Here is a 137,180-nt window from a genome sequence, read left to right as displayed (position 1 = left end):
CACAAGTTGAGCCATTCAAAGCCAACTGTACGAGTTCAGCTCGGTTTGGCAATTTAAGAAGCAAGATCCTAAGAGTTTTCCACATCGGTAAATGCCATGGACTGGTTGGACACAGAGGAATGGTGGGAGGAACAAGCTGGGAAACCCTCAATGAAAGACGGCTCAGAGCCCGGGGAGTGGTGGTGGGACAAAGAGGAGTGGGCAGAAGGAGATTAGGAGGAGGAGGAGGTGTCAGAAGCTGGAGAGATAACAGGACTTGCTAAGCTGGTGTCATGGTCTGGTTCATGGGCGACTGAAGTCCCAGCAGGGGACGTCAGGACCGGGGGGGCAAGATGGTGGGGTGGGGGCAGGAACGGGGGTCCAGAAGCCAGGATTCAGGAAGCCAAGGGTCCGAGGGTCAGGAAGCAAGGAGTCACAAAGTCAGGGGTCCGAGGATCAAGAAGCAGGGAGTCAAGAATCCAAGGTTCAAAGATCAGGAAGCAAGAAGCCAAACGCAGCAAGGCAGGAAGCATGTTGCTGTGGCAAAGAGCTGAAGGGAAATGCTGACCTTATAACCCTTCCCAGCTCTTGCCACCAGGTGCTGTGAGTTACTAATCGGCCTCACCTGTGAGGCCGCACCTTGCCTCTTCAGAACAAACTTAGGAAGGCCCCAGTCCTGCAAAGTCCTATTGGTCACAGGGCCTGGCTCCTGCACGCACACCTGACACTGGGAGAGTCTGTGGGCAGAGAGAAGTCCGGAAGCAGAAGCCAAAGCAGGCGAGTGGGAGCAGGGAGGCTGGTGAAGAGTCACGGGTGTCTCCTCCTGCCGCTGCTCAAGCTCCCCCCTGTCTCCCAGAACCAGAAAAGGGCTGAAACAGGCTTGGGGAAAACCATGGAGAGCAAGGGACTTAGACAGTTGGGGGAGGCAGGGACTTTCAGCCTCAGCAACTGATTCATAAGACCTAACAGGGATGAGTTGCTGTGCGCATTAGGCCTGACACTCAGCCAAGTCTGTGAAGATTGTGTTTTTGCTAATAAATAGTTAACTCCAGCTTTGAACAGTGTAATTTACAGCCTGCTCACTCTTTGACAATAAGTGGGATGCTTTGGACCAGACACAGGCAAACTCCAGCCCTCCAGATGTTTGGGACTACAATTCCCACCATCCCTACCTAACAGGACCAGTGGTCAGGGATGATGGGAATTGTAGTCCCAAACATCTGGAAGGCCGGAGTTTGCCTATGCCTGCTTTGGACCTTACATGCCTGAGCCTTGGGCTGGCCTGCCGCCACCTTCTGCCACAGCCAGTAGCCCAGTTTAAACAGAAGAGGCTTGGGTGAGCCTTGGACCAGCAGGCTCTCCCCTCCCCTCCTCGTTTCCTGCCCCCACCCCCGCCATGAGGCAGGTCTTTCATCCTGAGTACACTGAACATCTGAAAGAGAGGTCTGCGTCCTGTGTGTCCAACAGACAGCGGGACTGAGGGGCGGGGAATGTAGCAGGCAGCATCCACGACAAGTTTAGGAAAGTCTGACCATTTGAACATTTAGAGATAAAGCACCCATCTGCCTCTGTTGATATTGTGTGGGCCATGCCATTGTGCCCTTGACACTGTGAGATTAAATATTGAGTCAGGCCTTTATCAGTATAGACAGCAGTTGTGTTTGCCATTCTGTCACCCAAAAAATAAACCAATGACTCTACATTTCAGAACAGCTTCATCACATTAGAAGCCTGGTTCCCTTCTTGAAGCAGCCTTGCAATCCTAAAAAAAACCCAGTTTTTAGGGACCAGTGCTGTCATATTTCCCCTTTATTTCAGTGGGATCTACTGCCAAGTCAGTGTGTGGCCGATTTGCTGAATTCTTAGTAGTTCTACCAGTATGGGTGGTGATAGAACACACCCACAGACATCAGCTCAGCTGGAGATATTGGGATACCCCATCCTGGCTAAGCCAAGGCCAGATCGTAAAATGGTGTAAGCCCTGAAAATGGGACGTTCTGAGGGCATGTTTGGGGCAGGATACAGAGCAGAAACATGGGGTACATCCCACTGTCCAGATCTTCACAGTCAAGCTCTCCAACTTCCTCCCACCCCTTACTTGATCTGACCAGCTCCTCCAAGATGTCTCCACAGGACACCTAAGCCCGTTCAGCTTGGTCATGCGATCTGGCACACCCTGTGTAAATTAAGCTGGCAAAAACAGAGTGGTGTGACTCAAACACTATTTTAAAGGCTTGTTTTCCTTCTGCCAGGCTTCGGTTTGGATCTGGTGTACTTTACGCCGACTTAATTTACACCGGCTTGCTTTATGCCAGCTTCTTGTGCATAGGATTGCTCCCTAAAATGACTATAAAAGTTAATTATGTTAGTAATTAACAACATAATCCTAATCATGTCTCCACAGAAGGCTGCTGGGAAACTACCATGGAACTCAGTAAGTTCTCACTGAATGGCATGCGTAAGATTATAGGGGAAGGAATCTGTTCATCGTAACAGGAAGGACTGGTAGGTCACTTCAGATTGTTGGGAATAATTATGGGATAAATAATTGCTCCATAAATGTTCTTCTCTTATATGTTGGCTTTGTTTAGAATAAGTTGGAATGGATCTTGAAATTAAAATGTTGGCGTTCAGTTTCACCCCCTTTTTACAGGCAAATTGTAAACTGCAACACGTTTTTGTAGCAGTGTGCTTCAAATACCTCAGTGCCATTATCTCATACAATTTTCTTGCATTAATAACTGAGTAGCTCTTTTTAAAATATGACTAGATATGCCTTGGTGAATCTTTTATCATGTGAAAATTCATGGTTGAGAGGCTGTGGAAGAGTAAGTGGAATGGGGGTGGAGTGGAGTGGGGGGAGGGATATAAAATGATCAATGACTCCAGAAATAGAAACAAAGTGAGAGATCCATTGGGAGAAAGAGGGAGTTTATTTTTTTCTTGACCCTACCATTCAAAAGAGGTGCTGATTTTATTCAAAATCGTCACATACAGACACACACATGTACCTGGGAGTCCCATTGAATTCATTGGAACTTACTCCCAAGTATTCCATGCACAAGAATGCAACAAGTGTGGCCTCGTGTCATAGGAGCCAACTTCAAAACGACCCTGACAGATTGGAGAACTGGGCCAAAACAAACAAGATTAATTTTAACAGGGGAAAATGTAAAGTATTGCACTTGGGCAAAAAAAATGAGAGGCACAAATACAAGATGGGTGACACCTGGCTTGAGAGCAGTACATGTGAAAAGGATCTAGGAGTCTTGGTCGACCACAAACTTGACATGAGCCAACAGTGTGACGCGGCAGCTAAAAAAGCCAATGCAATTCTGGGCTGCATCAATAGGAGTATAGCATCTAGATCAAGGGAAGTAATAGTGCCACTGTATTCTGCTCTGGTCAGACCTCACCTGGAGTACTGTGTCCAGTTCTGGGTACCACAGTTCAAGAAGGACACTGACAAACTGGAACGTGTCCAGAATGGTCAAAGGCCTGGAAACGATGCCTTCTGAGGAACGGCTAAGGGAGCTGGGCATGTTTAGCCTGGAAAAAAGGAGGTTAAGGGGTGATATGATAGCCATGTTCAAATATATAAAAGGATGTCACATAGAGGAGGGAGAAAGGTTGTTTTCTGCTGCTCCAGAGAAGCGGACACGGAGCAATGGATCCAAACTACAAGAAAGAAGATTCCACCTAAACATTAGGAAGAACTTCCTGACAGTAAGAGCTGTTTGACAGTGGAATTTGCTGCCAAGGAGTGTGGTGGAGTCTCCTTCTTTGGAGGTCTTTAAGCAGAGGCTTGACAACCATATGTCAGGAGTGTTCTGATGGTGTTTCCTGCTTGGCAGGGGGTTGGACTCGATGGCCCTTGTGGTCGATTCCAACTCTATGATTCTATGATTCTATGATTCTAGCGGCTGCGGGGGCTTTAGCCCCCACAATAAATTTTCTGAGGGGACCAGGCCCCAACAAAGTTGATGGGCATTCCATTCAAATGCTGCATGTGTGCTGCGTCATGTGATCAGTTATGAGGAGCAGGGCTTACCTGAGCCCCCTTAATATTTTACTCAAGTTGCCCCCCTGCCTCATGTTCCCACCCCCCCACAGAAAATAGCATTGCTGAACTACATCCAAAGTGAGAGTTTCCTCCCTCTGTTTATTTATTTATATACTGTATATGCTTGCTTATTTTCCATTCTGTCCCTGGAAAAAAAAAAGCATTGCAAAATCTAATTCTTTCATTCTAAAACCCCCTACTGTGCCTGGCTACCTTGCCAAAGTAAATATGATTCCCACACGCGCACGCGCGCACACACACACACCTCAAACTCTATTAATAGAATTCAGACATGCATAATAAAGTTTACTAGATTATTTTACAAGATTATCCATTAACTTTTAAATTGCAGGACTTAGCTACTTTTTGTCCCTCCAGGCTACTACAAGTAGAGCAGAAGTTCATTTCCCTTGTACTTGTAGTGGAAATACATTTATTGCTAGCGGAGGCCGTGGTTATCTTTTTCTTAATGTACCCTTCCTGGGCAAAAATTTGCTTCTAAATAAGGGGCGTTAATCCAGCTGGCTGATAATCAGATTATATCAATGGGTGTAGTCAGAGTATGACTAACGTTAGATTCCACCCAACATTTCTGCATGGCCTAAATCAGCTTAAAGGAAGCATGAATTGAAAGTGACTTGTGGTTCTCTGGATCCCATACTGGTCTCATATAACAAAAATTGCATTAACCCAATACAGTGGTACCTCAGATTACATACGCTTCAGGTTACAGACTCCACTAACCCAGAAATAGTGCTTCAGGTTAAGAACTTTGCTTCAGGATGAGAACAGAAATCGTGCTCTGGCACCGCGGTGGCAGCAGGAGGCCCCATTAGCTAAAGTGGTGCTTCAGGTTAAGAACAGTTTCAGGTTAAGAACGGACCTCCGGAATGAATTAAGTTCTTAGCCTGAGGTACCACTGTACTCCAAACTCTAGAGAGGAGGCTACAGCTCGGGCAGTGCAGCTGTAGAAGGTGGAAATATTCAATACCCCACTTTCTCTGAAGTCTCTCAGCCCCACTCACCCCACAGAGTTTTTGTTGTGGGGGAGGATGGGAAAGGAGAATGTTAGCCACTTTGAGACTCCTTTGGGTAGTGATAAAGCGGGATATCAAATCCAAACTCTTCTTCTTTTGCTCAGTTATTTTACTATTAAGCTTGTTGACCTCCTCCTTTAGCACGGATGGGGAATCTATAGTTCTCCAAATGTTGCTGAACGTGGAGCTCAAACTCTGAGATCCACACATTGTTACCCCAAAATCTGCAAGATTTTAAGAAGGCTCCGCACCCTCATTGTAGGGCAGAACATGAAGGATTAGCTCTATTTTTTGTTATTTCATTTTCCCTTTGCTTCCATCCTGCCCCATTATTTACAAACTGAAACTCTTTATACAACTTGTGTCATGGGGGAACACTTGTGTGATTAAAAATCCAGCCACAGGAGGCCAGTGTTGTTCTACAGAAACAATGCTGAAAGGGAAGGCTAAGGACCCCAGATGATACATCTAAGCATCCACAAACTTAATTCCTTCCGGAGGTCCATTCTTAACATGAAACTGTCCTTAACTAGAGGCATGCTTTTGCTAATGGGGCCTCTTGCTGCTGCTGCGCCGCTGGCACACAATTTCTGTTCTCATCCTGGGGCAAAGTTCTCAACTCGAGGGAACTCTTCCAGGTTAGCAGAGTTTGTAACCTGAAGCGTTTGCCACCTGAGGCGTTTGTAACTTGAGGTACCACTGTACATGCAAAAAGATCTTCCTTGTAAGTATAAAGGTAAAGGTACCCTTGACCATTAGGTCCAGTCGCGGACGACTCTGGGGTTGTGGCGCTCATCTCGCTTTACTGACCGAAGGAGCCGGCGTTTTGTCCGCAGTTGTTCCGCGTCATGTGGCCAGCATGACTAAGCCGCTTCTGGCAAACCAGAGCAGTGAACCGAAATGCCGTTTACCTTCCCGCCAGAGCGGTACCTATTTATCTACTTGCACTTGGATGTGCTTTCGAATTGCTAGGCCGGCTGGAGCAAGGATCAAGCAATGGGAGCTCACCCCACTGCCCGAGGCTCAGTGGTTTAGACCACAGTGCCACCCGCGTCCATGAGCCTCATAAATATAGTTCCCTTTAAAAAGAACTGTGTTGTGGTGCACCTGTGATCCTCTTGAGACTGGGTGCATTACTGTGACCCCCATCCTTTTTTTGTTTTTTGGAAATGATTTTTATTTGATTTTACAAGTGTAGAGTTATAACAATACCAAATACATACCCATATTTAGAGATTTCTCTGAATCTCCAGACTTCCCACCCTCCCCTCTGTGGGTCCTACTGTCAACTTTCTCGGCTGCATATTATTTCATAATCCATATTTTGTACCTCTCCATTTTGTCCATAATATTTGCTGCATTATAAGTGTTATAAGAATCCTGCCAAGGTTTTCATCTGCTTACAGTGGTATCCTAAATAAATTATAATTGTTTCCCATTCTTTATTGAAGTTTTTGTCTTATTGGTTCTTGAGCTTTCTGGTCAGTTTTGCCATTTTGGCGTAGTCCATCAGATTAGTTAGCCATTCCTCTCTGGTAGGGACTTCATCTTCTTTCCATCTCTGGGCTAGTAGCATCCATGCGACTGTTGTCACATATATAAGAAGTCTTTTCTGCTCCTTTAGGATATCGGAACACACAATTCCTAATAAAAAAGCTTCTGGTTTTTATAAAGGTTATTTTAAACATTTTTTTCAATTCATTACATATCATTTCCCAGAATGCTTTTATTATCTTACACAACCACTGCATATGATAAAAGGTACCTTCTTTTTCTTTACGTTTCCAGCAGGTATTTGTACTTGCCTTATACATTTTTGACCCATACATATTCCTATTGGCTTCTCACAAGCTACAGAATTGGGAAGCAAATGTAGAAGTTAATGTCTTCCTTCCCCTTCCCTCACTTGTTTTATAACATCTGTTGTTGTTGTTGTTAGCACGCCCATATAAAAATAATATACTTTTTGTTGGATCCATAAAAAGATAGTCACATAAACCCAAATAAGAAGACTGGATAGCTCAGTCAGTAGAGCACGAGATCTCAAGGTTGTGGGTTCAATCCCCACATTGGGCAAAAGAGTCCTGCATTGCAGGGGGTTGGGCTAGATGACCCTCGGTGTCCCTTCCAACTCTACAATTATATGATGCTAATTAACTGGTCCCATCATAGGAGCCAACTCCTATGTTCTTTCAGCCCCGCAGTAAAATATTTGAAGGGACAGGCACCCCCAAAGCTGATGGGCACTGCCATCCAAATGGTGCATGTGCCACGTATTGTGATTGATTATGCCGGGCGGGGCTTACCTGTCCCCCCCCCCCAATATTTTATTCAAGTTGACATCGCTTGAGCATGATTTCATTGAGCATGAAATCAAGCCAAGCATCTCGTCAGGGCAATTCCCGAGTCGAGACAGGATGACATAAACTGCTTCTGGAGACGCACAGAGCAACCCAGACCCTCAATGCGTCATGCTAGAGGAGGTGTGGATGAAGCAGAGGTGTCCCTCCAGCCTTCCCTGCCAGGATCCATCACCTGGGGAGCTCCAGAGGTGTCAGTGAAGTCCCCACAGGCAAGGATGACTGAATGTACCTGCCAAAATGATGGGCAGCAAGGAGCTACTACTGATGCAATCCCCAGTGATGGCAGGTAGCAAAAACTCCCAAACTGGGATGTCTGGGGGCTTGGCGTAGTAGCTGGTCAACACATGTGGACACTGCTGCCACCTCATGACAACAATGGGACTGATCCAGGCCTCTTCGCTGCACCATCCCGGGAGCTTGCACAGCAAAGGAGTATTTTGTTTTCCTGAGACCCCCTGTCTTACTGTCCTGGTTGGCTTGCACACTGATCACCACTTTATCAAGCCCCATTGCTACCAGCCAGGAGCTAGGATTGTGTCCTTAGGGTGGTAGCTAGCAAACTTTACTCAGAGTAGACCCATTGAACTTAATGGACCTATTGAAATTAATGGACCTAACTTCATCACATTAATTCATTTCGATAGGTTCCTCCACTCCCACGAGTATGAATAAACATTGGATAAAGTCAAGAGTCTGGATTCAACCAAAGTACAGTGGTACCTCGGGTTACATACGCTTCAGGTTACATATGCTTCAGGTTACAGACTCCGCTAACCCAGAAATAGTACCTCGGGTTAAGAACTTTGCTTCAGGATAAGAACAGAAATCGTGCTCTGATGGCACAGCGGCAGCAGGAGGTCCCATTAGCTAAAGTGGTGCTTCAGGTTAAGAACAGTTTCAGGTTAAGAACAGACCTCCGGAACAAATTAAGTACTTAACCCGAGGTACCACTGTATCATACTTTTACAAAGGAGACCAAGATGATTGTGCAGCATGTTCCAATTAAACGTAGGAAGATTAAGAATCATTATATTCTGCTTTTTCTTCCCAATTCTGCTCCAATATTCTGGTCCCATTGATTTCAGTGGAGCCAAAGCCTACCTTAATCTAGATTCAATCCTCCCCCCCCCCCACATCATTTTGTAACTAAAATGTTTACTGGATGACCGTGAACTCTTAGAATCAGTGTTATATTTCTTAATCTTCAAAAATGGTCTGATTATTTGCTGTACCTAATCAACCTACTGCATTGACTGTGTGTATGTATAGAAAGGAGGGGAATAATTTTGTTTAAAACAAAATAACAAAGCACATAATTATGTTTCTGAAGGCAAAAATAACTCCTTCAATTAACAGACCCCTTTCTGAAACTAACATTTTCGTGAATATTTATCTTTTGAGAAACCTCCATTGCCCTTCATCATTCATTACATTTAAAATCATTTTGAAGTCTTTTTTTGAAAATGACCTCTGTAGCTAATTGCAGTAAAAGAATCTTGACGGAGAACACTGATAACAGGATGCCTCTGTTTGTTGCAAACAAATGTTTTGCCCATTTGGCTGTTCTTAAAATTCACCCACTGATCTACAGCAATTATTTATTTACTTAGGTATTCAATTTACCACCTTTCATACAGCATTCCAAGGACACCGTAAGTTACAAATTAAAAAAAAAACCATTAAAATAGCAATACAAATCTTCAAAAATAAAATATAGCAGTGATCCAGGGCAAGCTAAGTCTCTGGTGCTCACAGAATTAACTGATGAGCTTCCATAATATTTTTTAAGTGCCATGGATATTGCTTATACTGTGAGGTTGCTTTCCTCATAACACCAGATATTTGCAAGTTGATGTCATTACTTGTTGGTGAACAAAACACACCTTGCATATGAGCAGAGGCTCTCTCCCTTTTTTTGTTTATTTTTTAAAGAATACTTTACATATTCCAGGTCTGAACCAGATATTCACCAGGTACCCTGTTTTAGCTGAACTACATAATTTATTAAAAAAAGGAAGGGTCTTTTCTGCGCTTGGCATACCCCCCTTCAAAAATCCACATCCTGCATCAACATTTGTTGTTGTTGTTTAGTCGTTTAGTCGTGTCCGACTCTTCGTGACCCCATGGACCAGAGCACGCCAGGCACCTCTGTCCTCCACTACCTCCCGCAGTTTGGTCAAACTCATGCTGGTAACCTCGAAAACACTATCCAACCATCTCGTCCTCTGTCGTCCCCTTCTCCTTGTGCCCTCCATCTTTCCCAGCATCAGTGTCTTCTCCAGGGAGTCTTCTCTTCTCATGAGGTGGCCAAAGTATTGGAGCCTCAGCTTCACGATCTGTCCTTCCAGTGAGCACTCAGGGCTGATTTCCTTAAGAATGGATGCGTTTGATCTTCTTGCAGTCCATGGGACTCTCAAGAGTCTTCTCCAGCACCATAATTCAAAATGCATCAACATTACAACATTGCAAACTTTTTGGTCTGTGGCCAGGTTCTTCTTCTATGCACAGGCATTTTATATGACAATATTGTTGGTACGTATTTTGCCTTCCTCCATTCTTTATTCTCCCTCTTATTTTTGCTGCATATATTTTTAAAATAATAATGTATTTGTACGTTGTGTGACTAGCTTCACTGACACCTTTCCATACCACCTTGGAATCCTCTCCATGAGGGCTGGATGATTTGAGAAATATGTTAAATGGATAAATAAAATAATATTGGGGAAGAGAGATTCCTGGGGCCCTGCTGAGCTCAGATTAAGCCCTGGGGTTCCCATTAGCACATGCAAATTTCAAGGACTGGTATCTCCCAAGTTATCTATTTGCATGTCAGCCTTCTTGTAGGATTAAATGGGGAGCTGTGAATGCAGCTTGGAGGATTCCACCATCCAAATGCTTGTTTAGCAAAGGAAATAATAAGGGGAAGGAGAGCTGTTCAAATTAGTTGTGGTCAGCTGTTGCCAATGAAGCTCAATCCAAACTGGCTTCAGCTATTCATAGATCTTCTGTATGAGCCTTAATTAGATGTAGGAAATCCTTAGATTGTATAAAGCAAGTCCTTTCCATTCACCCTTTGACTTGTGAGTCTTTAAAATACCCTCAAATGAACCTTTCCAGTTTGACCTTACTTTAAAATAAAGCAAAATAGGGAGGAGGGTAGTTGTTCCGAGTCCTGAGCTCAGGAACCAGTCAATTTATCATATCTATGAACTGTTAAGAGTCAGTGATCAAACCAGGTGTTTTTCTGTGGCTCTTGTTAGATGCAGATTTGCAAATGCAAGATTGCCTAAATTAAGCTGTGTACCCCTTACCTGCTTAAAATGCAGCTAGATGGTTCTTTTCCTCAATCGGGATTGAAGCTGGTTTGGGATGGGGAGATGCATGAAAATGCAGTACAGTGGCACCTTGGTACTCAAACGGCTTGGCTCCTGAACAAATCGCCTCCCGAACGCTGCAAACCCAGAAGTGAGTGTTCTGGTTTGCGAAAGTTTTCAGGAAGCCAAATGTCCGAGGCAGCTTCTGCAGCTTCCAATTGAGTGCAGGAAGCTCCTGCAGCCAATCGGAAGCTTTGCCTTGGTTTTTGAACGGTTTTGGGAGTCAAACAGACTCCCGGAACGGATTAAGTTTAAGAACCAAGGTACCACTGTATTTCTTAAGAAGGTAAGAGAGATACAGGATAGATACGGACTGTGTGGCTGACATTGTGTGTACGTTGCTTCCCAAACCAGTGATGGGAGCACAGTGGACGTGGAGTAAATAGGATTGTGTAAACAACCTTAATAGGGACTTCATAGTCCATGGAATCATTGCACTGTTAGGCAAAAGAAAGTTTTACAGAATAAAGTGGAATGCCCTTCTAAATTTGCTTCAAGTCAACAACATGCGCCCAGATAACCACGGAAACAAATCATAGTAAATGTTGACAAGGAAAAGAGAACTATCCTGTTCAAATTATGGTGGTCATGTGCATGCCCCACTTTGCAGAGGAAAACTTCTTCCTGAAGGAGCCCTGTTTCCCCAGAGCAGTTCTTCTGATTTGAAGAACTAGTAAGGCAGTGTGGTGTAGTGGTTAGAGAGTTGGACCAGGACATGGGAGCCCAGGATTCAAATCCCCAATCAACCATGAAGCTCACTGGGTAGTCACTGTCTCTTAGCCTAACCTACCTCAGAGAGTTGTTGTGGGGTTTAAATGAGGGAGGGGAGAACCACGCCATGTATGCCACCTTGAGCTACTTGGAGGAAATAAATTTAAAAATTAAAAAAAAAAAATAAGGGTCGGCAGGCACATAGCTGGCCACCTGATCACAGTCGTCCCCATTGTCTTGAGATGTAGTTTATTGCTCTTTAAACTACTGTCATTGTTTCTAAATCTGCATCTACACATATAAATTAGCAGAAGCAAACTGTATCCAAATCCGTGGCCCCTTTCATCCTCTCTTGGGTTCTTTCTCCCTGTTTTCCCCCTGATGCATTCCTTTTTTTTTCTTTTTTTCTTTTTTGAGGATGCATTAAGTGGCCATTCTAATCACAGTTAGTAGTAAATCTAATGTCGGGAAAAGGTTTAAAAACTGCCCAATTGCTCACAAGTATTATCTGACAATATCCCTCTCGACCCACTTAGCTAGAGAACAATGTTCCAGCCTGTAAATATATCTCCTTCCATGAAAGCCTACCTCTGTGTTTTCCAGTACAAAGTGAAAAAGTTTTAAATGGACCAACTTATGGTGGTAAAAGCTGCAGATTTTGTTGAGTGTGATTTTCATATCTTTATCTCTGTTGTAGCACTCTGGCGATTCAAACAATTAGAAGCTCTAAGGCTTAAGCTCTGTCTAGAGAAACTCTGAAGTGATGCCTGAATTTTCTAGATAAAAACAATGTCCCACATTTTTTTGGTGTGGGGAGGATAACGAGATAAGATTTCCTTTTCAAGCACAGTGCAATCTCTGCTTTTGCCACTGTCAGAAGATTAGCAGGAAAGCTGAAAGTACAAGCTTCTGCTTTACACAGAATTCTTAAACAGTAGGAATGGAAATGGTGTTAATTCTAAGTAATTCTATTATACTGTTGCAACTTCCAGCTGTTGTGTTGAATTACATACAGATGTTTGAAGTGGTGAAGGTTTTGTGATTGTTTGCTGTCTGGCTGTAGTGACTAAATGTTTGCATTAGCTTATGAAGGGTGGCGCTGTGGGTAAAACCTCAGTGCCTAGGACTTGCTGATCGTAAGGTCGGTGGTTCGAATCCCCGCGGCAGGGTGAGCTCCCGCCGTTCGGTCCCAGCTCCTGCCCACCTAGCAGTTCGAAAGCACCCCTAAGTGCAAGTAGATAAATAGGGACCGCTTACCTAGCGGGAAGGTAAATGGCGTTTCCGTGTGCGGCGCTGGTGCTGGCTTGCCAGCGCAGCTTCATCACGCTAGCCACGTGACCCGGAAGTTTCTTTGGACAGCGCCGGCTCCCGGCCTCTAGAGCGAGATGAGCACGCAACCCCAGAGTCGGTCACGCCTGGGGGGCAGGGGTACCTTTACCTTTACCTTTACCTTTTATGATTACCCAAGAACTAAACCTATTAGATGTATTTTAATAGGATTGAGAGAGGAAACTTATTTTAGTGAGGGGAGTTCAAAGTCCCATATATTTATTAATATTTTATTTAAACTACTGATACACCACTTAATATTTTAAAGTGAATAAAATAATAAAAGGCACGGAATACAATGCAAAACAACATAAAAATAGCATAAAATACATTTCTACAGCTACCCTTTGACCACTAAAATATATGACCAATATCACTAATCTGAAAATGTTTCAGTGAACAAAAAAGTTTCAGCATATGCCCAAAACATAAGATTGTTGGCAATTTAAACTGCACTACCATGCAAACAGCATACCGTTGTTGACTGGGTGGATTTATTGTCATGAGAAACCAACTACAAAACTAGAATAATCCAAAAAGTAGAGTTCAGATTTATAGGGTTGAATCCAGACTGATGTCAGATCTACACCGTGCATTTAAAGCACATGACTTCCCCCAAAGAATCATGGGAGCTGTAGTTTAGCCTTCACAGAACTACAATTCTAAACAAACTACAGTTCCCAGGATTCTTTGGAAGAAGTTGGGTGCTTTATAATAGGGCAAGTTAGTACAGTCGTACCTCCGATCCCGAGTGCCTTGCGAGTCGAACGTTTCGGCTCTCGAACACCGCAAACCCGGAAGTGAGTGTTCCGGTTTGTGAACGTTATTTGGAACCTGAACGTCCGGCGCAGCTTCCGCATCTTCATTTCCGAACGTTTTGGAAGTCGAATGGACTTTCGGAACGAATTCCGTTCGACTTCTGAGGTATGGCTGTAATTGTAGAATCATAGAACTGTAGAGTTGGAAGGGACCACGAGGGTCATCCAGTCTAACCCCTGCGATACAGCAATCTTTTGCCCAACATGGGGCTTGAACTCATGACCCTAAGGTTTAAGAGTCTCATGCTCTACCTACTGGTAATTCATTACCATTTATTACAATGAGACTACACTTTTGGATGCAAGCCATTGCCTCCTCTCTGGACAGCATAAAAAGCCATTCTGTCAAAGTTACCGTATTTTTTGCACCATAACACTCACTTTTTTCCTCCTAGAAAGTAAGGGGAAATGTCTGTGCGTGTTATGGAGCGAATGCCTGCGGATGGCAGAGCGGATCTGCTGCAGTCGTGAGCAGAGGATCCATGGTTCCCCTTCCTTCCCTCCTCCGTGGCTCGCTTTGAAACAGCAAAGCGGGAGAAGAGCTGTGGAGTGGGGAGGAGAGAGGGACAGAGAGCCTGCTTCTTTAAAGGAGCAAAGTGGGAGGGAAGAGGAGCCTTCTCCCCTTATACCCCTCTTCTTCATTATTAGCAGCATCCTTCTCCACACACCCCACGCGTGCTCCTTGTCCCTTGAGTGCTTTTCCTTCCTTCCCCACTTAAAACGTGGTTACAAAGCACGGATCCACATGGATCCTCAGGATTTTTGCATTGGGCTACTCCAAACTCACTGTCAGATCACAGCATGAACCACAAAAATCATATATCCACTGTTTCGTTTAGAATATTTTTTTTCTTGTTTTCCTCCTCTAAAAACTACGTGCGTGTTATGGTCTGGTGCGTGTTATAGAGCGAAAAATACGGTAATAACATCTGATATGATCTCCATTTGCAATGCAGATTGTTTTGAGGACCTGCCTTTCCACTTCATCTTGCTATGCAGGGGATAGCAAGATAGCAAGGGGATAGCTATGCACAGTGCCAGATTTACGTATAAGCTAAACAAGCTATAGCTTGGGGCCCCCCAAAAATTTAAAGGAACAAAAAAAACCTGGAGGTACATTTCCAAAATATAAGATAAAAAACAAATAAAATAAAACCTACATACAGCAACAGGGTTTTGTGTTGTGTAGGCTCCTATGATGTAAGTAACGGGCCCCGCTTGCTAGCCTGCTCCCTAAAACATCACGGGTTTGCTCATTTCTATATATAGGGTGCTTACATTTTGCACGGACTGGTTGCATGGCAACATGTGCAAATGGCTTTAGATACCTATTACAGTGGTACCTCAGGTTACATACGCTTCAGGTTACAGACTCTGCTAACCCAGAAATAGTACCTCGGGTTAAGAACTTTGCTTCAGGATGAGAACAGAAATCATGCTCCGGCGGTGCAGCAGCAGCGGGAGGCCCCATTAGCTAAAGTGGTGCTTCAGGTTAAGAACAGTTTCAGGTTAAGAACGGACCTCCGGAACGAATTAAGTACTTAACCCAAGGTACCAATGTAGGTACATAAATGACCATATAGCATATATTCAACACACACGAAAACGGCAATTTGCTGTTGACAAAGGACAGCTAGACATATAAAGGGCCCCATTACCTTCAGTAACTTGTTGTTGTTGTTTAGTCATTTAGTCGTGTCCGACTCCTCGTGACCCCATGGACCAGAGCACGCCAGGCACTCCTGTCTTCCACTGCCTCCCGCAGTTGGGTCAAACTCATGCTGGTAGCTTCGAGAACACTGTCCAACCATCCCATCCTTTTTCGTCCCCTTCTCCTTGTGCCCTCCATCTTTCCCAACATCAGGGTCTTTCCTAGAGAGTCTTCTCTTCTCATGAGGTGGCCAAAGTACTGGAGCCTCAGCTTCAGGATCTGTCCTTCCAGTGAGCACTCAGGGCTGATTTCCTTAAGAATGGATGCGTTTGATCTTCTTGCAGTCCATGGGACTCTCAAGAGTCTCCTCCAGCACCATAATTCGAAAGCATCAATTCTTCGGCAATCAGCCTTCTTTATGGTCCAGCTCTCACTTCCATACATCACTACTGGGAAAACCATAGCTTTAACTATATGGACTTTTGTTGGCAAGGTGATGTATCTGCTTTTTTTGCTTTTTAAGATGCTGTCTAGCTCATTAAACCTAAATCCGGCCCTGGATATGCACATCCCATCCTCTGTCTTGGGCTTCTAGTTGCAATCAGCACCAGGTTGTCATTTTCATTCGGCCCTATTCTGAAAGCTGTACAATGGGCAACAAGTGCTTGCATACCACTAGCAGATTAAAACCCTGCAACCCTAAACATGTTAAACGGATTTAAATGGAGCATCCAAGTAAATCTCCTTCAAGTACCGCAATACCAATTGCCCATATGCAAAATGCAATAATTTATAGTGCAAGCCTATATATGTCTACTCAGAAGTAAGCCCCACTGAGTTAAATGGGGCTGACTTTCGGGTGAGTACCAGTAATTGTAAAGGTAAAGGTAAAGGTAAAGGTAAAGGTACCCCTGCCCGTACGGGCCAGTCTTGACAGACTCTAGGGTTGTGCGCTCATCTCACTCTATAGGCCGGGAGCCAGCGCTGTCCGCAGACACTTCCGGGTCACGTGGCCAGCGTGACAAGCTGCATCTGGCGAGCCAGCGCAGCACACGGAACGCCGTTTACCTTCCCGCTGGTAAGCGGTCCCTATTTGTCTACTTGCACCCGGAGGTGCTTTCGAACTGCTAGGTTGGCAGGCGCTGGGACCGAGCAGCGGGAGCACACCCCGCCACGGGGATTCGAACCGCCGACCTTTCGATCGGCAAGCCCTAGGCACTGAGGCTTTTACCCACAGCGCCACCCGCGTCCCACCAGTAATTGTAGCCCCCATTTATTTGATGGCCAACTTCAACTTGGTATAGGATTGTAGCCCTCATTTGTTTATCATAGAATCATAGAGTTGGAATAGACCACAAGGGCCATCGAGTCCAACCCCCTGCCAAGCAGGAAACACCATCAGAGCACTCCTGACATATGGTTGTCAAGCCTCTGCTTAAAGACCTCCAAAGAAGGAGACTCCACCACACTCCTTGGCAGCAAATTCCACTGTCGAACAGCTCTTACTGTCAGGAAGTTCTTCCTAATGTTTAGGTGGAATCTTCTTTCTTGTAGTTTGGATCCATTGCTCCGTGTCCGCTTCTCTGGAGCAGCAGAAATCTGTTTAAATAGCCAGCAGTGGGCTGCATTTTAACCATGTTGCATATGATTGAGACACCGGGTCAATGCTGACTGGAAGATACTCCTTTCAACACCCCACTGTTAATATTTGCTGTTTTTATCTCTTTGCTTTGTCTTTCACAAAAGAACACTGAATGATAAGGGAATCCACTCCTCCTTTGATCATAAAAAAGTGTTTCTCTTGCCCAGGGATCCCAAATGAGACATTTATAAGGATCAAAAGATTATTCTACTTACAGCAAAAGAAGTATGGAAGGATAGATTTTGAAAAACAGAAAAACGCAGGTAAACTAAAGTCCACACTAAGATAGGACCCCATCAATTCAGAGGGAAGGAGAGCGGAATTCAGATTTTCCAGAGTGCCAAAAATATACAAATTGGAAGCAGAAACTCATGAAAATTAATCAAATGGAACTGCCTTTTGTGGCACTAGTCTATGTTGGGGTAGCCAATATAGTGCCCTCCAGTTGATCCTTGACTACAGTTCCCATCATCACACACGTACAGGAGTGAGATAGATTTGTCTTTCATATTTCTGAGAGCCCAGTGTTTACATATGGCTAAACTGGAGGATAATAGCCTTTTATGTAACTAACCGCAATGACCTTCCATTGAAATAGCGAGTCCGGACAAGACCGATGTTATCCTCCAAGACTGGGAGACAACTGATGTTTCACTCTGGAGAAACAACTTAAGGGGAAAAAATTGAAATAGGTGCCACAGTTCATGACAGAGCCCAAGACTTGCTTGGATGAAATCTCAGATTCAATCTCAAAGTAGGGGTGAGGAGCCTTTATTTCTGCCCAAACTAATGTTCCTTCAAGCATAATTTGTCAGGGTCGGCGGAGAGGGCTGGAGCAAGAGTGGAAGAGGCCAGAGCCAAAAGTGGAAGAGGGACCCAAACCATCTCTCTCTCTCTTTCTCTCTCTCTCTCTCTCTCTGTGCCATCCTTTTTCTTCTTCCTTGCCTCTCTTCATTGAATTCAAGTTGAGGGACACATGCATCCCACGAGCCGCAGGTTCCACAACCCTGGTTTAAATGCTCCCAAGTAGCAGGAAAATCCTCTACCTTCAGATCTGCTACCAATGAGATAATAACTGGGCTAGGTGCTCAAGGTGACGCTGTGGTCTAAACCACTGAGCCTCTTGGGCTTGCCAATCAGAAGGTCGGTGGTTCGAATCCCTGCAATGGGGTGAGCTCCCGTTGCTCTGTCCCAGCTCCTGCCAACCTAGCAGTTTGAAAGCACACCAGTGCAAGTAGATAAATAGGTACTGCTGCAGTGGGAAGGTAAATGGCATTTCCATGCACTCTGTCACAGTGTTCCATTGCGCCAGAAGTGGTTTAGTCCTGCTGGCCACATGACCCAGAAACCTGTCTGTGGACAAACACTGGCTCCCTCAGCCTGAAAGCGAGATGAGCACTGCACCCCCATAGTTGCCTTGACCAGACTTAACTATTCAGGGCTCCTTTACTTAGGAGTTACTCCAGTTGAACCAAGTGAATTTTATTTCTAAATAAAACACATCAATTTGCACAAGAGAAAGAGTGGGAGTTGATACATCAACAATTCAAACCTATGCAAGCTTACTCATAAGTTAGTCTCTTTGAAGTCAGTGGGGTCTACTCTCAGGTAATCAAGGAAGTGCATTGTCATGCAAACTATGCCTGCTGAAATTCCCTTTCATGAACACTATTTAAGGGAGCCCTTTCCCTTCTTAATCTCACCACCCTTAATTCCACTGTAAATGGGTTTTGGGAGGGGGGGTATTTAAAGAAAAATTATTCCTTGCATGGCTTTCTGGCCAAAAGGGAGAGAGCAACAAACAAACAAACAAACAAACAAACAAACAAACAAATAATGCACATTCTCCTGGACTACTGATTCTCGAAAGCCCAGAAAAACTACGGTAATGGCATCAAATAAAATAACCTGCTGACTAAGGACTAACAGTCATCCCTGGAGTGGGGGGTGCGGTGAGAATCCACAAATAGCACAAAGGGAAGTAATTTAAAATAAGAGGCGAGTGACAGCAAGCCAGGAAGACCAGCCCTCATACTGTACAGAAGAAAAATCTTGGCCTTGTAAAAATGAGTTGCAAAATTCCATTAGTTGCCAAAGACAGGCTTCAGACTAAAAAACAACAACAGCGTTATAGGAAGTATCTGTGGGTGGGCCTTAACTGTCTGCTAAAGGTGCCAGTTTTTCAAGCATTCTCTGTAGCTGCACCTTTGCAGCAGGTTGATTGTTACAGGGATTAGCCAGCACAGCATCTCACTGTGTACACACATTGCCAGTTGAAAATGTAGCTAGTTTGTTCTTTTCCTTAATTCGGGTTGAAACCGGTTTGGGAGGGAAACACATTAAGCTGCAAAAATTGGTGCCCTCTTTCCCAATTCTCATATGTATGTATTTATTTCAGGCTGCATTACTGTCTACCACATTTATTTGCTACCCCTTCCCCACCGAAAATGAGTAACACAATGAAACTGGAGAGATTATGCCCCCTTTTCCCCTACTGTATGTGTTAAATTTTACAGGGGAGGACTGGGCCTGTGGGAAACAATCTCCATCTTTAATTATATTTACTCATCCTGATATTTAATTTCTCCAGCTGGAGACTCCAAGATTAGGAAGCTGAAAATGCAGAGGTTCTTCATTGTTGGTGTTGAATAGTATGCTTCTCTAGCCTAAATGGCACTAATACAGTCGTACCTTGACTCCTGAATGCCTTGGGAGTCAAATGTTCCGGCTCCCGATCGAAAACTGGAAGCAAGTGTTCCGGTTTTCGAACTTTTTTTGGAAGCCAAATGTCTGGTGCGGCTTCCACTATTGTTTCTGGTGCGCCTGTGCCATCAGGAACCAATTGGAAGCCGTGCCTTGGTTCCAAACTTTTTGGAAGTCGAGTAGACTTCCAGAACAGATTCTGTTTGACTTCCGAGGTACGTCTATACATTCACAGGGCTATATCCAACTTGGAGTAGACCCTACTCCGAAGATGACTAACATTGGCTATCAGTCATGATGAGCAGGTGCTCCAGCTAGCCCAATAGCTGACATATGATGGATTTTGCACACCACCTTTCATTCATTCATTACAATTAGGCTTCCAGGCTGCCTTTTCCAAATATAAAGATCTGATAAATTCATAGCAACCAAAATTCATAGCGACAATAACAAAGCAAGCAAGGTTACTTTACATACGGAACCAGTAACAACAGCAACACCACCACTCTGGGCAGCTCCCAACAGAATATTAAAAACACAATAAAACATCCAACATTACAAACTTCCCTAAACTTTCCAATAATATTCTACAAGTCTCTGTCTTTAAAAACAACATGCTTCAAAAACCATATCTGAATTAAAAGCCATAAACCACGTAATGTAGATTGAACCCTGTCATAGTGCAAAACCACAGCGAGAGACACTCAGGACCGCTGTGATCCTTCTATGATGATTACTTCTTAAGGGTCAGTCCTTAAGACTCAGACACCACAGTGCCCTCAGATAACCATCTTGACATTTACCATTTGCTTTTACCATTAAAAAAAACCAGAACAAATTGAGGGGGGTTGCTTTGCAAATGTCACCAGCTTTCTTTAATCAGAGCTTTGTATTAAGGGGTGTGGGTGTTTTTGCCTGTTTTTTGAGCCATGGGTATTTCTGAGCATCGCCATCTTTCTTTCTGTGAAATGGGTATTTTGTGGTGCTTGTGACATAGTTTCAAATGTGCCCCCAGGCCCAAAAGCATTGAGCACCCTATATTAGATACAGTGGAACCTCTACTTATGGACGTAATAAGTTCCGGAGGTCTGTCCGTAAGTCAATCCGGGTCGCTGGTAGAAGGCACATTTGGCGGCAGCGCGCTTCTGCACATGTGCAGACGGCAGCAGTCGCTACTGCGTGTGCACAAAGGGCAGACGCCACTTCTGTGCGTGTGCGAATCGCGACAAACCTGGTATTTACTTCCAGGTTTGCCGCAGTCACAACTTGGATCAGGCCCAAGTAGAGGTGGTCAGAGGTAGAGGTTCTACTGTAGATTTATAACAGTACTAGGGGTGGGTGGGTGTGGATATATAAACAGCAAGAGTGTTAATTTGCCCTTCCTGAACAGGATTTTTTTGTATCTCACTCTTTTTCTTTCTGTCTGTTTCATCAGACAGGGTGGCTCCAGAAGGTGCCTGCATAGAAAACATTTGCTACTAAGTGCCACAAAGTTCTCACTCTTGCAGTCAAGTTTCTCACTGGAAATTTAGTTTGCAAGAACAGCTGAGCTTCCTTCAATATACCTTGTTCTTCCTTTGCAAGTTACCGTAATTAAGCTTTGCAAGGTCCAGCTGCAAACTTAGCTCTCGTTACCAGAAAAGTAGAGAGGGGAGATAATAGGAAAACTCCCAGCTTCAAGGGCTAGCATTAATGTATCCAAAACAAACTGAAAAGAGTCAGATTGCCCTGAAAAATAGCTCTGGGTCTGGTTTGCAATAGAGCAGCAATAATTTCAACTGTTTAACAATGGTAGCAACGACTCCAGCACTGTACCTTAAATGATATTGCTGAAATGGATAAAGCTTGGGGTGAATTTTTGTGCGGAAGAACCGTGAGCTCTGTTCAGTTATGGGGCTCAAAACCAATTCCTGGGTTGGGGGTTCTTTAATTTTCAATCTATTGGGGTGGGTTGTTGCTGTTTTTTGCACCTGGCTCTTGTTGCTAGATCTGTAGAGACAATGTAGATTCTGCAATCCTGAAGTTTGCCCACACACCTAAAATAAGCTGCACCAAGGGCCCCTGGGACATAGCTGATGGGCAACTTGTCCTGATTGTACGCCTGCCTATGCAAGTAAATGAAGGAGTATCTCCTGCTGATGTATTGCCACCCAAATTAATCTTGTTAGGCCCTGCAGCGTTGAACCTACTTTAAAGCCTGGGTCACCAGCAACTTCCGGAAAACATACTATGGCTCCAAAAGGCACCAATAAAAATGGTGCACGGTGTCCCAGAACTGAATGCAGCTTACAGTCTTTGTGGTTCAGAAGCTGTTGCAATGTTAGATTTAGAGGTGGATGTTGAAATCCAGGTTCAAATCCCTGTTCAGTAAAGGTAAAGGACTCCTGACAGTTAAGTCCAGTCACAAACGACTCTGGGGTTCAAGTAAAGGTAAAGGTATAGGGACCCCTGACCATTAGGTCCAGTCGTGACCAACTCTGGGGTTGCGGCGCTCATCTCGCTTTATTGGCCGAGGTAGCCAGCGTACAGCTTCCGGGTCATGTGGCCAGCATGACTAAGCCGCTTCTGGCGAACCAGAGCAGCACACGGAAATGCCGTTTACCTTCCCCCCAGAGCGGTACCTATTTATCTAGTTGCACTTTGACGTGCTTTTGAACTGCTAGGTTGGCAGGAGCAGGGACCGAGCAACGGGAGCTCACCCCGTTGTGGGGATTCAAACCGCCGACCTTCTGATCGGCAAGTCCTAGGCTCTGTGGTTTAACCCACAGCGCCACCCACGTTCTGAAGCTTAAATCCTCATTATCGCCTTACCTGGGAGAAAACCATAGAGAACTCAAGTGGGACTAACTTGCAAGGAGACTTCCAGAGGATTGAGCTGCAGGCACCCATGATTTAAGGTAGATTCCAATTGCAAAAAAAACAACAGCAGCCAGGTTTTGAACCCGCCCTTGTAGCCGTGTCTCTTAACAGTGTTCTTAACATGATCAGCATGCAGGTGTCTCAACAGCCAGGAAGATCCAACCTAAGGCAGCATCCTTCTTTTCTCTCTTCACAGGAACTTGGTGACTGCAATGCATGGAAATAACATATACGTAGTGAGCAATAAGTATTCATTCTCCCTGTGTAAACAAAAATCTGATTATTGCCCATCAAGCTTCTATCAAAGCTACTTTATTTCTGCTTAGTTGGCAACGCTACTCATAGGAGTTGAGCTGAAGTTCCATGCATACAGTGTTAGGGAAGGGGGAAAGGCAGGCATTTTGCCTTCTCGGTTGACATGATTTCCTTCACAAACCTTAAGATTACCTTAAGGAACACATCTGTTTCCTTGGCTTCCTGCTTCTCTATTGAGCTTCACCTGCACTAGATCCCCAGGCTTGGGAAAGTTTCCTGAAATGCCCATTTTGCTATTTCTGTTTCCTGAAAGGCTTCTCTTCTCTTCTCACATTCTTAGTTGGATTTGCAGTTGCATGCAAAAGTATCAGATGAGTTTACAATACAGAAGGAATGGTAAAATATTCCTTTCCGAGAGATATTGTTCCACAGAGAAAATAATCATTTCTTGGATGTTGGACCAGAAATTGATTTTATAGCACTAATTGTTCACTTTGCAATCTGTACATGAATTAATAACTGTACTAACAAGAGCTGTCCACCAGTTAAAGATCTGAAGTTGATTAATCACCTGTCTTTTAATCAATTTACTGATTAAATTTAAATAAATGAAATTCGCATATTAACAGAAGCGCAATGCCTTTTTGAGGAAATGGAAGGAAGTCTATGACAACTTACAACAGCATAAGTAAAAGCTGCCACTCATGTTTAGATAGAAAAGCCATTTTTACTATTTTTATTTTTAAATTCCATATGGTAGTACTGTGATATTTGACATTCATGTATGTAAATAAATACGTAAAATACCAAAGTCAAAACATCTTAAAAAGATACAGGTGTTTGCTTCAACCTCACCCAAGTTATTCAAATATGTCCCACTAATTAATCAACCAAAGCTAATTAAGCCTAACCTCATTTATCTGGGAGTTAGCTCCATGGAATTCAATGGGACTTACTTATGTGTAGACATAGGATTGTGTTGTAAAGTATATGTACTCACTCAAGCTGGTCCTATGCATACTTATCTGGGAGTAATGCCCATTGTATCTGTGGGTGGGCCGTAATGTTCCATGTTTTGTTGAGATTGGACACCTTGGAGGTGCCTAAGCCACCATGTTCAGTACCAAAGGTGTAGCCCATGAGGTTTATGGAAACTATTCAAGATCATGTCTAAAGCATGTTCTAATTTGGGTTTTCCCAGCTGCTTTTGGACTACAATTCCCATCATTCCTGACCACAGGTCCTGCTAGCTAGGGATAATGGGAGTTGTAGTCCAACAACAGCTGGAGACCCAAGTTTGGAAAACCCTGTTCTTTACTTTAATTTATTTACGGCTATTAGCCCATAAAATATGTACAAACATAAAAACACAGAGACATAAAAACCGATATATCTGACAACAGAAGGTGAACACCACGATGCAAGGGTGGGTCATTGAGCAGAGCCAAATGACACCTTGGGGCCAGGAGAGCTCCAAGGGACGGATCACAGAAAAAGGAAAACTGAAGACGAAATCCGACATGCACTCTCATCATAACAGTCCGATTAGTTTTGATGTTGTTGTTGTTTTCTGGTGGTTTTTGAGTGTGAGATAACCGCATTCAGGAATCTTGCCACCTGCAGAGTTACAGAAGGATCTGTATCCTGCAAAAGCAGTGCGGCGTGTGACTCAACAGGCCTGCCAACCAAGCGCAGTAAAGCAGGACCCAGGAATTTAGTCCTGGCTATGCTATGTAGGGGACAGTTGAACATTATATGTGAAAGAGATTCAACAGTTTCCCCGTCACACACGCATAGCGGAGACACCAAACCCTTGGAAAATCTGTGGCTCAGCTGGTTCGATGGAAGGACATTGAACCTTGCCCGAATAAATGCAAGTCGGTGTGGTACTGATGAAAGAGATGACATGTATGATGGAAGGCCAAGTGGTGGGGTTATTCCGTGATACCTGGGGGAGCAGACACCCCCACCCCTGGCGAGGTTGTGTTGATTTTCAATGTCCGCTAATCTTTGCTCAATAAGGCTTTTGGCTGAGCGTAAGTTCATCTTTAAGGAGTCCGCTGGGGAAATTCCGATGCTCAGAAGTTTGGCATGGATTTTTCCTACCCACGGGTTGACAAAGACGTCCCGCCAGAGGCACTGAAAAAGGTAATGGTTGGGAAGCCTATGCCAGCTGGACAGCCAATAGCCAAAGACTCGCTTCCAGATGACAGTCTCCAATGATGCAATCCTTAACTCCAGACGTATGGCTGCGTTGCTCACACACATGGGGAGTTTCAGAAGGCGACGGAGAAACTGATTCTGCAATGTCCCCAGCGATGTTAAATTGGACTCTGGGGCCCAGAGCGGGGCAGCATAACAGAGGGTGGAGACCACTTTTGCGTGGTATACCTTCAATGCAGAAGGGATGTGAGAGGCTCCGTCGGCCGCAAAAAATTGGAGTAGAGTATAAAGTATTGTTTTCCCTTTGTTTAGTAAATACTGTATCTGTGGCTTCCAGCTTAGATTGTAATGAAAAAAGACTCCCAGGTATTTAAATTTGAAAACCTGTTCTAATTGGACTCCATCTAACTTCCAGCTGTAAGTTTTCCGAGACCTGGAAAAGACCAGGACTTTAGATTTCCCATGATTAATTGTCAGATGGTTAAGTTTGCAATAAGCCGCAAAAATCTTTAGAGCTCTGCATAAACCAACTCTAGAGTAGGAAAGGATCGCTGCATCATCGGCATATAGGAGCAGAGGGCAGCGAAAATCAGCTAGGCGGGGGGCATGAATGTTGGCTTGAGACTCATTCAGAAAGAGCTTCATATCGCTAATAAACAAGTTGAAGAGGAGTGGGGCCAAAATGCAGCCTTGGCGCACACCTCTATTTATTGGGACCTCGTTGGATAGGTTTCCCGCCGGTGTGAGTCTCACTCTAGCCGACGACCCATGGTGTAATTGGGTTATAAGCCATAACAGCCTTCTATCTATGCCCCATCTCTCTAATTTCTTCCATAGGCAGTTTCTTGGGATACTGTCGAAGGCAGCCTTTAGGTCTATAAAAGCGACACATAGGCGTCCCCGACTCGGGGCAGAATATTTTCTGGCAAGATGATACATGATTACCATATGGTCAGAGGTCGAATAATTGTTCCTAAAGCCCGCTTGCTCATAGCCAATCAAATTTGAGTCGTTTGCCCAATGGGACAGCTTAGACAGCAAAAATTTTGCATAGATTTTCCCGATGATAGACAAAAGGCTGATGTTCCGATAGTTCTCCGGGTCAGCAGGGGGACCCTTTTTATGGACTGGCACGATCACGGCCTCCTTCCATGACCTAGGGATAAGCCCCGTAGAATTAATTGCATCAAAGACTTTGGCCAGAATTTCAGCCCACCACCTCGGTTGCGCAACAATAGCCTCAGCAGGGACTAGATCCGGCCCGGGGGCTTTGCCCGTTTTCAGATCTAATATCAAGTCCATTATCAGGTCTGGGTCGGTGGAGGGCCACAAAGGTAGATGGTCGGCTCGGAATTCCGTGGGTGAGTTGGATTCCTCTGCCAAGGAGAAATATTTACTCAAGAATTGTTCCCATGTGGGCGCAGGGATAATCGTCAGTGGGTACTTCCTTCCTCTTTTGTTTATCAGAGCCCAAAATTCCTGTGGTCTGCGGGATCTCGAGGCCGCAATCAAGGCTCGCCAACGCTTTTGATGCCACTCGCGTTTGGCCAGCTTTAAAGTCTGTTTGTATGCTCTTTTGGCTTGTAAATAGGAGGATGGTAGAGCCTGGGCATTAGAGTTTTTGTATTCATTATAGATGGAACGAAGAAGGGATCTTGCTTGTTTGCAAGAGGTGTTAAACCAAGGGGCCCCAGCACTGCAATACGCCACTTTCGCCTTTTGAGGAGGTGATGTAAAAAAAGTGGTAAGGTTTGTTATAAGAAGGTTAAAAAGTTTCAAAACCGAATTGGAATCTTGTAAATCAGTAGTTATTTGAGGTAAGTAGGCAGTGATTTCCCTATGGAAAAAAACCTGGTATTTTTGGGCCACAGCCTCCGACCATTTGATCCCTCTTACTTTGATCGATGATGAGGTTTCCAGAAGGACTGAGTGTTTATTGTCGTTCTGGCACCGGAACAATGACAAAGTGGTCACTATTGGGAGGTGATCACTGAAATGTTGGTTTTCAACTTGGAAGGAAAGTACATTAACGGCCAGATTTGCGGAGATCAAGAAGTAATCGATAACACTGTTAGATGTTAGTCCCAGGTGAGTGAACTCCCCCGGTATATCGGGGGGGAAGGTGCCGTTCAAAAATACTAGATTCAGGCGAATGGCCATTTGGTAAAGGGTCACTCCTGCTTTGTTTACTCTGTTGTCCTTTGAAGTTCTAATTCTGGCATGTTCCAAGTCAAAATTGTCCAAACATGGGGGAGTCCACCATTTGGACTTGGTTAGTAGGTCCCAATTTGTGGCAATACGAGCATTAAAGTCTCCCCCAATTAAGGAGTACGAGTTAGGGCATTTGGTATGACATGACAGTAGGTGATTTTCAAATGATTCCCATCTCCAATCAAGATCAGGCGCTGAGCCTTCGGGGGGGAGATAAACATTAGTAATTAGTAATGAGGACTTCCCTTCTGTGATCAGTCCAGATAGAGCAAAAGGCGGGGAAGCCCGTACCAGAGTGAATTTGGCGCGAAGTTGGAGTGAGATCCCAATCAAAAGACCCCCTTTGGGGCGTCCACCTTTCAAAGAAGGGGAGGCCGGAAGTGTTAGAAGATCAAAGCCGTCTATGGTAATCTCTTCCTCATCCCATGTTTCTTGGAATAGAATGATTTTAAATGAATTTATGTACTTCCTGAATTCGGGGTCTGATTTTTTGGTTCTCCAACCAGCAATGTTCCAGCTAAGTATTGATAATGTCGGGTCCTTGTGCTGTCCCGGTAATTGTCACTTTGAGTTGTTTAATGGGTTCTTGGGGGTAGAACGAGGACCCATAAGGAAATCGGTAATTTTAGTTTGTGCGGATAAGGTCTTCTTCTGTGTTAATTGTATCGATGATTTGGTAACATTAACAGACAGGAAGGGCTTTGCCGGGAAGGAAGAATCAGGCAAAGTTGGTGAGGTCGGATGCAGTTCATTGAGGTGAGTAGTAACAAGTCTTTGATGGGCTACACTGGTAGATCCGTCAGAGTTATCAGTCTTAACGAGGGTAGCGCTCAGAGGTGTTCCAGCCATCACTTGTAGTTGCTGCGCAGATGGAGAAGAATTATCACGCAGATGTATTAAGGGACATGAACGTGAGGATGGTGCATGCATAGTCATTTCCTGGTGATCTTCAGACAGGGTAGATTCTAGCTCAGGCATTGAGGCAAAGGAGTCATCAACTTCCATATTTTGATTGGGCATAAGGTCTGAGACGGGAGTATTGAGTTTATCGACTTCCTCCACGGTAGAATGGTGCTGTTGGTCAACAGGTGACTGCTGATTCAGATCAGTAGGGGGTAACAAGGTAGCAGGTTGAGAAATTATCAAGGCATTTGATGGAGATGCCGTGTGGGACGTGGAGCGCCTGCTCTCTCTCATCGGTATAGAGGGGTCCCCTTGTGATAGGAGTCTTTGTTTGAGTAGATCCAATCTATTGAGAATAGCCTGCTGTTCTTCTGAAGGGAGTTTTCCATAAGAGGAGATAAGATTTCTCTCTTCAGGGATATTCCAATCTCCGCTTGCAATTGGATCATTCCTCAACGTAGCTAGATGGGCACTTGGGGTCGCAGGTGGAACAGGGGATACCCGGCTAGGTGTTTTTCCCGTTATTATAGGAACAGAAGAGGGAAACGAGCGTTCATTGCCAGTTAAGATGTTGGCAAAAAGAGGTTTAACACTTGTGTCTTTAAAGACTCTTGTTGTTACAATCTCCCAGGGTGCCAGCCGGTCTTTTTGTCTTGCAAGAAGATGTGGGATCCTTGCAGACTGGAAGGAGAGCATAAATTTCCTTGGCCAGGGCGTGGCATTTAGGGGTGCTACAGATATAAGATCTATCTGGAAAGAAGGAATATTTAACAAATCACGTAGGTACCCTTTAGCCATCCTCAGGTTATTCCACCTAAGACTGGGGGCGTCACGGGAAAAAATGGATAAACATATTTTATTAGGTTGAAAAATCAAAGATTGCTTATTCCTTTGGAGCAGTGGCAGCCTGCATCTTAGGCCCTTAAGGAGAGATTTCTGATCAAGTTGTCTCTTTAAGGCACTTACAAGCTGCACAGGAGATTGATGCAAATTAGATAGCTCAGTTGAGGAAGGTAGATGAGCCAGAAGGGCCCGTGAAAGTTTGTTCAATGACAAAGAAATCCCCTCCAATTCCTTGAAAATGAAGCTTAAAGTCCTGATTACCAGTTGTATTTGATCAGGTACTAATTCATGGGCAGTTTGCCCTAATGCTTCCCGTTTCGGTGACGGAGGGGTAATTAAGGTGTCAGGGAGGAGGGCTTCCCTATGGCTTCCATCTCCCGCTGGATCAGCTAGCTTTTCCAACTCTCCTTGATCATACAGAGGCCAGAAGCGGTTGTATGTTTCGACCGCAGGAACAATTACTTGCTCCGTTTTGCTGTTATTGTTAGTAGATGGTGGGGGAGATTCAAGCTTTGACTGCTTTACTCTTGGAGGTGAACAACCTTTCTCAGCAGATCTTGGTCGCTTGCCATGACCCATTTGTCGCTGTCTCACTAACTACGGTGGTTCAAAGTAGAGGAAAACGGAGATAAAAGAGAACTTATCTTTTTTGGACGCAACTCCTCTGCTACTCCTCCTCCACTGCTCAACGTAACTCAGTCTTCAAGGCGGCGTTACTAATCAGCAGAAGGTTTGAATATCCTTGTTGATACGTATATTGGCCAACCATAGAAGTAAAACGATTAAAACTTCTAACAAAGGTAAAATGATTTAAAAGTCTAATAAAAACAGCTAAAAAGACGGCTGTAAAAAGCTATAAAAGGCTATAAAAGGTTTGTAATCCGGAGGGTTAATGAAGGAGAAGTTGTTACAGCCGCCATCTTCGGGCTCCTCCTTCGGTGTATATTGTACGTGTGACCACAATCATGATAATATTCCAAAGAAAGTCTATGGCTATCTGGTAGCAACCTAATTTAATGGTGAAGATTGCCCATACAAAAAAACCCTACGGATTGTGGTTATTACCATTCCCTGGAGGAAAAACTACTTTTATGGGTGAACAGTTAGGGCAACCACACACGAAAAGTGACTAAGCCTTAAGAAATGAGTGTACTGAGACAGGCACTTGGGTGGTATTTATTTCATCTTGTTAAATGACGGGTGTGTGGCTATCCATTTTACCATGTAGGAGGAAACTTTGTACTCTCTCTGCTAAAGCAATAAGCTGGGAATTTTGTTCAGCTGATAGAATCTCACAAAAATGTGGTAGGTGTCCACGGAATAGCGGAAGAACAAGCTCAGTTTAAAACTGGTTTGGCCAAGTGCAGTCTTCAGAACTGAAGAGAACAGGTCACAAGAGAAATCCAGAGCTGGTTTCACTGGACAACCCAGCAACTTGTACATGCCTCAGAAACAATGTAAGAGAGTTAAGGGTATGACTGTGTGTTTCATATTATAATAAATGCAGGATCTATATACAGTATTGTGCTGCTTTGCTACTTACAGCTGTGAGTACTCACACACAGTGAAATACCAGGCAATAGTGTGTGACAGAAACAGTGACACAGACAAAAAGATGATGATGATGATGATGATTATAAACATTAAAAAATTACTTGAGACAGAATAAAAGGTAAAAAAATATATCACAATTGCAGTGCACACTACAATATGCTACAGAACAAACTGGCAATAGGGACTGTGTGAAAGACACACAGAGAAGTTAAGAAATTATATTATACTCAAATTATGGCTGAATAATAATAATAACCTGAGATAGATTTAAACAGTAGTGTTTAAGGAACAGATGTAAACAGACTGTCAGGAAGAAATTATGAGTAAATAAGGGAATGAGTATTTTAAGGATTAGAATGAACTAAACGATGTAGGTTTAGCAACCACAGAACAAGAAAAAGCCTCCAACTAACTCCATCAAAAGTATTTCCGTACTGCTTCTGGGAGACTGAACTAGCAAACAGCAAGAAAGAAGGGAGAGAAGGCAATTTGATTTCCTTCAGAATCCTTCTCCTGGTGAAACCATTCCCTGTGGTTACAAGCTAGACATGTCAGTCGCAAAAGAGATATTTCTCAAACCTATCTCCACCTTGGAATCTTCTTTACATGGTAAGATTTGTTGTTGTTGTCATTTAGTTGTGTCCAACTCTTCGTGACCCCATGGAACACTGTCCAACCATCTCGTCCTCTGTCGTCCCCTTCTCCTTGTGCCCTCCATCTTTCCCAACATCAGGGTCTTTTCCAGGGACCCTGGAGGTGAGGTGGCCAAAGTATTGGAGCCTCAGCTTCAGGATCTGTCCTTCCAGTGAGCACTCAGGGCTGATTTCCTTCAGAATGGAGAGGTTTGATCTTCTTGCAGTCCATGGGACTCTCAAGAGTCTCCTCCAGCACCATAATTCAAAAGCATCAATTCTTCGACAATCAGCCTTCTTTATGGTCCAGCTCTCACTTCCATACATCACTACTGGGAAAACCATAGCTTTAACTATGCAGACCTTTGTCGGCAAGGTGATGTCTCTGCTTTTTAAGATGCTGTCTAGGTTTGTCATTGCTTTTCTCCCAAGGAGCAGGCGTCTTTTAATTTCGTGACTGCTGTCACCATCTGCAGTGATCATTGAACCCAAAAAAGTAAAATCTCTCACTGCCTCCATTTCTTCCCCTTCTATTTGCCAGGAGGTGATGGGACCAGTGGCCATGATCTTAGTTTTTTTGATGTTGAGCTTCAGACCATATTTTGCGCATGATTTTGCTTTTAGCAGACACTTGTGAGTTGCAATAGCTTCTTACCTAGGAGGGCACTACAGGGTCCTCTGGATCCTCTACAGTGGCCTCTAACACGGTTAATGAGGAAGGAAAGAGGAAAATTTGGCTGACAAATTAATCAAGCAACTAGCAATGAAGCAAAGGATGACGAGTGCATGAGGATAACATAGAAGCAAGCAACTAAAATGTCACAAAATAATGAGCAAGCTTTGGAGTTCACAGAGCTCTTCATCAGGCTATTTTGTGACTTATTTTTTGGTCTTAATAATAATAAAAAATGGTCTGCCTGTTTTGATTTTTTACTGACAGACCGAAACAATTTCCTCTGCTTTTTATAAGCATCTTCAGCTATGAGATTTTGTGTTATTGACACCCTTCTCATTTGAGAGCCAGATTCCAAATGTATATTGCTTTGGTGTTAGGGTTCACATTTTAAAAAGTGAAAGAAATAAGGGGAAAAAACTTTAATGAATAAAAGTGCAATTTAAATTCCCGAATTCAAAGTTTTAGGGTCGTCATCTTGCCTGAAGTTCCGAGGTAAGAAAATGATAGTTTTGAATATCATAATGAACATGTAAGTTCTCCATTTGCTGTAGAAGAAGCGAGTGGCGAACCTGAGCAACTGCTGAGTTTGGAGCAAGTTAATACAGTGGTGCCTCGCAAGACGAAATTAATTCGTTCCGCGAGTTTTTTCTTCTTGCGAGTTTTTTGTCTTGCGAAGCACGGTTTCCCATAGGAATGCATTGAAAATCAATTAATGTGTTCCTATGGAGACCGCTTGCCAGGCTGGCGGTGCGGAGAAGGGCTTTTCTCCCCACCGCAAGCCTTCAGGACAGGTACGGGAACAGAGGGGAAGGCGCGCAGCGCTTCTCCTCTGTTCCCGGGGCTTGTGGTGGGAGGAGGGTTTTTCCTCCCCACCGCCAACATTCAGAACAGCATTCTGAATGTTGGCGGTGGGAAGGAAAACCCTCCTCCCACCGCAAGTCTTCAGGACAGCCATCCGAAGGCTGGCGCGGGGAGAAGGTCTCTCTGCCCCACTGCCAGCCTTCAGAGGAGCCTTCCGAAGCCTGGCGGCGGGAGGAGGTCTCTCCGCCCCACCGCCAGCCTTCGGAGCAGCCTTCTGAAGGCTGGCGGTGGGGCAGAGAGACCTCCTCCCGCCACCAGCCTTCGGAGCAGCCATCCGAAGGCTGGCGGCGGGAGGAGGTCTCTCCGCCCCACCGCCAGCCTTCGGAGGAGGTCCGAGGACAGTGGGGAAGACGCGCTGCGCTTCCCCGCTGTCCCGGAGATTTCCCTATGGGCTTTCGTCTTGCGAAGGAAGCCCATAGGGAAATTCGTTTTGCGAAGCGCCTCCAAAACGGAAAACCCTTTCGTCTAGCGGGTTTTCCGTCCTGCGAGGCGTTCGTCTTGCGGGGCACCACTGTATAACTCTTGGCACTGAACAGCATTTACAATCCTTCAGGTGACAATCATGCAGGACAACAACCCCTTGGCTGAACCTCTGAGAGGTATATATACTATATGCATGAGTAATCCAGTAATGGCACCTCAGACACGCTTGCCCATGTCATCAAAGTATAGATTTCAAGCAAAAGTTAATGCTAATTCAATAGAATTCTGTACTGTGGAACCTACAGCATAGGTGTCTTTGTGCAATTTGCAAGCATATATTCAGAGCTCCGAAATCAGTGACTAAATAAAGTATTGATTTTATGAAAAATAATAAAATGACTCCCTTATTTTCTTTTGTATTTCGGTACTGAAAATAGGACCCTAGAGAGCTGTCTTGTATACCAAGTCAGACATGACAGCAATCACGTTATTTTGTGCCACAGGGCACCAGTACTTCAATTCTAAAGACATAATGTAAATTACAATAATGAAAATTAATGGACAGCTACATATATTTGCATTTGAAACCACAGCACCATCTTACTCATATAAATGGGGATAAGAAATCCAGCATTGTCTGAGCTCTGTGAGCGCAGCTTTCTCCCGATTGAAGTGCAGAGTGTTTGAGGACCGGGACATTCACAGGGAAACCAAAATACTCGTTTACAAAGCTATTGTACTACCAACTTTACTGTACGCTTGTGAAACATGGACTACTTATAAACTTTATCTCCAACTCCTCAAAAGATTCCATCAACAGTGTCTCTGAAAAATGTCACACATTACTTGGGAAGACGGGCAAACTAATGCCAGTGTACTGGAAGAAGCAAATATCATCAGTGTCAAAGCAATGATTCTTAAACATCAACTTCGTTGGACTGGTCATGTTGTTCGGATGCCTGATTATCGTCTTCCAAAGCAACTACTCTATTCCCAACTTAAGAATGGAAAATGAACCGGTGGACAGCAAACGACGTTTAAAGACACTCTCAAGGCAAATCTACAAAAATGTAGTATAAACACTGATAACTGGGAAACACTGGCCTGCGAGTGCTCCAACTGGAGAACAGCCTTTACCAAAGGTGTGGTGGACTTTGAAGTCACTCGAACTCAGGACGAAGAAGAGAAACAAACTAAGAGGAAGGCATATTTGACAAACTCTCACTGTGATCAGCTCCTGTCCAGAAACCTATGTCCCCACTGTGGAAGGACGTGTGTATCCAGAATTGGCCTCCACAGTCACTTACGGACTCACTGTTAAAGACTGTGTTCCTGGAAGACAATCTTCCATGCTACAACCGATCGCCAAAGATTCATATCTACTCACAAGAAGAGTTCATTGGTGCTTACTTTTAGATTATGTGCAGGATTGGAGCCTTAAATTCTTTCAGGCTTGGGACCTAACCCTGCAATCCTATACACACTTAGCTGCAATTCTAACACCACTTCCCTGGGAGAAAGCCCTAGTGAAATCAGTGGGGCTTACTTCTGAGTAAACATGTATAGAATCATACTGAAAGTGTTTTCGTTTAATGTCCCGGTCTTTTTTAATTAGTGGTTGTAATTTTTGCTTGTCAACATTTTATGAAAAGAAGAATTCCATTTTTTGCGATTCCTGTCAAACAACTTAACTTTCTGTACTAAAAGTAAATATTAATACATGCTACTTTAGCATACCTAAACCCTCAAATATTATTGGTTTGGTACAATGTTAAGTCAATTAATGAACTGAAAATATTTTAAGACATACCCTTAATGACTCACTATTTTTTAATAATTTTTTTTAAAGAAAAAGTTATTTATTTTTAACTCAAGTACTGTGCTTATAAACACCATGGTTGGCAGGCACCATTTTAGAAAGAAGACTTCCTCATTTACTCTCATGGAGAAGGGAATACCTCTTCTAAGATGGTGGTTGTGATATGTGTGCATATCATCTGTCAGGAAATGCTTCTACCTCTTTCAGAATAATGTTTTTATTCACAAGCAAATTCATTGTATTAACAATTGCAGAAATTCCTCAATCAACCCAGTAAGGTTTACTTAATCAGATGACAGACCCCATTTCAGAATAACACAAATTTGCAGAAGCTTTCTTGCATGGAACTGACTGAATTAACCCCGCTTGCCCTCCCCACCCCCCACAAAATATGAGATCTTCCTGATGTATTTCATAAATGCTATTTTGTAGCTCTTAGGAGTTTCCTCAGAAACTTATATCTATAGATTACTGGAAAGGACAGAATCATGTGCTTTTACACGGAAGGGATTTGAAAGGTGTTGTTTTCTATTTAAAACAAAACCCTCTATAAAACTGGTTCCTTGGTGCCTTTAAGCTGCAGCCTGTACACTGTTACTTGAGACTAAGTTTGCTGGAAAACTAACAAGATTTACTTCTGAGTAAACAATGAGGGTGGCGTCAACTTTTAATAAAATAAAAGTGTGGGTGTGTGAAAAACCAAGAACAAAAATTTAAAATTGAACGGGGAAGGGGGACAGCTAATTTAACGCCTTGAATTTAAAGCGAATTAAAACAAGGCAAGTTTTATTCCAGTCGAGGAGCAACGCCTGGCTACTAGAAGCTTCAAGAACCTCCCCGTTTGCCCTGGAAAGAGCCCAACAGCACACAAAAGGCAGCGGTAGTAAGAGGGTTAATGTTTCCTGTTTGCTTTTGAGACCCCCCCCCCTCCTTTCCCTCTAGCCACCCCCTCTGCGCTCAGGCGGAAGTGAGTTCGCTCCTTTGGAGATTAAAAGGATTCCGAACTCTAGATCAGTTTCAATAACACGCATCCTGAAAGAGGCGGACCAGGAATGCGAGCAGATCGGCGCCCGGCAAGAACCACGTTGCTCCCCTAAATCCACCGGGTGGTGGAGATAATAATACTACTACTACTGTAATAAATATAATAAAACAGGAGGGAGAGAGAAACCACCCATTCTCCAGCGCGCTGGCTCTGTTGGAATCAAATGCATTTGGTCTTTCATTCGCGGGACCTCCATGCTGCTGCGTAACTGCTGCTAATTCAAACCCGCTGCCGGCTCTCCCTTTCTGTGAGTTTCTGAGGACAGAAAGCACCATTTTTATTTTATTTTAAGAAAGAGGATTTTAAGCACACACCCACACCCACCCCTCAGAAGACCTCGCGAAGGGGCGCAATGACAAAGGAAATGTGATCTTGGATACTGACGAGGCTCGGGCGCTTAAAAAAAAAAACACATGAGAGAGGAGACGAAGAAGGGGGCGGGTGGATCCTGTTGGGTGAGCGTGGGCCACTCGGATAGCATTGCAGCGCCGCTCCAATTTGCGCGAGTGAATATAATACGCCCTCCATGAATAATTCAGGCCGCCCGGCCGGGACCTGCCGCTACTGCTGCTCTCCTCCCCGGCTTTCGCCGGTCTGAGCGCGTGTGCGCCCGAGAGAGACCGCGTGGGCGGTTGCTGGGGTTTTGTGTTCTTTTTCCGGGAGATCTTAGGCGAGGACCTGATCGATGCGATCGCCCGATCTCCCCCGAGACCTGCGGAAGGCGTGGACCAAAGGCAAGACGCCAAGCTCGTTAGCGTAAGATCGCGCGCTCCGCTCCATTCATTCATTTCATTCATTCGCAACCACCCCTCCCCTCCTCTCCGCGCGCGCGCGCACACACCATTTCTCTTTTGGGGAGCCCGCCTGCCCAGAAGCTGCTGCGCAAGCCGGATCGCCATCTCTCTCTCCTTCCAGCTTCTCCCGACATGCGGTGGCGGGGCCGGCGTGCGGGGATCGGGGCCGGAGAAGCCTGCCTGGGCAACAACTTGCGCCTTTCCCGGAGTCTCTCAAGAAAGAAGTGAACCCAAAGACCTCCCTCCCTCTTCTCCATCGACATTTCCCCCCTCGGCCCAGCTCTCCCCATCTTCAGAGACCGGCGGAAAGAGGTCCTGGGTTCAGAGACTTCTTCCCCCCCCCTCCCCATTATTTAGTTGTTGTTTTTTCCCTGGTCGAAGAAAAAGGAGGAAGAGGAAGAATAATCGCCCGGCGACGTGCATTCCGCGCTGGATTTCAACGCGAAGGCGCCGATGCACTTTCCAGACCAGGAAAGCTTCGGTCGCCCGCCCCGCCGTCCCAAGAAGCGCTGCGCCGGGAGGGAAGGAGGAAGGCGCGACGGCGGCTCGGAAACGGCTTAAGACGCAGCAGCAGCGCGCAGCCAGTCGCGGGGCGCGGTAGGGAGAGAGACCCGGGCCCTGAAGGAGCTTAAAAGAGGGCGGCGGACGGGAAAGCCAGGAGGGAGGAGAGGCCAGACCCACCGGCCCGCCAAACCGGCAAGGAGGAAGCTCGGAGCAGCGCCCTCACACCGCGCCTCCTTGATGCCACCCACCGGGGCTCGCCAAGCGGGTCTCCGCAGCTCGCCGGGGTTCATGCGGCCTCCTTGCTAGCCCGGTGCCCCTCCCCCTTCTCTCCTCCCCCGCACCCCCCCCCCCCGCAATCCCCAATGGCTTCGTTCCCCGAGTCGGATTTCCAGATCTGCCCGCTGTGCAAGGAGATGTGCGGCTCGCCGGCTCCGGTCTCGTCCAATTCGTCCACCTCGTCGTCGTCCTCGCAGACTTCCACCTCGTCTGGAGGAGGAGGGGGTGGTGGTGGAGGAGGAGGAGGGGGTGGAGGAGGCGGCGGCGGCGGGGGGTCTTCGTCGTCCTCCTCGTGCGCCCCGTCGAGGCGCCTGCACGTCCTGCCCTGCCTGCACGCCTTCTGCCGCCAGTGCCTGGAGGCGCAGCGCCACCCTGCCGCGGGGGACTCTCTCAAGCTGCGCTGCCCCATCTGCGACCAGAAGGTGGTGATCTCGGAGCCGTCGGGCATGGACGCGCTGCCCTCTTCCAACTTCCTCCTCAGCAACCTGCTCGACGTGGTCGTCGTGGCGGCCGCCGCCGAGGACCAGAAGAACAACGGGCGCCCCGGCGGACCCGGCGTAGGGAGCAACAGCAGCACCAACAACCGGCACCACCACCACCCTCGACTGCAGCCGGCACCTCAGCAGCAGCAGCAGCAGCAACACCGCGCCTCAGCCGGCGGCGGCTCGTCGCCGGGCTCCGTAGCCGGCTCGGCGTCGTCTGGGGGCGGCGGCGGCGGCTCGTCGCTGCTGCTCCGACGGCCGCACAGCCGGCAGGGCGAGCCTCGCTGCAGCTCGTGCGACGAAGGCAACGCCGCCAGCTCGCGCTGCCTCGACTGCCAGGAGCACCTGTGCGACAACTGCGTGCGCGCCCACCAGCGCGTCCGCCTCACCAAGGACCACTTCATCGAGCGCTTCGGCCCGGGCCCGCCCGCCTCCACCGGCGCTGGGCCCGCCTCGGCGGCCGCGCAGCTCGCCCTCAGCCAGCCCTACTCCGCCGCGCCTTACACCATCCTCTCCTCCGTCTTCTCCGACCGGGTCAACTACTGCCAGCACCACGACGACGAGGTGAGTGGCTCGCCTCGACTCCTTGATCCGAATCAGGGGTGCCAAATCAAGCATTTGGGGGGCGGGGGAGGGAATCCTCGCCTCGCCTAATCGACCCCACTTGAATGGCAGTGCCTATGAACTTTTTTTGGGGGGGTTGGCACCCTCAAATATTTTATTGGGGTGGCCCTAGGAGTTGGCTCCTGTGCCTTGATCCGAATCGCCTTGCGGGAGTGATGTTGAACCGGGTGGGGAGAGACGCCGCCTCTGAAGTTCAACAGGGAGAGAGGAGTCGGGGCTCAAGGGGGTCCTGCAAACTGCCCTCGCCTGCCCTGATGTTTGGGGCTTTGCAAGTTGCATTGGATAGAGAGCAGCTTGCAATAACCGTATTGGGTTAAATTAACTAATAAAGTTTCTGAACCGCCTGTATTCAGCTTCTGGATCTGAGAACCCTCTCCGGAGTTCTGCCCCAAATCAACTTCAAATGGTGCTTGCTTTGTTCTGGGATGTTTTTGAGGGCTGTTTGGAAGATAATGTAACGTGGAAACGTGTTACTCTTTGCTTAGATCATGTGCGGCTGTGCTCTTTCCACCCTGGGTGGAGCGATCTGAATTAAAGAGCACCTACAGATGAGGCATATTTGAACACCGTTTTGGTTTTGCTGGTTAACAGCACTAGGTTGCATGACTTAAATCCACAGCTACTACTATATAGGACCCTGTTTCTGTACTTAACTATCAACCCGGATTTTGTTCACAAGTGTGCACTGAGAAAATCAAAGTAAACAAATTGCCCACTGTACTGTTCCCTCTGATCTGCCCTGTGGTTTCCAGGAAGGTGCTAAGGTGTAACCGATTTGTGTTAATTGGAATTATTTTTGAATCTGTGCCCATAAGAGCCTCAAGAGGAATCCTGCGAAATAAGGAATCCCTCCTGTGCAAATTGTTGCTCTGTTAAGAATTTATAGCCGTTCTTACAAGTTCCGCTTGTCTTTTGCAGGAAATGTATACTTTTTCCGTCCATTTGGCAATTCCCCTTATTGTATAGCTTCATTTATTCCTCTTGATATTGTCTTGTAGCTGTACTGAAGTGGGATTTATCTTTCTATAGGGCTGTCAATTTCCTCCCCTCCCTCCCCGCGCCTTTTAAAAGAGCGTTTGCCCTTCCTTTCCAGGACATCTGGCAACCTTAATTTCCTTTAATTCTCCCCCTTTTTACACCTACACGGTGTGCTTGCTGCTTCCAGCCCTGTTCCTGCGTCTTGCATGCTTTGTTCACGTGGAGCTGTCCACGCTTAACTGGAGTAAATCTCCATAATGCTGTACAAAGCAGTAGAGCTGCTTTGGGGGGGGGGCGCATGTGCTGCAGTCAAGAGAGGATGGTTCGAGCTCTTAAGAGCAAAACTTAGCGGGAAGCTGAAGTGATGTGTGTGTTCTGGTTGGGGGGGGGCATGAATTTAACAAGTTTAACACACAGTACTGAAATCAGAATCAAGTGCAAGAGCCGACAATTGAAGCCCTGCAAACTCTGCAAACAGGACGCATTTTTTCACTTGGTTGCAAGTTCCCTTTTGTGACTTCCATGTCTCTTCCCAGCATTGCAAGATTGTCTCCTGAGATGGACTAAAGCTGCTCCTTTAGGATTCCCCTCCCCATTTGTTTTCCTGAAAATAGTGGTTTACATGAGCAGATTACTTAACTTTGCCAGTCTACGCTCTGCAGTTTAGACTGTGGGTTCTTAAAATGGAAATGCTACAAGTGGAAATAGGAATTAAGGGTCACCATCTCTTAGCTTGTGGAGGATTGTGGCATGCAAATAAATCTCTGAATCTGTAGCTTCTAGAAGTTTGCCAGGGTGTAATACGACCCAAGGCTGACCTATGGAACCAAATGCCTCTGAGCATATGTAAAGTTTCTTTCTCTCGCTGCTGCGTAACAGCTAGAGCTTGCACATGTGGGATATAGACAAAGGCTTACATGGTCAGAGGATGTGGTTTCAAGATGGCTTTGAAGCCCAGTCTCTCTCTCCCCCCCTCTCTCATGGTGATTCAACTTTTGCTCTTTTTCATTTTTAAACACGAATCTTCACTGTTTGAACTTTTCTTTAGTTAAAGAAAATATAAGTCATGTGAGTTTCTTTTGGTGTGTATGTTGTGTTGCAGCCCCCCATCTCAAAAAAATAATTCACAGTTTCTAAAAATATTCCTGTCACTGTTGTTTAGATGTTGTCTCTGGGCAGGAAAAAAATAACAAAAATAATGCAGTCACTATTGTTGAGTTTATTTGATTGGGAAGGAAACATGAAAATGAAATGATCCTGAGATTATTGCATAACAGGAGAGGTGCTTTTGAGCTTGTTGTCTCCTCAACCTTAAGCATTGGATAATACCTAAAATCAATTTCCTATTATAAAAATATAATGCTGTGTAGTGTGTCAAAGTTCTCACTTCTGATGATGTTGAAAAGCACCCAGTAACATGCTGTTTTGGAAGTTCCTATATTGAGTGAGATGAGAGACTTTTATGCTGCTCACGAAGAAACTTTTCGTTAGAAGGGTCAAACACTTAATAAAATGAAAGGAAAACATAACATTTAGAATTGCGCTCCTAATAAACTAATCATTTAAACCAAAAGCTAGACCCAAATGCCCTTAAATTTGAATTCTGGCAAGCTTCCCATCAGTCACATAACATAAAACAGCAATAGTTGGAACAAAATAAGAAAGCAAGAGCAAATTGCTGTACGTTTATTTTTATAACGCTTGAAAATTACACCTGTGCGCTGTAAGCAAGGATAGGCATATAATCACGTTGCATTAAATGTATAAATAAAAGTCTGCAGCACCTCAATAATCTCAATTTAGTGCCATTTTTCCAAGTGCTAGCATTTTTTATTTAAAAGAAGAGAATCGTACTTGGCATAAATCTATATTCTAACAATTTGTTACTGTCGTAATTAAGTAGGCATTCTGATCCCCCAATAATAAAATCTAGATTCTAGTAGCAACTGCATGAACTGGAAGTTCAATTTGTGAGCCGACATTCCTCATTGCGACATTCCTCTTGGTTGGCGGTAGTGCCACAGTGGAATTTTCCATGGGCTTCATTGTTAAGAAGATAGCTTGCTTCCCAGCAAACTTCTTAGCTGGTCCTGACTACTTTGGAGATAAGAGTCATGACTTGAGGACAAAGTGGGCAAAGTTTCCCCTTGATTATTGTGCTATGTACATGCACTATTTAGGCTTAACCCCCCCCCCACCTGAATGTATTTTAAGAAGGACTGGTTCTTAGCAGAGTCAAGCCTGTTCATACCAAGAAACTGGGTGACTTTTTACCATTTCTATGTGTGGTTATTTAGGAAAAAAAAATGAGAAAGAATGCCTGAATTTGGTAAAGAAAAGGAACAGTTTAGGAAGGCTTTTTTTCAGGAAGGGTTTGAGGAAATGCAAAAACCTCCTCATTAGCACTTGGTTCTCCCACAGAGCTTTCTAATGTTTAACAAATACTCCTGTCTCTTTGTGGGCCTCTGAAGGGCATTTGGAACTTTAAATGCAAATTTTTAAGCCTGCAAAGCTCAACCAAGAATAACATTCCTCACTGCTGTAAGTATTTGGCGTATTTCTGCTGATAGTTGTTGATGTCTTCTTCCCACTTCTTCCCAGCAAATATTTTCAGTACCTTCTCAGTTTAAACTGGTTTACCTTAAAAAGGGCACACAGTAAGAAACTGGAAATACTTGTTGCTATAGGTGCATTGGGCATGTTTCTTGAATGTGAAGTTGTAACTGAACCTTAGGTTGGAAGCTTAGGTTCCAAATGATACTGAGATCTTGTACCATGCTGAAAAATTAAGTTGCATTGCATCTTGCTTTGCATTCATGCTTCTCTTGCCTGCTTCCTGCAAAAGTCCCATTTCTGGATTTTCAGACCTTGTCTAGAGTAATTGCAGCAGATAATCAGTGAATAAGTGATGTAAACTCTTGTCACTGCAATATTTTAAAGTTGCAGTCCTAAACACGCTTTCTGAAGGGTATGCTCCCCCTCCCCCTAATACAGTTAGATTTTTGCAGGTAAACATGTAGAGAATTTTATTTTTAAAAGAGGATTTTAACTCTGTAGTGGAAAAAACGCACTTGAATGTGCTGTGTTGCATCTTGAGCACAATACAAATCTGATATTAACATTCTTTAACTTTTAAGGTTTGCCTTCCCCATCTAATGTTCAAACAACCTATGATGGCCAGTGCTCCCATCACAGCTGCCATGTGGAGGCCAGTTTTTAGAATCTGTTCATTGGCAGCTGTTCACTGCATGGAGCTGACAATTCTTAACACTGAGCATTTGTTGCCATGTCTTCAAGTGGCAATAGAGAGAAATGGCTTGATCTGTGTTTGGTGAGCCACATTGATCAGTTTAAATACTTTGCTTATCCTGATGGACTTTCCTTATCCAGAGCTAAAGGGGTGAGCTAAAACTTGGAATACTTGGGGGAATCAAAACAGCAATGGGGGAAGGAAGCATTTTCCTGTTCTACAAATGCGTCTGACGTACATCCCGTTTATCTTAAACGGTTTTTTGAGAGAGATGATTCTGAATACCAAAAGCGAAACCCTAGAGAATCCTTAATATTGTTGAGAAAGATTACGGTTAATTCACAGCTTGTTTTCGTTTTACCAAATGAACAATTGTGGAGAAAATTGTAATTAGAATTAAAAATAATAAGAGAAAGGTGTTCCTGATCTTGGGAGACTGAACAATTGTGTTGCAGAATTCAGCCATTAAGTTTGCAATATAGAGAAGAAAAAACCCAAACATGCTAAGGCAATTCTTCAGAATATACCACAACTAAATGCCTGAGTTGGAAATATTCCTTACAGTTCTATCAGTGTCTACTCAAGATGCAAGTCTATAGAAGGCTTTTCCCCTAGTAAGTCTGTCAGAGAAGGTAACAAAAAATTGATACTAGCACAAAAGGACCAGGAATACTTTCCATATGCTCTAGGTTTGTGACTTTTGTTGGTCTCTGTACAATGTCTGCAACTCTTCTTTACAGGGGTGTGGGTTAGAGAGTGCTGGACTAGGACCTGCATGACCCAGGTGCGACTGTCCACACAGCTGTGGAGCTCATCAGGCAATCTTAGCCCAGGTGTGCATAATTTAGCCCTCATTCTAATTTCTCTTCCTCTGTTGTTGTGAGGATAAAATAGTGGGGAGAAGAGAGGTTGCTGGAGGAAAGACTGGGATATAAATGTAATAAGAAAGCCTGGCCAGTCTGCTAGAGCTTCTGTCTGTAGTACGTGACTGTTTTCCACAGTGTTTCCATTTCTTACTATTTTTGTGCTTGCCAGTTGGTACGGAATAAGTATCCTTTAACAGGATACCTTTAATCCAAGGGACAAACATACAGTATTTATCTCAAGTTGTGCTGATTGCCTTGGGTAAGTTAAAAGGGAGCTTGAACAGTGAAGGTGGGGAGAGAGAGGAGGAGAATGTTGTTTATTTAAGCAGCATTCTTGCACAGTGGCTTAGCTATATGTAGATGCGTTCTAGTTGTGGTGTCTTCAAATGCTTTTTACCTACATTTGACAGAGCTTTGGGTCTACGCAGGGCAGTGTTTCTGTCTCAAAGCGAAAACCTGAGATGTTCCCTGGAAAGACGCTCTCCTGTTCTCTTCCTTTCTTGTTGGAGTGGAGTGGCAAAGAAGGGGGAATAAATTTATTTCTGGCTTGCTCTCTTGTACCCACCCTCCGATATTTTCTCATGGAAGTGTTGCATGATGGGGTTACTGTGCCCCTGTTTTGAATCTCGGTTTCCACAGTATTTTGGGCACACACATCTCAGAAGTCCCATGCAGAATTTGTTGTGCACTGTTTGCAGAGTTTGAATCCATGAGCGTGGATTTTTATTTTTTCAGTTTTGCTATGATAACTTGTGCCACTTCCTTCATTTTTGGACAGCGTGTATCGCAAGGATGCCTACCCAGCACTGTTGCTTCCTGAAACAGCTTGCCATAAACCATGGCACTAGAATTTAAGAATTGTTCAAACTTTCCCCCAAGAAACACGCAAGTTTTTTAGGTAAACAACAGACTGCGTGGTGCCAGCTATCATAGCAAGTGACCCCAAAAGCCACAAGAGCTAGTGAAAAAGTAACCATTTGATTATATAGAGTGTAAAATGAGAGAGTTAAACGTTTCCCTCGGGCTCAAAGAGTAAGCCTCATATCTGTCTCTGTAAATCAGATTCTGAGTGAGGATCTTCCAGCAACAACATGTAGCTAAAGTTGGCTCATAGTTTCTAGTTCCTTATTTGCCTGAAAGTTTTAAAATGGAGCTTAATCAGCAAATTGAATAAGCAACTGCAGCTTGTATCTGCATGTTCCTGCCCTGTATCATGGAGCTAGGATGTAGACCAAATCTTATTTTGGAGTTCAGAGACACATAAATTTATTAAGGCGAATTAACTTTCCTGTGCTCCTAGCCTTATTTCAGATTAGTAACTGGGAACTAGTAAACAGTTTTGGCCCTGAAGTCACAGGGTCGGTTTTTAATATGCACACCAAGCCTTGTTTCTTTTCATGGTTTCTCTGTTGATTTATCCCTCACGATCATTTTTTAAAAATTGCTTAGATTTATACCCTGTCTTTCAAACGCATAATCAAGGCATCTAAAATTAACATTGTAATGTGGAAGAATCTTTCCACTGGAAACTTGCACCCTTTCCAAAAAATGTTTTCTTTTGCTGGGAAGCCAGGGCCTGTCCTTTGTGAATTTAACACCCATTGTGATATTTCTACTTAACTCTAGGTTATGCTGTTTCTCCTTTATACTTTCTGTTTAATCCTCTTTTTAGAGGGGTACTACATGGTGCTGTGGGTTAAACCACAGAACCTAGGGCTTGCCAATCAGAAGGTTGGCGGTTTGAATCCCCGCAACAGGGTGAGCTCCCGTTGCTCGGTCCCTGCTCCTGCCCACCTAACAGTTTGAAAGCACATCAAAGTACAAGTAGATAAATAGGTACCGCTCTGGCGGGAAGGTAAACGGCGTTTCCATGCGCTGCTCTGGTTCTCCAGAAGCGGCTTAGTCATGCTAGCCACATGACCTGGAAGCTGTACGCCGGCTCCCTTGGCCAGTAAAGCGAGATGAGCGCCGCAACCCCAGAGTCAGCCATGACTGGACCTAATGGTCAGGGGTTCCTTTACCTTTACATTGGATGCAGAACTTGATTTCTGGAGAAAAGTTGGTTGAACTGTGAAAGAGAAGATTAAAAAGTTTACACTGCTTGTATATCCTTGGGCAGCCTGCTGGGCTCCCAGCTATTTTGGACTACAACTCCCATCATCCCCCAGCTAACATGTGTGCTGGCTGGGGCTGATGGAAAGGTAAAGGTAAAGGATCCCTGACAGTTAAGTCCAGTCTCAGACGACACTGGGGTTGCGACGCCCATCTCGCTTTACAGGCCAAGGGAGCTGGCGTTTGTCCGCAGACAGTTTTTCTGGGTCATGTGGCCAGCAGGACTAAGCCGCTTCTGGCACAACGGAACACGGAAACCAGAGCAGCACACAGAAACGCCATTTACCTTCCTGCCTGAGTGGTACCTATTTATCTACTTGCACTTTTTGGCGTGCTTTCGAACTGCTAGGTTGGCAGGAGCTGGGACTAAGCAACGGGAGCTCACCCCGTCATGGGGATTCGAACCACCAACCTTCTGATCAGCAAGCCCAAGAGGCCCAGTGGTTTAGACCACAGCGCCACCCATGGCTGATGGAAGTGTAGTTCAAAACAGCTGCAGAGCACCAGCATGTGCTAGGTGAATATTTTGCAGTTTCTGCATATAAATGATGTTTTTAGTGTGAAAGAGGCAGAGTTGGTAGCATTGCTGCCACCTCTTCTTGGTCTTAGAGTGACGGGGGAAGAGGCAGCTGTAAATAATGCCACAGCTTTCTGGGAGAAATGGAAGTAGGCTACATGAAGGAGGAAGGATGTATTTTCAAAGATGCATGCTAGCAAAGTTTGCTGTCTAGCTTCAGAAAAGAAGGGATCTCATTTGAACACAGCCTGTTGTGTTAAATACAGCCGTACTTTGGTTTTCAAACAGCTTAGTTCTCAAACGTTTTGGCTCCTGAACGTCGCAAACCCGGAAGTGACTGTTCTGGTTTGCAAACTACTTTTGGAAGCTAAATGACCAACGCAGCTTCCGATTGGCTGCAGAGCTTCCTGCAATCAATCAAAAGCCACACTTTGGTTTCTGAACATTTTGGAAGTCAAATGGACTTCCGGAACGGATTTCGTTCAACTTCCAAGGTACGACTGTATTGGAAATGAGTTAGTATCATTTTTATTGTGGCATGCTCTGTTAGTCTTGGCTATATGCCACCTTTTCTTCTTCTTTTGCTTTCCCCATGCTCTTCATTGTGTTGCTTTAGATTGCAGTGTGAACTCCCAATAATTTTTCAGATGGCCAGGCTCTCATATGTCCCATATATGCATTAGCTTTATGCTATTCTTGAGGTGAAAAAGCTGGCATGTTTTCTGAGGTATAAAGGAGCAAAAATCGGTCAAAAACATATAAAAGTCCTGATGGCAGCAGGGATTAGGGCAAAATATTGTGTGTTGCTTGGATTTTGCAACCTGTTTAATTTTATCTGTGTCAGATATCCATTTCAGCTGTGTTCCACGCACTTCATCAAATATCTTGTGCAAAACCCCTGTTGTGTGCCAATTCTTGAGAAAAGCGGAGGAAACGCTGTGCTCTAGAAGCCAGCATGATTAGATACATTTGTACTCTCAGAATGACATGGATTTTCGTTCTTCTAGCCTTCCCTTAAAAATGAGAAACAGAAGTGAGTTCTCTCTGTGTTTTTTTTAAAACAATGGAAACTCCTCTTCGCGTACTTCCTGGGATGTATATATTCCTGCTTGGACCAGAGCTGTTGTGACCTTTTAAACTTATGAATGGACTGGCTTGAGCATCTTCGCTGAAATTGTGCCTCTTGAATGTATGCTAATTGCACTAAAACAAGTATTGCGATGGGTTGGCTCCCAGCTCCCTGCACCTTTTGATGTGTAGCTGGCTTTAATGTTACCTAGTACTGTATTCTGATCCTGCCTCATGCAACACTATAAGTTCATGGTAAGAGAGCTTAGTTCCTGAACAAACAAACAAAAAGCTTGAAATTGTGAATAAGTTTGCTGCTGTGTCACCTTGGTATCTTGTGTATACTTCCACAATCTAAATGTCTGCCATCTTAACTGTGTACTAAGTGGAAACCCGGAAGCTGCATTTCCTTAGAAAGTTAAGTAGTGGCAATGATGAATACCAGTGGTTGTCAAATGCATCCAGTTATGTTGCCCGTGTGAAATTTGAGGTGGGGGTGGGGCAATGAGATATATAAAAAAAGCTGTAGTACTTCTTAGGGAGTTGAACAGAAGAGGAAGGAAACATTGATCTAGATCAGGGATCTGCAAACTTTTTAAGCAGAGGGCCGGTCCACTGTCCCTCAGACCTTGTGGGGGGCCGGACAATATTTTGGAGGGGAAAATGAATGAATTTCTATGCCCCGCAAACAACCCAGAGATGCATTTTAAACAAAATCACATATTCTACTCATGTGAAAACACCGGGCAGGCCCCACAAACAGCTCAGGGATGCATTTTAAATAAAAGGGCACATTCCTAGATAATCTGCGGGCCGGATTTAGAAAGTGATTGGGCCAGATCCTGCCCCCGGGCCTTAGTTTGCCTACCCATGATCTAGATGCATGTAGCTCTGGTAGAACCAATTCTAATTCTAAGCTTGCACATGCTAGTTAGATTTCTCTCCCCACCCCCATTCCTTCTGTAGGTTGGTTATTTGACCTTAGCAGATGGTAAGATTTCTAACTTTTAACATAGGGCGAGGAATAGAAAAACCAATAAAAAGTAACTTTCATTATGCAAAGTATAATTCCATTAAAATATCTATATGTCGGGAGAACTGCATTTCTAGAGTCAATATTGTCAATATCGCTTTAAAATGAAATACTGTGTGCCAATCAGTTTTGTGTTGGCAACAACCACCAATCAGTAATGTGCAGTGGGTGCTTCTCTTGTAGAGGCAATTCAGTCAGAAGGATATTCTGTGCCAGAAACTTTGCAAAGTTTCAGATGGGACATTTCCCAGCGCTACCAGGTGAAGTCTGTAATTGAGCATGTACTCTGCCACTCAAGCTTAAGGGGGAAGGAAGTTGATTTGGTTCTGTTGTCCTCTGTGGACTGTGTGGAAAAAGCGAGCCAAATAGGTGGAGATGGGTTTCCTCCCTGTTATCAAAGCTTTCATGTAGGAAAGAGAAGAGACCTGTTCAATGAAAGTTGCGTTAGGGCTGAGGCTACCATCACCCAACCAATAAACACTGTTTTGGAGAAGTGTGAGGGACGCGGGTGGTGCTGTGGGTTAAACCACAGAGCCTAGGACTTGCTGATCAGAAGGGCAGCGGTTCGAATCCCCGTGACTGGGTGAGCTCCCGTTGTTCAGTCCCTGCTCCTGCCAACGTAGCAGTTTGAAAGCATGTCAAAGTGCAAGTAGATAAATAGGTACCGCTCCGGCGGGAAGGTAAACGGCGTTTCCGTGCGCTGCTCTGGTTCACCAGAAGCGGTTTAGTCATGCTGGCCACATGACCCGGAAGCTGTACGCTGGCTCCCTCGGCCACGTGATGAGCGCTGCAACCCGAGTCGGCCACGACTGGACCTAATGGTCAGGGGTCCCTTCACCTTTTATACTGGCAACATCTCCTGGATTGAACCCTCCTCTCTGTATTTTCTGTGTTGTTGCAGATTTGTTGATTAACCTGAAGGTCTCTTCTCCTCGACTTCATCTTAGAATGGAGATGAATATTTGAGGAGGTGAACTTTGGTGTGTTGGCTTCCTGATCTTGGCTTCTAATGGCTTTTAGCTCCTCCCATCCTATCCCTGATATCCTACACTCCAGATTAGGAACAGTAAATTCTGCTTTCCCAATGGTTAATGCAGTCCTTGTTAGGCTGTTGTGGACCTGGCATGTTCTAAATTCAGTTATTGCACTATTTTGGAAACTTTTTACGTAGCAAGATAGTGGAGCCACATATAAGGGCAACTTGGAACCCTACTCATCTCCACAATGGTTCTTGTGCCTTTTTACAAGCACACAAGAAACTCCAGCTTCACTCCCACCCCCAACCCCATTCCAAGCTACAACTTTTGATTTACACAGATACAGTACAAGCGGGAAATGACCCATATAAATGCCTGGGATGGAAAGCCATTGATTGGGCTTATTGAGAGATACCACCTTCCTTTCAAGTCGACTGTGAAGGACACCTCTCTCTCACGTGCCTTTTGAAGCAAATGCTGATCTTGCTTACATTAGATTTAAAAGTTAATCATCCTTCTCCTAGAAGTACATAAGCTGATTTTCTCCCCTCTGCCCCCCCTTTAAAAAAGGGAACAAATTGATAGTGTTAACAAGTATTGACAGTTTGAGACCTGTAGACTTGAGTTCTAATGCTGGCATGCTTTCTTGAGAGGTGACTCAGCTGACTGGATTCCTAACCCCCCCCCCTTTGCATTTACTGTGAAGATTATGCAAACTCAGGCTGGTTAAGTTCAGATATTTATGAGCCTTTATCATTCTTGATACCAGTTTCTAACTGGGAATGCAACATACTTCCTCATCACTCTTCGAATACGGACCTGATCTTGCCTGTCTGAATAAAAGAAGCAGTTTGGGATCATTTTTAAAGAAGATTTTGTTGCCGTTTAGTCAATGTTTGGCATGTGTGTTGACATGAAGAAGAAATAAGCTCTTCAGAAAGGTGTGCGTTTTCTAATGGCAGACTGCGTGCATAAGCATTTATTTAGGAAACTTATAAAATGTATATAAACTACACTTCAGGATAAGCTTCTTTGGTGGCACATGCAGCGATAATACAGTTAAACTAGCTTTCATTATACTCTAGTAAAAATCACCAGCCTTCTGGGAGCAAAATTGCATGTTTCTGGTAGCGACTAAAGCTCCCTCCCAAACTCTCCCCTCCCAAGACCCTGGTGTGAGGAATACAGTGGTACCTTGGGTTACACACGCTCCAGTTACATACGCTTCAGGTTACAGACTCCGCTAACCCAGAAATATTACCTCAGGTTAAGAACTTTGCTTCAGGATGAAAACAGAAATCATGCTCCGGCGGCACGGCAGCAGCAGGAGGCCCCATTAGCTAAAGTGGTGCTTCAGGTTAAGAACAATTTCAGGTTAAGAACAGACCTCCGGAACAAATTAAGTACTTAACCTGAGGTACCACTGTACAGTGAACTCCCACAGTACAGTGGCTTGCCTTGCTTTTTGCTGGAGTTCTGGCCTCTTGTTAGGAAGCAATCCAAATGTTTTACTGACTTTTCTATTAAAAATGGTTGGGATCTACTCAAAGAGAATGCTGGGGCTAATATATTAACCAACAGAATTGTTGTGTATATGGGTACATGACCATATGCCATGTGCAGCCACGATCACAGAAATGGCAGCGTCTCTGAACACCAATGGTTAACACTGTTTCTCTGTGTGGCCATTTATTTAGAAAATCTTCACTCCACCTTTCCATTGTGGCCAGAAGGCTCATGGTGGCTTAACACAAATTTTCACCAAAAACACAAAGGAACACTTTAAAAATACTTGCCATGCTGCAAATATACTCAACTGTTTCATACATGAATACACGTATTGTAACGATCCATACTAAATGTTTTATAGGAAACTTGTACAAACACTAATTTAGCAACTGTCTTCAATCCAGTAATTGTATTGAATGCTACATGGTATATTTGTTATGTTTTTACATTTTAAAGCGACAAATATTGTCCCAAGTCCCCACGTTCTACAAAATGGCTCATATGTACCATCTTGATCAGTCGTCAGTTTCAGCAGTGATAACAACTCTTGAGCGTGCTTTTGGAGGGGTCTCTTATTCTATGTCAAAAATAGCATCAAAAATTGCTACTGTAAAGCTTTCAGCAGCCGCAGAGATGCTTATAAAACACCTAAGCAGGAAATTGGCCTATTAAAACCACTCAACCCAACAGGCCCAATGTCTGCTGCAACAAAAATATCTTGTTCAGACAATGGAAGGTCGAGAGGGTGCCAAACAAGCTTTCAGGTGAAGGGAATTCCAGCGTTTGGGCACAGCCACAGAGAAGGCCTCTTCCTGTAGCTCTTTCCTGCATCCCAAGGATGCTTCTGGCACCCTTAGAATTCAGTGCGCCCATGTATTCAGATGCACATGGCTTAAAATTAAATAAATACCTGGCCACTTGCTTGGCAGTTCACATATGAATTGGCCCTTTGCTAAACATTCTGACTTAGGAGGTTGCTTTGGATAAAGCTAAGGAAACAATTTTTGCTACTATTTTTTGATTAAAAATGCAGAATCAAGTGTAGAACAAAACCATCACCGAAAATGGGCATGAAATATTGAAGCAGAGACAGAGGGGGGCCAGAGACATCAGTAATACATTCCTGATTTTTGATATAATAGAAATTATAGCAAGGCTATAAAACAACCCATTGACATGGATCATAGCTGTCAACGTTTTCCCTTTTTAAAAGGGAAATTCTCTTATTCCAAATAGGATTCCTCGCAAGAAAAGGGAATAGTTGACAGCTATGACATGGATTATCCCTTGTTTTCCAGGGAGATGAGCAGCATTTCCAGCAAACCTTAGTTCATGAAGCTCTGCATGTATTTCTACTTTTTTTATTATTATCCACAGGCATTTATAAGTCCAGGGGGCATGTGGAGATTTGTATGATTTCACTGTTTATGTTAATAATGCAGAACATAGCCAACCAAAAAGTAAACCCCCCCCCATTTTTTTTTTTACCTCTAGCAGTTCTTAGTTTATGCATCTATTTTTTCCCCCTAGTAGTGTTCGTTGCTAGGCAAACCATTATTAGCTAAGAGTTGCTGTGGGTCAAGATACCTTTAGTTACAGCAGAGCCATACCGTGGCTAAATCATAAGCAAATTTGACTACACTGTGGAAGTAGTGGTTACAAGTAGAACATAGGTGTTTTGCTTTAATGAGGAATGAGTGCTGATAAACCAAAAGCAATAAATCTGACTTTAGATTTGTCCCCAAAAAAGTGTGTTTTGGAAAGCTGCAGATCTCTGTGCTAAAAATTGCATTCATGTTATCTGAAGCTAGATTAAGAATTGCTAGATACTAGAGAGATCTTAAGGACATATAACATAGGCTATTGGTATTCAAGATTATGCTTCATTACATTAGCAGAGAAACTTGTTTGGAGAAGTCAGGTGACATTCTTAGCTTGATCCAGTTGTGTGTCCTTTTTAAATCTCCCCACTCCGAAAACCAACAGCGTACAATAATCACAGCATATAGCTAAACAGTATATGTGCATCTCTAAGAAAATGGGCAACAGAAGAGGGACGACACCCAACATTAGAAACCTTAAAAAAATGGAACTTTCAGGGCCAGCACAGTCTGACTCTCCTCTCAGCAATGGATATTCAAACAAGAAGCTGTGAAAAGCTAGGGCATGTTATTCTAATGTTAGACGTTCAGGAGTGCAGTAAGATATGTCTAAAATGAGAGAGCAAATAGGATAATGATGGGCTCCATTAGTTCAAGAATTATTATAACGAATGAGTACCAGTGTTGGTTAAATTGTAAGACCCAATCCTGGAATATTTTACTTTTTACTTACTGAAACAAAATGGGACCTGGCCCTCGTGAGTGAGTATAGTTTGGGAGGGGGGGTAGTCCTCTCTAACACAGTCTTGTATTCCCAAGACGGTCAACAGATGCACTTTTTAGGGTAGTTGGGTGTTGTGAGCCAGTCCAGGACCCATCCTGTTGATGATCTACACAGAATTAATCATTTCCTTTGACCTTCTGCTCCCTTTTCTAGCTGTTGCATTGATCATTGTTGTTTAGTACTCTGGCTTGCTGCCTGCTTTCCCTTTGTGGAGGGGGCTGGAGAAATTATTTAAGACCCTTCATTTTCTACCTCAGATATTTGTAGCGAAGTACTTTTTGGCCACTCTGCCTCACCTTTTGCATCCCAAATGTTTGAATTGCTTCTCAGAGGTTGCTTCCCTTAAATTTCGACGTTGAATAATTCTCATCTGAAACATATCAATATTTTTAAAATTGCATTTTTGCTCAGTTGACACCAAGATATGCTGCCTGTCGCTATTGATAAGAGGCAAATCTGGGAAAGCAACATTGCTATTTAGCAAGACACAGAGGGATTAAACTCTTTGAAAATTGTTGCAATCTAGCATGATTTTAAAGAAATCTTGCACATATTTTCCATTTGAAGAGCTTTATTTTAGTAAGAGGGGAGAAATTTATAACTGGCCCTGAAGGCATTTTGAATAATAGCATTCTCGCTTGATCTATTTTGAGCTCAGTTCAGGCAACCTGCTGCATATAGCTCATATATTGTACAAAGTGGAACTCAGCATATGAAGTTCATAGCTTCAGAACTCAAATGTCTCTTGCTGCTGAACTAGCAGTGATGCCCCGCTTCCACAATTCCAGTGGTCTACCAGCAAATTCAGCTGTGTGTGTTTTGTAAAAGCTCTAGCATACCAGCGATAATCAATATATTTTATTGACAAATTCAAAAGTTAACAAATTTAATTTAATCCTCTTGGAATTGTTGGTGCTTGCATGTTTTTGGATGCTTTAATTGTTACTCCACAGCAGGAAATGCTATGGTGTGAGTAGAAAATTCAACTCTTGCCAGATTGCCACCAGAAAATTGCATGGGCCACTTCTTGCAAAATCAAAGGTCAACACCACGCCATGGTGGCAGCTGGGAAACTAATGATTTAATGCTGCCTTGACCTTTGACTTCCTAGTCCGTTTGAATATGACCCAATGTTTTAATTTCCCAGTACTGCTGGGCCCTGGGCTTTTGTTTCTTTCCAGATGTATCTTGCACCTCGAGGCTTGTTCCTAAATTAAAGATGCCCCACCCCATGCCAGAAAAACCTTTAAACTTGAAAGGGACAAACAGATTGGGTGTTCTGTGTTTCTGTTCACTAGGGATGAATAGATAGCAATAATAAACACACGGTCTTGATGCAATATACAAAACTCGTGACTAGGCAGTCTTGACCTAATGATCACAGATACTGGGTACTCCTAGACAATCTGGGTTTTTTAAATTTAATTTTGAGATTTTAAGTGTTTTCTTCCGTGCAGGATGAAACTTGCAACCAAAGCATCCACGTTTCCCATTTTAAATTTTCCAACAAATCACTTCACTTTCAAATAGAAGCTCTTCAAGGAAAGTGAGAGAGAGGTTTTCTACTGAATGAAATGTTAGTTATTACACTTTTAGGAAGATTGGGCCAATCCCTATCTTTCAGCCTAAGATTAAACTTATCGAGCTTCGTTCTTAATTGTATCTCTTGTGTTTTGAATGGTGCCTTGGATTGTATTCACTTGTAATTTGTGTATTATGTCAGCACCTTGCTGCTCTGATTAATGAATGAAGAAGAGTAAGAGATAAATGGAAGTTATTGTGGCTCTGTCTTTCTGCAGTTATGGGTCACACAGCATTGGGGCCTGGGTTGTGGGCAGCAACTGTGGGGAGCCAAGACCAAAGAGCCCCTTAGGATCAAAGGACAAACCAAAAGCCAGAATCAAGGGGGAAGAGGTTGGAAACTGGTGCAGGAGCATGCAAGAGTTTGAGAGGACTTGGTTGCTCAGGCAAGGGTCAGCCAGGAAAGGAAGTTCTTTAAATTCTTTCCTGCATAGACGGATTCAGTAGTCGAGTTTGAAGGATTCCTAACTGCAAAGGTATTACAGCTCAGACACTCACCCTAAGGGGCAGATTTCAGCAGCTCCTGCCAGCCAGCTTGACTTCATACACACTGTATGCACCTCCAAATAATCCTGGGAACTGTAGTTTGCCTCTCACAGAGCTACGGTGCTATACAGCCTTAACAAACTACGGTTCCTATGATACTCTGGGGATGATGATGACATCTTGTGATTTAAATGTATGGCGTGTGCGCCACTCATATGAAAGTTACAGACACTACTTTTCTTAGAATATCTTCATAGATCTTGCACTATCACATCTCCCAAATTAATCCACCCTCTTTTGCTGACTGTTTCCTTAGCTTGCTGGCATTGTTCAAATTACTTATTATCCAGATTCCTACCTTGGGCAGTCAAAAGGGCTCCACACCAGCTTATCTTCAGAAATACAGTGGTGCCCCGCAAGACTGCCTCGCAAGACGAAAAATCTGCTAGACGAAAGGGTTTTCCGTTTTGGAGGCGCTTCGCAAAACGAATTTCCCTATGGGCTTCCTTCGCAAGATGAAAGCCCATAGGGAAATCTCCGGGACAGCGGGGAAGCGCAGCGCGTCTTCCCCACTGTCCTCGGACCTCCTCCGAAGGCTGGCGGTGGGGCGGAGAGACCTCCTCCCGCCGCCAGCCTTCGGAAGGCTGCTCCGAAGGCTGGCGGCGGGAGGAGGTCTCTCCGCCCCACCGCCAACCTTCGGAAGGCTGCTCCGAAGGCTGGCGGCGGGGCAGAGAGACCTCCTCCCGCCGCCAGGCTTCGGAAGGCTCCTCCGAAGGCTGGCAGTGGGGCGGAGAGACCTTCTCCCCGCACCAGCCTTCGGATGGCTGTCCTGAAGACTTGCGGTGGGAGGAGGGTTTTCCTTCCCACCGCCAACATTCAGAATGCTGTTCTGAATGTTGGCGGTGGGGAGGAAAACCCCTCCCCCCACCGCAAGCCCCGGGAACAGAGGAGAAGCGCTGCGTGCCTTCCCCTCTGTTCCCCTACCTGTGCTGAAGGCTTGCGGTGGGGAGAAAAGCCCTTCTCCGCACCGCCAGCCTGGCAAGCGGTCTCCATAGGAACGCATTAATTGATTTTCAATGCATTTCTATGGGAAACTGTGCTTCGCAAGACAGAAAACTCGCAAGAAGAAAAAACTCGCGGAACGAATTAATTTCGTCTTGCGAGGCACCACTGTATGCTGTGTCAGGCTTTTCCAGACCACTTGCTAGCTGAGAGAGAATCGTGGCACTTTATACACACAATGTTCACCGCCACAGCAACAAAGTCTAAGGTTACTAGCAAGCCGGAACATATCCTCGAAATGTCCTGATTCTGCTCTCTAATCAACCCACTTTTAAAGAAGCAGCATTCTCTCCTTCCATACATTGTCGTCTTCCTTATGGGACACGGGTGGCACTGTGGTCTAAGCCTCTGGTGCTTGCTGATCAGAAGGTCGGTGGTTCGAATCCCTCAACGGGTGAGCTCCCATTGCTGTCTCAGCTCCTGCCAACCTAACAATTTGAAAGCATGCCAGTGCAAGTAGATAAATAGGTACCACTGTGGTGGGAAGGTAAATGGCGTTTCCTGTGCGCTTTGGTTTCTGTCACGGTGTTCTGTCGTGGTTTAGTCATGCTAGCCACATGACCCGGAAAGCTGCCTGTGGACAAAGGTCGGCTCCCTCTGCCTGAAAGTGAGATGAGTGCCGTAACCCCATAGTCGCCTTTGACTGGACTTAACCATCCAGGGGTCCCTTTACCTTTTACCTCTTCCTGAAGCCCTATTTAGGCACTGTGTGTGCCAGCCCAGTTCCTCCACCCCAAAATTTCCCACATTGCGATGGAACACCTGAAGACATAGACCCAGATTGTGCACGGGTGGGGCTAACACATGTAGCACCATGCCCCTTCCTCGGACACAATTCCAGAAGACTCCCAAGGTAGAACATCAAAAAGAAGCTACCCATCATAGTGTTATTGTATATAAATCTCTATATTACTGGTATTCTTTACCTTCTGCTGATCACATAACTAAATTATCAATGAAGCAAGACAAAAGTAAAAAAAAAAGGCACAGTTATTTTAAATTAAAATATGAATACCACTCCCTTATGAATTTTCCTCCCTAAACTCTGAGTGATAAATGCAAAATAGATGCTTTTATTACTGCTTAGTTCCCCCTAAACTAAGGGAAGCTTAGCTTTTAGCAGTGTTAGAAATAGAGATACAAAAAGCTAGGCGCTAAATGGGACCTTAAACCAAGTTTATGGGCGCAACAACGGAATGTCTAGGTGCTTTTTAAATATGACAAGAATACAAAGCTGATGTGAGGGTGATCTGGCTGCGACATCTGTCACCCCGTTGATCGCCAGGGTTGATTCGGCTGATCTGGCTGGCTAGGCGGGTGTCCCCTTCCTCCCTCACCGCTCCATGTGCGTCCCTCCCGAAGCTGCGCGCTCGGTGGAAGAGGACGACCCTCCCAGATAGAAGGAGTGTACCGTTCTTCGGTCAAGGGTATACGATAGCTGCGCTCCCCTGCTAGAACCTCCAAACAAAGCTGAAAATGAATGAACTGCAGCTAAAACATTATGTTCATTTTTCACATGGTCTAGTCCTTCCCCTGCCCACCCCTCTAATATTCTTAAGATGGTCTCTTCTCCAGTCTTCAGAGAGTAGCTGGAAGTGGGGAGGCAGAAAAAGGCCCTCCTTCCCTTCCACTCTGCAGTTTTAACCCAAAATCTTAGGTGCAGTTCTGTACCCAGAGCTCAAAAACAGCTCGCACTTATAAAATTCCATGTTGCATAATGCACCCAGAACAATGGGAGTTTGGAACATTGGCTTTCAGAGATGAGAATGTGCTGCTTTCCACTCTATAAGTAACTTTGAATAAAGAGAGAAAGAGAATATTTGTTAATCTAGCTGCTGAAGGGATGGAAATTCAAAGGGCATAGAAAACCAGAGTTGTGTGTGGCTAGGTAGGTGTAAGAAGGGAAATTCTCTTTTTAGCTCAAAACCACACAAGTGAGCCTTGCAGGATGAGCCCAAAGGCCAGTCTAGCATTCTGTTCCACACAGTGGCCAACCATATACAAATGGAAAGCCCACATGCGGGATACAAGGGCAGTAGCAGCCCCTCTCCCCCTCTGTTCCCAGCAGCTGTTAATTTTAAGGCATGCTGCATCCCAGCTTGGAGGTTGTGCATATTATAGACATCTTGACTACTGTACTGAAAGCCTCAGGGTAAGCATGTGCTTAGGCATGATTCTTTTGCTTGGGTATGTGACATTTGGGACACTTACTTAATACGTAGTTGCAGGCAAGATCTTAATGGGAGCAAGACCGCTTGCCACCATAGGGGGATGTGAAATGTCAAAAAACGGATCATCTTGGGAGCAATAATCGTATCGAGTGGGACTTTGCTGATGCAGAGAATCCCATTTGTTCCATGCCAGAGCAAAGCTATTTCACTTGAAAATGTTGTGTCGGAGATACTGGTTATCGTTTGAATTTGATTTTTACTGGACTTCTGACCCGTAAGGCTGGATGGAAGAATTGTGACTTTATATATGTTGTAATTCAGTGGCTGTAGAAATAAACTATACAGGAGGGAAACTGCTTCTGAATTCTAAGTGTGTGTGTTAGGAAGAAGATTGCCAAGGAAGAGCAATCTGCATATATTCAGGGGTGTGAGTGTGTGTGTGTGTGTGTGTGTGTGTGTGAGAGAGAGAGAGAGAGAGAGAGAGAGAGAGAGAGAGAGATTTCCTACAACATGGATAAAGAAGAGTTGTTGCAACATTACATATTTTGTTAAGTGTAAATGGAGGGGAAATGAATGAGAACAAATAAGAATATATAGTTAATGTGGATTGTCACAATGTTTGTGTGCTCTGGTTAATGTACTTTTCCATGTATAAATCTATGTTTTTTTCTTTAAAAATCATGCTGAAAAGTGGGGGTTGTTCTTATACAGTGGTACCTTGGGTTACATACACTTTAGGTTACATATGTTTCAGGTTACAGTCTCCGCTAACCCAGAAATAGTACCTCGGGTTAAGAACTTTGCTTCAGGATGAGAACAGAAATCGTGCAGCGGCGGTGCAGCGGCAGCAGGAGGCCCCATTAGCTAAAGTGGTGCTTCAGGTTAAGAACAGTTTCAGGTTAAGAAAGGACCTCCGGAACGAATTAAGTACGTAACCAGAGGTACCACTGTACATGGGTAGTGCATTTGATTGGTTGCTGCTGAGGCTGTCAGCGGCTATTGTGTGTGTTATTGGTTGCTGCGCCAATGGGTGGTGTTGATTGGCTGATATTCCGCAGTTCGGCAGGCGATTGGCAGCTTCTGCCGGCGATGGGGCAGACGGGAGGCGGATTTAGCGATGTGTGTGGGTGAGCGATATTTGGCAATCCCCCCTTTAAAAAAAGCTCAACTGTGCCATCTCCCCCCATTTTCTTAAATTTGAATTTAATACATGGGGGCATCTTATAGACGGAAAAGTACGGTATGTCGATGGAGGCAGGGCCAGTTCTTTCCTTTCCTCTTTAAAAAAGAAAAGAAAAGATGAAGGCATTGGGGCTTTATTCTGTGAGGTAGTTGTACTCTTATTTTGTAATGCCTGCTGCTGAATTAATTTTGTTGTGTGTGAGGGAGGAAGAGGGAGGCTGCAGTTGCACAATACAGTGGTACCTTGGGTTACAGACGCTTCAGATTACACACGCTTCAGGTTACAGACGCTTCAGGTTACAGACTGCTAACCCGGCAGTAGTACCTGAGGTTAAGAACTTTGCTTCAGGATGAGAACAGAAATCGCACAGTAGCGGCGCAGCAGCAGCGGGAGGCCCCATTAACTAAAGTGGTACCTCAGGTTAAGAACAGTTTCAGGTTAAGAATGGACCTCCAGAACGAATTAAGTTCTTAACCTGAGGTACCACTGTACTGTGGGGAACGCACTCTGCACAAGAATGCTTGCCGGAAACATGCATGTCAGAGGCTACCTGTTTCACAGTGCATCTGAACAGCTTTTCCCATCTGACATGGTGAATGGGTGTGGAGCAGAAACACAGAGCGTTTGGGCACAGTTTACCTATATATACCTTAGCTGTACATACAGGGATTGGTAGTTGAGGTATGCCTCAGGAGAGGACCCTTTCGAGGCATTTCGTTTTTGTTCCACACTGGTAAAGAAAAGATACGGAAGAATACCTTGTGCCGGTACCTTGTGTAAGAGGTTTATTTTTCTTTCTGTTTTGAGGTTTTATTACAGTCAAGTGGTATATATATCTTGTGACATTTTTTTTTTTAAATGTATCTAGTTAACAACCCCTTCTGCTGCATGGTAAACCACTTCTAAAACTCCCCTCCAAGATTAGTTTGTATCTTATAAGAAGACCTAATGGACACGGGTGGTGCTGTGGTCTAGACCACAGAGCCTAGGATTTGCCAATCAGAAGGTCGGCGGTTCGAATCCCCATGATGGGGTGAGCTCCCGTTGCTCGGTCCCTGCTCCTGCCAACCTTGCAGTTCGAAAGCACATCAAAGTGCAAGTAGATAAATAGGTACCACTCCAGCGGGAAGGTAAACGGCGTTTCTGTGCGCTGCTCTGGTTCACCAGAAGCGACTTAGTCATGCTGGCCACATGACCCAGAAGCTGTACGCTGGCTCCCTCGGCCAATAAAGCAAGATGAGCGCCGCAACCCCAAAGTCGGTCACAACTGCACCTAATGGTCAGGGGTCCCTTTACCTTTACCTATGAGAAGACTTTACTGGAGGCATAGAACTCTTCTGCAATTCTCCACAGTGTGATGAGACCAGGAGAAAAGAAAACACTTAGTAACTTTATTAAAAGAAGACTATATTTAATTCACAATTCCTTTACTTGCATTAGTTTGCATTAGCACTAGTTAGTTGCAGCAGTTGGTTACATTATTGCCATGATATTTTAAAATGTGAAGACCTTAGTGGTTGGATGTTAGTCGGCATGCGGTCGTATCCTGTTAAAAGATACTACATCACCACTAAGGTGATTCTGGATTTGGTTTGTTTGTCTGAAGGGAAAATTACTATAAATTTTGAGATTAATGTGTGAAAGGTGTTTGAAATTAGCCAGGCGCATTTTGCACCTGACTATTGTTCTCTTGCAACCAGGTAAAGATGCCTGGGCAGCAGGATGGTGCCAGAAAACTCCATCATCTGGAGGCGCATGCCTGGGGCTCACTGGATCTGTTTTCAGCCAGTGTTAGAAACTGGGATAGAAAAGCTAGGAGGCAAATGGCTTCTGGGACCTGAGTTGTGGGCGCCAAAACAGAATGTCTACTCTCCACTGGGGGGGGGGTGTCGGCAACACTTTTTATTATTATTTTGATAAGCATGAACTAATAGGCAATTCACATAAGTGACATATTGTTAATATCACATTTTTAGCAGAACTTGTGTTTACAGTGGTACCTCGGGTTACAGACGCTTCAAGTTACAGACCCTGCTAACCCAAAAATAGTACCTCGGGTTAAGAACTTCAGGATGAGAACAGAAATCGCACGGCAGTGGTGCGGCGGCAGAAGCGGGAGGCCCCATTAGCTAAAGTGGTACCTCAGGTTAAGAACAGTTTCAGCTTAAGAACGGACCTCCAGAACGAATTAAGTTCTTAACCCGAGGTACCACTGTAGTTTGGTGTTTGCAATGAAAATATTGGTACCATGCTTCAGTTTTCAAAACATTCTACTCTTTATTGTATAAGCCTTTAACATATTGTTTATCCTTAACATATACTTTGAGGCTTCAAAGCACATAGATTTCAGTAGTCCTTGAGTGTCAGCCAGGTGCAGAAAATGGTGCCCAGACCTTTGTGACATGCTCGCAGTGAATGTTATAGCTAATAGTTGTAGCTTGTCTTCACTTACCCCATCCCACTGCCCTGCTCACAGTTGTGAAACATATTCTTACTGTTATAAATGGTCCATGTCACCATTAACAAACAGGTAGGAATAGGGCAATACATATGTGGACTGTCTTCCACATACCAAGTGACTTTTCTTCTTTAAGTTCTCAAAAGTTCTTAACCTAGCTCAAGGTTGCCATCTGAACTAGCCAGATGTTTAACTGATAATTCATCACGGTCAGTGGATCACTTGAAAAATAAGACGTTAGAGCCGTCTTGCTCCAAAATGGCAGCTAGACTTTCTGTTTTGGCGACAGTAATCTTTGTTTAAGGAGCCATTTGGTGCCTATCTTTTATATAGTATCTGAATTTCTAGCACCGGTGTGTGAAAAGCGGCGATAAGAGAATAAGTGGAGTGAAGAAAGTTAGTGTATCTTGTGGTGAGAACACACTTACTGAGAATTAATTTCCCTTCTACTTCATTATAATTTAATATCATAATATTTCGGTGTTGTCTGTGACTATATGGGAGCCATTTCTAAAATGGAAAATCTTTCACATTACTAGATCCTCTAGGTTTTGCAAATGAGGCAAAGTGTATTTGTTTGGAACCAAGGAGGAAGGAGGACTGTGGACTCTGCCTTCTAAAGCTGTGGGAAAGGCCCATGGTTCAAATGCTCCCTTCTTTCTTCTATACAAATCCACCCTTCTTCCTTCCCTTGTTGACATTCGCCACAAGCTAGATTTGGTGTATTGACTGAAATGTGCATCATGATTAATACAAACTAGGGGTTGCAGGGGGAGGATGATTTGCACAGGAACTGGAAAGAGAGTACACATGACTCTCAAGTCTGTTAGCCTCAGTTATTACACCAGACACTTCTAAAGGGTCGATGAAACAAAAGTGGGAGAATATCTGGAGTTGGTTTTCACAGAGTGAGTCTTTGAATGATTTAGGATCACAAAGGTGCTGCTGCCACCCAGTGAGGTGGGTTGGGGAGGGAAAGTGTATCTTAAAATATAGGTGGAGACAGGGCTCTAAGCCATGTTAAGCTTTTTTCCATAAGGAAAGAAAAATAACTTGAGTCAAAGTCTATTGTACTCCCAAAGCTATGGACAATAAAACTAAAAAGCATGCCATACTTAAAATGGTTTTGCATGTTGGAGGGAAATACTCATCAGGGTTACCGAAACAGTGAAATGTTCTTCCCTGCTGAATTCTGTTAATAAAATAATTGAATCCTCATTTTGCATATTTCTAATTGTACACACAACCTGAGTGTTGTGATAATATTTTGCTAGACGGAAAACACATTGTGTGCCCAGACAAAAGAATGCACAAATAAAAGCTAATCTGCCTTTTGCTAGTGTTGAATTATTTGTTCTAAAGAGTATATAATGGTATGTCCACTGTAAAATGGTCTCGAATTGCAAATTAGGAAAAATAAAGTTTTTATAAAGCCGTATATCTAAGTCGCCTGCAAGTTCTTCTGACCCCCTGTAACAGAAGGTGCTTAACCTAGTTTTTTGTCTGCTAGTGTAGCATAGAATTCAAACGGTGGTTACCTGATCTCCCACATTGTGCATGCATAAGATGTTTGGTCCTTTAACACACACTCGCTTTAACGTTAATCTCTTTAATTATTCTGCTGCTATAGCAGTGTATGTTGTGCTGGATGGATATGCAACAGTTATTTTGAGAAGAAATATGTGTATTGCTTCTCCCTTGCTAATTATTAGATCGCTTATCTTCTGCTGAATGAAGTCAAGTTATATATATCCAGAGCAAGATCCTTGCTAGAAAATACTGAAAGTACACTTCTATGAATGCATGCTTATGCTAATAATGTGTGGCTTCCACTCTAGAGAGGACAATTTTCAAGTACAGGTAGTTGTGTTTTGTTAATAATTGACTTGTCTTGACCGCAAGACAGAATTAAACTTAAGACTGATGACTCTGCTGGAGCCAATGGAAGCATCAAAAGTACACTTGTCTGTCTCTATAGAGTGTGCAGCATAGAAGATGAGCACTTGCATGCATGCAGGAAAACACACGTGCCAAAAAATCTGCATGTTTTATAGCGCATCTGAACAGCTTTTTCCAATGTGAGCTGACATGCAAAAGGTGTGAATTGGAAGCAGAGCTTTTGAGCGAGTTCTTCCCATACTATGTGCCTTAGCTCTGTTCCTAGGAATTGGTTCTCCAGATGTCTAAGGAGAGAACTCTGCCCAAGGCCTTTTGTTTATGGTTCCTCTTGAGAAGGACAAGATATTGGAAGAGTCTTTTGCCTGAGCCTTAGGTGGTATGAGAAGTGAGTCATTGGGTAGACCCCATGTTGCCAGATTTTCACTCCTTGGCCAGTTTCAAAATATGAGCCTTAAGAATCAATTACCGTATTTTTCGCTCTATAACACGCACCAGACCATAACACGCACGTAGTTTTTAGAGGAGCAAAACAAGAAAAAAAATATTCTAAACGAAATAGTGGATATATGATTTTTGTGGTTCATGCTGTGCCCACAGACATGTGATCTGACAGTGAGTTTGGAGTAGCCCAATGCAAAAATCCTGAGGATCCATGTGGATCCATGCTTTGTAACCACGGAGGAGGGAAGGAAGGGGAACCATGGATCCTCTGCTCACGACTGCAGCAGATCCCCCCCGCCACCCGGAGGTATTCGCTCCATAACACGCACAGACATTTCCCCTTACTTTCTAGGAGGAAAAAAGTGAGTGTTATGGTGCAAAAAATACGGTAATTGCCTGCCAACAAGGACTGTATTTCCGCCATGACCATTACCTGAGTGACTATCTGAGAAACATGGCAGTCCTAGGAGCATGGGAGCTTAACCCTGAAACCATTCATTAGGACAGAGGCAGTTTTCTGTCTGAATATAATTTAACATAAACTGTTGAAGTGAGGCTTACCAGTGATGTATGGTCAAATGTAAACCAGCTTGATTATATTGGTTTAGCAAAACGCAAAGGCTGTTTAAGGCCTTTGTTTACAGTATTACATGCAGGCTTGGCTGTTTGGATATTTGAACCTGTGGTGTGCATAGCGAGGTTTGGGTACTAATTCCTCATGTTTGGATAAGTGAATTTTTGTACAATGAGCTTTTGATACTGGGACATGAATGTACATTATATACATGAAGATCTGCCCTGGCCAAGCTTTTTATTTTTGCAAGGTATGCCTACATAGACTTGTAGAGTTAGAAGGGAACACAAGGGTCATCTAGTCCAACCCCTGCAATTCAGGGATCTTTTGCCCAACATTAGGCTCAAACCCACAACCCTGAGATTAAAAGTCTCATGCTCTACCAACTAAGCTATCTCAACTCACATTCTTCTTGCCCCTTGGTATATACAACGTGAGCCCTAACATTGAGGTATTCTGTCAGGTAGGGAAAGGCTGGGAATTCTCTTTATAATTAGCACCTTACTCACTTAATTTTGTAGTTTCTAAAAGGTTGAGCTTTTTTTTTCTGCACAAGAGCAATCCAGTTATACCTCAAACCCATCATTCGAAGCAGCAATCAAAATTAGCCAGAATGTGAGCACTCTGAGAAGTCTTGTCGGCATGTATGGTGACTGAGACTCGAGAATAAAATTGCTTGAGCTGAGGGCCCGGGAGGAGAAGCCTCTGCGCCCAACTCAAGGGTAGGAAAGATCACTTCTGCATACGCAGAAAAAGAATAAACAAGGAATGCAGTTCCCTAAGAAAGCTAATACTCTTGTATGTCAAAAAATAGCTTATGAAACCATTTTATGCTCACAAAAACTGACCACAATTCTGGTGTTTTAATGTTTTAATTTTTTTGCCAATGTCTTCTTCCATTTCAGTAATAGAAGCTCCCTGGGAGGGATCATGTGTTGGTGGAGAAATATTATTAATTAATTGATTGATTAAATTTGTATACCACCCTTTACCCGTAAATCTCAGGCAGGTTTATGATTACCTGGATATCAGTATTGTAGGCAAGGTAAGAGTACTGAGTTTTATAAGACTAAAATCTTTCCCCCTTAAATCCCCAAAATTAGGTTTCTAATGTGGTGTCTGCAACTCCACATGCACCCAAAAAAGTATTCAGTGGCATCAACGGGGTCCCTTCCTGCTGCTGAAATTAGATTTGAAAGAAGCCCTTTATTGTAGCCCGTAGAATAGGTTCCACTCTGCTGTTTGTTGGCAACAAGTTTCTCAAGTTTGCAAATGTTGGTAAGGTAAATGTAAAGGACGCCTGGACGGTTAATTCCTGTTGAATTCAACTTTGGGGTGCAGTGCTCATCTCACTTTACAGATCGAGGGAGCTGGCATTTGTCCACAGACAGCCTTCCAGGTGATGTGGCCAACATAACTAAACCGCTTCTGGTGCAGTGGAACACCGTGACGGAAGCCAGAGCTCACGGAAACACCATTTACCTTCCCACTGCAGAGCTACTTGTTTATCTACTTGCACTGGCGTGCTTTCGAACTGCTAGGCTGGCAGGAGCTGGGACAGAGCAGTGGGAGCTCACTCCGTTATGAGGATTCAAACTGCCCACCTTCTGATCTGCAAGCCCAAGAGGCTCGGTGGTTTAGACCACAGCACCCCCTGCGCCCCCTCAGATGTTGGAGCAGAGCAGGCCCCTGAGCTGCATGATGACGAGCAAATAATCAGAGTGTGTACTAAGCTTCTCCACTCTCCATCCATTGCGCCTTGCCAGCGGGTTAGACTAGATGATCCTGGGTGTCCCTTCCGTCTTTACAGTTACGAGATCCCCCTCCCCAAAATGCTCCCTTTTAGGGTCAAGACCACAGGTGGCATTAATGGTCACTGGTCAAACACATTCTCTCCCGGATCCATACCTGAATAACTAGGCAAAGGGTGATGAGCATAAGCTGCAAGCCAAGTCGCAGTCCACTTCCCAGAGAACCTAAGCCCCTTTTGCATCACTGCTTTCACTGGAAGCTGCGGCAGGGAGAACCCTGCATTCCTTTGCTTTTGTTAACTCTGCCTGGCACTTGAAACTTTTTGGGAGAGAGGAGGCCAGTGGGTGGGGCGTGCGGGAGAACGGACCAACAGAGAGGGGTTGGGGGGAGGGGAGCTGGTTGTAGGAATTGTCCGGTCAGGTCAGAGTTTAACTTTAGCAGCCATTCATCAGATGTTGGTTGGTTTTCTATGGAATCCCAGGAGACATTTAACCGAATCCCTGCCCATCCTCCACGGCGCTCTTTGAAAACAAAAAAGGGGGGAGGGGGGAAGCATGACACCCAGGAATTCTTGGTGTTGTAAAATGTTTTATTTTTTATTTTTTTACAGTGCACTGTAAAGCCCTTTCCTAGAGCAATCAGGTTTATGACCTTGCTCTGGTACGCTTTGGCCCACTGTGCCTATAAAAGATGAATAGCCCTGTGATGTTCTTCGCCAGCTTCTGAAACTTGTGGAAGGTTCCTGTTGTGTGTCTGGGGTTGGGGATTTTGTGTGTGTGTGCGCGTACATGTACATGCATTGAAATTTTTCAAAATGTGTGTGATCAGGAAATGTTTCCCCTTTAAAAGGAAATTATCAATTCACTTGCATTCAGTGCCTTTCTTGAATGCTAAATGCTATTAAGCACCCCTAACCATTCTCTCTCCACCTCCCAATTTCCTTGTGTCTTGTGTACCCTGTAAAAGTGCCATGTTGCTTTTTCAGACGTCCCCAAAAGAACTTCATTATGGCTGGTTTGGAGTACCGATAAAGCTTCATAACTGAGCTTGATTTAGCTTAATAACCATCAACAAGCATAGCTGTGTCCCCTCTGGAATATGCCTTATATAATCTTGGAATATTTCAAAACTACCGTATTTTTCGCCCTATAGGACGCACCTACTTTTCAGGGGGGGAAATCAAGTAAAAAAATATGATTTCCCCCCCGCAGCTCTGGGAGCAGTGGACAGGCTGCATGCAGCCTGTGCGCTACTCCAAGACCTTCTCCCTGCTTTTGTGGGAGGTGGCAGAATTCCCCCACCTCCCGCAAAAGCCCACAGGAGCCCAGCGTGACTCCTGCAGGCTTTTCAACCAGGAGGGAGAAGGGACTGAAATGGCCAGTCAGTCCCTTCTCCCTCCTCGAGGAAAAGCCCCCAAGAGCGGCGCGCTCTTTAAAGGGTGCGCGGCTCCTGCGGGCTTTTCTAGGAGGTGGGGGAATCCCCCCCCCAGAAAAGCCAGCAGAAGCTGCGGAGCCCCTTTAAAGAGCGCACGGCTTTTGCGGGAGGTGGGAGAATTCCCCCATCTCCCGCAAAAGCCCGCAGGAGGGAGAAGGGACTGACTCGGCCAGTCAGTCCCTTCTCCCTCCTTGGGGAAAAGCCCCCAAGAGCGGCGCACTCTTTAAAGGGTGCGCGGCTCCTGCGGGCTTTTCTAGGAGGTGGGGGAATTCCCCCCCCCTTGTAGAAAAGCCAGCAGAAGCCGCTGCCCCCCATCCTCTGCGGCTGGCGATGGGGAAAGCGCTGCTTTCCCCACCGCCAGCCTTGAAGCCGGGTTGGAGAGTAGCGGGAAGGCATCGCGCGCCTTCCTGCTGCCCCCCATCCTCTGGGGCTGGCGATGGGGGAAGCGCTGCTTTCCCCACCGCCAGCCTCGAAGCCGGGTTGGAGAGTAGCGGGAAGGCGTCGCGTGCCTTCTTGCTGCCCCCCATCCTCTGGGGCGGGCGATGGGGGAAGCGCTGCTTTCCCCACCGCCAGCCTCAAAGAGCAGACTCTCCTGGCTTCAGCGGTTGCTATCGCTGAAGCCAAGGAGCCTGCATTCGCCCCATAAGACGCACACACATTTCCCCTTCATTTTTGGAGGGGGAAAAGTGCGTCTTATAGGGCGAAAAATACGGTATGCTGCAGTTCCAGAAACAAAACGAAAAAGCTTTCAAATTTGTGCTGCTCTGTGTTTTATGCTCTAGTTTTCTCTCATTCTCAACATAATATTTAAATAGAATTCCACCTTCGTTTGTTTGAAAATTTTACATCCCACCTGTGCTTCAGAAGTCAAGGTTGCTAACAGTTCAGAACCATTGCAGCAATCCACAGTTGAGAACCATATCATAAATAAAAAGCGTTAGTGTAAAAACCAAGACCACAATGACAGTTGCAAAGGAGCCAGCAGAGGTAAAATAACAGCATACCAAAATGAGGAAATATTCAGCCTGATGCCTTTTGTAACAATCACGACTCTTAACAATAGCTGTCGAAAACAGTAGGGAAGAAGCCTGACGTAGCTCACTTGGTAAGGCGTTCGGGGTCACTGCAGAAAAGGCCCTACACCTGGTGTCTGCTAAGTGTGCCTCACTATTTGGAGCAAGTCCTTGAATGGTTACTGGAATACAGAGTGGGGCTTATTCGGAAGAAAGGGATCCTTAGGTCCCAAGCCGTTTAGAGTTTTAAAGGTTAACACCGACACTTTTAATTGAGCCCAGAATCTGAACTGGCAACCGGTGCATGTCACACAAAACTGGCCTGAATAAGACACAGGGTCTCTCTGGCTTATTGCATTGTTGTAAGTTCCTAATGCTCTTCAAGGGCAGCCCCACATAGAGTGCATTTAAGTCAGGGGTGCCCAAACCCTTTTCAAATAGGGCCAAATTTGATGAAGTGAATATGCGTGAGGGCCGACCAAAGTTGTTGAACTTTTTTTACAATTTTACCCCAAAGTTTTTAGGATTGAAGTTTACCCCAAAATTGTTGAACTTTTTAAAGGATTTAACCCAAAACTTGTTCAGCTTTTTAAAGGATTGAAGTTGATGAGCTTTTTTTACACTTTTACCCCAGGACATATACTGCTATGGGGGTCGTATTAGGCTCCCAAAACGGACTTTGGACATGCCTGATTTAAGTAATCTAGAGGTCACCAGGGCATACATGAGTGGGAAAGTCCAAGTCCAGCCGAAGCTGGAGGAAGCCAAAAGCTAGATACATGAAAGTGTTCGATTCATGGAGCCCCCAGAATCTGTTCAGCTGCCTCTTTTACAAATGCTCCTAAACCTTGGAGAGTTTTGTTCTCCACTTTTTCCAGTGGTATGATAGATATCAAACATTATAATTCTCAACAGAGAAACATAAGAGACACATCAAACTGGTGCCTTCTGGTTCCTGACTATATCTGGAGGGTGCCCGGCTGGGGGAGCACAACTGAGTCCTTGTTACCTTGAAAGGGTTAATCTCAATACTATCTGCACCTAAGCTAACTTCTGCTTTTGTGGTTAAGCAGCTAGCAAAAACCGCAATTGCAAGCTGTGAGCTACTTCCTCTTTGCAATTACTTGAGCTCTGCAAACCAGGAACTACTCTCTGCACATGCTCTTTGCTGCAGTAACGCAAGAGAAGAACACACGAACAAGGGAAGGAGGGGCGTTTAGCTAGCCATATGCCATATAAAGAAATAAGCTTAACCTTGCTAGCTGATTGGAGAATTTGAAGAGGTGGGAAGAGATGGGCAGACTCTCAGGTATAAAGATGCTTGTTTATTTGTATCTATGGGCCAGTCTTTTGGGAACGATCCCACTGGCCACCTCTGTGCACAGATTTCAATAAAACTTTTTTCTCCAAAGAAGAATCTTTCCTGGTGCTTTTTGCTCTCTCTCTTCGGCCCTGGGGACGCAGGCAAACGATTCCCTGGCAAGGATAAGGCTTCAGCCTTCATTTTGGTGCGATGGCCGGGAATTGCCCCACCCCAGGGGGCCGGGGAGGGCCAGGCCCGACCTCGGTGAACAGCCCCGGACCGGCGTTCGCGGCTCCAAGTGCGCACCCCTGCCTGTTCGTGGGGGGAGCCAGCCACACCGCTCCGGAGTGAGACACCTGGTCGAGGGAGAAAAGAGGACGGCCGAAGGAGGGGTCCGCAGCGGAACAGGTAAGCCCTAAGGGAAAGGGCGTGGTAGGAAGCCTGGACAGCTTCCCCTGGCTGTGAGCAGTAGAGTGCCGCCAGAAAAGGGATAAAGGGTCTGGCTGTGAGCAGTAGAGTGCCGCCAGAAAAGGAACAAGGGAACTGGCCGTGGCAATAAGGTGCCGCCCCGCCAGACAGGGACGGGAAAAGGGAAAAGGGGAAACAGAGGTGGCAGTAGAGTGCCGCCAGTAAGGTTGGGGAAAGGGGAAACAGAGGGAAAATTATATTGGGGTGTGTTTTGTATGTTGCATGTCAGATACTCCAGTGGTTGAATTGTCAAGTGTGGGCCGGGGCTTAGCGTCCCCTTGGCCGAGCGATTGCAGGGCTGTGCATTTCTTAGCAACGCGAGTTCGCCAAGTCACAGCCTGTAGTGGTTGGTGTGTGAAAGGATCTTAAGCCCGGTTAGGAGCGGAGTATCTGAAGAAAAATGGGGTCTGGGGCAAGCTAACGTAGTCCTCTGAAATGCTTTTTAACCAACTGGAAAGCAGCTACGAAGCATGATGATTGGGTTCAAATTGAGAAGAGAGAGGATGAGGATCAAAATATCTTGAACGTCCACCCAGACCAGATCCCTTATATTTCTACCTGGAAAACCAATGTAGAAAAGAATCCACCGTGGCTGAAAGCCTGCCGAGGCGACGCCCCACAAAATACAATTTGTGCAGTCCAACCGGCAGGGAAGTCAGAAAAGCCCCCGGTGATACCAGAGCCGGAAGGAGAAGAGGGGGAAGTCATTAAACCGCCGCCACCCTATGCTCCACCAACTGCCCCTCTAGCGAATCCCCCAGGCCCAGGGCCCCAGGACCAGGGAGGAGCCGGCCCTCAGCCTGAACCCTCCAAGGTTGATGAATTAGAGAGCAAAGAGGAAGAGAATGATGAGGAGTTTATGAAGGGACTAATTGAGTTAGCAAAGAAAGGAAAAATGTGGACACAGTATCAGACAATTGAGATTGCAACAGTATGTACAACCCTATGCGAAAGAAGTGGATGTTAGTTCCCATTTGTTGGCAGCAGCAGGATGTTCCCCAACACAAGGGAAGAAATGCGAGAGAAATGGATAGAAGTAGCAACCAGGGCGTCCCTCCATAAGTCCCATAAGGCACAGAAAAAGGTGGGACTGCAATGATGCCTCTACGCAGAGTATATGACCCACCAGGCCCCCCCCCAGGACAGGGTGGGGAAGCACCACCATGCACTGATTACAGTCCAACATGTGCCTTTTTCAAGTGCTGATGTGTGCAATTGGAGAAATTAGAACCCTACCTTTGAGGAGAACCCAGATGATATTGCCAACGCCCCATTATAAAGGCTGCCTTTGTAGCTCAGGCAGCGTCCGATATTCGCCAAAAGAAAAAAAAATCCAGAAGCCTGAGGGGTGCATCGACCATGGGCTGCAATGGATGTTAGAAATAGCTCAAACCACTTACAATCAGAGAGATGAGGAGGCCCAGAGAAAAAAGGAGAAGTATCAAACAAGGAAGTTGATGACATTACAGGCAGCCGCCCCCACCCCTCAGAAAAGAGGAAGTGCCCGGGGAGGAGGGCGAAGCCGTCTGGGGAGGAATCAGTGCGCCATCTGCCGACAGGAAGGGCACTGGAAGAGAGAATGCCCTATTCTATTATTAGGAAGAGATTTGTTGGTAAAGTTGCAAGCCCAAATTATTTTTAAGCCATCGGGAGAAGCCACATTGTCCACTATGTCACTTGGGGAACTGGTTGTGGAGGCACCCCTGAGGGAGTACTGGCGCCTCATGATGGTAAAAGAAGAGGAGGGACCCATCCCCACCAGTATTCTGGAACAAGTGAACCCCCCAGGAATGGCAAAGAATATCCCACCAATAATTGTGAAGCCCAAGCCATTTGTCAATCCTGTTGCAGTAAATAAGTATCCCATCCCACGAAGGGCGACTGAAGGAGTGTGGGTGCATCTAGAGTGACTGCTCCAACATAGGATCTTGAGGCAATGCCAATCATAGTGGAACACCCCTTTGTTACCAGTGAAGAAAGGAAGCAGGCTATTATCCTGATACCAGAACCAAAGAACTGCAGAGAACTCCGTGACTTTCTGGGGTCTGCAGGATTTTGTAGGATATGGATATTTAATTACAGCATCATTGCCAAGCCTCTACATGAGTCAACCAGAGGAACTGAGAGAGACCCCTTTGTTTGAGGCACAGAACAACAGCAAGCCTTCGTGGATTTGAAGAAGGCACTACAGCAAGCCCCAGTGCTTGGCATCCCAAACCCTGAGAAACCCTTTACTCTATTCGTGGATGAGGACCAAGGGACGGCGAAAGGGGTTTTGTGCCAAAAATTGGGAAGCTGGCAACAGCCAGTGGCATACCTATCTGAGCGCCTGACGCCTACAGAACAAGGCTTACCGCCGTGCATGAGAGCAGTTGTGGCAGTAGCCACCCTACTGAACAAAGCAGACAAATTTATTTTTGGCCAAGACACTGTTTGTGTGACCCCGCATGCAGTCCCAGCTCTGCTTGACATGAAGGGTACCTATTTCCTCTCCCAAGCAAAGATGATGAAGAATATTTTAGCAGGCCTGACCTCAAAGATGAAGCAAACCCCCATTGGCCTTCATGGTTTGTGGATGAAAGCAGCTTTGTTAAGGCTGGACAGCGGAAGGCAGGCTATGCAGTGGTAGCCTTGGAAGACCAAGTGATCGAAGCGCAGCCACTCCCGCCTGGAACGTCGGCCCGGCTGGCATAAATAACAGCGCTCACCAGAGCCCTGACCCTAGCAAAGGGACAGAAGATAAACATTTATACTCTAAGTATGCCTTTCTGACTTTACATGCTCATGGAGCCTTATGGAAGGAAAGAGGTTTGCTTACCTCCAGAGGAAACCAGGTGGCCCACCCACAAGCCTTATTGAACCTTCTGGATGCTGTATGGGAGCCCAAGGCAGTGGCAGTTATCCATTGTTATGGACACAAAACTGGACTAGGAGAAGTGGCCAGAGGAAACCGACTAGCAGACAGAGTGGCCAAGGAAGCAGCCCGAGAACCAGCTCCCGCGTCAGTTATTGGAGCACTGGTCCCTGGAAGGATCTTGAACACCGCTGATAAGCCAATATACACCAAAAGGAGAGGGACACTGCAGATGCCCAGGGGCTGACCATGTCCAAAGAAGGATGGTACCTTACTCATGATGACAGAATATGGATTCCAGAGTCCCTTTCTCGGCAGATTACTCAGAGATACCATGAGTCCACCCACATGGGACCAGATGCCACAACCAGACAGCTGAAGCAGTGCTTCTACATAGCCCACCTTTATCAACTGGCAGCCCAGATTTCCAGGAAGTGCCCGCTATGTCAAAAGAATAATCCCAGAACCGGACCCTTGGCTCCCCCGGGGATTCAGCATAGTGGAACTGCACCCATGGAAGACCTTGTTGTGGATTTCACTGAATTGCCCCGCTGTGAACTATACCGCTACCTGTTCGTGGCGATCTGCACGTATACAGGATGGGTTGAAGCCTGGCCTACCAGAACTGAGGGGGCGTCCGAGGTAACCAGGTGCCTGTTATAGAAGATCATTCCCCGCTATGGACTACCTAGGTCAATAGAATCTGACAATGGACCAGCCTTTGTCCACTCAGTTTTGCAATAACCCCCCATGCTAGTCAAAATGTGCAGTTTGATAATTATGTGCAGTAATTCTCCCGAGATTTTCTCTTTTCTTAACAGGTGGACCCAGGCCCACTGCTGTTAAAGTTGCTGACCTCACCCCTTGGGTCCACCACACTTAAGTGAAGAAGGCTATTTTAGATTGGACAGTTACACCAAATCCTGATGATCCTCTGAAGCTAACCATCTCCAGAAGAGCGCCAGACAACCGCCCTGCTGGACAAGTGGATGGGAGGGACGCCCGCGGGCAGCGTCCCCAACGTAGAGACTTTTTTCCCAGCAAATTTTAAGGCACCGCCAGAACTCTTTGATATAGTCACTCTGTGTGTCAGGTCTCTGCAAGGGTGGATATATATTCCTGTGGGTATATGTTAATATATGTAGAGGGAGAAGCCCCTTTCGGATACAGTATGTTGGGAAGAAATCATGAGAGTATTAAGCATCCACAAGGACAGGTGGGAAAATTGGTTAAGATAATAGGCTCCTCCTCAGAGAGGTGGGACACAACCTCCCAAAAAGCAAGGCAGCTGATAGAGCACGAGTATCAGTGGGCCCTTCAGCAATAAAATAGATATGTCCCAGATAATAATGTCAGCATTTCAGCCACCATTGATCACATGGAAACAATGATAGCCAGGAACCCGCTGAAAACTACAGGAGGTGATCTATGGGGTTGGGTATGTTCCTGGCTGCCTCATGGCAGTTGGCTCAGGCATATTGTGGTATTATTAGCAAGGCCGCTATTAATCCTTTTGCTTCTTTGCCTCTGTATACCCTGCTTGGTGCAATGCTTACAAGGTGTGATGCAAAAAATAAAAATAAAATATCATGGCCCTTATTGTTCTCCCCCAGGATTATAAACCCAAGAGACCAGGACGAACCTAGGAGATAGGTTGTCCAAAAGAAGAGGAGGGAATTGAAAGGGTTAATCTCAATACTATCTGCACCTAAGCTAACTTCTGCTTTTGTGGTTAAGCAGCTAGCAAAAACCGCAATTGCAAGCTGTGAGCTACTTCCTCTTTGCAATTACTTGAGCTCTGCAAACCAGGAACTACTCTCTGCACATGCTCTTTGCTGCAGTAACGCAAGAGAAGAACACACGAACAAGGGAAGGAGGGGCGTTTAGCTAGCCATATGCCATATAAAGAAATAAGCTTAACCTTGCTAGCTGATTGGAGAATTTGAAGAGGTGGGAAGAGATGGGCAGACTCTCAGGTATAAAGATGCTTGTTTATTTGTATCTATGGGCCAGTCTTTTGGGAACGATCCCACTGGCCACCTCTGTGCACAGATTTCAATAAAACTTTTTTCTCCAAAGAAGAATCTTTCCTGGTGCTTTTTGCTCTCTCTCTTCGGCCCTGGGGACGCAGGCAAACGATTCCCTGGCAAGGATAAGGCTTCAGCCTTCAACCTTAAATTCCTGTTTTGGGAGGAGAATAAACTAAGTTGCCAGAAGATGGGGAGCCGAGCCTTTCAACACCACCCCATGGTTTTCTCCCTAGCCTGCTCTCTCCAACCCCCTCTTAGGGTTTCATTTGATACTGTGCTAGATAGAAAATAGCCTGGGGCAGGGCAGTAATTGTGATGAAATTTCAGGCGGGTGGGTAGGTATGAGATTGGGGGTTGGTTCAGTTCCACCCATTCATTCTATGCTTTTAAAATGCTACACCATATGCATGCTTTGTAAGTATTCAGCAGTGGTGAAGCAATCCTGACACTCGGGTCTGCCACTGCCATGCCAAGATTTGGCTCATAATGTGATCCCCGAATTGTGCAATTGTGTGGTGGCATTTTGTCCCTGCATATGGAATGGATGAGATTGTTGCTTCGGGGGAAGGGGCGGCAAGTTGGACAACCATTGCTTAACTTCGTGCTAGGTTGCAGTTGTGAAAACCCTGCCGTCCTGCTCCTTCCTTCCTTCCTTCCTTCCTTCCTTCCTTCCTTCCTTCCTTCCTTCTCTCTTTTTCTCTTTCTCTTTCTTTCCTCTCCCATGTTAATTTGGCCCTTTGGCACTGGGTGAAGCTAGATGACTGGTGGATGGTCCTCGCAGCTTACTCTGCAGGTCTAGCAGCAAGTCATGGAGCCCACCCTGACATGGACTGAGCCCTAAGCCCTGCACTTTGCCATGAAAAGTAACTTGAAGCCACCCATAACACTGGTGTAGATGTAACTCAGGCAGATGGGCAGGTAGGGGTAGGGGGGGCAGCACAAATAATAAAATTATAATATTTTAATTTTTATTATTAATCCTAAACTAAGGCTCAAGCCCAGGGATGCGGGTGGCGCTGTGGGTTAAACCACAGAGCCTAGGGCTTGCTGATCAGAAGGTCAGTGGTTCGAATCCCCGTGATGGGGTGAGCTCCCGTTGCTCGGTCCCTGCTCCTGCCCACCTAGCAGTTCGAAAGCACGTCAAAGTGCAAGTAGATAAATAGGTACCGCTCTGGCGGGAAGGTAAACGGCATTTCCGTGCGCTGCTCTGGTTTGCCAGAAGCGGCTTAGTCATGCTGGCCACATGACCTGGAAACTGTACGATGGCTCCCTCGGCCTATAGAGCGAGATGAGCACCGCAACCCCAGAGTCGGTCACGACTGGACCTAATGGTCAGGGGTCCATTTACCTTTTAAAGCTCAAGCCCAGGCCTCTCTTTGCCCACCACCCCAACCTGTGCTTGAGGTCCGCTGCATGACATGGCTTTGTCATTACTTCCAACCTTTCTAACCCTCCCACTTGAGCTATGAAAACTCCAGGAGAAGTGTGGAGGGTTGCAGGCCACCTTGAAACCTCCACTTATCACTTTTTAATAATCTGAAATTCCTGTGGTCAAAAATTATAATTCTGCACCAAGTTCGACTTAATTATGTTGCCTTAAATTTTGGGGTTGTTGTTGTTTATACGAATTATATTACTTCCTCTTGACTTACCCTCATGAATTTGTATCCATCTTACCAGGGTCCCCTTCCTGACAACACACACATTTTTTTCTTTCCAAAAGAGTGTCCGTGGACTTTGAATGGAGAGGCACTTGTGTTTATAATGCTTGAGGGCATATTAAGCCTTGGCATTTCCACACATAAACATAATTAATATAGGCCCCAGTCACTTCAAGTAATGGTCAATTAAACCTGTTTCAGCCCCTCCTCCTATTGGTATCTATAAAAGATGAAAACCCAGCTGTTAAGAGCCCAATGAAATGCAGTTGCTAAAGGTACCCTTTCGATTTTATGATATATTTTGTTAAATCGTTGCCTGCAGATTGAAGATCTACCAAAGTTTTCATATTGTTATCATGTTAAATATACCTGGCATCTGAAATCCTTGCATGCTCCGAGCTCTGTGATGAGCTCTGTGCTCATCATTGTAGAGCGTGGATAGGCAAACTAAGGCCCGGGGGCCGGATCCGGCCCAATCTCCTTCTAAATCCGGCACACAGACGGTCCAGAAATCAGTGTGTTTTTACATGAGTAGAATGTGTCCTTTTATTTAAAATGCATCTCTGGGTTATTTGTGGGGAATGCCTGGTGTTTTTACATGAGTAGAATGTCTGCTTTTATTTAAAATGCATCTCTGGGTTATTTGTGGGGCATAGGAATTCATTCATTCCCCCCCTTCAAAATATAGTCCGGCCCCCCACAAGATCTTAGGGACAGTGGACTGTTCCCTTGCTGAAAAAGTTTGCTGACCCCTGTTGCAGAGTTCTTAGTTTCCTCCGATGGATTGGCCCCCCAGCCTTAGGCAAGAAAGATTTGGGCTGATCTTGCTCCTGTTGCATTTGCATGGGATAAGGGTGGGGAGGCTAATCTCCTACCCACTGCCTTATTGGTGTAGGTGGTGGCGGTGGAGGAGGAGGATAAAACAATGTACGGTATGTTGAATTCTGAGGAAGCCCGTGAGGGAATGAGAAATGGATCAGTTAATTTGTTTTCTCCCCTCACTAAAAAGATTTTCATTTACCGGCTAATGTAAGATCAAGACTGAAGTGTGTACACACAGCTTGAGTGATTACATGCCTCTGAGTGTGCTCTTTCAATTCATCTTTCTTTGCTGTAGAATTTGAAAACTTTATAGACAAATGAATGTATATTTGTTTGGGGCACTTGTTGGCAAATGTTGCCATGCACTTTTGCACCAGAAGCAGAACGTTGCAACCACTCTTAGGGACCTTTTGAAGAAGGCGGTCGGTGCAATTTTGTTTTTGTTTCCCTTGGAAAGGCACAAATGCAACCTTTGCAAAGAAACTCCATTCAAACCACCCGCCAACAAGCAGTTGAGTGGTATATTGTAGCCTTTGTTCAGAGTGAGAGAGCAGCGTTCAAAGCAGTTACTGCTCCAAAACTTGTGTTTGAGCCAATTTGGTAAATGCCAAAATCTGTAAATTGCCAATTTGGGGCAATTCTTCTCCCCCACCCCAGCACTCCTGCAGTATTCTGACACATTACCACCTTCTGTGATGAGAGAAAAGAAAGAAACTGAATTATTGCTTGAGACACTTCCAGTAGCTAGGCTCAGGACTGCCACAGTCTCCATAGGCTAACTTGAAAAACCAGTTTTGTACTGAAGACTTTTAAAAAACATTTTTTCTTTATATACAAAGCCTTTTTTTAAAAAAAGGAACCTGTTTGGCATGGAACAAAATGTTGGAGAACTATTGTTACTGAGCTAGCATTTCTTGATATGCTAGTGGAGTAGAGGCTTTCTTAAAATAAAATAAAAATCTGTTAATTGTTTTGATTGCTTTCCCCCTCTCTTCTGTAGTTTGTGTGCCTGAATGACTCCTACACTGTGCCTTGTATTCTTGCAGAAAGTAGCATCTGGATCTGCATGACAGGACTGCTCTCTGGCCTTTGACCTAGCTTTGCTTCTGGCATTAACTGTTTCAGAGGGTTAATAGTAGGTTTAGCTTGAAGCTGAACCCTTGCTCATATTGACGCCATTTTCTCTTCAGATGGCCCCTTTGAGTAGAAAGGGGTGGGGGGAAGGAGGGTACTTTTAACAAGCAGGCGAATTGTGATATTCATGTGACTCACTAGTTGGCCTGCCTCGAGTTTTTTGCTTTCTTACTGCTTTAAAACTAGTAGAAGAGGGTTTTTCTGTACTCCGTGCAACACTATGATAAATCCTGTTGTTGAACGGTGTTTTGCCAAAAGAATAGTACTGAACTTTACATAACAAGAGATTTCTTAGGCAGAAATATTCACAGTTTTTTTATTTTAAAGGATTGTGGTCCAGGCATTTAGGGGGATTAGACTGCAAAGTGGGTGTAAATAAAGATGAATGAATCCCTAAATAAAATTATCCCTCTTGGCCCTATAGTGTTGAAGAAACCATCTTGACCACCTGGATTTGTTTGAACTTAAATGTTGAGAGTGACACACAGGAATGTCTGATCCTGTTATCACTTGCCCATCCCTTTTGCTGATTGACTGTTACCCATTGTTTGAACGTAATTTGTGCTGTTTGAACTTCATGTGTTTCCAAGAGGTAAATTTGAAGCTGATATATAGGTTCAGGGATTATGCATTCAACCTGACTTGAGTTCTTAGAGGGTGTTTTCCAGGCAGAATCAATAGGAACAGGAGTGGTGCTAGGAATGGCTTTTGCCATTTTCTCTTGAATGGATTGTTAAAAGTTTGCTACCATGCCACAGGGTCTCTTGTTACTTCCCTCTGCTGGATGGAATGTGAAAATGGCTTTCTGATTTACTGATGGACAATTCAACTAACCCTCTTGATGCTTTGTTTTGAAAAAGTTCACTGTAGGCTGCTTTAATGACAGAATTGCAGTTTTTTAAAAAAGTTGAAGAAAATGTTTTAAAAATCGGGGGGATCTACACACACACAAAGGGATGCGGGTGGCGCTGTGGGTTAAACCACAGAGCCTAGGACTTGCCGATCGGGAGTTCAGTGGTTCGAATCCCTGTGATGGGGTGAGCTCCCGTTGCTCGGTCCCTGCTCCTGCCAACCTAGCAGTTTGAAAGCACATCAAAGTGCAAGTACCGCTCCGTATAGGCACCGCTCCAGCGGGAAGGTAAACTGCGTTTCCATGCGCAGCTCTGGTTCGCCAGAAGCGGCTTAGTCATGCTGGCCACGTGACGTGGAAACTGTCTGTGGACAAACGCTGGCTCCCTCGGCCAATAAAGCGAGATGAGTGCCGCAACCCCAGAGTCGGTCACGACTGGACCAAATGGTCAGGGGTCCCTTTACCTTTACACACACACACACACACACACACACACACACACACACACACCATCTCAGCAGTGCAAGAAATTCTCCAGGCATGTTTTGTGACTTGTGGTGTGGGTCCAACCACATGGAGATCTCTGAAGGCCAGGTGGGCAACAGACATCATCTGACTGGCCCTTCCAGCTTTTTGAAAAGCCTGTTTATTGCATCTATATCCCACCTTTTTCTCTAAGGAGTACATGGTTCACCCCCTCCTCAATTATTCCCTACAATGACCCTGTGAGGTAGGTTAAGAGGATGTGACTGGCCCAAGGTCACCCAGTGCACTTCACGACTGAGTGGGGATTTGAACCCTGATCTGCCAGGTCCTAGTCTGACACTCTAACCCAGGGGTCAGCAAGGTTTATCTTGCCTGGGCCAGACCGGTCCCGCGGAGATCCCTCTGTGGGCCGGATCGTGCACGTGCCCACGATTTTCAGTGTCTGCACATGCGCAGATGCGATTTTCGGCACCGTGGAAGCAAGTCCCCGTGCCGTACTGCGCTGGTAGCTCAGTTCAGGGGTGGCTCATGAGCTGGTCAAACGACCTCCTCGGGCCGCTTCTGTCCCATGGGCCTTAGGTTGCTGACCCCTGCTCTAACCACTACACCACACTGCTTTCCTACATTACTTCTGCTATGGGGGTGCTCTATGAATTAAGTAGGTAAATAAACAGGGGGAAAGCAAAATGTCAGAGAAGGATCTGAAATGTTTTTAGCTTGAATTTTCAGTTTGAAGCTTGAATTCATTTTATTCCAGGTGGTTATATTTGAAGTTTTATCGTGTTGTAAACTGCTTTGAGATTTTTTTTCTTTAAAATATACAGTATAGAAATGAAATCAGTAACAATAACAATAACAACAACAACAATAATAATAATTCCCACCACAGAGGGGGGAAAGGGCACCTGGACAATTACATTGTGGCGACCAGGTTTAAGGGGCCATTTGGCGATCAGCTTATATATCTGAGTTTCTGCATCTGAGTGCCTTAGAGGGCATCGTATCGTTGACATCAGAGGAACCCCTGTGATTGTTCACCCGTTTTATATGTGACCATAGCTAACCATTGTTTTCAATACCCACTTCTGGACTGGCTTTTGTTCACCCTTGGACCAACTCTCTTTCAGGTGCTGCACTTCTACTGTGACACTTGCTCTGTCCCCATCTGCCGGGAATGCAGCATGGGACGTCATGTGGGCCACAGTTTTATCTACCTCCAAGATGCTCTGCAGGACTCCAGAACTCTTACCATCCAGCTACTAGCCGATGCTCAACAGGGTCGCCAGGCCATTCAGGTAAATGTACAAGCCGCATGATGGGCTGCGGATATGGTGGCTGTTCCTTGAACACCCAGCGGCCAATTTCTATAATCAACTGCAAGTAATAGTTGTCTAATCCAGAGGTTTTCAACCTTTTTGAGTTCATGGCTCCCTTAACCACCTACATTCTTTCTGTGGCACCCCTGTGGGGCTCAGGAGCCCAGTTACGTCACACCTTGCCTGCAGAGCTGGCAGCCTCTCACCCTTTTCCGAACCCCCCCCCCTTGCAGAGTATTCCCACAGCCTCCTCTCCTTTCTCCTTCTCCTTGGGAGTCCTCCAGGCATCTGCTGCTGCAGCCCATGGTCTCTGAGCTTGCCCCCCTCTCCCAAAGACAGGTGCCTCCTCACACTGCCCCACAGGGGCCTGGGACTTGTCTGTCCATTCCAGTGGTGTAGGGGTTAAGAGCAGTACACTCGTAATCTGGTGAACCGGGTTCGCTTCCCCGCTCCTCCACATACAGCCGCTGGGTGACCTTGGGCTAGTCACACTTCTTTGAAGTCTCCTCTCACAGCCTCACCTCACAGAGTGTTTGTTGTGGAGGAGGAAGGGAAAGGAGATTGTTAGCCACTTTGAGACTCCTTAGGGTAGTGATAAAGCGGGATATCAAATCCAAACTGTTCTTCTTCATTCCCAACAGCAAGGGCTGGTGGACTAGCTGGCTGGGCTCCCTCGTTCGCTTGCTTGCTTACTCACTCCAAGGCCGCCTCAGCTCCTGGCAACCAGCACCCCCTAGCCAGCCCCAGAGGCACTCTTCGCTTGCGGAGCTTGTAGCCAGGGCTGCAGCAAGCAGCTGTGCAAGCCATTGGGAGGAAGAGACGTGAGAAGGCATTAGACGAGGGAGGGAAGGAATGAAGGCCAGAGGCCAGTGTTGCCCAGGGCACCCCAACCATAATTCAAAGCACCCCAGGGTGCCACGTCACACTGCTTGAAAACCACTGGGCTAATTATTAGGGAAGAAGGGCTGAATATAAATACAATAAATAAATATTAGGATTAAGGCCTCAAGGTCTGGTATGCTATAACTTCTTTTCCATCTGAAAAAATGGCACAAAGCTTCATATTATTCTACAAGGTATGGGAAGTAGTGTTTCTGGGCACTCCTCTTTCTGCTATAAACTGATGCCACAAAACTAGTTTAACAGGTATAGCTTACCTCTCCAGAAACACTTTCTTACTTTATATGGGTGGTATTGCTCTGGTTCTTCCATCTGGAATGCAAGGGACATTATTTCCTGGATCTTTGGTATTCAAAGAAGCACTATAAATGACTTGGAATGATACGTACAAGTACTGTATTTCAAACTGTTTTCACGAGGAAAAGGCACTCTCACTAAATAGCACCACCTAGTGGCACTAGAGCTCATAAGAATCCATTTTTAAATTGCTTTTTGCTGATTTAAAAGTTATGGGGATGTGAAGGTTCCATTTTTTATTTTAAATGTAAGGGAGAGAAGACCTTTCCTTTAATTGTGGTGCTGCATTTTCAGAGAAGAATAGTTTAAAACAATGAATGGCATTAGCTTGCAGAAACCTAGTTGCAAATTATTGTAGCATCACTTGGGAAACCTCAAATGTTTATAAATTAAGCTTGATACTAAGTTCTGATATGCTAAACTATAGGTAAAGGTAAAGGGACCCCTGACTATTAGGTCCAGGCGTGACCAACTCTGGGGTTGCGGCGCTCATCTAGTTTTATTGGCCGAGGGAGCCGGCGTACAGCTTCCAGGTCATGTGGCCAGCATGACTAAGCCGTTTCTGGCAAACCAGAGCAGCACACGGAAATGCCGTTTATCTTCCCGCCAGAGCGGCACCTATTTATCTACTTGTACTTTGACATGCTTTCAAACTGCTAGGTTGGCAGGAGCAGGGACCGAGCAACGGGAGCTCACCCCGTCGCGGGGATTTGAACCGCCAACCTTCTGATCGGCAAGTCCTAGGCTCTGGTTTAACCCACAGTGCCACCCGCGTCCCTATGCTAAACTATGGTTTGGTACTATTTTGCTTGAACTCACCACAGTTAAGAGTAAACCAGAGTTTCCCAAGTTTGAGTATAACAGGAAACTGTGCTGTGCTTTATTCAAAACTGAAGAAGCAGATGTTTTCAACTTCTTTCCCTCAAGTACTGAGGAAGTAGGGAGTGGGGAGGAATAAGTCTAATGTTTGCCATGGCACATTCCCATAATGCTCAACTGGGACAGCAAGTAGGCAGTTAGAGAAGAATCTGTGCATTCCCAATCCAGGAGAAGCTATGACAGCAGCTACTGTGTCAGTTCCTAGTGAGAGAAGTTATTTTAAGGCTTTATTTTCACTTGAGCAACCAGCCCATTGTATTCCATCAGCAAACTCTAACGTCAACATGAAATAGACATAAAAACTGGCCTGGAGGTTGATCTGTGGCTGATTTGCCCCCAACTCTGCGTGTTTTAATGTCTCTTAAATCACAGTGACTTGGTTTATACATGCAGCATATGGATAGCTCAGCTGGTTAAGAGTGTGGTGCTGTTAACACCAAGGTTGCAGGTTTGATCCCCGTATGGGTCAGCTACATATTCCTGCTCTGCAGGCATGCTGGACTTAGATGATCCTCGGGGTCCTTTCAGTCTATAATTCTGTTATTTGTACCAGGGTTTGTGCCAGGCTGGAGGTAAAGATTTACACGTTTAAAAACTACCCTACATGCAGAAGTAAGGCATGCAAGGAAGAAGGTTAGCATGACAAGGGAATGGTTCAGCCTAGCTTTCTACATGCAAGAAGTTTTGTCCTCCACTCCCCATGTAACACTCTCCAAAGTGAAGCCAGACGGGTGTCGACACTTGACATCTTTCAAGTGTGAGGTTAAGAATTTCCTCCTCTTCCAGACATTTGATAGAATATGATCTGGTTGGGTCTTATGTTGGTGTGCTGTAGGTAAGGTTTTGCTTTTCCTGCGAAGGCTGCTATTTAATGTGTTTGATTTGTTGCTAGATTATTGACGGTTTTTAAGCAATTCTGTATGGTTTTTAAACGTTATTGTGAGTCTCCTAGAAGCTGCCCTTTATTATGAGACATTCATTCATTCATTCATTCATTCATTCATTTACTGTGCAAGGCAACATTTAAATGTGTGCCTTCTTGCTTTTCACCTTGACATGGTATGCACAGGAAACCTCTTGCTGCATTTATAGATGACGGTGCCTGTATTTGAAAAACAGGCTAGAGCCGGGCTGCCCAAACTTTTCTCAAAGAGGGCCAGATTTGATGAAGTGAACATACGTGAGGGTGAGCTTTTTTAAGGATTGAAGTTGTTGAGCATTTTTTCCAATTTTACCCCAAAGTTGTTGAGCTTTTTTATTGCCAGGGGGCCCGGATTAGGCCCCTGAAATGGACTTTGGACATGCCTGGGCCAGAGGGAAAGAGATCTGCCACCTTGGTTGCAAGTGGCCAGCCCTTTGTACTTATAGCAGCACTGCTGCCAGTCGCTGTATATCAATGAGGAGACTTCAGGGGGAAGGGATCTGAAAAAGGCTTCTTGGAAAAACCCCATAACTCTCCTCCTGATGGAGCCTTTTAAAAGAAAGCCTTTATCCTTGGAATGGCGGCGGTGCATTTTCTGCTTCACTTTTGCGACAAAGGCCAGCGCTTAGTTGCTCAATGGGCCCTCTGGATAAGAGAAATGAAACGAACATACGGTATTTCCATTTTTGTAAAGAAACACCTGCAAGGGGGAACAGCACACCGAATGCTGCTGCTGGAGGCTTACGCACCAACTCTCTGCAACTGGGAAGTTTTCATGGAGAGATCTTATCTCTCTCTTTTGTTGCAAAACTACAGCTATCTCAATGTAAATAGATATGTTGCTGCCCCAATAAATCACTCTCTTTGGAAAAAAATAGAAGCCCCAAGGGTATGAACTTGTAGGTTTTCAACCCTTTCCCCCCCTCAGGTGAATTCTACTTATCTACCTTTGTTAATCATGCCTTGCTTGTAAATCTAAAGCTTAAATTTATAATAATCAAAGGAACAAATGTCAGCGTAGCTGCATCTTCAGTTCTGTTGTTGGTAGTAAAGTGACTAGGGCTAACTTCCCCCATCCTGAAGCTGCTAAAAAGGTGCATTCAAATATAATCATCTTTGCTGAAGGCGGCATCAGGCTTAGAGTGTGAATGTTCAAATTAGTGCTAGTACCTAATTAACCTGAAACCAGCAATCGCTTCTTATAAGGTTAATATTCGATGCCTGACTTAACAATGGACTATATAAGCACACAGTTTGCTTGCTGTGCTGTAAGCCACCCAGCTAGATGGGTGGAGTATAAATAATAAAATTATTGTTATTATTGCTTTATTATTGTCTCTTTTGGACAGGGGGCAGCGGGAGGCAAACATTGCACTGAGCTCTGAGCTTTGTTGCTTAAGTTGTTCAGTGCACTTCGAGCATTGCTGAGTGATGGCTATTACTGGGGAGGGGCAACAACCAACCATTTATATCAGGGGTCAGCAGACTTTTCCAGCAGGGGGCCGGTCCACTGTCCCTCAGACCTCGCGGGGGGGGGCAGACTATATTTTGAAAAAAAATATGAACGAATTCCTATGCCCCACAAATAACCCAGAGATGCATTTTAAATAAAATTACACATTCTACTCATGTAAAAACAAGCTGATTCCCAGACCATCCACAGGCCAGATTTAGAAGGCGATTTGGTTGGATCCGGCCCCCGGGCCTTAGTTTTGCCTACCCATGGTTTATATATCCTGTCTTTTCTACCAAAGAGCTTATGGTCCTTCTCTCTTTCTTTTATCCTCACAACAGCCCTGTGAAGTAGGCTAGGCTGAGAAGTAATGACTGGACCAAGGTCACCCAGAGAGAGTGGGGATTTGAATCCAGGTCTCTCCGCCAGCCCTATTCTGGCACCCGAACCGCTCTACTGGTTTTCAAATCACTTCTGAAAATGAAGGAAGGAAAAGTGCATGATGTCCAGGAGATGAAGAAGCCTGCCATTTGTCAAAATGATGGTGGTCTTGTAAGCTGATGTAGTATTGGGCCAGGGGTGTTCCCTAAGAAATATTGAAGAGCCAATTCTCAGTTTTAAACATCTTGCTGCTATTGAGTTGGAGGGTGAGGAGGAGGGTGACAGCAGGAGATAGAGGGCTGCAAGACATGTTAAAGCCTGGGTCTAAAAAACCCACTGAATTAGACTAATGGTGCCCTATTTGTACTCCCTCTCCTTTCTACAATGCCTTTTAAAAAATTTGAAAAGTGCAGAAGAATCTACAAACATCCCAAAGAAATGAGACTTTCGGGTTTTGACAGTGTGCTTTCTACTAGCTTCTTGCTGACGGATCGTGTGTAGCTGCTTGCTGTGTGTGTGTTGAATTGGAGAGAGCCAGCCTGGCCCGGTCATGGATAGAAGCTCCCTCCCTCTTCCCTTGAAAAACCTGATGGTTATCTTGGTCAAGTCTTGAACACACTAACCTTGAACTTTTTGCCTCATGCTGTGGGAATTGGTGATGTATTGGTCACTTTCTGCTTCAGTTCTAGAAGAGTTGTATTGCATGAGAAATCCACCGTGTGCTACTGTTGAATCACATTGACTTAAAAGTTATTTTTTTCTTTCTCTCCCTCTTGCTTTTTAGCTCAGCATTGAGCAGGCCCAAGCTGTAGCAGAACAAGTTGAGATGAAGGCAAAAATGGTACAATCTGAAGTGAAAGCAGTGACATCTAGACACAAGAAGGCCCTAGAAGAAAGGGAGTGTGAGCTGCTATGGAAGGTAAAGAAGAAAGAAAAAAGACAGGGCATGCCATCTGGTTCATGAACCACAATGGCACACTTTATTGTCCCTTGGCAAATGGGATGGGGCATTCCCTGCTGATCTGTGTCTTGTTTAAACAGCTGGTTCTCTTGTTTGCCTTCACAATAAACATGTGTTATGGTTACCCATATATAAAAGGAACAAGGAAAAAAAGTTCTGTGAAAGAGTAGCTGAATTCAGACAAAGCACTAAACTATGGTGCCATGCCAACATTGCTGGACTACAGGTTCCATCATTCCTGAGCATTGCCTGTGCTTGCTGGGGCTGATGGGAGTTGTAGTCCAAAGCAACTTCTGGAGGGGCTCCATGTTGCCTGCACCTGTATTAAACATAGGTTAGTATTGCAGGAATGATGCTAGACTTGCCCTGGTGAATGAGCTGATATACTTCTCTTCTGTCATCCAAATCTTGGCAAACTCTGATCTCAACTGTTCATGGAAACCAGCCAGCTGCATAAACCGTAGTTTGACGTTGTCTTGTTTCCAGTCACAGTAATTTAGATGCAACTCTGATTTGTTAAGGTTTGGATGACCCAGCAAGTTGTGGCTAATTTCAGATGGAAGTGAAACTTTCTGAACTCTGTGCTGAAGGAGGAGAGGGCCTGGGAGAAGCTGGGTTCATTCATGCAAAGCTAAACTATGGTTTTAATGTTCCCTCTGAACCAGCCTATTCTCTGCTTGACCAAACTGGCTATCATCCAGTCCTTGATAAGTTAAACACGGGAAGTATATAGAGCTATAGCCCGCCCCCAAAATGTGAAATGTACTTTAGTTTTTACAGCAAATTTTACAGCAAATTCTGAACACTACAAAGCCATGTATTCTTGCCACAGACAAACTACTTCTCTGTTCTTTGAGTGTGAAACCCTGTGTAATTAACTTGCGTGGCTTGTAAATAAAACTAGCAGGGCTGAAATTTTTTTTGAAATTCTATTTTGGGCTATCATTTTAGGCTGTATCAAATGAATCTACTTGGGCCCCAGGTTATGGGTGCCCAGTGAGTGTGACGTCATGACATCACAATGTCACATGTGCCACCCCTGCCTCAGAACTTGAATTCTGGTAGCACCAGACATCAGGTTCTGAGGTCTTGCAAGGCCTCAGACAGCATCTCTGACGTGTCTCGAGGCCTCAGATACGACTTCTGGTGCTTCAAGAGGCTGAGCACCCACAACAAACTTTTTGGGGGTGCTCAGAGCCCCCTCTAGTTGGCACCCCTGGGCTGTGTATAGGTGATTTTTCCTGATTATAGTGACTTCAGGCAGATAGGAGAGTAATTTTACCCCAACCCAACTTTAAAATGTCTTTCTCTTTCCCTAAATACACGGCGTGCTAGGTATATCTTTGTGGTAACATATCTAACACGTTACGTCTTAACTGGGGCAACATCTAATATGTTACACATAATATGCATATATGTAATCTGAGAGTGTGCCCATCTCGTCCTTTTCTCTCAAGTACCTGAGCTTTCACATCTACATGAGGGGGTAGTTTTAATGGGACAATATAGATATTTTTGAGTGTCTGGAGGCGGGAATGTCACAAATATTCCGCAACACCCTAAACATTTTCCTCAACATCATGCCTACCATTATTGCAGAGAAAGAGATGATTTCTGTTAACTGAGGTGCATTTGTCATCACATCAGAATTCTTCTTTCCTTTAACATCTTAAATACACAGCTCAAGCTGCCAACAGCATTTATGATATCCTAGAGACAAAGGATGCATAATTGTGTCTGGGCGGGGGGCATAGCTAGCTGGAAAACAAAATGGCGGCATAATTGTGTCTCCAATCGCCCTGAGACAAAATCTAAGCAGAGTGGATCCTATTGACATCTAATCAAAAAGTTTTATACAGCCTAGGTAAGGTGATGATCCAAGGAATATGGGGACCAAAAAGTAAATCTGCAAGTTTAGATCTTCAGGAGGAAATAGATGGAGCCCTGTTTGAGGCTTCAGAGGAGGCCACAGACACGACCAAAGGCAATATGAAAGCCCCCAGAGGTGGGAAAGTGGCTGCCATAATGGAGGAGGACAGAGACTCAGATGAGTACATTAATAAAATAAGGTAGGCCCTGGCCTTGGACCAAAGAGCAGCCCTAGATCTATTTGAGCAGAAATTCGACATGCTTTCTAACTTGTCAGATACTTCTCAAACAGCGTACGAATTGTGTCTCTGTGTTACCTTCGTTTTAGGTGGAGAAAATCCGCCAAGTGAAAGCCAAGTCCCTCTACCTGCAGGTTGAGAAACTGCGCCAGAATCTAAACAAGTTGGACAACACCATCAGCGCAGTGCAGCAGGTCCTTGAGGAAGGTCGGAGCATGGATATCCTCCTGGCTCGTGACCGGATGCTTGCTCAGGTGCAGGAGCTGAAGAACGTCCGAGGCTTCCTGCAGCCCCAAGAGGACGACAGGGTCATGTTCACTCCTCCTGATCAGGCATTGTATATGGCCATCAAGTCTATGGGGTTTGTCAGCAGCGGGGCCTTCGCTCCTCTGACCAAAGCCACTGGAGAAGGTCTCAAGCGGGCACTGCAGGGCAAAGTGGCCTCTTTCACAGTGATCGGCTATGACCACGACGGGGAGACGCGTCTTTCTGGGGGAGACATGATCTCTGCCGTGGTCATGGGGCCCGATGGAAATCTCTTTGGGGCAGATATTAGTGACCAGCAGAACGGAACCTATATCGTCAATTACAGGCCGCAGATGGAAGGGGAGCACCTGATTTCGGTCATGATGTGCAACCAGCACATAGAAAATAGCCCGTTCAAAGTCACCGTCAAGTCAGGGCGCAGCTATGTTGGCATTGGGCTTCCGGGGCTCTGTTTTGCCAGCGAGGGGGATAGCGAAGGCAAGCTGTGCCGCCCCTGGGGCGTTAGTGTAGATAAGGAAGGCTACATCATCGTCGCCGACCGCAGCAACAACCGCATCCAGGTCTTTAAGCCTTGCGGCGCCTTCCACCACAAGTTTGGCACCTTGGGCTCCAGGCCCGGCCAGTTTGACAGGCCTGCCGGCGTGGCCTCCGACTCCTCACGGCGGATTGTCGTGGCCGACAAGGACAATCATCGCATCCAGATCTTCACCTTTGACGGCCAGTTCATTCTGAAGTTCGGGGAGAAAGGAACCAAGAACGGGCAGTTCAATTACCCGTGGGATGTGGCGGTGAACTCCGAGGGCAAAATCCTGGTGTCCGACACGAGGAACCATCGGGTTCAGCTCTTTGGGCCTGACGGAGTGTTCCTGAACAAGTACGGTTTTGAAGGGGCACTCTGGAAGCACTTTGATTCCCCGAGAGGAGTGACGTTCAATCACGAAGGCCACCTGGTCGTGACGGATTTCAACAATCACCGTCTCCTGGTCATACACCCCGACTGTCAGTCGGCCCGCTTCCTTGGCTCCGAAGGCACAAGCAACGGCCAGTTTCTGCGCCCGCAAGGTGTGGCCGTGGACCAGGAAGGCCGAATCATTGTGGCAGATTCCAGGAACCACCGCGTGCAGATATTTGAGCCGAATGGCAGCTTTTTATGCAAATTTGGCACTCAGGGAAGTGGCTTTGGTCAGATGGACCGTCCTTCAGGTATAACAGTCACCCCAGATGGCATGATTGTTGTGGTTGACTTTGGAAACAATCGCATACTCGTCTTCTGATCTGTCTTTAATCTATACTTACGAAGAAAACTGTCTCAGGGAAAATCCTTTTAAGAAAACACACAAACACACACACACACACAAATTGCAACGTTAGTTTCAAACCTACCTCATCTTTAATTTTTTTTATAGATGAATGTACTTTTATCTACCTCATTATATTTGTGTTCCTTTTACCTCCACAGTATACACAGTACAGCATAAAATTAAACTACTACTTCTCTCCCCACCAACCCCCCGGATGTGGGGGCATTCATGGTTTCGTGCACGCTAGCTGGTTTGGGCAGCAAATCCTGTAGACTCTGCCAAAAAGGCACACACTCTCATCTTTAAAAAGAAGAAAGAAAATCGGTAGTTTTTAGGTATTTTTAATTTTGTTGTTCTGACCATACTGTGGGGAGTTGTTTTGTTTTATGGCGGCGGTGAAGGGGTCCTGTTTTTAGATGCTGCTGCAGCAGAGAACTTGTTCCTTGTTCTCGTTTATTTTCTTTTTAATACCTCAGTGCATTTGACATACTGTTCAGCGTTAAAAGAGTTGTCGTTTCCAAAAGGCTTTGGCCTTTTTTTTGCAAGTGGGATGGGGTTCCCTGGGCCAGGGGGGGAAGCCCAGGTTCTTCTTCATTGGTATTCGCTGTTTTGCATATATTATTATTTTTTTGTAAAAGAAAAATGCAGTAACCCCACAACACAAAAGGAAGCTGCTTAGGAAAATGCACAAGGCGTTATGAATATGTTTAGCTTCTCTTTATTTGGTGGCTTTGGACACAGGTCCAAAGAGGCATGTGGTAAATGTCCTCCCTGTATGTTGAACCTCTGGAAGCAGCCTTCCTTTCCCTCCTCACTGCTGGGCAAGCTGCTCTCCAAACTTGGAAACGTTTAGAAGTTTTACCTCCAAGGCAGCATGAGGAGGTGCTGCCTGGGTGTGCGGGTGATTGTGGGGGGGGGGGGGGAAGCCTCGAGGGAAAGTGGCTTCTGTCAAAATCTCTGGATCGTAGCTTTGGTGCCACTTATTCTCGAAAGGGGCGCGAGGACTTCCTTTTGACCGTGTGTTTCTCTCATAGCCTTTCTCCCCCCCCCTCCCCAGTTCTTTATAAAAATATATATTTTTGTCTGTGCGCTCTGTTTCTCTCTCTCTAGATAGAGACATAGCTCTCTGTTACAATACACATGGAAAGGCAATGAGCTTGGGCCGAATGTTGTGTTTTGAAGGCATGCGCTGGAAGAATTTACTTTTTAGAAACCAAGCCTAGTTCGTGCCTCTAGACATTTATAATTGTTCAGATATAAGCAACGGAACTTTGGAGATTCAGGGTGTTTCAGTCGCACCTGGGTGGAGGAAGAGAGACTGTAGTAACGAAATCTGAGCTTTTCATAAAGCTCCCCTTCTTGGAAATTCATCTTGCCAGGACTCCCATGTAGCACCCTCTCTCAGGGACAAGATAGTGTACAGAAAGAGAACCACCCTAAAACCTACCTCATTTGTTCCAGCGCCAAAGAATGCCATGTGAAATGGGGTGCAGTATCTTAAACCAAAACTACGAGTTCCTTGAAATTAATCAGCCACAGAATTTAGCACTGAGAGAGGTGAGATTCTTAGACTTCTCCAATAAGCTCCAGATTTTAGGTTTAGTACCGAACCATAGGAATGCAATTCCTCCATGTTGTCCTGTTAAATTTTCCAGTTCTCGCCTTAACACTGTACATTCCTCTATACAGATATTTGGGAGCAAGCCTCATTGGCCACCATGGGGCTTACTCTTGAGCAAGTGTGTGGTGGGATTGTAGCTATTCCCTTTGCTAAGGTTATCTCAGGAGACATATCTGTCCTGTTTCGTTTGTGTCTCAACTAGAATCCTAGTTGGAAATCCAAAATATTAATAAGGTGGATGTTTCCAGCATAGAGATGAGACTTTGTAGTTTTTTTTATATCTATCTTTCATTATTACTGAGGAAGAAATAAGCTGTACTGATGTCACATGAAGGCTGAAATGTGGTCCAGTTAATGTATACGAATGCTCTACCATATGCCCATTATTGGCAATTTTTTAAAAAAAAATTCTAGGGATTTCAGTACTAACAAAGATGTTGTGAGTTGCACTTTGCGTATTTTCTTAGAAACTAACTTTTAGAAACAGGAAGCTTGAGTTTTGTCTTTCCATTGAACCGTAGCCCACAAAATGCAGAAAACTTGCTTCCCTTCCCCCAGCAAATTTGGATGGTCCAGGAAAAATATAGAATTGGTGAGTGTCTGAACTCTAATGTTTCTAATAGGTTTAATCAGGTTAGTTCGAAACATTGCCTTTCCTTTTAGCCAATACCAGCATCTCTGAAGAGAGTGCATCAAAGCCTGTTAGGATACTGGGTTGTTTTTCCAAAAAAGAGCTGCGATAGTTTAAAGTGGGAAACTGTTCTCTACAGTCACTGAGAACCATTGCATCCTTGGCAGTGAAATTCACTTTGGTTCTCATTTCCTCCCCTCCTCGTTTGTAGTGGGCCTGATGTTGTGACGTCTGAGGATGTCCACACACTACATAGCTGGTTAGTTGCAAAGCATAGTTTAGTGGAGACGGGGGCATGGACTAAGCAATCTGTCAGTGGCACTGTAACCACAACTGTACATTTTGTGCCACCTCTTCAAGAATCCCTTGCATCATGCTTGGAAGGTTTTCTGCCCCCTCTGTGTACACCAAAAGACCATGTTTTCATCTGGAAAAGGGTAATCTGTGTGCTTTTAATAGAAGACTTGCCATTTAACTGCTCATCACATTACGTCAGAAATTGTTGTCTAAATTGGAGGTGTGTTGGTTCCATGCAGTGTCGCTGGAGATTTCAAGCTTGATTTCGTGCTTCACATGAGGCTGGCGTATGACGTTCAAAGGCATTGCAGATTAGAGCATTTTACTTGGGACTCAAGTTGAGAAGTAAGGTTAGCCTGATCTAGCTACCAAAGATAACTGGTTAAAAAGCTTTAATTTTAGAGTTGGCAGAATCCCGTGTGTGTGTGTCTGTAAGGCAAGTGTTTGTCTTCCTTCTGTTGATGTTACCCTATTTGCTTTTGGATGGGTTTCTCTTAAAATAAGCTACTCTTTTGTTGAGTAAAAGTTCTCTGTGCTGTGCCATCCCATTTTGCTGTGTAAAACTGTTAGGTAGCGGAATAGTGTTTTGAGCTTTGTGACTTTTGTATGTTATTTGCTGCACAAGCTTGGAGAAGCCAGAAATCTCTTTACTTGTAGGAAAGAAATGGTGTGTCGTTCTTCCATAAATACACTACTTCTACTGGTGGATCGAGATATCCGCAGTTTGGCACAAAGAAAACCGGGGTGGGGTGGGGGGAGGCATCTGATAAACACGTTCAGCTTGCATATCTAAATGTTTTATTTTTAAAATGCTGCTGTTTGGCTACCCTGAGTGACTCCTGTCAGTAACTGCAGTTGGTGTAGTGCTAAGCACATGTTACCTCACCTAAAGTATTAGTGTACTTCTGACATAGGAGTGTTTATAACGCTATGAAGCTAAGTAGTGTAATAATACAGGAAACATTTAATGCCAACATAAAATGCCCCTTAGGGGTTTGGGTTTTTATTGGGTATATAAGTGACAGGATTTAAACTCCATCTGTTTGCATGTTCATGGGCTTTATACAGCAATCCAGACACAGGACTCAAGTACAAAGCAGGGCTACCAAAAAGTGCGTAAGCTACAAGCTACAAACATGTGCTTTGTATAAGTCTTCTGAGCTAATAAACCTGGTTTAGGCAAAATATGTTTTTTAAATGCTTTCTAAATTTTGTGCACTAAACACTTGAATTTGAGCTGTTATAAATTGCAACTCCCCCCCCCGTCCCATTTGATGCATTCTCCATCAAATTATCGCTACGCTCCTGATTAAGCTTTATGAATCAAATCCTCTGCCAAATAGTCTTTTTAGTTGATGCTGAAAGCCCAGTAGGAAGTCATGGTGCGGAGCAGCAGTACTTCAGGTGGCAAACTTTGGTACCCTTAAGTATAACTTATTTGGGGAAACCATCAAAGGAATACTATAAGTGGAGGTTGCCATGGAGACCTAAAATATATTAAAAATATGTTCTCCCTAAACCTAATGAGATCTGGGATCAAGGGGGACATTTCCTTATGGCATTGCAAGAGATTGGTGTGGCCTGTTTTAGTTAGTTAAGCCAATATTAATTTATTAAAGAGGAGAGGTCTGCTTGATTTTAGCCATATCTCAAGATTTCTTTTGAAGATCAGGAGATTCCTATGTTTAGTTCTGATTTAAATTAAGAAGTGCCAAAGCATTTTTTGTGTGGAGTTGTGTTTTGTGTGTGTGTGTGTGTGTGGTTTGTTTTTTACATAAATATATCCAAAGGTGCCAAAAGGTAATAGGGTATTAAAAAGTAAGAAAAGATGATGTTTAGACATACACACAGTTTGGACTGTGTAAAAAGTTAACACTGGTACTTGCGTTAGACAAACACTGTTTTTGGTCCTTGAGTCCTCAGGAAACCAGCAGAACCCAGTTTGCTGTGGTACTAGATGCCTAAAAAAGTAGAATTTAAAGTTCTACCTCACTTTGATGAAAGAAGCACAGTATCTACCTCAAATTTAGCACCAGAATGTCATAGAAGAAAATGGTTTTCCACCACGAGGAGAAAAGGGATTGACCACAAATAGCATTAAAACCGGGTGGTACAACCCCCCACCCCACCCCGATGGCCACACTTAAAAGTTATAAGAGACACTTTGGAAATCTCAGGCAAAAAACTGATAACCCTTCGCCATTAACTGGTCTTTATAAGTCACAATCCCTCCCCATCTTTCAGTATTAAGACACAGTGGACTGGTCAGTAAATTGGGTCTTGCGTAGTTCTTGTGATTACTGGTCTCTTTGCTAGAGGGAAAAACCCTGTTTGCTGATATCTACCGTGAGTTTGTTAGAAAACAATCTTGTGGAGACCTGATACGCCTGCCAGGAAAACTCTCATTATCCGTTGAGAATGTATGAAAGGAAGTAATATTCTCCTACATTTCAAAATGATTATATGTGACAGGACAGGAATGAGATTGTGGGTTATTCTGTTAATTTTTGGAACAGGACATTTTGGCAGTGTTACGATGCTCACACCAAAGGTAGCTTAGACTGGACTGTCTCTTCCATTGTTTTCCATATTTAACAGCAAAGCTAGAATAGAAGCACACGATGGATTGCTGTGATTGTATCTCCTAAATCTTTGCCTCTTCCTCTGTCTTTCTTATAAGTGGGATTGGAGAAATGAGACTTGGATAATGACTCCAGTGGGTACAGACCACCACTAGAGATCATGCTATGTTGACCTTGGTAAGATTGGGATGGTGTTGGTTCTCTTCTCCCCCTCCCCCCTTCCCCATCATTGTTTAACCAGTAATGGTTCTTCAGGAAGAATTTTTTTTAATAAAGAAAGCTTTGTTGTACCTGCATGGTCTTAGACCTCTTCAATGATTGTATCAACGTACAAACTCAGGTTGCCTTTTAATTTTGTTTGTAGCTCCTTTGTCAAGAGAGCTTTGGTGACTGAATGTTAAGTGTATGTAGTAGAATAGATGGCGTTCTTTAAGCCGCCAAACTAGAAAAATTCTTTTGTAGCGTTACAGAATATTTCTCAAGTCTATGTAGATTCTTTCCCAGGGAGAGCTTCTTGGTTTTAGTCTCTTCCCCTTATGACATTTTTTAAAAATAGTTAATGTGCGCAAGGTCACCCAAGCTTGTGGGGGGGTGACTCTTCTTACTGTATGTGATATTTTCTTGTATTGTGCCTCACCTGTTGTGCATCTATTTAGATGGTGGTACATTTCTAAACAGTTAAGGCACTGGTCCTTGATAAAAAAAATATTAAAGAGCATGTCCAGTTTTTTTTCTATGCCTGAACACAAAGTGGGTGGTCTAAGACCAAAGAGAATGGGGGGGGGGACACACCCACCCACCCTCTGCAGACTAAATTTTTCCATTGGCTATATAGTACAGCTTGATCTTTGTGAATCAAAGTTGCTCAATCAAGAAATTTAATTTTAGGACAGTCCTATGATCCCTTTAAAAGGCACCCCAGGGTCCGTAGGATAGAGATTTCACTCTCAGCTCGAGAAGGAGGCCTTACCTTTGAATTGCAAACCCTCCTGTTGTGGGTGCAAAAACCACTGGTGCCATTACATACTGTGGTTGGCTTTGGATACATGGGATTCAACACCCCCCTCCCCGAATGAGAGCAGGGAAGTACACCAGTCCTAGAGCCGGTTGCTTTTTAGTAAATCTCTGCTGTCCACTTCCAGGTAAGCAGCCTAGCTAAAGTCCCACAATACAAATATGGGCATTGTGTATAGCTTGATTTGGTCGAGACCATTTTTTCCTTCCTTCAGCTGAAGCCCTGTATCTTTTTAAGATTCGGTCAGCTGGTGTTCTGAACTCCAAAGTTGCAGAGCACAGCAGAACAGGTGAGGCACAAGCTTTGTTTAAACGGGCTAAAAAAATAAAGTTAGAACTTGCGTGTTTTTAATGGAGGCTTCTGAATGTATCTTTGTGGTCCATGGAGAAGGCTGAAGGATGTAGCAAGGGGACAATGTATCAGCTACTGGCAGCCTTAAAACAAAGTCATTCTCTCTCTGGACTTTAAAATGTTTCTATGCAGTTTATTTTATTTTTGTTTAATCAAATAAATGTGAGTTTCACTTCAACTGTGGTTTGTCTTCCATTTCTCCCCACCCCAATTTCAAATGCATGTATACCAAAAACCAACAAGGACAGTGTTAGCTTCACATCAGCCCTCTAACTCCTGGAATTCATATGGACTCAACGCTGGAAAGCAGGTTAGCTATTACTTGCTACCTCTTATTAACAGCCTACTCTTGAACTGATGTTTTTCTTCCAGTTAATGTGCTTTAATGCGTCCTCTATAGGAAAAGCCCTGCACTTCTATGATGGAAAGTGTTTTACCAGCAGACACCCCAATGTGGTGGGGTATTCAGCTAGCTGCAGTTACAGTTTGGTCATACCATAACTTAATCCTCCTGAATACAGAGCAGAGCTAACACCTTGATCTGTGTGGGCTCATACCATACATACAAGGTAAACCTACTTAGGCATGCAGCAAAAGCATGAAAAGGTGTATTTCATACCTCCTAAGTAGATGGGGGAAAACGGTCCAAAGGGCTACTCTATACATACAGTGCAGCCAGATCTTTTATGATCTGTATGTTTGCTCTGTATCTTTTAATTATACAGCATCACAAGCGCCAAGCCAGGCAAGAGAGAAGCAGAACAAATGCTGGAGAAAGAGATAAAATGAATCTACAGTATGGTGGGGTTTTTTTGTTTTAATTAAAAATTCAAACCAACACACTTCAGAACATCATATGCAGGTACCACAAATGTTTGTTTGTTTATATATATATAAACAAAATTTCCAAGTGGTCCCTCAAAGGGCCAATTTTCACCACCGCTTCTTCACTTCCTCTGAGCAGAGGTGAATGCAGGCATTTGAATAGGCTGGACCAGGTGTGTTGGCTGAAACACAGGCTTCTTCCGCATCTCAGAGAGCATTTTCACTGTAGGAAGAAGCTGGTTTCTTTTGATGATCTGCAGTGCCAGCTGTGTGTTTCCTAGAAAACAATTTCAGACTTAAAATATAGATTTTGTGTTAAACTCTATAAATAGCAGCCTTCCACAGACGAGCCTTTCTGCCAGGCAAATATAATCCAAGGTGCTTGGGCTGTGGTAGGGGTTCTGAAAGTCACACAAGACTCCTAAACCTTATGGCTTCACGTAGAAGAAAGTCTGTAAAACATCAAGAAATAGCAATGTACATTCATGAAGAGTTGGGCTTGCAACTTACCATTCTGAAGTTCAAGGTATACAGCCAGCAAGATGGCCTCGGGTGGGATCTCTTTCGGATGAATCAGTGAGGCAGCCTTATACCAAAATAAAAACATAAAAAAGTTGAATTAATGTATGAAAGAAAGACTGTGCCTTAAATTACCGTATTTTTCGCACGATTGGACGCACCGGACCATAGGGCGCACCTAGTTTTTTGGGGGGGAAAGAAAGGAAAAAAATTTTCCCTTTATTTCCCCCCCAAAAGCAGGTCAGGGAAACCGAACCAGGTCGAGGAACAGCGGGATAGTGGCGCTGCGCCTCCCTGCTGTCCCCCGAGCTTGTGGGGCTGGCTGATGTCTGCCTGGCGCGCGGGGCGCTCTGCTTCAGGGCGCCCTGCCCGCCGGGCGGCAGGCTGCTATCCGCAGCTTGGGGAGCCTTGCGGGGAACTCCTGCAGGGCTCCCCACCCTGCGGATGTCTGCCCGGCGCGAGGGGCGCTCTGATTCAGGGCGCCCCGCCCGCCGGGCGGCAGGCTGCTATCCGCAGGGTGGGGAGCCTTGCGGGGAACTCCTGCAGGGCTCCCCACCCTGCGGATGTGTTCCCGAAGCGCCGGGCGCTCTGCTTTCAGGGCGCCCGACGCTCCAGGAAGCAGGCTGCTATCCGCAGCCTAGACATCCCTGCGGGACCTCCCGCAGGGTTGCCTAGGCTGCGGATGTGTTCCCGAAGCGCCGGGCGCTCTGCTTTCAGGGCGCCCGACGCTCCGGGAAGCAGGCTGCTATCCGCAGCCTAGACACGGCTAGCGGAGCGCTAATCCCGAAGCTTGCGGCTGCGGAGCTCAGCGCGCCCCAAGCTTCTGGGTGCTGGCAAGGTCTAGACGGCTAGCGGAGACCTTGCCGGCACCCAGAAGCTTGGGGCGCGCTGAGCTCCGCACGCCCCAAGCTTCGGGATTAATGCAGCGCTCCGCTAGCCGTGGGAGAGCTGGGTCTCCCACGGCTAGCGGATAGCTTCCTGAAGCCTGGAGAGCGAGAGGGGTCGGTGCGCACCGACCCCTCTCACTTTCCAGGATTCAGCGAAAGCCTGCATTCGCTCCATAGGACGCACACACATTTTCCCTTGCTTTTTAGGAGGGAAAAAGTGTGTCCTATGGTGCGAAAAATACGGTATTGCGAATGCAAAAAAACTTCGCTAGAGGCAGTGGCTGCCCGTCTTCTGAACGAAGCATTCCTTTGTCATTTGGGAGACAAAGGATTTTTCCAACTTAAAAATCCCTGGTGCCGATTCCTTTTTATGATTAAAAGTGTTGTTTTTCCACCCAGTCCATCACAGGTTAACGTTTGGTTATCGTGGGTGAGAAAACCTTGTGCTTCGACAAGGAAAACTATCAGAACAACTTGTGGGACCATGGTATTACAGTTTGTTGTATTTGGGTGGTTTCCCCTAGTGAAAATGCCACAAGACTCACCTGGTGCAGACACTTCCGTGCTTTGTCATACTCGCTTCTCAAGCAGTAGGCGCTTCCAAGGTTGAACAGCATCATGGTCCGTGCAGATGTGACAGAACTGGGGTAACATTGTGGGGTTTGCTTGCCAGCTTACAAAAGATGCAAAAACACATTACTTGTCAAGATGAATAATTAAATTTAAGATCATTAGCAATTACCAGTGGCCAATGGCCCAGTCTGCACATGGCTTAGCACAAATGCATGAGCTCCTGGCCAAGATCACAACCTGGTCTACCCTAGTTGTTCTGCTGCAACACTGAGGGAAGCCGTGGCTTGATTTAGCTTAGTGTGTCATCCAAAATGAGGCTCATGGATTAGCTGTCATAGATAAACCATGAACCATAAACCACAGGGGGAAATACACCTTTGCTATATAGCATGTGATTGGCCTGCCGAGAGGATGACAAGTTGCAGCACAGCAGAACTATTAGGGAGACGTAAAACAGCTACAATCTCCTTCACTGGAGCCTGTGTGCTTACACTTTTGGGGGAAGCCCACATTGGCTAACCATGTAACTAAGGAAAAACAATGCTTAGTGTATCAAGTACAGCTTTAAACTTAAGCTAGAAATGGGAATATGTATCTCATCTCCAAATTTTTACAACCACTTGTCTGGGGAGCTTCTATTACCAACAGCTTCAAGATGCATATTTACAATGCAGAAAGGAAAACTGTGTTTAGGTGTTTGCACACCAGTGTCCATCAGTATTTTCAGCAGCAGAGTGTCAAAGCCATTTCCTTTGGTATGGAGCTTGGATCACTTGCTTGCACCAGCTGGAGCTACTCTGCTCTGAAAACATGCAATATATAATCAAGGCCGGAAGGAGGAAGGTGGTTATATGGTGAGCTAATGGATGCACGGTTTCTCCTTTGTGGCAGAGCTGAATTTATGAACTTCCCGTTCATTATACAAGCCCTCCCACGAGTCATATGCCCTGAGTGACGGTCCCCATGGTTTTAATTTAAAAGTAGCTCCTTAATTGGAATAAAAGATCTCTAGGCTAAAATATGTAACAAATCAGGTGATGCCAGAAATAAAAAGGGAGCCCTAGGAAGGGTTCCCCTCTCACTCTTCTACGAAATGTACTTCTTAGGTACAACAGCTGCTTTATTAGGTAAGGGACTTAAGCAGCGATGTGCAACACACTGCAGAAAGGACACATGAGCATTTACTGGATTTATAGCCCACCCTGCTCCTCAGTAAAGGAAGCACAGAGACAAAGTTTTTTATCCGGTCTTGCACTTAAGGCATAATTTCACATATGTAATTACACAGAGTAAACAGGGAGGTGAGTACTTACAGGATTCCATTGCTTCATTTTCTCCTTTCTCAGATCCTGCGGAGAATACAAGCAGGAACGCATCGTTTAGTGAAATCAACATTTTAACACAACATATGCTTCAGACAAACAACAATTTAAAGATCATTCATGACCCCCATTCCAATCAATCTGGTTATATGTTATTGAATATTTCATCAACATTCAGTGCAAATATGACTTAATACAGATACAGGCATACTTGGAAATCTGTTTTTGCATTCCACATGTATTTTGCACTGCGGACAGTGCATACAATGTTAAGGCATAGCTGGGGATTCCAAGAGTTCACAGCCCAAATTGAAGTTAATAATATTAAGATTAGAGAAAAAGGAAGCAGCATTCTAGGGGCACTTAAACTGAAATATATAGATTCTAGGAACTTTGCAAGCAGCTATGGCCTTTATAACAGTGCATTAAAATGTAGAGCTGTTACAAGTTACAGCAGGAAGGCAGTTGAAAGCATGACCGGTTCTAATCAAGTATGGACTCATTAACCTTGATCCTGCTCGTTTGAAGAAATCCCCAGGGACACATCAGTGACATTCTCCGGGTTCAAGTGAGTAATGGCATCAGAGATTCTGTCTAGAGAGATGAGAGCCTCTGCAGCATACAAATGGCCAAGGAACCTGCAGAAAGCAAGAGCGCGCACAGTTGCAAAGGTCAATCTGGCAACAAGTCACATCAAGCTACTGCATGGATGTCTCCCTCTGAGTGACTGCCCTACTGCAGCTAAGAAACCCCACATTAAAAATTAAGTATAAGAGGATATTGGAGCTGGAGGTGCCTAATTCCAGCTCTCGCAACTTCCAAAGCCATTCCGTACTCCTTTGAATCTGAAGGGGCAAGAAGACAAAACTGAAGGGACTGAGATCCTCTTTCGTCAATTTAGTATTATAGTAATATACAGAATTGCAAAACATCCTCAAAGCCAGGTGTAAATATAAATTGGCATGTGGTGGTCTAATTTTTTCCACTGATCAGGGGAGAATAAAATTTTTTGGCACTTCACAGATGAAAAGAATCCCAACTATTATGTGAGCAGTTATGGCGTAACTTGAGGTCATACATGCCTACACGCTATATACAGAAACTAAATGTAAAAGTGCTGTAAAAGAAAGACTAGGGCAAGCTTACTTAAGGGATCCTGACAGTTTGGGCTGCTGGAGAAGTTTGTCTGCATGATTCAAAGCCATAAGGTTGTCCCCCAGGGCCAGAGCCACATAAGCACTGCAAGCAAGTATTGAACACCTAGAAAACAAAAATAAAAACACACATAGAAAGTTGATACATGCAGAAAATCCACACAAGCAGACCTTTGGCTGAATGACACCCTTTATCCTATTATAAATGGGGGTGGTGGTTTGTTGTTGTTATGTATTTTGTTGTTTTTAATCTTGTATTTTTATGCTGTGAACCACCCATGAAGGGTGGTATACAAATTTAATAAATAAACTTAAGAGAACTTTAAAGAGGAAAGGTAGCAATCTGCTTCATCACATAAAATAAAGTTGTTACATACTTTACTATGTTCAGTAAATGAAAATACTGCAAACAAGCTTTTCCAGCATCTCTAAAAAGAAAAATGGGTTCTGCGCAATTGGGACTCGTGGCACCTCAGCAGAAATGCTTTTTTGGCCTTGCTGTCCCTCCAGCCTCTCAATGAAGCACAAGTAGGTCCTGAAATTCTTTCCCTGAAATTCGAGCCAAGCATTCCACAGCTTCAAACAAAAGGCCCGCATCAGGATGTCAGTATTAGGTCAGGCTTTTACAGCTTGTAATTCCACCCCTCCCTCCCTTCTTAACACAGCACTTTGGGATATTTTCCACTTCACAAAGCAGAGTTCAAGGCAGGCTCTCCTGGCTTCAGGGCAGGAGGCGGCTTGGCTTGGCTTGCTACAAGAACAGAGCCAACCCTGTTGCATGGCAGAAAAGAGGAGGAGTGAGTGGATCCTCTTGGACAGATCTGGTGTTTTGGAGCTGCAAGAGGAGTCCATTAAACTCTCTAGCCAGTAGGTGGGCTATTACGGCTGCAGCCTTCTGGCAACTGTCAAGCCCACTTTTGGTCCAGCAGTAAGCCATGTTAATTCATGGCAGGGCCTGGGGTTCCTTTATGCCTGTGTCCCAGGAGGCATGCCCTTTAATTACACACAAGCAGGGTAAGAAATCGCTCTGCTGCTTCCTCCCCATTTCCTCTGTTCCATGCCCAGATGTCACATCAAATCCCAACACACAGGGGGGAAAGCTTGCCAAGGAAAGCAGGCATCCTTTCAAGCCCAAAATTTTATTTTGCTTTTTAAAAAATCCATTTGCAGCTGCAACTGTTAGGGTGGCGCTGGGTATCAAGGGCAGTCAAATAACACTGCCACTATCTTACTTGTATGGGGAAGCGCTGCTTCTTAACCAAGCTGGCTGTAAAGGCTCGTAGCTAATTGATGCAAAAGAGATCATGCCCCCATTTCCCAGTATATAAGCAAGGCTTTGATGTCTACAAACATTCTGAAATCCATTTGCACTACTGTGAATAGTCACTTTTCCGCTTCCCCCTCTCCTGCTGCTGCAGCACTACCAGTAACCAAGTCATGTGTTCATGTTATGTCGGAACATGGGCTCATGCTTATCACGAGTTGGTTTTTGCTTACTGCTGGTTTGGAGATGGACACAAACCACGAGCCTGAGTTGGGATGTAATGCTAAGCCCAACCAAACTGTGGCTTAGCTCCTGGTACCATAGCAGCAGGAACAGGGTTTTTTTTGGGAGGGGGGTAAGCAACCCCCATTTCTCTCTATACACTACTAGCACATTGCTCATTCATGCCCAGGTGTAACTAGGCTTAATGTTGCATGCTAATGCAACCAAGAGAATATGCTTATAGGCAACTTGAACTCAAGTAGCTTGCCTCCAGCTTACAATATTGCTCCAAACACTGTCAAGGCTGCCAACTACTCAGACAATCTGCAGCTAAACCCACAGAAAGATAAACTGTCCCCAACCCCACTCTAGAATTTTGACACATCTCCACAGACTGCCTTTAATGACTCTGTATTCTTGAGCTTCTTTTCCTCCCTTTTGTCTGAAAAAGCTTTTTTTTAAAAAAGAAAAAGCTGCCTTTTTATATCAACCAGCCTGTTCAGTTTTCTTACAAGATCTATTAGTCCACAAAGTTTACTCACTCTCATCTACACAATGAATTAAGCCTGCACCACATGAAAGTTATCAATGTACCGTATTTTTCGCTCTATAAGACGCACCAGACCACAAGACGCACCTAGTTTTTGGAAGAGGAAAACAAGAAAAAAAAATTTCTGAATCATAGAAGCCAGAACAGCAAGAGGGATCGCTGCGCAGTGAAAGCAGCAATCCCTCTTGCTGTTCTGGCTTCTGGGATAGCTGCGCAGCCTGCATTCGCTCCATCAGACGCACACACATTTCCCCTTACTTTTTAGGAGGGAAAAAGTGAGTCTTCTAGAGCAAAAAATACAGTAATCGATCACTAAGAAGTAACACTTTGTTTCACTGTGGTACAACTTTAAATGCAGAAGGTACCTAAAACAAATGAATGGCACCCCCAAGCTGACAATTTTCTGCGCAAGACTGAAAGTGAATTAAGTTTAGTTGTGAATTTGAAGTGACTTGGCAGGGGGAGGGGGAAATAGTTTTATCATAAAGCTTTGAAACCAAGCTGCAATTTTCCTTAGAAGTATTCTTTTCTGGCAATTACCAGGATCAAAACCAAAGGGGCAAAATGCTTTAATACTTCAATGTGACCTAACTCAAATTCACAGTTCTAATGCCTTTGCAGTTCTACAGTGTTTTCTATGATTCCACATGCAGCTGGGGAGACTATGAGCTCTAGAAATTTGGAAGTAGTCTCCAATAAAGCACAAGGAATGGTTGCCACAGGGGCAGCGATTGCAGGAGGAAGGGAGGGACTAAGAAAGCCCGGTGTACTAGGATTAAGAAACTTTTCCAGCAAGGGAATCTTTACAGTTGCTATACTTCAGCATGACTGGCAGCTGTTAAAAGATATAAAGCAAAGAATTGGCACCCTTTACTATGCATCAAAACTTTGCAGGAGCCTAAACGGGTACTTGGGACGCGGGTGGCGCTGTGGTCTAAACCACAGAGCCTAGGGCTTGCTGATCAGAAGGTCGGCGGTTCGAATCCCCGTGACAGAGTGGGCTCCCGTTGCTCGGTCCCTGCTCCTGCCAACCTAGCAGTTCGAAAACACATCAAAGTGCAAGTAGATAAATAGGTACCGCTCCGGCGGGAAGGTAAACGGAGTTTTTGTGTGCTGCTCTGGTTCACCAGAAGTGGCTTAGTCATGCTGGCCACATGACCCGGAAAAACTGTTTGGCTCCCTCGGCAACCCCAGAGTCATTCGCGACTGGAGCTAACGGTCAGGGATCCCTTTACCTTTAAAGGGGTACTTTTGGATTACAGTCCTAATCTGAAACACTTTTCATGACCCATATTCCCTCCCCGAAACAAATGTGCTTTCGAAATACTAGAGAAGCTCAAAACAGAACTCCCAAGTGTAAGTGATGACTAATAATAATGTATAATTTGCAAGCAATACTGCTTACACAGGATGAGACCAGGTGAAACAATTTGCAGGAGTTTACTACCAGCCACCCCTCCAAGGACACTTGCTGAGGACAGAGACTAGGAGAAGTATGGGACAGACAGGTGAGCCACTAAGCTGGGTTCAAGATATGGAACAAGAGAATCCATTAACACTGGGACTGCTACTCTCTGCCATTACAGGTTTTTGATGTATGGCCATGACAACCACTCTGTATAGAATTTTTAACATGCTGACAACATCAACTGAAGGTAAAATTTGGTTCACAGGTCACGTTCAGATAAAACTCCTTTCTGCCAAAGCTCCATCCCTCAGTAGCCAAGGGCATGCATAGCCTGCATGAGTGATAAAATTATTATTTCCCATGAAACAACAACACACTTCTATTCTCAGTCATCTTGTGCAGAAGATTAAAAATAGAGAGATATAAAGAAAAAACGGAGGGCGCCTAACTATCTGGAGCTAGCCTTACAGAAGCTAAAATCAATGTTTCTCTTCCCTCCTGTCACACTCCCCACTCCCCGCCCCCCCTTTCTAGTAGAAGTACAATCATTTTTGTTATAATGACAGGATTTTCTTGACAGGCTGTCAAGTTTCATCAATTGAGAACAACAGTGGATTGTGAAAGATTATTTTCCTTCCTTTACAGCACAAGAAATGTCAAATGTGAGATTGTTTTCACAGCCTTGGCACTGTATACTTCCTTTACACCAAAACCTTCCACTTGCGGGATTGTAGGGTGGCATTCAATTAAGTTTCACTCAGAGGGGCCCACTAAAATTAATGAACACATCTATGCTAGGCTCACTGATTTCAATAGGCCTACTCTTTAGTAAAACTTTGTTTAATGGCATTCATAGTAACTACCAATTACTAATGTTTAAGCAGAGCCGTAACTGGGGGTGGGGTGGGGTGGGGCGAGCCTGTTTTTCTGCTCTGGGTGAAACCTCCAGAGGGGTGCCAAACTGGGTCTTTGACCTGGGTAAATTAAAGCCTAGTTTCGCCCCTGGTTTAAGTAACTGAGAAAAAACTTAGTCCAAATACAGTTTCCTTTAAATGCTGCAATAGGAATTCATATCCACATTACATTTCTAGATATGTCAGTCTGAATTCACATTCAAGGGCACACATCCGCTATAGTGTGAGAATGGCCATGCCCGGTATTTACATGCAGAAGTTAATTCCCATACATGTATCCAAAATGAATGGATCAAAGCAAAAAACAAACTGGAAACACACCAATGCAGCTATTCCCACATTTAGGAAAGTGCGTGGATTTATGTAGGAGGATGTACCTCTTTGCAAGGAAATGCAGCATATACATGATTCCCCTATATATGGATGCCCAGTATGATGAAACTTGTGCCTATATAATAAGCTAGGACAAAAGGAGTACTACGTTGGCATAATGAAATTTTAACTTCCTCTCTCTTGCGCCTCTCAGATAATCACTATTTCCAGTGAAATATTTAACTGCATGTGAACACCAGTGGAAACCTACCACAGTAATTTTTCATAGGCAGCTTGCTTTCCTTTGAATCTCTGGTCACCAATTATCCCGCAATGCAGAAGTTTTGTCCCGATGACTATCTGGGTGTGAGCATTCTAACTAGTACTCAGGATTACTAGATTCCACCTGGATGCATGCCCACCACAATGAAAATATTTTGGGGAGAAAGTGGAGAGGATGCTAGTGCTGGGAGGAGACCCAGGTTTAACATCTTTATCAACACTGCCAAACACCAATTACAGAATGAGAGGGGCAGAAGTTTCAGAAAGTTCAATGAAAAAAGCAGAAGACCCAGTAGATCAGTTCATTCTCTAGTCAGTTCATGCATAAGGTCCATACATGTATAAGTGTCTATTCCACCTGTCTGTTCATAGAGTCCAATTATCCACATGAAGGGTTGTTACAGTTCCACGGAATCCTTTCACAGAGTCTAAGACAAGGATTTCCAGAATATTAGCCTTGTTTCACCATCCTAGGCTTCTTCAGTAGAACAGGCTCATATGTAATATTACAGGACAGTGGATCTTTCAGCATAGTAGTGGTCCTGTGAAAGGACTCTATGGAACTGTAACAAAAAGTACGTCTTGTGTGCTTATTGAGTATGTTTCACGTAACTACAGGTTTGTTGTTCTTGTTGTTTTGCATTGTGGGAACATGCTAGAAAAAAAGTACATTTCTCCCAATTATAATTAGTTTAAATTTAATTAGCGCTTTCCAGCTTCTAGGAGGTGACACAACTTACTGCAAGGGTGGGGAAGTTTTCTTCTTCTGAGCTTTTTTCTTGAGAGTGGGATTATCTGTTGAGAGGCCAGAGTCCACAGTGGGGGCCACCCCAGGCTTCCCCTTTTCCCCCCAGCATGAAGTTAGGCTGAGGCTGCTCAATCAATTTACTGCTTATTAATAGCTACATGAAAAAACTTTTATGGTGGATATATATGGAGCCAGGAATCTGTATAAACGGTCTAAATTCAGTATAGAAACTCCATTAAGGTATCGTTAGCATACGTTCATATAAAATGTCATTAAAATAATTTGTACTCGAGATTTCTCTTATATTAGGGAAAGCAAACTTAGATTGCTTTCTTTCAGAAACAAAGTCCACAGAATACTGTAACTGCGCTGTCTGGCAGCACATCCAGAAATCTTAGGACCTACCTTAAATTTTCTAGTTCTTGCTTCTTCAGTGGAGAAGATGGTGGAGCAGGAACGAATTTGTCTCCTTCGTGGCTTTTGCTACTGAAACAAAGACAGAGAGTGAGTAGCAATGTTAACAGCTTGAGAAATGTGAAATGATGAGAGGCTTGGAAAGTTAACAACCAGTAACATTTGCTTAGGCCTTAGGAAAAAAGAGGACCAGGAAAGGGCTGCTGTTGAGGGCCTCCATGGAAAAAAGGCTAATCTCTGGGAAAAAGGCCAGTATCTGGAATACACACTAATAGAAACATACAAAAAAAGGAAGAGTAATAGTATAGTTACAACACTTTCAGCAACACCTTAGGTTTGCTAGATTTTATTTACATGCAACACATTTGTTTTCAAACCACTTTTCACTACCTCCAATTTTCTCTGTATTCAATTATTCTAACTCTGTTAGCAGCCACAAAATTTCTTTTTAGAGTTGTGGGCAAGACATTTAGTGAGCAAGCAATAGAAACATCTGACGCAGCACTCACCTGCAAGCTTCATTGTTCTCGCTGTTCTCATTATTCCCTCCCAACTGGTTGCCAATTTTAGATCCATTTTCCTGCTTTGGCTCCTGCTGGTCTTCAGGAAGCAGCAGCAAGGCATTTCTTAGACAAATTGCTGCAAACTCCATACTAGCTACAGGAATAGCTGAAGACTGGCCATCACTTGAAAACAGGAAAAAAAGTATATTGATGCTCTTTGTACTACATTAATATAGGCAAGGATTATGAGTCAGGAAGTCAAAATCTTCTTCTTAATCTACAGCAGCTTGGGTTTACATGAAATACTGTATTCCTGTTTTAAGTTGTTTCTGAATAAACTATATTATAAAGAAATAAACACAATTATGTCTTAGAGAAGTTTCAAGAATCCTGTGTAAATAAACTCCCAGATGATTTAAAGTCAAGAAAAAAAGCATCAAGCTCGTTTTTTGAAGGTTTACAGTACAGTACAGGTGTACAGGATTATTACCACTAAATTTAAGAAGATGGTCCCTTAAATCCCATAACCTAGCAAAGTAGTAATTTTGCTTTTTCTGCGCCCTTGGAGAACAAAGCTATACAAATTGTGCTAAAGTGTTTACTAAACCCATCTGACTAGATTCCCTGTCCAGGTTCCACTTCATGCCACATAGCCAATTATAAAGAAGTGTGTTCCGTAAGCAAGAGGAACTCAAATTTGAGGCATAGCGCACAGCAGTTGCACACTACAGCAAACCATAGTTCATGGTTTCCCATGAGCATATAGATTGCTCCTGCTTCTCCCATGCTGCACAAGTGGCAGCAACAAAACACAATAGTGTTCAATCACAACCCTCAGTTTGGACAAAACACAGGGATTGCTGTTTGTTGCTCTCACTCACCCTACAGGAGCAAAGTGGGAGGGACCTGTGTATTCATGGGAAATCATTAACCGCAGTTTACTGTGACATGCAAAGAGGGCCAGCCAACATACTTTTCTCATACACAAAGCAGCCTTGTAAACGTCGCAACGCAAAGCATTTCCATTCACATGATTGGCTGAAAATTAATACTTAAAGAAATAAAAGAATAGCACCAAGAAAGGGCACTTTGGAAATGTTTTCAGCCAACCAGCAACTTCCCTTTCAGATAACAGCAATGTAAAATTGCACAACTTACTTATAAACAATGTTCTGTACAGACTGGGATGCCAATACTATTTTACGATGATATCCTTGACCTACAATGGACTGTACAATGCCCTTTTTGCTTGGAAGTCCTTTTGTTTCTTGTTCTGAACTCTAGGGGACAAACATTTAAGGCATCAAGAGGAATATTTATTAGATAAAGGCTGGCATTTTCTGTAGCTGCTGCTATTCAGTATTCTGTTCCTTCTTTCCATATCATCTTTATACTCTGCATTATATTCCCATTTTTCTAGGCACAATAGCAATTTCAATTGCACTTATTACAAGCCAGTTTACATGCAGACTACACCCACAAAAAAGATTGCCAGTTCCAAGGTCAGACCTCCACTCAGGAATTCATTGCAGGAATCTACGCTGGCATTAAAACCAATCAGTTCCAACCCAATTTAACATGGTCCCAGGAAGAGCAAACAATGTCCTTTCCTGCCTGGAAATCTAAGTCTCTTTTTAAAGAAAAAGATAAAAGCCCATAAAACTCTTGTTTGCACTTGCACCACCAGCCTGATTCAACTCAAGGTGTTAAGTTGTATTCCTATATCGCCATCATTCTACCAGGCTCTTTTGAGCATGCTGAATGGTTTCCATTGTGTTATTAGAAAATATTTGTTTTTAACGGGTCTGAAACACTATATTAACTTAAGTGGAAATATGATATACACCAGCTAGCCACTTTTAGTCTCAACATATATTTGGGGTCCCACCTTAATCAGGGTCCAACAGTCTTGATCTCCACCTTCTCCATGAGCCGGCCATGGGAGGGAGCCTGTGATTTGTTTTAGCTCTATGCTTGCTGAATGAAAGCAGGCAGCCAACAGAAACCAGAGCAGAAAAAAACAACAGCACACCGCTATTACGCTCACAAGCTTTCAGCTGGAGGATATGGCAAAGGCCCTCCTGCTTCTCCCTGACCTCATGCTACATTTCAGAGATGAAGCATGAATAACACTCCATCTCTCAAAACCAAAAGTGTTAACCCCCCTGTTCTTAATTATTATTTGCTACCGTATGGTGGTAGTACTGCTGTTGTGAACCAATTTAGGTCAGGCTGCAACTCAGTAGATGGTCTCTGCCCACTTTCAGAAAGCCAACTCTGCAGACACAGAATCTAAACCTGAATAATACAAAGATTATTCCAGGACTGATCGCTAGCTCACCAACCAAATTCAACCACTCCGATTTAAACACCCACCTAATTAGGCATTAACACCAACATCCTTTTCCAACATCATGTTAAACTACGTTTCAGTGTTGTGGGCACAAGTTGGCTCGTCAACTTTCCACTTCCCTCTCTTCCACCACTGCTGCAATATTAAATGCTTACACTTCTGCATTTAAACTAAGTTTTGTAAACTGAAACTAGGTTAAACTATGGTTTGTTCAAACACACCAAACCTTAGCCCATGATCCTTGCATGTTAGCAAACCATCATTCCCATAGTTCGGATATAAAGAGTAACTGGTCAGCTTAAAAGTGGAAGCTTATAATCTCTTCATGGGTATGCAAGGGGAAGAGAGAACCATGTGATACTAAACTCTGCTGCTGCTCATGGATGTAATGGTAGGCAATTGTCCAGAATTATGTCCAAACCAAGCCTAGCATACCATACAGCACAACACAGAAGCTGTTTCTAAAACCAGAAACTGAAATATGCAGATGATGCAAATCAACCAAAGAGGCTCACAAGAAACGAAATGGAAGTACAGTTGTTTTCCTATAATAAAAAATGGCTCCTTTCAACCACCTGAAGAAAATGGCAATAACTCTTTTTAATAGTTTAAGAGTTTAAGAGTATTTAAAGACCTGACTCCTCACTAGGATTTTCAGGTTGATATTAAAACATCTGACAATACTGTGAACGTAACAAAGGACTGCAGGGTTAAAAAACCATTAAACTCCCAGAACTGCATTTTTGTATGTATGTGCTATTAAACTATTTCTGATTGGGAAAAAAATCTGTGGGGTTCATCTTACTCCTTTATTGGCAGCTATACAGCATTCGGCTATCCTCAGCCAGAGACGAGGGTTCGAATGATACACTTGGACGGCTTCTATCAGGCATTCAAAAGCAGCTAGCGGTCTCCCAATGTGCAAGAGCTGAATGCCGCAGTTATACAGCAACTCATAACGCTTGTTAGTCAACAAGGTGCACATTGGCCGTCCTGAGAACTTTTTACCTGTGAAAAAGAATCAGATAACATTAAGTGCAAAAAGGACACTGCTGGAAAAGGAATAGGTTAAATTAACCTGTATCCAAAGACAAGTCACACTGGAGCTAACCAAAACTAGAATTAATATAATCACTGCTTTACCACGGCCACTAACCTCTTCATGACATAATCATATTTTAACGAGTGACTTGCACTTGGACGCACAAATTATTTCATAGTAGGGATCTGAATCCTGTGACTTAAGACCAAGTCAAATTCTCTTCCCCCCCCAAAAAACCCCCTCTTTTTTATTTGAGTTGAGGCTGCACTAATGTGGTCAATTCTTCATGCCATGACAATTTTCCAGTTCAAGGAACCCAATATATCTTGTGCACTCTACACATACTAGCTTTGCATCTCTCAAAGTTATTCGCTTATGGTAAGCAGGATTGCTGGAGGGAGAACTTTAGATAAGGGCTCAAAACGTTAGGGAGCAGCTTGCATGTGCAACAGTAGCATGACCACCAGAGATATGAGAGAGGTGAGGCCAATGAGTGCAACCTCCCACTTTCCTCATGCAGTTCTTGTAAGGAGTCTATCTGGTACTTAAAATACATATAAAGTCTGGCTACCTCCTCTATAAATTTAGGTGATGCACTAAATTGATTACTATTTAAACATTTGGAAGAACCGAGGCTCTACTTTTTGCATTATGTGGTCTAGCTGGAAAAATAGGTTGGAAAATATAATTCTACGTATTAAGAAGTCACATATTAAGTAGTTTTTCGATACTGGTGTATTTCAATTGTGGGACGGAGCCATTTCATGCTTATATTATAGGTCCATAAAAATACAATTTGCCAACACTGCAGCATGTTTTATTACTAGTCGACCTTACCTGTGTCGGAGCCACCTGTTCCAAGCTGTGCACAGGCATTGTCATTCTCCTGCAAGGCCTTTTTGAAATAGAAAATTCCCAAGTTGTGTTTCCCCATTGCAAAATGGATGCACCCAAGGTTATTCCAGAACATGCACCGTAAGCATTCACCTAAGAAAAAAATAAATAAATGAAATTCTGGATTTTGATATTTTTTTTAAAGGCCCACAGGGGCTGCCACCGCTGCTCGTTTTGTTCGCCAATGCCCTCATTTCCTCATAGCACCTTTGTATCCTTCTAGTCCTGCTTTATTGAAACCTCTGCTGTTGTTCAAAACTGCCATTTTAAAACCCGCACTCTCTTTTGCTCCCCTCCTATGAGTTTATGCAAATTTTCCAATGGGGGCTGTGTGATGTCAGCCTTGCATTTTTATGTACCGTATTTTTCGCACTATTGGACGCACCGGTCCATAGGACGCACCTAGATTTGGGGGGGGAAATAAAGGGGGGGAAATTTATCCCCCCCCCGCCAGGCGCAGGGCTGGGGCGGGGGAAGCCCGAGCTTCTCCCTCCCCCAGAACGCGACCCAGAGCCATGCCGAAGCTGCGCGCAGCTTTGGCATCGCTCTGGGAGCTTGCGGGGCTGGGGGAGGAGGAAGCCCTCCGCCAGCCTCCAAACCATGTCGGGAGACAGCGGGATGGCGCGCTGCGCCTCTCCCGCTGTCCCCCGAGTTTGCGGGGCTGGCGACGGGGAGGAGCAGGCTTCTCCCCCCGCCAGCCTTCTAGCCAAGTCGGGGGACAGCGGGATGGCGCGCTGCGCCTCTCCCGCTGTCTCCCGAGTTTGCGGGGCTGGCGAGGGGAGGAGCAGGCTTCTGCCCCCGCCAGCCTTCTAGCCAAGTCGGGGGACAGCGGGAAGGGCGCGCTGCCTCTCCCGCTGTCCCCCGAGTCTGCGGGGCTGGCGAGGGGAGGAGCAGGATTCTCCCCCCCGCCAGCCTTCTAGCCAAGTCGGGGGACAGGGGGATGGCGCGCTGCGCCTCTCCCGCTGTCTCCCGAGTTTGCGGGGCTGGCGAGGGGAGGAGCAGGCTTCTCCCCCCGCCAGCCTTCTAGCCAAGTCGGGGGACAGCGGGAAGGGCGCGCTGCGCCTCTCCCGCTGTCCCCCGAGTCTGCGGGGCTGGCGATGGGGAGGAGCAGGCTTCTCACCCCGCCAACCTTCTAGCCAAGTCGGGGGACAGCGGGAAGGGCGCGCTGCGCCTCTCCCGCTGTCCCCCGAGTCTGCGGGGCTGGCGAGGGGAGGAGCAGGTTTCTCCCCCCCCCCCGCCAGCCTTCTAGCCAAGTCGGGAGACAGCGGGATGGCGCGCTGCCTCTCCCGCTGTCCCCCGAGTCTGCAGGGCTGGCAACGGGGAGGAGCAGGCTTCTCCCCCCGTCAGCCTTCTAACCAAGTCAGGGGACAGCGGGATGGTGGCGTTCCGCCTCCCCGCTGTCCCCCGAGCTTGTGGGGCTGGCGGTGGGGCTCTCCTGAAGCCTGGAGAGCGAGAGGGGTCGGTGCGCACCGACCCCTCTCGCTCTCCAGGCTTCAGCGAAAGCCTGCATTCGCACCATAGGACGCACACACATTTCCCCTTCATTTTTGGAGGGGAAAAAGTGCGTCCTATAGTGCGAAAAATACGGTATATAGGAAGAAATCTACTAGAGATACTCCTGTCCACACAAGCATTTTACACCAATTCAAGGAAAGGGAATTAAAATGTGAAATGAAGCCCCGTTTTTGCAAACATATAAGTTTAAGGTACCTGTTTTCATAAATCCCGGATGTTCTGCGATGTTTGAGCTGTTCAGCAGCTTTACTGCTTTCCGATAATTGCCTCTTAAATACTCAAAATTGCTTTTCAGAAAGAGAGAAGGAGCAGACTGTAAAGAGAACAATATCCATGGTTACTCGTACTTTGAAGGGAGAAATTTAGTGTGGTTGGATACTCCAGTTTTCTACATGAGAGAAAACAGTATGCTCAGAAGTGACTGCACATCCATCAGCCAGAAAGCCATCACTTACCAGTCCAAGCAGGACTTGCAGTGTGGCCTGAAGGACTGCTGACATAAGCAGGGGGTCATAAAATTGAGAGGCTGCTTAAGAGAAATAGCTACAACAGAGAAACTTACTCCAAAGGAATTCAGAAGTGCAGGGAAGTGAAGCTGGAAGCAAGAGCAGCCAGTGGGGAGAGACAGCGGCAAGGTCATGTCCCCCAAGCAGCACCACTATGGGTGCAAGGCAGGGAGGCTGCAAGGGAAGGGGGACCAGCTGAGCCAATCAGGTGCTCTCATTGGTTTACTCATACCACCCAACCTTGTTGTTGCTCTGCCCTGCTAAGCAGCAGTGACAATGGCACCAGGAGACCAGTCCTGTATTGGTGCCCCGACCCCTTCTTGGCTGGTAGTAATGGAAGAACTGGGACGGAAGGTATTTGGGGCACTGACCTCTTTGAAGAAATGTGATGGGGGGGGGCTTTTAGAACTCTTATTCTCCTGCTAAAACCCAACCGAGTACAAGTTCAAATCTTTAAATGAAACATTAGAATCTACAAAATCAATCATCACCTATAAAGCTACGGTATCTTAAACTGCCAAGTCCTATCACAGATGTATAAACTAGATGAATAGTTATATCATTAACAATCCAGAATCAGGTTGGGACTCTAGAAGTCCCAACTATGTCATTTTCTCAAATCCTAAAAGAGAATCTTTATTTTCAATGTCTCCCTTCCACATTACGATCTGTCCATCAAATGCTATGATGAATGAATGATTCTTTAAAAATACAAACATGTGACTTAAACCAACTATTATGGTTACTTACATTTCCAGCGGTGTTCATAACGGACTTTATCTCCCTCTTGCATGCTTTCAGAGACTTCATCTGAATATAGGCTCGCACCTTATACTGTTAATGAATAAGTGATCTCATGAAACTGAAATAAAACTACGACTGCTACTCAGAAATTAATTATTGTATTTGGGGAACAATATACAGTGACATGCCATGATACACAATTTGCTGAACAAAGGTTAAAACATGTTTATGTTCAAAATTGAATATTTGAAGATAAATTGAAGCCTTAACACAGTTGAGGAATTGTGTACTAAACTAAATTGCTAATTAAAATAGCACACCAACATTGTTTAACGGTCATCAGAAAATCCATACTACACTTTAGTCTATTTCATTAGTAAAGGAAATACAAAGCAAAAGGTTAGAACTGTATTATATGCTTGCACAATGGGGGTAACCATTTGAAATATTGAAACCAAAGATTAATTCACACATCTAGGTGGCTGCCTCTTTTGTCCACGTAATAATACCTTCTGGGTACATAATTATGTGGAGAAACTTGCTGTGAACTGACCCGCACATGGATATTGACAACGAAGGACAGCAACTATTTCCACAATCAGAGTGACTAGATTGAGCACAATGTTTGCCAGAAAAAAAATAGTTGCTGTGAGCTGTATCTAACACAGGCCAGTACACAACAAAGCTACTCTTACAGTTATATACATTGGAAGACTGTGCAATGGAAATAATTACAGTACACATATGTCCTAGTCTTGGGTCACTCGAAAAATGCAAAACAGCATGTAGTACCTTCAAAAGTGCCATATAAAATAAAAAAGCCCTATATTTAGTCTTACCTGATGAATTTTAGACCTAGCAGCTTCTGTCAGGGTTCCACTTTCAGCTTTGTGATTGGAAGTTTCCTTACTAGTGTTATTACCTGTCTGATCACAAATCAGAGATGAAACAATTGTCAGATTTTAAAGCAGATGACTGTGGGTGTTACATGATGCACACTTCATAATTCCTGAAGCATCTCATGAAGGAGTAGCCCTCCAACCCTAATCAACCTAATGACGGCGTTGCCACAAAAACAGTCAGAGAAAAGCAAAAAATAAAATAAAATAAAATAAAACCTACCACCAATTGTTAAGATGCCACTAGAAAGCAGTTTGGCTACAATAAAGGATTCCCATGCTGTTAAAAATAATTTTATTGATTAATGTGAACAGTTCCAAATCCAAACTATATGAAATTCCACCATCGTTTCAAAAGGCCAATTAAAGTTTATCTTGACAAGCATTCTTAAATTACTACATTTCCTCTATAGTCTCCTAGACCTACCTCATTTTTCCCATTTTTGTTGTTGCCGCCTTGTAAAATCATTTTTTCCAATACAGCAAGCAGATGCAAGGCTTTTTCAGCTTGGCAAGTCAGCAGGTATAAGTCTACAAGCAGGAAGCACACTGCCTGGGCAAATCTCTCCTCTAGAAGACAAAATAACAAAACATTTAGTGCTTTCCTCGATAGTGTTCGCTAAAATTAGTTCAAGGATCTAAACCTGTCCCAAATGCAGGTGATTTTCACATTTACATTAAGGATTACTTATGAAAACCAACCACCACAATACTTTTCTGGTTTAAATACAGTACTGACTTTGTTAAGGCTTTCAGTTTAAGGCTAGTCATATAAGTCAGTGTTTTTCAACCACTGTTCCACGGCACACTAGTGTGCCGCGAGATGTTGCCTGGTGTGCCATGGGAAAAATTGAAAAATTCGAAAGATTTTTTTTAAAAAAATGTCAAATTTTCGCCCACTAGGCGGGCGCCGGACCACGCACTTGTTGCCTCCGGCGCGGCGGGCGGGCGAGGCGCCCATGTCTCTGCCGGTGGTGCTGCCGGGCTCGTGCTGCCCGCTGGCCCGGCTCTCGGCGGCGCCCGAGGCGCCCAGACCCGCCGCCTCCGCCGCCCGCCATGGTCCCGCTCCGGGTGGCCTGGGCCGCGCTCGGCCGCACTCTCCCCCAGCGGGGCCTGCCGCTGGCCGGGGAGGCCACTGCCGCTGCCTCGGCCGGGGCTGCTGCCGGCGCGCCCTCTGCTGTTTCTGGGGCTGCTGCAGCTGATCCTGGGCTGCTGCCTGGTGGCACTCAGCTTTGGGGCGCTGTCCCTCAGCAGCTCCCTGCAAGTGAAGAACTCCTGCCCCTTCTGGGCCGGCTCCTTGGTAAGTGCGCCTGGCCCAACGCCTCCGGGGCCGCCCAGGGCCGGGCAGTCTGCGGCCGGGAAAAGGCCTGCTCTTGACATTCCCCTCAGAGGCGAGCTTCCTTTGTTGACCCCGATTGTTTCCTTTCGGTTCTCCGCCAGTGAGTGTTCGCCCTCTGATGGCAGGAGCGCCCGGCCCTTAGCGAGAGGCAGCTCGGGGGGTCGAGCGCCTCTATAATAACTCCCGATTACTGTTGATGTCAAATCTGCAAGATTCGGTTGTGCCCATTTACCTATGCATGTATGAATATGATACATTCCATGAACCTTCCTCGTGTGGAGAACAGTTGATTTGTTTTGTAAATATCACTTGATAAATATTGTTTATCATATGACATTTGATCCCATGCACAAGGCACAATAATAATTCTTATTGGTTTCCATAGAATTTGTTTTTCTATGTACAGCATCTCCCTGCCTCTGAGGGTTGCAAATTATGTTAACTTTCAGAACTGAAGATACAGTACTCCCATATGTAATGTATCTTCAGTGCTCAAGGAAAATAATGGGAACCTCATTATTACCTCCAAAGTTTTCCGGGTTATGCATCTGTTTATTTAAATAATAACTTAAATATTATTTTAAAAATATAACCATTTTTATACCTGCTGATTATGAAGTGCCTGGTTATCTATGATTCTATGATTCTATGTGCTGGCTATGCACATGCACACTCCGGCCCACAGGCGTCTGCGGGACCGTGAACTGGCCCAAGCCACAAAAACTTTGCCAACCCCTGGGGTAGAGCATGTGCTCAGCATGCAGAGAGTCCCAGGTTTAAAACGCAGCATCTCCTCGTGGGGATGAAAAACCCTGCCTGATACCCCGGAGAAGCACTTCCAGACAGTGTGGACAATACGCACCAATGGTCTGACCCACTGCAAGGCATTTTAAGTTTTGGGCATCTTGTATTATCTGAACACAAGAGCAACTGTTTTTCATGCTATTAAAAAACACCAAAGGCACGCAATTAATAAGATAAAATTGGGGCACCTAGCCCCTTTTTTTTGTAACCAGAGAGCTAAAACCGTATCAGATCCGTATCAGTGAGAAATTTGCATTGCAACTTGATGAGTCTACTGATATCAGTGGACATGCTCAACTCTTGGCCAATGTGCGTTTTGTTGATGGTGATGCAATTAGAGAAAACTTCTTTTTCATAGAATCATAGAGTTGGAAGAGACCATAAGGGCCATCGAGTCCAACCCCCTGCCAAGCAGGAAACACCATCAGAGCACTCCTGACATATGGTTATCAAGCCTCTGCTTAAAGACCTCCAAAGAAGGAGACTCCACCACACTCCTTGGCAGCAAATTCCACTGTCAAACAGCTCTTACTGTCAGGAAGTTCTTCCTAATGTTTAGGTGGAATCTTCTTTCTTGTAGTTTGGATCCATTGCTCCGTGTCCGCTTCTCTGGAGCAGCAGAAAACAACCTTTCTCCCTCCTCTATGTGACATCCTTTTATATATTTGAACATGGCTATCATATCACCCCTTAACCTCCTCTTCTCCAGGCTAAACATGCCCAGCTCCCTTAGCCGTTCCTCATAAGGCATCGTTTCCAGGCCTTTGACCATTTTGGTTGCCATCCTCTGGACACGTTCCAGTTTGTCAGTGTCCTTTTTGAACTGTGGTGCCCAGAACTGGACACAGTACTCCAGGTGAGGTCTGACCAGAGCAGAATACAGTGGCATTATTACTTGATCTAGATGCTATTACTCCTATTGATGCAGCCCAGAATTGCATTGGCTTTTTTAGCTGCCGCGTCACACTGTTGGCTCATGTCAAGTTTGTGGTCAACCAAGACTCCTAGATCCTTTTCACATGTAGTGCTGTCAAGCCAGGTGTCACCCATCTTGTATTTGTGCCTCTCATTTTTTTTGCCCAAGTGCAATACTTTACATTTCTCCCTGTTAAAATTCATCTTGTTTGTTTTGGCCCAGTTCTCTAATTTGTCAAGGTCGTTTTGAAGTGTGATCCTGTCCTCTGGGGTGTTAGCCACCCCTCCCAGTTTGGTGTCATCTGCAAATTTGATCAGGATGCCCTTGAGTCCATCATCCAAGTCGTTGATAAAGATGTTGAATAAGACCAGGCCCAAGACAGAACCCTGTGGCACCCCACTAGTCACTCTTCTCCAGGATGAAGAGGAACCATTGATGAGCATCCTTTGGGTTCGGTCAGTCAGCCAGTTACAAATCCACTGAGTGGTAGCATAGTCAAGACCGCATTTTACCAGCTTCTTTACAAGAATATCATGGGGCACCTTGTCAAATGCTTTGCTGAAATCAAGGTAGGCTACATCCACTGCGTTCCCTTCATCTACCAGGCTTGTAATTCTGTCAAAAAACGAGATCAGGTTAGTCTGACATGACTTATTTTTCAGAAATCCATGCTGACTGTTGGTGATCACAGCATTCCTTTCTAGGTGCTCACAGACTGTTTGCTTAATGATCTGCTCCAGAATCTTCCCTGGTATTGATGTCAGACTGACTGGGCGGTAATTATTTGGGTCCTCTCTTTTCCCCTTTTTGAGAATAGGGACAACATTTGCCCTCCTCCAGTCTGCCGGGACTTCGCCTGTTCTCCAGGAATTCTCAAAGATGACTGCCAGTGGCTCTGAGATCACATCTGCCAGTTCTTTTAATACTCTTGGATGCAGTTCATCTGGCCCTGGAGACTTGAATACATCTAAACTAGCCAAGTATTCTTGTACTATCTCCTTAGTTATTCTGGGCTGTGTTTCCTCTGCTGAATCATTTGCTCCAAATTCTTCAGGTCGGGCATTGTTTTCTTTATCGGAGAAGACTGAGGCAAAGAAGGCATTGAGGAGTTCAGCCCTTTCTGTGTCCCCCGTTTGCATTTCACCATCTTCTCCTCTGAGTGACCCCACTGTTTCTTTGTTCTTCCTTTTGCTACGAACATACCCATAAAAGCCTTTTTTGTTGCTTTTAACCTCTCTAGCAAGCCTGAGTTCATTCTGTGCTTTAGCTTTTCTGACTTTGTGTCTACACGTGCTGGCTATTTGTTTGAATTCCTCTTTGGTGGTTTCCCCCCTTTTCCATTTTTTGTACACATCCTTTTTAAATCTTAACTCAGTTAAAAGTTCTTTAGATAGCCACCCTGGCTTCTTTAGGCACCTTCCATGTTTCAGTCTCATTGGTATTGCCTGAAGTTGTGCTTTTACTATCTCCCTCTTAACAAACTCCCAGCCATCATGAACTCCCTTTCCTTTTAGTATTACTGTCCATGGGATCTCACCCAGCACTTCCCTAAGTTTTATGAAGTCGGCTTTCTTAAAGTCAAGAAATTGAGTCCTAGTATGCTTGGCTGCTCCTTTCCGCTGTATAGTAAACTTCAGAAGAGCATGATCACTTGCGCCTAATGATCCTTCCACTTCTACCCCACTAACCAGGTCATCAACATTGGTTAGGACCAGATCTAAAATGGCTGTTCCTCTTGTTGCTTCTCCCACTTTCTGGACAATGAAGTTGTCTGCAAGGCCAGTGAGGAATCTGTTTGACCTTATGCTCTTTTTTTGCAAGGCATTGCCAGAAAAAACAACAGGAGAAGAAATTTTTCGGGTCACATCAGAATACCTTGAACAAGGAGGATTTAAGTGGGAAAACTGCACAAGTGTCTGCACCGATGGAGCTGCAGCCATGGTCGGGCACACCAAAGGCTTTGTAAGCAGAGTGAAGGAAAGAAATCCAGATGTGATTGTTACGCATTGTTTTTTACACTGTGAGGCCCTCGTAGCCAAGACTTTACCAGCAGACCTAGTCCATGTGTTGGATAATGTTGTGCGCATGGTAAACTTTGTAAAGTCACGACCCGTGAAAAGTCGCATATTTGCAGCTTTGTGTGAGGAGATGGGAGTGAAGCATAACACCTTGCTGTTTCATACGGAGGTCCGATGGTTGTTGCGTGGCAAGGTCTTGGTTCGTGTGTATGAGCTGCGGGAGGAACTTAAAGTGTTTCTAACAAATGAGAGGTCAGATTACGCAAAGCTGCTTGAAAGTGGTGTGCAAGGCTGGCATACCTGGCAGATATATTTCATCATCTGAATGAACTGAACACACGAATGCAAGGCCGAAATGAAAACCTGCTTACAAGTACAGATATAAATGGATTCCGTTCAAAGGTGCAACTCTGGCATCAACACGTGGAAAGTGGCAATCTTGAAATGTTCACACTCACCAAGCAATGGCAAGGTGTTCACACTGCTGCACCGTATGAGATAATAGTTAAACATTTAAAAACTCTCGAGGAGATGTTGTCATTTTATTTCTCTTCAGCCTCCACTGAATGCCTTGACTGGGTTAGGGACCCTTATAGCTCAGCATCAGTTGGTGGAAAGGACTTGACTTTACAGGAGCAGGAGGAACTAACTGAACTGAGACAAAATCGTGGTTTCAAGCTAAGATTTGCTGATCTACCTTTGGACAGTTTTTGGTTGGATACTGCCAAGGAGTTCCCCCTTCTGGCAAACAAAGCTATTTTGACATTGCTCCCATTTTCCACTACATATCTGTGTGAGATGAGCTTTTCAAGCATGATTGCTATAAAAACTAAATACGGAGAGAGACTGAGAGCTGTTGACAAAGAGCTACGTGTGTGTCTTTCTTCGATTCCAGCCAGAATATCAGCTTTGTGTTCAGCCAAACAGGCCCAGGTTGCACACTGAATAAAGTATTTTATAATTTTTCATATTTCTGTTTACTTACTATTTCATAATAAAGTAATTATAAAATACTTTCTTTGTGTTTATTTGATTCCTATTCAAGAGAATTACTTTATATATAGTCAATACAGGCACAGAGTTAAATTTTTAAACATTTTCTAATGGTGGTGTGCCTTGTGATTTTTTTCATGAAACAAGTGTGCCTTTGCCCAAAAAAGGTTGAAAAACACTGATATAAGTGCACATAACTAGACAATAGCTTCTGCAAACTTCTGAAGTTGTGCATATGAAGAGGTATCTGAACACAGGCAGCTACATATTTGCTCTTGTATTATAGTATTGTTATATGCATAAGAGAAAAATATGTTCAATTGTTTTTGAACTATTTATCTTGTCTAGCTATGTAATTTTAAATATAACGAATACAAATTAGCTTTATCAAGCAAAAGTTGCATGAAATCTGAGATAGGGGAGACTAGGACCAGGAGCCTTTTACCTTTGTCAACTTACCAAAAGGTTCTATGAACTGATAAAGCTTCTCTCCAACTATTATCGCTTCAGTATACTGCCGAAGATGGTACAAAATAACAGCTTGATTGTAGTAAAGCATGCTGTTTTCAACATCATCTAATCCATCCATTTCCTCAACAGCTGAATGAACCTGGGGGATAAAAACACAGCCCTTTTTTTTTTACCCACTCCTCCATTTATGACCAAATAAAAAAAGCACTGTTAAATCAGTATGTGCTACAGACTGGTCTATGTGAAAATGTAACTTGCTATTGCCATTTCCCAAAGCACCCCAGAGTGTACCAAATACAAGATGATAGTTTACTTACAAACAGAAATAAGAACAGAAAGAACTTCCTGCAGTATCTACTCGGGTCTGCAAGATTCCATTGCCTTTTGGAAATGACTTTTTGCAGGATTATGGAGGGACGAGAAATATTTGTGCAAATCACAAGGAACCCTTTACAAAAAAGAGGGTGGAAACAACAAACAAGCAAGCAATACCTGGTTTTTCAGCTGATTAAGTGTTTGTTTCAAGTTGTCAGTTGTTGTCTGATTACTTTTACAGAACTCTGCTACTGCCATGTTCAAAACTATTTTGTAATCATCCTTGTTAATTTCTTGCAAGCAGCTAAGGTGTTGTAGACAAGCTTCGTAGTTCCCAGCCTGCAAGGATCACAGTTGAAAAGGCAATGTTTAAATAGACACATTTTAAAAATCAAAACCCAGATTAGAATTCCAAAACACTGCTTCTAATTTACAGAGGAGCACAGGCAGATGTCACATTTTCCAATCTGGAACAAGTCATGTGTGCAATCCTTCCGCCCTTCTCCTTTTCCTACTTCAGTGGGAAATATTTGCCTAGCTAGCAACCTAAACTATGCAGAAACCAAAATATTAAAAGGATTGCTAGAGTGGAAAGATCTATCAAATTGCATTTCCCCTGCAAAAACATCAGACTAAAGGCTGGAGGTATTCTATACCTGTTGGGATGTCTGAATTTATTCTTTACAAGAAGCAGTGCCTGTGATGTGAAATAAGCTGCTCCTCAAAATCATACTAGCTCCACACTTTGCTTGCTATGGGAAACACTGTGCTTCCAAAAACTAGCTATCACACTACATGTGCATGACATACATATTTGCTATCTCAAGAATTGCCTTACCATGAATGCTTGCAGAGCACTGTTTGAGAGCTCCTTCTCTTGATCAGTAATCCCAGATGATGTGCCTGCTGCTTCATGTTTTTCTGCTCCCTGATCTGCAACACAAGTGTTTCAAGCAACAGCTAACTCCAAGCATAGTTTCGAACCATTCTAAGAAAAGCTTAAATCATATTGTGTTCTTCTTGCTCGTGCTCCAAGCATATTTTTTCTGAGAGAATACTGAATTCTGTAATTTTGAATCCTTGCTTTTGAAGGTTCAGGTATATTCATTAAGAACAGCAGATTGAAATAAATAAGTCAATGAGAAACTTAAGTATTTGGGTAAACAGTGCGGCTTGCGTGGCACCTTACAGAAGGGTTTCGTGGAATGTAGATCAGATTTGCTGGGAGATGTCTGGGTGATTTGCAGTTAAGCTGGGAAATATATCGAACTCCCAATACATCAACAGCCGAAACAACTAAAATGCTATTTGCAATAGAAGGCTGAAAATGAAAACTTAGAAATACACTCCTGGTTTTCCCTAAGAGAAAGCACTTGTCTGCTAGGTTCTGGTAGGGATCACAAATTTCTGGAGTAAGCATGTGCAAAGATCTAGTTATAGGTAGGTAACCGTATTGGTCTGCCGTAGTCGAAACAAAATTTTAAAAAATCCTTCCAGTGCCACCTTAGAGACCAACTAGGTTTGGTTATTGTATTCTGAAGAAGTGTGCATGCACACGAAAGCTCATACCAATAACAAACTTAGCTGGTCTCTAAGGTGCTACTGGAAGGAATTTTATTTTGTTTCGACATGTGCAAAGAGGAACCCTGTTCCTTAATTCCTAGCACACATGCATACATCTGAGCCTGTATTTTGCAAATGATGAGTTTGTGGACCTCAAAGTTCTAATAAAAAGTGAAGTCTGACATTTCTTCCCTTACAAAGTCCACAAGAAAATCCAAGTTCACCTTTAAAGCGTTTTTGCCCAGTTTAGGTTGAACTCTGATGAAAAAGGCCATTCTGGCTTCTATTACACATTCCTTGGTCACAACCAGATTAGATTACTTCAATGTGTTCTATTTGGGGCTGCCTTTGAAGTGTTCTGACACTTCCAACTGATGGAAAGCATATTAGCAATTTTATTTTAGTATACTGATATTATACCAGCTTCATTAGCTTCAAATGCAAAACCCTGGTTTTGGCCTTTACAGACCTAAAAGTTTTAGGATGTGAATATCTAAGGGACCACCTCCTCCCAAATCCTAGTTGGGACCTACTTGCATACTTAAGTCTTCAGCTGAGGCTCTCCTCTGTGTTACCACATTGCATATCAAATAGTGGTGTAACAGTGGTTCTATCCAGGCTTTAAGAAAACTTGTCTAGATTCCTCTTATGCCAGCCTGTAGGTGCCAGATCAATATGTTATTGTTTTGAAAGTTGTTTGAACTGTGTGGTCACAGAGAACTCTTCTATTATAGATCATTGAAACAGCTGCTTCTGTAGATTGGTCAGTCCCATTCCATCTGCAGCTCGTATCTTTCACCTGCAGGGGAAAAAGCTTGAATCCCAAGCCTCTTCTTACTATATTGTACCTTTTCGTGGATCTTTTGGTGATGAAACCTGGGATATAAATAAAATACAGTATTTGATTGCCCATACTGCTGATGCCATTTCACTGGTTTTGATGCCATTACGCTGGTTTCCCAGAGGCTGTTTTGCTATTAGTGGTTTTTTTTAAAAAAATGATTGTTTTATTATGACTCAATAGCTCTGGAAGATGGCACCTGCCAGAATACCCTGTTCCCTATTGCATCTTGTCACTACCTCAACCGAGTCCTCAAACTGGGTCTAGGGACTGACCTCACTGCACTGTCAGAGGATTCTCAGGCACGTTTATCAGTTCAGATAGAGAGCTGACTAGCCACAAGAGAAACAGCATTGGAGCCCAGGCTAATTCATCGTGTTCCTTACATTATGCCCCCCAAGGTACAAGAGTGCTGCACTGCACAGAGGATGTACAGGGAAACTCCCAGGCCATGTTTTGATTTGATTGAATGCCCGCATGCTGCTTTTCCAGCAACACTGAGCTCAAAGCAGCTCATGATAATAATTAAAAATGAGCAAACGAGATTTCTACCGATACAATATATACAAAACACAAGAGCGTATGAAGCGAAAAACAAACCACAATTCGATACGCAATGCAGTTCAAAACAAACATGTTTTATACACACACACACACACACACACATATATATATATATATGTGTGTGTGTGTGTGTGTGTGTGTGTGTGTATGTATGTATGTATGTATCAGAAATAGCTGTTGGCCAGCAGCTGACACAACTTCTCTGGGAAGGGGCAGCGGCATAGCCCCCGGCAGCAAGTTCTTTCAGAGTATGGGCCTGAGAAGCCCTATTAGTTGCCCCCTGAACATCCATAGTGGAAGAATAGCAGAATATAAATGCAATCAAGTGCACCTGCCACCACCCTCTCACAAGGAGCGCTTTCATTTATTTCTGTTTTATTTACTACGTTTACATACCACCTTTACCCTCCAAGGACCTCAAGGTGGTGCGTGTGGTGCCCCTCCTCTCTGTTTCATCCTCTCAACAACCCGGCGAGGTAGGCTAGGCCTCCAACCTCACCCCAGAGAGTGAGGCATTTGTCCTCCCAAGGCTGTAGTCCAGCACTCTGTACTGTTGGGGAAAGAGGAGGCGGGATATAAGCCGCAACTTGAGCCTCTTCCCCAGGGGGCAGCGACCACTAGGCGAAGCTGCCCCTCGCATCCCCGCTCCTGAGGCGACGCCTCACCCCGCCCGCCGGCCCTACATTCCAGAACCGCGCGGAGGTACACACAGCACCCCTCCCGCCCCATCCAATGGAGGCAGAGGAACCGCGGCTGAAAGGGGGATCATTCCGCCACGACCACCGAATGAGGTTATTCTCTCCCCCCCTCCCTCCGCCTGAGGAGTAGCCCCGCAAGCAGCCGAGGTAGCCTCTAAGAGGCAGCCCGCGCCTGCTTTGTCCTTACCTCCGCCTTTGTCCGCTGCCATGGATGCTGCTCAAGACTCGTGCGCGGCTTATTAAAAGGCGGGGAAGAAAAAAAGACGCCGTGTCTCTCTCTTTCCTCTCTCTCCACCCCCGCAGTCTCAGGTGGACTCGACCGCCTCCTGCGACAGCACCGCCGGGCTAGAGGAAGAGGAGCGGAGGGGAGGGGGGGCGAGTCTATTTTATACTCCCCACCTCAAGTTCCGCCGAGCAGCGCTCGCTCTCTTCCTCTCAGCTTCCGGGTGAGGCTGGAGGGCCTTTCTAGGCTGGTGGCGTCTTCTCGTTTGCCGCGGCTTGGTGGCGTCATGCACGCCTGCGACGTCTCCTGGCGGGCAGGAGCATAAGAGGGTGGGGCCATGGGGAGGGGGCGGTGACTCATCTGGTTGTGGGCGCGCAAGAGTCAATATGGCGGCCGTGTCCAGGCAATTCAAGCCAGAATTTAGCCCTACTTCCTGACTTTCTTTTGCTCTAAATTACTCCATCAGTGGCGCAGTGGGTCACAACCAGGAGGTTGGTGCTGGTTCGAGTCCACCCCTGGACAGCTGTGGGCGGAATTCCTGCATGGCAAGGGGATGGACTAGATGACTCTTGGGGTCCCTCCCAATTCTATGGGACGCATTGGCAGGCGCGAGTTTCCGTGAAAAGCACTCACTCTTTCCCTGTAACAATCTCACAATCGTAGCCTGACTTCTTCACGCCTGGGCTAGGGTTGCCGCCCGTTAGGGACCCTCTCCAAATGCATGTGTTTGAAAGGGTATTTAAGCTCTGGGTAGCTAAGCATAGACAGATTTACAAATTCGTATGTATGTGTGCGAGCGTAGCAAAGTCCAGGGGGGCCACCCTGTTAGGTTGCAATAGATCGTTATGGATTGCTTTGAAGTCACTTCAGAACCAGATAAAAAAAAAAGTCCACCAACTGCCCCACCCTGCCCTGTATCTTGCCAGAATAAAGGTGGCAAGTGGCAACCCTGCCTGGGACAGAAGAGGACAAGTGAGACAAAGCACATCCGGCGAAGTACAGTGATGCTGGGTTTTAGTAATAGCATCCTTTTCTAAGTGCTTACAGACTGACTGTTGAATTATCTGTTCTAGGACCTTTCCTGATATCGATGCCAAGCTTACCGGTCGGTAGTCACCCAAGTCTTCTCCCCCTACCCTTTTGAAGATGGGAACATTGTGTCTGCCTCCAGTCTGCAGGGACCTCACCTGTTCTCCAAGAATTCTCAAAGATTATAGACACAGGCTCTGAGATTACATCCACAAGCTCCTTTAGTGTACCCTTGGGTGCAGCTCATCAGGCCTTGGGAGATCTGAATTCATTTAAAGTAGTTAGCTGTTCCCTTACTACCTCTTTTCCTATCTTGGGCTGCAGCTCCCAATTGACATAATTTATTATGTTATCGCCAGATTGGGCATTGCTTTCCTTTTGGGTGAAGAAAGAGGCAAAGTGGGTGTTGAGCAATTCTATCTAATAGCATTTCTCTATCTTCTCCAGGCAGAGGATTTGCTTTTTCTTCCTCTTGTTTCGAACATAGCCAAAGAAACATTTATTATTTTTAACCTCTCGTGCAAACCTGAGCTAATTCTGAGCTTTAGTCCACCTCACATTCACCCTGCAACTGTTGGCTACTCCTTTGTGATTTCCCCTTCCATTTCTTATACACATCCTTCTTACATCTCAGCTCATCTTTAAGCTCCTTAAGCAGGTACACCAGTTTATTTAGATGCCTCCCACTATTAGTATTAGTCCTGACCCCAAACAGAGCATATAGCTTTTAAGGTAGGGTTGAGCCCCAGCAGCAAGATGGTCTCAGTGTGTGTTGTCTGTACACACTAAAACTGTGTACAGTGTAACTGCAAAAACAGCTGTACTTGTGGTTAAATCTGCATCTGAACTGACACTTTACTTCTAGGATACATTACCAAAGACCCCAAACTCAAAATCTTAACTGAAACGATTCAGCCGGTTTTTTGATACACAGTGCTTTATTCAGATAATATTATCTTCATGGCTTACAAAACCATGAATAAATTATTGAACTGCACATTTGCAACATTTTATTAAAGACTGGCGCTGTGGGTAAAAGCCTCAGCGCCTAGCGCTTGCCGATCGAAAGGTTGGCGGTTCGAATCCCCGCGGCGGGGTGCACTCCCGTTGCTCGGTCCCAGCACCTGCCAACCTAGCAGTTCGAAAGCACCCCCGGGTGCAAGTAGATAAATAGGGACCGCTTTCTAGCGGGAAGGTAAACGGCGTTTCTGTGTGCGGCTCTGGCTCGCCAGAGCTGCGATGTCACGCTGGCCACGTGACCCGGAAGTGTCTCCGGACAGCGCTGGCCCCTGGCCTCTTAAGTGAGATGGGCGCACAACCCCAGAGTCTGTCAAGACTGGCCCGTACGGGCAGGGGTACCTTTACCTTTACCTTTTATTGCCACTAGGTGGCATTGTGCTGCAGCTTAATGCACTTCAACAACCCTTTTTAATGTTAACATCGGTATGAATTTGAATGTTATTTGAATGTTAATGTTATCTGAACGTTATTTGTAGCCAACGGCATTTATCTGCTTGTCTTAAAAGACATACATGGGTAGGTGCAAAAAAAAACCCCAACCCTCTGTGTCCAATGGTGTCTATAAAATTGAACACAGTAACTGGCGTCTAGGCTGCTGTAGAGTTGAGATCCTACACCATGTGACTGCTGATAAATCCTGCATGTGTAGACACAGAATTCACTTCCAAGATAGAAACCATGCCACCGAAACAAAAGTGGGAGCATAACATGTTTTGGCAATCCGACACTGGAAGTGTGTCAAAGGTCTTTTCGTGAATAACCACTTATACAACAGGGTTCCAGTAGCTCATCTTTCTTCCCACTCCCAGATGGATCAGTCATAGTCCATGTTTATGTAGGTCCACCCATGTGAAAAATAATATATATGGGGGGGGGATAAGTTCCACCAAACACAGTCTGTAATGCAATGCTAGTTATTGGTTCCTAGCTCCATACTCCACAGGTGCATAACCAGCATGGTGTTAAAGTGACTCTCACTCTTCAGCTTACCACCTTATCCTTCCTCTCACTTTCTCAAAGCGCCTCTCCCATCTAAACCATACATTTAACACACATGGCTCCCCCCAAATAATAATTGGAACCGTAATTTGTTAACGGTGCTGGGAACTGAAACTTTGAAAGGAGTAAAGTATCATTCATTGAGAACAGCCAAATGCGGACTTCCGGGTTGGCGCCATTGTTTAATGGCGGATTCCCTCCGAGCTCCGGAGGGAATCGGCTCCGTAGCGTCTGGGTCTGGCCCCTGCGGCGAAGCGGGGACCCTTAAAATCACAGGCGCGGATGCCTGTGAACACAGAGACTCGGCGGGCACCATTTGCGCCCCCCCAATCCGCGACGGAGCCTTTTTAAAGGCTTCGGAACGGAGGCAGGGTGAGGCGTGGTGCTGAGAGTACTCCCTCGCCTACGGAGTGAAGCCGCAAGCCATTGACAGAGAGCGCCAACTTCTTTCAAGACCGACTGGACTCTAAAATATAAACCCGTGAGTAATACGGAGATTGGAACGTTAAAAAATTTTAATTTTGGATCTGGAACGAGCGGGAAGGGGCTAAAAAGGAAGTCACCCCCCCCTCTTTGTAAACAATTTAAAGCAAAGGACTGGGCAACTAAGGTCGAGAGAACCTGTTTTTTAGTGAAAAGATCTTGATTTCACGGTTTTGACACTATAAGGATTTACTGGAGGATAAAAAGAATTTGGGGACTGGAATTTCACCCCCCCCCCGAGACCCGGGAACGCCCCAAGAGAAAGTCTGTTGCATGGAAGATTTTGACAGCTGTCAAGAGAGCTGCTAGTCAGCTAGTTGCCAGCTGGAAAAAGAGAACATTGTTTCTGCTGTTTTTGCTGGTTCACTTGGTACAACTTTGTTGAAAACAATGAGGGCTGATACAAAATAACTGGACTTTTGGTTTTGAGCTGAAAGGAACATTAAGGAACTAAAATCCTCCTAGAGGGATAATAGGGATACTACATTACAAAAATGACTGGAGTACGTAAATTCCAAGCAGAACTGGACAGAACACTCGCTCTCTTGGGAAACTTGAAAGATGAATACAATGTTATGTCTACAAAGGTATCACTACTACACTGGACAGTAAACAACAGTTTTGAGCCTGATAAGGACTTGAAACAGGAAGCCTACTTAACTGAACAAATAAATGAAACTGAAAGTGCAGAAATGATGGAGCAAGGTGCTGTTTTTGAAGAAAATGAAGGAGAAGCAGGAGATGTGCAGGAGTTGAAGGAGAGTTACAATATGAGGCCTGACATGATGATAAAAAAGGACAATAAAAATTGGATGTGGAAAGTCTGGTCTGAATGGGAGCCTGGAAAATGGAGAGATCTCCCTTGGAGGAGATCTGAAGACCTGAGGATTACAAATCTGCGGAAGGTGAAAGCTGGAGCCTTGGGGACATCTGGATCTGTAAGAAATTTGAAACAAGAGTTGGAGCCCCCCACAGGCTTTGCTTTTAAGTATGGAAGACTGGCTGGAAGCAACAAGGATTCTGCTGGGCCGGAGCCCCTCCGAGATTTGGGGTTTAACATTAAGGACCATCAAAGAGACCGGCAGAAAGGAACTGAGAGAGATAAAAGGGCCTCAGATGTGAGGTCTCCAGGCTAAATAAATAACATAAAGACTGATGGACATTGGTCGGGGACTGGAACCGGGAAAAGGGTGGGTGGAGGTTGGGAATCCAAAGGGTACATAAGGATAATTTGTTTTCTTTTTTTTATTTTTAATTAGTGGTAAGGAAATTGGGTAAATCGTGGAAGGGAAATTTTGGTCGACTTTAGGAAAAAGGTTTAAGAACAACTAATGAGGTATAAGTATTGATGTGTGTTTTTAACAAGGTAAAATTGGTTTCTTCTTTTTTAAATTAATTGAAAATAAGATTGTTAAAAATAAATGGAGGAAATGGAAAAAAGAAGCAAAGTAAAAAATGGTATGTTAGAATAAATGTATAAGTTAAGGTAAAGAAATAAGTTAAGGACTTGCTGAACTGACAATTTAAATTGGAATACAAGAAGGGGAGGTGTGAGGAGGTCTGAGAAATAAGGTTAAGAACAATAAGTATTAGTAACTTTATGTGTTTTTTCTATTTTTCTTTTGTTGTTTAATTTTGTTATGTATTTTTGTATTTTTCTTTTGTTCTGTTTATTTTTTGTTCTTGTTTGTTTCTTGAAAATGCTAATAAATATTTAATTAAAAAAAAAAAAAAAGAGAACAGCCAAATGCATTAAATGGATGGTGTGTGCTTGTGAGCCATGTCTCTGTTTTAAATGTACTGTATATCCCGAAAATGTAAGATCTACCCCTTACATATTTATTCCAATACTTTTTTTGTCAAGGTGCATGCTTCGGACTGCGAAATAACTAACATACCATTTAAATTGTAACAACCAACAGGTAAATAAAAGCTTCTTATTATTATAGCTGAACATAACATATCAAATATGCAGCTAACTGTACTTGTATTTTAACGGCTCATTCGTACATATTTGTGTGTGGCATGTGTACTAAGACAACCTACACATGCCACACACAAATATGTGTTCTAAAACACCTGTGATGTTGGGGTGTCAGGCTCCTGGGTTTCCTGAATATATGTTTATTACAGAAGGGTGGGGTTGGGAAAGAGGAGTCAAGAAATAAACATTGGATGATGTCACAAATCCCATTAAGTCAAGTGAGCTACTGAGCCATGTTACCTGAAAGCAGCTTTGTGCTTCAAATTTCACTAGAGAAGGCAGGAGACCACCTGAACAAAGAGAGAGGGACACCAGATTATTTGGTTTACTGTTCCTTATCAGGGTTCCCTTTATATGAAGCCTGGAATACCAGTTTGCCAGTTCAGTTGCTGTTTCAGACCAATAAGTAGCAGGTAATTCTAGCCATCACAAAAAAAGGCAAAATACCCATTCAAGTTGCAAATGAGCCAGAAAGCACAATTAGCATTTGAGTAGTAGTCAACAGTAACCGCAAGACAGCTCCAAGCAAAGCTTTTAAGGCAGCTTTAAGCAAAGCTCAGCTACTGGCTCTTGAAGAAGAAATTCTCCTGGGCTCTGTGTTTGATTCAGACAACCAATAAGCTTCCCTCTTCCTTTTCCCAAAGATGTCTTATGTCAGGACTGATGGAAACAAGGCAACTGAATCATGAAATTCCTTGTTACCTTTTATAAGCGTTGCAAGCTGGGGCAAGGAGTAAAAAAAGCCTCACGGTAACTTTCTGCATGGTAAATTGTCAGTGCATGCCAGTAGAGTAGAATGTGGGTTAGGTTTTGGTATAATGGACAATTAAATTTTGCTCATGAGCTTTTTCTTTGACATACTGAAGCTCCAGACAGCAGAACCCTGTGATCTCTTAATCCCAGATGTGTTTGGTCTCAAAATAATCACCAGTGGTGAGTAAAGGTCTCTCTGCACATGCTCAGTGGTACTTTCAAAGTTGTTCAGCTGGAGTATGTGGAATAACCCTCCGCATATAAACAACATGCTTAAGTCTAATTAACACATGAAGGGGTTAACACTATAGAGTAAGCTGTCCTGCCAGGCTTAGCTATGTCCACTTCCCCTCTCCATGGAACTAAGTAATCAATTTCTACTTAATTTGTTTCCCCTCTCCTTTTTACTGAGAATCTCAGCGTGCGAAGAGGTTTGAGCTGGTTGTTCCAGCTCAACAGCATGGCTCTCACAAGCCACTCAAGTTTCTACAACAGTGGTTCCCAATTAGCTAATTACTGAGGGCTCCCTCTTTTTCAAAAGCCAAGCCATGGACCCCCTACTTTTGAAAATTTTTATCTCTATGGTAGTTACCTCTGCAAAACAATTTTTTGAACAAAATGTGGGGTAGCCCCTAATAAGCAAAGGATTTTAGGTATACTAAAAAACTAGGGCTGAGCGATATCTGTCTTTCAACATTGTGATGTATCAGCAGCTAAACATCGCGATATTGCAATATATCACAATGTCTGAAATTGGAGATAATAATAATAATAATAATAATAATAATAATAATAATAATAGAAGAGATCAGGTGTGGGGATGAGGGAAGAAGCAGCCGCAGAGTTCAGATGGGTAGGAGGAGGAGAGGAAAAGCTGCTCTGTCTCAATGCCAAGGGAAGGTACTAACACGGTGCCATGAAGTGAGAGCGATCCCTGGTCTCCTTCAGCATGAGGGAAGGCAGCCCAGATCAGCAGCATTATCAGCTGAGATCAGCAGTGCATTGAAATCGGCTGCCCTGTTCTCCCTCACAAGAGGAGTGATATATTGCTGCGTATTGCCAGGTCAAAATCGTTATCATGGTGTGATTTCAAAACCAATTTTGGCCAATATATTGAAAAATCACACAGCGCTAAAACAGACCATAAAATTTGTGATATCACCATGCAAAAATGACAAAAATTTAGTTGGAGGGAGGCAAGGAATGGGGCGGTGGACCCCTTGGGTGCATTCCACAGACCACCTGGGGTCCCCAGACCCCTAATTGGGAACCACTGTCCTATACCAATAATTTAGGAACTTTCATCACTTTGCAACCAAGCTGTGTTTTACTGCCTGTGCAACTATTGTGAAGCACATGAATCTGATATTTGTAGAGTTTGTAAGTAAACCATTTTTTAACTTACCATATGTGGTATTTTCCTATGAGGGAAAGTTTGGAAAGAAACTATTTAAGGGGACATTTTGGTGCTCACTTGGAACTGTATATTTTAAAGGTCTAAAGTGGCCTATGTTTCCATTCTTTTCTTTGTTTCATGTTTTGTGACTTTAAATCGCTGCTAGGGCTTTCTCACCGAAGAATACTTGCCCCTGCATCTTGACATCCAGGAATTCTCTCATACATTTATAGCACCAGCAGAATAGCCTGTGGGCCTCCTGATGCTGTTGGTGTCCAGCTCCTATCAATCTCCACAAGCACAGTCAGTCCTCAGAAATGCAGGGTTAAATGGCGGCACACAAAGCATATTCCAGAGCTGGCTGAAAACCAAGTCCTCTTTGGATGACTTAATGAGCTCAGTGCATGGTGGTAGTTATTAAACAGAAACAAGAACCTGTGTATAATTTACTAAATTAGTTAACAGTTTTGAATGAGGAGCCTCTGGATAAACAAGGAGGCAGCCATATAGAGATTCAGACGATTGATTGATTGATTTTATATACTGCCCTAGACCCTCAGGGCGGTTCACAGAATATCAAACCATCTAACTGTAGTATACTGACTGGCAGTATAGTTTTACAGCTTTATACAAGATCTTTCCCAATCCCAGTCTTATCTGGAGATGCCAGGGAATTCATCGAGACCTT

The 137,180-nt window shown here is 44.5% G+C and overlaps 2 protein-coding genes and 2 long non-coding RNA genes across 7 annotated transcripts; 3 read left to right on the top strand and 1 right to left on the bottom strand.

Moving 5' to 3' along the window:
- The first annotated feature begins 37,567 nt into the window (after positions 1-37,567).
- On the top strand, positions 37,568-98,411 carry TRIM71 (tripartite motif containing 71). Its single transcript, XM_053410406.1, has 4 exons — positions 37,568-38,534; positions 82,079-82,246; positions 87,884-88,018; positions 90,258-98,411. The coding sequence occupies exons 1-4, from the start codon at positions 37,575-37,577 to the stop codon at positions 91,707-91,709; spliced, it is 2,715 nt and encodes a 904-aa protein (XP_053266381.1). The 5' UTR covers positions 37,568-37,574; the 3' UTR covers positions 91,710-98,411.
- Positions 98,412-99,037: 626 nt separating this feature from the next.
- CNOT10 (CCR4-NOT transcription complex subunit 10) lies at positions 99,038-129,067 on the bottom strand. 4 transcript variants are annotated; one of them, XM_053410409.1, is made up of 19 exons: positions 128,793-129,067; positions 125,778-125,872; positions 125,117-125,278; positions 124,613-124,763; positions 118,511-118,653; positions 118,024-118,110; positions 117,191-117,274; positions 116,130-116,247; positions 114,363-114,512; positions 113,289-113,491; positions 111,289-111,410; positions 110,137-110,313; positions 109,619-109,699; positions 103,506-103,619; positions 102,867-102,997; positions 102,351-102,386; positions 101,010-101,137; positions 99,569-99,644; positions 99,038-99,335 (listed from the first exon to the last, which is right to left on the bottom strand). In XM_053410409.1, exons 1-19 carry the CDS (start codon positions 128,812-128,814, stop codon positions 99,181-99,183), a joined length of 2,235 nt encoding a protein of 744 aa, XP_053266384.1. In that variant the 5' UTR covers positions 128,815-129,067; the 3' UTR covers positions 99,038-99,180. The 4 variants fall into 4 exon arrangements, with proteins under 4 accessions (XP_053266384.1, XP_053266385.1, XP_053266382.1 ...); XM_053410410.1 differs by having other exon boundaries at positions 109,619-109,696; XM_053410407.1 differs by lacking the exon at positions 128,793-129,067 and adding an exon at positions 127,351-127,444.
- Positions 122,956-124,173, top strand: LOC128424346 (uncharacterized). The gene is made up of 2 exons (XR_008332988.1): positions 122,956-123,230; positions 124,080-124,173. It is a non-coding gene; the product is annotated as an uncharacterized LOC128424346 (long non-coding RNA).
- A 122-nt stretch (positions 129,068-129,189) lies between the features above and the next one.
- LOC128424352 (uncharacterized) lies at positions 129,190-136,941 on the top strand. The gene is made up of 3 exons (XR_008332989.1): positions 129,190-129,319; positions 134,224-134,281; positions 136,735-136,941. It is a non-coding gene; the product is annotated as an uncharacterized LOC128424352 (long non-coding RNA).
- The last annotated feature ends 239 nt before the right edge of the window (positions 136,942-137,180 follow it).

This window comes from Podarcis raffonei, chromosome 12, assembly GCF_027172205.1.
Source record: "Podarcis raffonei isolate rPodRaf1 chromosome 12, rPodRaf1.pri, whole genome shotgun sequence".
NCBI classification, from domain to species: Eukaryota; Metazoa; Chordata; class Lepidosauria; order Squamata; family Lacertidae; genus Podarcis; species Podarcis raffonei.
This window is presented reverse-complemented; position numbering and strand designations above follow the sequence as displayed.

Excerpts from the sequence above, each read along its gene's own strand:
- TRIM71 (XM_053410406.1), top strand. The coding sequence starts at position 37,575 with ATGGCTTCGTTCCCCGAGTCGGATTTCCAGATCTGCCCGCTGTGCAAG. Across the intron at positions 82,247-87,883 it reads AGGGTCGCCAGGCCATTCAG|CTCAGCATTGAGCAGGCCCA; the intron begins GTAAATGTACAA and ends CTTGCTTTTTAG. Across the intron at positions 88,019-90,257 it reads AGTGTGAGCTGCTATGGAAG|GTGGAGAAAATCCGCCAAGT; the intron begins GTAAAGAAGAAA and ends CCTTCGTTTTAG.
- CNOT10 (XM_053410407.1), bottom strand. The coding sequence starts at position 127,429 with ATGGCATCAGCAGTATGGGCAATCAAATACTGTATTTTATTTATATCC. Across the intron at positions 125,279-125,777 it reads GTGCTCTGCAAGCATTCATG|GCTGGGAACTACGAAGCTTG; the intron begins GTAAGGCAATTC and ends TGATCCTTGCAG. Across the intron at positions 124,764-125,116 it reads TTAATCAGCTGAAAAACCAG|GTTCATTCAGCTGTTGAGGA; the intron begins GTATTGCTTGCT and ends TTTATCCCCCAG.